At 43.5% G+C, this 126,749-nt stretch overlaps 3 protein-coding genes and 2 long non-coding RNA genes across 7 annotated transcripts; 2 read left to right on the forward strand and 3 right to left on the reverse strand.

Moving 5' to 3' along the window:
- Window positions 1-20,104: 20,104 nt before the first annotated feature.
- On the reverse strand, window positions 20,105-33,709 carry LOC114486207 (uncharacterized). 3 transcript variants are annotated; one of them, XR_003679544.1, is made up of 4 exons: window positions 33,336-33,709; window positions 27,545-27,885; window positions 20,860-21,196; window positions 20,105-20,227 (listed from the first exon to the last, which is right to left on the reverse strand). It is a non-coding gene; the product is annotated as an uncharacterized lncRNA (long non-coding RNA). The 3 variants fall into 3 exon arrangements; XR_003679545.1 differs by having other exon boundaries at window positions 20,860-21,159; window positions 33,336-33,706; XR_003679543.1 differs by having other exon boundaries at window positions 20,860-21,164; window positions 33,336-33,704.
- A 39-nt stretch (window positions 33,710-33,748) lies between these two features.
- Window positions 33,749-38,084, forward strand: LAMTOR5 (late endosomal/lysosomal adaptor, MAPK and MTOR activator 5). Its single transcript, XM_007106488.4, has 4 exons — window positions 33,749-33,875; window positions 34,734-34,795; window positions 36,702-36,819; window positions 37,751-38,084. The coding sequence occupies exons 1-4, from the start codon at window positions 33,841-33,843 to the stop codon at window positions 37,809-37,811; spliced, it is 276 nt and encodes a 91-aa protein (XP_007106550.1). The 5' UTR covers window positions 33,749-33,840; the 3' UTR covers window positions 37,812-38,084.
- A 9,813-nt stretch (window positions 38,085-47,897) lies between these two features.
- On the forward strand, window positions 47,898-68,842 carry SLC16A4 (solute carrier family 16 member 4). Its single transcript, XM_024119926.3, is given in 9 exon segments — window positions 47,898-47,984; window positions 52,466-52,598; window positions 53,308-53,451; window positions 53,627-53,788; window positions 55,070-55,585; window positions 57,723-57,934; window positions 58,998-59,091; window positions 68,122-68,242; window positions 68,244-68,842. Coding segments are annotated over 9 exon segments (1,506 nt in total). The 3' UTR covers window positions 68,281-68,842.
- A 4,657-nt stretch (window positions 68,843-73,499) lies between these two features.
- LOC114486208 (uncharacterized) lies at window positions 73,500-81,985 on the reverse strand. The gene is made up of 3 exons (XR_003679546.2): window positions 80,871-81,985; window positions 74,166-74,325; window positions 73,500-73,718 (listed from the first exon to the last, which is right to left on the reverse strand). It is a non-coding gene; the product is annotated as an uncharacterized lncRNA (long non-coding RNA).
- An 82-nt stretch (window positions 81,986-82,067) lies between these two features.
- Window positions 82,068-90,247, reverse strand: RBM15 (RNA binding motif protein 15). Its single transcript, XM_028489028.2, has 2 exons — window positions 86,484-90,247; window positions 82,068-82,429 (listed from the first exon to the last, which is right to left on the reverse strand). The coding sequence occupies exons 1-2, from the start codon at window positions 89,347-89,349 to the stop codon at window positions 82,407-82,409; spliced, it is 2,889 nt and encodes a 962-aa protein (XP_028344829.1). The 5' UTR covers window positions 89,350-90,247; the 3' UTR covers window positions 82,068-82,406.
- Between the last annotated feature and the right edge of the window lie 36,502 nt (window positions 90,248-126,749).

Raw genomic sequence — 126,749 nt, forward strand, 5'->3', positions numbered from 1 at the left:
TATATGGAATCTAAGAAAAAAAAAAAAAGGTCATGAAGAACCTAGGGGTAAGACGAGAATAAAGACACAGACCTACTAGAGAATGGACTTGAGGATATGGGGAGGGGGAAGGGTAAGCTGTGACAAAGTGAGAGAGTGGCAGGGACATATACACACTACCAAACGTAAAATAGATAGCTAGTGGGAAGCAGCTGCATGGCACTGCGTCTGGGGGATCAGCTGGGTGGTTTGTGACCACCTAGAGGGGTGGGATATGGAGGGTGGGAGGGAGGGAGATGCAAGAGGGAAGAGATATGGGAACATATGTATATGTATAACTGATTCACTTTGTTATAAAGCAGAAACTAACACACCATTGTAAAGCAATTATACTCCAATAAAGATGTTAAAAAAAAGAAAAAGAATAAAGTACCTATTGGTAAGTAAAAAAAAAAAAAAAAATAGTGTTTTTGACAAGAACCTGTGTTCTTGTCACCAAGAGAAATCACAGATCTTTTAATACCATACGGCTATTGTTGCACATAGCTCAAAATATTTCTGCTCATCACTACATTGAAATCATGGTAGTTGTTAGTCTAGACTGTGTTATTTGATACGTTAATAAGGAAGCACATATATTACCACATCACAAATTTGTTTTTAATGTAAATATTTATAACTGTTTCAATATAATTCTTTCTAATCTTACATATTTTATTTTATACATTTTAAAACACTATTCTAAGTGGGAGTCACGGGCTTCCAAGGCGCCCATAGTACAAAAATACCTAAAAACTCCTGAAGCAGAGTGAGGAGATTAGTGAGGTACAGGGTCATAAGTTCATGCTAGCCAAACTTAGCTGGAACCTTAGGCTGGACACATTCGGGGAAAAAGTTGTTAGAAAGAAGCAGAAGCAGCCAATTACAGCAGGCGCAGGGCCTGGGGTCACACAGAAGAACAGGACTAATGCTGTTAGTGGCTGTTCCCACAAGAAGGGGTCACAGGGTGAACTGGCTCCTGATCAGGATCCAGGTAGATTCCATCCTAGGCCCCTGAGCCTCCCTAACCCACAGACAACTTGTACCCCATCTACCTCATCTTCAGAACTCGCTGGATTTTTAAAAACCAAGGACCAGGTTCCCATCAGTCCTTGAATCTTGAGTCCCCGCCAAGTTACTTCCATCCCAACTGTCTAACTGAGGTGCCAATGACTGATCACGAGACCTCTTTATCCTACAACTGGAAGACATAGTTAAACGGAAGACATGATTACAATGTATCAGAGACTATCAAGTATCTAAGAAGAAACACCCCACAACCTGGACCCGTCACCCATGGTCACCCTGACACCGTCCACATCACAAGCTCTCGTTCACAGCCGCTGCCCTTGAACTTACCCTTGAACGAGGCCCTGCTCTCTCCTTCAGCTTGCACCTTGTTCCTCTCCTTCCCCACACAGTGAGCTTCTAGGTAGACAGACCACCTTCCTCTCTTCCTTACCCCTCCTCAGCCCTCTCCAGCCTCACTTCGCTTCCCACCCCACCAATGAAACCACTTCCTCTAAGCTGCCCTTGTCCTCTAAATGCCAAATACACAGCAGAAATTAACACCATAATGTTAAGTCAACTATACTTCAATAAAATTTTTTAATTAAAAGATAAAAAATAGGGAATTCCCTAGTGGTCCAGTGGTTAAGACTCCATGTTCATTACCGAGGGCCCAGGTTCAATCCCTGGTTGGGGATCTAAGATCCCACAAGCCACGAGGTGTGGCCAAAATAAATTAATTAATTCAATAAAATATTTTTTTAAAAAATAAATAGGGACTTCACCAGCGGTCCAGCGGTTAAGACTCTGCACTCCCAATCCAGGGGGTGTGGGTTTGATCCCTGGTCAGGGAACTAAGATCCTGCATGCCACAAGGCCAAAAAAAAAAAAAAAAAAAGATAAAAAATAAAATAAAAATGAAAAGCAAAAAAAAAGCCAAATACAAAGCACCATTTTCAATCCACATCTGGCACACTTGCAGGTGTTGACACAGGCACCTACTCTTTCCTTAAATCCTTCTCTTACTTTTCATGACATCGTTTTCTCCAGGTCCCCCCACCCTTCTCAATCTCCTCCAGAGGTGCCCTGGGGCTGCACTCCCACTAGCCCCCCGACTTTTCTCCGCCCCGGGCACCCCAGCTCCTGCCTGTCTAGCCAGCAGCCCATTGGATGTCACACGCTGATACCCAGGCACCTCACTTTCACATGCCCCTGTTCTCCAGCATCCTTTATCACTCTCATGCCTAAACCCACTCATATAGCTCAGGGTTCTTAGTTGCAAATAACAGAATCAGTCCGTCTGGCTTAAGCAAAAGGGAATTTAATAAAGATTAGTAAGTAGCTCACTGAATGGCTTGAGGTCTGGAGAAACAGGATGGAGCTTCACATCCAGGAACAGTGCCCAGAACCACACCACAGAATCGGCTAACAAGGAAAGCGTCTCCCCCAGGGCAGATCTGCTGACATCCAGGCCCCACGCAGAGCCACTTTCTTCCTGCTGCTTCGTTCCTACAGAAAGGAAGGCACGTGTGGGCTGGTTACAGGGTGCAGGTCCCACACGTGTCCTTCTGCAAGGACCCTGGGAAGTAATCAACTCATAACTGAACACAGGGAAGATGTTCAAAGCTCTCGGGCAGCTGCAAAGCATGGGTGCCCGCCGCCCCATCCTTCCTGCTGTGTTCCCTTCTCCAACAGTGACACCGCAACACACTCAGTGGCCCAACCTGGGAGTTTCCTAGATTCCTGAATTTCTCTGCTTTCATCAGTCATGTCATCCTCTCACTCAGCCCTCCCCTGGACCTCAGATTCTACCACCATTTCCATCTTCACCACCAGCGTCTCCTAACATCTTCCTGACTGGCCCCCTCCTTCCAGGCTTACCCATCTTCCATACAGCCCAGAGATCTGGTCTTCACTCTCAGAGATTCAAAGTTCTCCAAGGAGTCCTTACCAACCTCAGGATCAAGCCCAAACTCCTCGGGCCGGCAGCCAAGGGTATGAATGGCCCAGCCCTGCTCCCCCTCCAGCTTCATCTCCATCACCCCCACCCTCACACATTCCCCTTTCCAGCAACACAAAACCGCTCACAGCTCCTCCCTGGGCCAATCTGCTTGGTTCCTCCATACCTTCCACATGCTGGTCTCCTTCCTTCTTGTCTGGGTACATAAGCCCTAGGTTTCCATCCCAGTCCAGCCACTTACTGATGGGTATAAACTTGTACAATTTATCACACCTCTCTGAACCTCAGTTTTCTCTTCTGAAAAATGAGAATGATACCCTCCTCCCAGGTGCATTGTGAAAAGTACATGACACAACCGGGCAGAGTGCTTAGACACTATTGCAGGTTGAAAGGTGGCCCCCAAAAGACATGACCTCATCCCACTCCAACCTGTGAATGTGACCTTATTTGGAAAAAGGGTCTTTGAGAATGTAATTAAGTAAAGGATCTTGACATGAGATCATCCTGGGTTACCCAGTGAGTCCTAAGTCCAATGGCAAGTGTCCTTATCTGGGAGAAAAGAGGAGAAGGCCATGTGAAGATGGAGTTATGTTATCACAAGCCAAGGAATGCTAGGAGCTACCAGCAGCTAGAAGAGGCAAGGAAAGATTCTCCCCCAGAGCCTTTGAGGGCAAATGGCCCTGCCAACACCTTGATTTCAGACTTCTGGCCTCCAGAACTGTGAGAGAATACATTCCTGTTGTTTTAAGCCATCAGGTTTGGGGCAACTTGTTAGGCAGCCGTAGGAAACTAGCACAAACACTCAAAGGCTATCCATCTCTTCCTGTTCCTCATCTCTTCCAGTGGGGGTCCCATCAGGGATGCTCCTGGAATGGGGACCCACACGGCCAAGTTCTGGCCACCCGACAGCACATCAAAACACCCCATTTCCTCTACAAGCAATCGCCACAGAGATGGCCTCTCTGAAGAGCAAGTTTGAATAGAGACATTGCTCTGCCCTCACCTCAGGAAGCGAACAGGCTTCTCAGACGGTCCAGAGCAAGTGAACCCAGGGGACCAGAAATAAACAGATAGTCCACCAGCTTCACCACTCAGGGGCCGGGCAGGATGACTAGTTCTCATTTATCTTGGCTTCTTGAAGACGCCCCAGGAATTTACAGCTTGTGTTTGTTTGCTTATTTCTTTTTCTTTTTTTTAAATTTATTTATCTTATTTATTTATTTTTGGCTGGGTTGGGTCTTCATTGCTGCACTCGGGCTTTCTCCAGTTGCAGTGAGCAGGGGCTACTCTTCGTTGCAGTGTGCGGGCCTCTCATTGCTGTGGCTTCTCTTGTTGCGGAGCACAGGCTCCAGGCGCACAGGCTTCAGTAGTTGCGGCATGTGGGCTTCAGTAGTTGTGGCTCGCGGGCTCCAGAGCTCAGGCTCAGTAGTTGTGGTGCACGGGCTTAACTGCTCCGCAGCATGTGGGATCTTCCCGGACCAGGGCTCGAACCCGTTTCCCCTGCATTGGCAGGTGGATTCCTAACCACTGTGCCACCAGGGAAGCCCCTGTTTGTTTATTTCTTAACCTCTTCTAAGAAAGAGGAACACTTTTTTCCTTATGGAAATCTGAGAGCCCGGTGGCATCTGATTATTTTGACTAAACTCCTCCATCACGATTCCTCAGGGTCTACATAGGAGGTTAAAGTCCCAGGTATTGTAAGGACACTGGTGTCACTGCCCAGAGTTACGATAGGCCCTGGCTGGCCGACGGCGTCTGGGAGAAGCCAGCTATGGGAAGGAGAGGCCTTTCGTTCCACTCTCGCCAGCATCCACTGTAGGTACCACTTGGCATTTTCACTCTCAAGTCTGAGTCCCAAGGCAACCTAGTGTCTCCCTACCTCCTCACTCCACAGAGAAGGAGCTCAGCTCAGAAGGGTTATGGAATCTCCTGAAGCCACATCACAAGACAGCAGCAGAACCTAAACTCTCCACCCAGCTATGGCAGAGGAAGAAGAGAAGGAGGTGTAGAACGAAGAAGCCTGGTTTTGGATCCTGGCTCCGCCACTTACATTAGCCAGGATTCCCTCGCTCCTCCCCTCCCATGTTTTTGAGACGCCCAAAGGGAGAGGGCGTGCTAACACACTTGCCAACTGTGATGTCTTCCCCGGAAGTGGGACATCGGTCCTCAGCCCAGAGGGAGCCCCCATCATTTAGGTCTAAAGTCGAAAACGACAGTAACATGACCATCTTCTCAGGTCTTGGGGTTGGGACTCTTGTTAAAGAAAATCCATGTTGATTTGGCAGAAGCCTGGAAAGGAGGCAGCCAGGCCCGCCCATCATAAGCAGTGCTTGTACCGCCTCAGTGCCTGGCCAACACCAGACCCAGGATGCGGGCTCACTTGGGAACTGCCAGGCTGGCAGATCAGCCAGTAAGGACTGAAGAAGGGACACAGAGGAGATCAATAAACTCCACTGTCTCCTCCCAGCCCCACCACATTATTCCATCCCATGGCCCCTCCCCTCTCCCTCTCTGGGGCTCTCCCACCCACCCACCCACAAAGCCAGGCTTATTGCTGTCCAGTCCAGCCCTTTCCCTGCTCCATGGAGGTTCCTATTCGAGGGACTCTGGGGCACAAGAGGGACAGGACAGCAAGGGGCCTTGAGCCCAGAGGCTTGTTCCATGATCTGGACTTGGGAAGAATGCCTGGGGGCCCTTCTCTCTTAGACTGTGTTCCCAAACTGTGGGGATCCAAGTTGAGTTTAAAGGTTAGATGATAGGCAGGACAGTTTCCTACCCCACCTGCCTTACAGCCCTTGGGTCCCACCCAGAAGTGTCGCCTGCTAATCTCCTGACCACCTGTCTCCCCAGACAGCCCATGAGTTGTTCTCTCTCCCATCACCCTCACCCCTCAGCTTCCAGACCCTCTAGCCCTAGATGGCAGAGTCCCAGAACCTGCGCTGGATCCCTGTCTCACCACAGGCCCATTTGTAGCCAGGGGGTGTGTGTGGGCTGTTTGAGGGCAGGTCTTGAAATGGCAACCAAGCAATCAAGTGAGGGAGAGGTGAGGGGGCTTTAGATGCTTAGCCTGGAAAAGCAGGCAGGAAGGCGACCTCAGTAGCGCTCCATTACTGAGCCGTCTGCAGTATCACCTGATTTATTGCTTACCACAGTCCTGAGGAGGTATCATTACCCACTTCATAGCTGAGAAAATGGAAGCTTGGTAATTATCCAAGTCAAACAGATGGTAAGTCACAGGGCTGGAATCTGACCCCAAGTCTGACTTTAAACGCCTGCTCCCAACCACCATGCTACACGGCCTCTTACGTAGGAGAACGGCTGCTAGAAGGAAGGTAGCTGAAGCTCGCTCTGCGTTGCTTCAGAGGGCGAAAGTGGGATGACAGTGTGGAAGTTACTGGGAGAAGGTTTGAGCCCAGGACAAGGAAGACGATTGCACAGAGGCAGGGAGCCTCTTGTTTCCAGATGTGTTCAAAACAGGAGCACGGCTTACTGTCTGGGAGACAGGCAGAGACAATTCTTGCCTTTGGTAGCTTTTAAGATCCTAAGAGACTGAATATACAAATGGGCAGTGGCCAGACCATATATTAAAATAGAACTCTGACCCCCAATATCTGAAGCCACCAGACCAGGAACTCACCCCTTAGCTAGAGTAACTGGCCTAGGAAGCCGGTTAGAAGTCAGGCTTGTAGGAAGCGTGATTGCTGTCTCTAACAATAGTCCAAGAAGCCCAACGATAACCTGCATAAACAATCAGCTCCAAATGCCCAGGACTGGATTAATAACGAACAGCTTCCCTAATTTTTGACCAACCAGAGAAAGTCAAATATACTCCCCTAGCCAATCACACAGGATGCCCCCTGTCGGCTCACCTACAGCTTCCCTCAGCCAGCGGTCTCCAAACAGGCACACCTGAAGCCTTCTTTTTCCCACTATAGAGCTTTCCCACTCTTCTGCCTGCCTTTGTGTCCCTGCCAAAACCCAAGCCTGGCGGCTGACTCCCTTGCAATAGTAAGCTCAGAATAAATAGCCTTTGCTTTTCTCCTTTGGTCTTTGTTCATTTCCATAGTCCTTGCAAATGCTAAGGGTCAAATGTCTGAGTGTGTGTATGAGACAGGGAGAGAGATGTGTCTGTGATTTTATGTCTGTGTCCGATGGTGCATATTCAGTTACCTAAGCAGAAACCTCCTGTTATGCTTGCTTGGTGAGCCCTGCTCCTAGGCCCAGCTCACTGATTTTCTTGACCTTGGACAAGTCCCTCATAGCAGGCTCTGTTGGGGCCTCATGACGGATGTCACATCCCCTGGGCTTGTCTCTGATTTCAGGGTCAGCTGAGATGGAAAGTTCCACACGAGCTCAGGTTTACCTGTGCTGACAGGGTCGTTCTCCAGAAGACCACTTCTTCCCATCTGAGACCCCAACATCTTCTCTGCCCTGCAGGAGCTCAGCCTGCAAGTACAGGGAGTTAATTTCCACCCAGTCCCAGGAAGCCTTCAACCAGGAGGATGGGAGCCAGCCGATAAATGCTCCAACCAACCTAGAAGACCCTGGAAGAATCCAGGCTGCATCAGACAGAACACATTTTTCATTAGCATTCCCTCCTTCCCTGCCTCCTTTCCCCCACTCCTCACTCCTATTTGCTAGGATCACCTCCCAAATAAACCACCAGCAACCACATGTTTGTCTCAGCCTCTGCTTCTGGGGAAACCCAAGCCAGGATGTCACTCACCATCTTCAGACTTCATCTTCATCCTCCACAAAATAGGAGTTTGCAGACGCTGCACCTCAGGGACTCTCCTGGGGGAGGGGGAGCTCCCACAGCTAGTGAGGTCCAGCCAAGTGCCCCACCCTGTCCTGCAGAGCAGCTACCCTCAGCCATCACATCCTGGGGTTCCATGTCAGTTCACTTTTTCAAAGGACTTGTGCTTTGACTTGTTAAAAGACCACTGGGCAACTGGTCTTGAATATGCCCTCCAAGCCCTAGAGGCAGTTCTAAAAAGGAGAGTCCAGTCCCCCAGGACACCTGCTGAGGTGGAGCCCCCTCATCTGGGTGGCATTACTGAGGCCTCCTCTCCATGGACATGCTCAGAGCGCTCTGCCTGTCTAGTCATGAGGTTACAGCAGAAATACTGTATGCTAACACATATATATGGAATCTAAAAAAAAAAAAAGTTCTGAAGAACCTAGGGGCAGGACAGGAATAAAGACACAGACGTAGAGAATGAACTTGAGGGGGAAGGGTAAGCTGGGACGAAGTGAGAGAGCGGCACAGACATACATACACTACCAAATGTAAAATAGATAGCTAGTGGGAAGCAGCCGCATAGCACAGGGAGATCAGCTCGGTGCTTTGTGACCACCTAGAGGGGTGGGATAGGGAGGGTGGGAGGGAGACGCAAGAGGGAGGGGATATGGGGATATATGTATACATATAGCTGATTCACTTTGTTATACAGCAGAAACTAACATACCACTGTAAAGCAATTATACTCCAATAAAGATGTTAAAAAAAAAAAAAAGAAGCATGGGGTTAGTATGTGCCCTTGGCTGGATATTTCCAACAAATTTCTGAACATTCCTATCTGGGATGGATTTCTTCTTCCCATAAGAGTATCCCCCAGGCACCAGAAATCTCTCTGGTTCATTAACTGGTTGGTTCCCCTGTAAATGTCAAAGCCACCCCTCTATGGGAGCCTAGCAATGTCTTTGAAGTGGCAGCAGCCATAAACAGGCTCGTGCTGCCTTGCTGACAGCAGGGCAGGGAGGTCTGGGAGACAGTTGGGCGACTTCAGCCTGCTTGCACTCTAATTACTCCCAGCTCAGCAAGAGGATGGCCCAGAGATGGAGGACAAGGAGGGCAATTGCTAACAGCCAGAGACCCAGAAACAGGGAAACCTGTGGTGGGCCAGACCCCCTTTCCTGGGCAGCTGGAGAGATTTCCTCCCCTTTGTGCAGGTCAGAGCAGGGTTCTCTGGAGAGGAAAACCCAGCGATCAGTACTCCCAGCCAGTTCCCACCTGGTCCGGTCCACACAAGTGACTTCCTAGGCATAGATGGAGCTTGAGCCAAAGAAAACTCAGGGTCAGGAGGAAGGTGGGTAGAAAGCCCCTGAGTGGCTAGAGCCCCTAGTCCTGCCCCTGAGTTCTCGGAGGGGGGTCTCCTCTGGTCCTTGGTTTTCCATCCATGGAATGAGGTGGACGTCCCTCTGAAAGTCACAGACTGTTAGGATAGCAGCAGCTCAGAGGTCTTCCTTCACTTTGACAAGAGGCAGGGGACTTGCTGGCCTGGGCTGTGGTGGAACTTACAGTGAGGCCCGGGACTCCTGCCCCTGCCCGGCATGCCTCCGCCTCCCAGCATGGACCCTCCTGAGACTGACTCTGCCGGCCAGCTTTCTTCTTGCCAGACTCCTGCTCAGCCTCTGCTGTTCATCCGGCACTCCCAGGTCACTACCAAAAACCGGTTTCATGGCCCCTCTTGTTAACTCAAGGCATCTGCCCTAGCCTCTCAGCACCTAGCCTCTCAGGTAGGTAGGTGACACCCAAACCAAGTGACAGCACTATTACAAACAGACCTCCTTAAGAAGCTATTTCTATGTGAAAAATGAATGGTGCTTTAATTTCACAATGTATACAAACATCAAATCATTACATGGTACACTTGAAACTAATATAATGTTATATGTCAATTATACCTTGAGAAAAAGAAGAAAGAAAAAAAGAAAGGAAGAAAGAAAGAGAGAGAAAGAAAGAAAGAAAGAAAGAGAGAAAGAAAGAGAGAGAAAGAAAGCAAGAAAGAAAGAAAGAAAAGAAAGAAAAAAGAAAGAAAGAAAAGAAAGAAAGAAAGAAAGAAAGAAAGAAAGAAAGAAAGAAAGAAAGAAAGAAAGAAAGAAAGAAAGAAAAAACAAGAAAGAAAGAAAGAAGGAAAATAATCAGTGCTCTAGAGCAGTTTTTCGAACTGTTTTACCATGATCTACCTTAAGAAATAAATTATAGCCCAGCACCCACAAGTATGGATGTATGTTTATATAAAATTGAAAGCTTTCATTCAGTAATACTCATTCTTGTCACATGCAATGCACTCTGATATTTTCTGATACTCTAGTCTGTTTCATCCTTTAATGCTTGTTGCAACTCTCTAGTCAGGGATCAGCAAACTTTTTCTGTAAAGGTCTAGTTAGTAAATGTTTTAGGCTTTGAGGACCATATAATCTCTGCTGCAACTACTCAAGGTTTCCATTGTGGTGGGAAAGCTGCCATAGACGACAGGAAAGAAATGGGCCCTGCTGTGCTCCAATAAAACTTTATTTACAAAAATAGGTGGTGGGCTGAATTTGGTCTGTGGGCCATAATCTAACCTTATTTCATGACCACCCATGGGTTAAACCATAGTTTGAAAAACACTGCTCTAGGAGACCATTTCCCACATCTTTCCTCCTAACAGAAACCAAATTTCGTTCAGTGTGTACCTCTTCCCCATGTAGCACAACCCCCAGGGACCTTATAAACTGTGACTCGGGAAAGTGACGGTTACTCCTCGTACCAGTGCTGGGTGTTCATAGGTCAAATCAGCCCATCACATCACTCACCCAGTAACCACTGTGGCTCCAGGGTGGATGTAGTACTTAAGTTGGCCCAATCAGCCTAAAGAGAAGAATGTAAAGTCTGTGCTTGGAGAGTGTTTTCTTTCTCCCAGATGATACCCAGGAGCATGGTGCTTGTTTCTCCCGTCATTGGGATTGGAGGATTGGGCCTATCAGGGTAACCAGTCTTCGGAAAAACCAGTGCCGAGGATGACAGAGCGGAAGGATGAAAAGAATCTGGATCCCTGATTTGACCACGTGTTAAGCTGCTTTAAGTCAGTGCTTTCTATTTCTTGTGGCCAAAAGTACCCTGACACCAGGGCTGCCCGTCAGGGGGCTTGCGCCTCCATCCACAGATGGAACCTTGCTCCATTCCAAACAGGTTCAAGCTTCTGGCGAAAGACCCATCCTCACTCTAAGCAACTGTGGCCTCAAGCCTCCACTTCCACGGACCAGTGCCCCTCTCCCCCAGGGGTACCCGCGCTACAGAAACCAGTGGCCTTCAGGGCGTTGTAGGCTCTGAGTCTTCCCTTACACATGCTGGGAAGAGTAGGCTGGCACACTCTGAAATCAGGACCAACTCACTTCAATTTTTTATTTGAAAAAATAAAAAGGCCTCCCATTAGCCTTCAACTGATGAAAGACAGGCTCAGCAGGAAATTTACATCTATCAAATGGGCTATTATTGGGTAATTAAACAAGGAGGCCATTAGATTGGGGTGGTTCTGATGCCTTGGTAGCTACATAAGCACCCCCAAGCCTAAGTCAGAATCAATGCACTTGAACCTTAGAAAATGACACTAAGGGACAACCAATCACAAACAGCCAACTGAGCTTCCCGAAGTGAGGCAACTGCTTCAGTTACAGCCAAGCAAATAATTTCTTCATTTGGCTTCAGCATCTTCTCTATAAAAAGTTTGCCCCTAGCTCCTGTCAGTGGTGTGTTCTTAACCACGTTTGGTTTTGTGCTGCCTGATTCGGATGGATATATGTTCAAATACGCTCGAAACTTTTTAATGTGCCTCAGTTTCTTTTTAACACGGAACAGAAACTCTTAATTTAAATGGGAGATATCGGACATCCAAGCTGACTCTCCCCTTTGACCCGGGAAAGAGTTTCTCATTCAGGCTGCTAAGAGCAAGGATAAAACAGAGTATTTAACACCACTGAATTGTGCATTCAAAAGATAATTAGGGCTTCCCTGGTGACTCAGTGGTTGAGAGTCCGCCTGCCGATGCAGGGGACACGGGTTCGCGCCCCGGTCCGGGAGGATCCCACGTGCCGCGGAGCGGCTGGGCCCGTGAGCCATGACCGCTGAGCCTGCGCGTCCGGAGCCTGTGCTCCGCGACGGGAGAGGCCACAACAGTGAGAGGCCCGCGTACCGCAAAAAAAAAAAGATAAATTAAAATGATAAATTTTATATTATGTATATTTTACCACCAAAAAGGAGAAGCAGGGAAAAGAGATAAGTGAGAGGCTCTGGGGGCAGCAGGGCAGGGGGGCAGCGTGTTGACATCCTACCTAAACTCCTTAGAAAGGCAGCCATGAAATACTCCTGTGAGTGTGTTGACATGACTTCATTTCCAGGAAGGCCTGGGTGGGGACTGGCTCTGGGGACATTAGGCTGATGAGCTGGAAATACGGGGAAAGGCCTGGGGCTGAGTCAGTAGCAGCAACCAAAGCCAGACCCTTCCAGTAGGCCTCTTTCTCCCACGCCCCAGGCTTCCCCATCACACCCCTACCCCTACCAACACTGCCATGAACTGGGAGGCCAGGAGGAGCATCCTTTTATTTATATATGTATGTATGTATGTATGTATTTATTTTTATTGAAGTATAGTTGATTTACTATGTTGTGTTAGATTCAGGTATACAGCAAAGTGATTCAGATAGATAGATACATACATACGTACATACTCTTTTTTCATATTCTTTTCCATTATAGTTTATTGCATGCTATTGAATATAGTTCCCTGTGCTATGCAGTAGGTCCTTGGCGAGTATCTATTTTATATACAGTAGTGTGTATCTGTTACTAATCCCAAACTCTTAATTTATCCCTTCTCCCTCTTTCCCCTTTAGTAACTATAAATTTGCTTTCTATGTCGGTGCCTCTGTTTCTGTTTTGTGAATAAGTTCATTTGTATCATATTTTAGATTCCGCATATAAGTGGTATCATATGATATTTGTCTTTCTGTTTCTGACTTACTTTACTTAGTATGATAATCTCTAGGTCCAGCCATGTTGCTGCAAATAGTATTATTTCATTCTTTTTTATGACTGAGTGGTATTCCATTGTATAGGTATACCACATCTTCTTTATCCAGGAGAAACAACCTATTGGGAAATTACTGTCAGCAGGCGCCATGACAGGAAGGACAGGGAGCATGGAGAGGACTAAGAAAAATGACAGGCTCACCAAAGCCCTTGTGACTTGTCTCCACCTTTAACTTGCAGGTTCCTACTAAGGCCAGGAGGAGGGAAAGGAGGAAAAGGATGCCCAGGTCCCAGCCATCTGAGGCAGGGGCTCTCTGGTTTTACTCAGATACTGATGCTTGTGAGGAACATCAGGAAAAAGGGAGGAAGGCACGATCTCCCCTCGCTCCACCCAACAGCCCAGCCTGGAAAATGCGGGTCTCTAAGGGGATGGGCTCTGGTGTGCGAGCAGCAAGGCTGAGCTCAGGAAGCAGCTCCTCTCTGTTCTTGGTATTTGGGAGGAGAGAGGAGACGAGGTTAGTAACAGTTGTCCCTTTCATCAACTACATCCCCACTAAGCAGGAGAAGGAGCCCTGTAATTCCCTATGTCCCCATAATGACCTGCTATCTGCTCTTTCCTTCAGCTTCTACAGGCTGAACTGTAGGGGTTTCCCCTAAAAATGAAATTCCACCACAATATAACAAAACATTGGAGGTGGTCGAGGTCTCTCAATGCTAGGCAAGCAGAGTCATGGAATTAAGGTGCCCTATTTCAGAAAGAAAGAAAAATAATTTTTCCAGTTCTGGGAAGGACCCATGTGGGATTTCCAAAGAAAGTAGGAATTTAGAGATAGAGTCGAGGGAGGCCAGCAGCTAGGCCAGACTGCTGGGGGGCAAGATCCATCTACCTGCCCCTGATGGATAGCACCTCCTCAGCATGTTGACGCAAACACACACACACACACACACACACACACACACACACAGACTCACCCGAAGGGCTGCCCATCACTAACATTTTCAATTTCGGACCTGACAAGCCAGGCTTCCTGACAGCTGGCCCAGTATCCAATCTTCCTGACGGAGCTTCATCTCTGACTAGAGGCTCAGCAATTTGTCCAGAAACGTACTTTAGGTGTGGGAGGCAGGAGGCCAGAAGGACCAGGAGATGCACAGAAAATAAGAGACAGATGAGATAGGGGGACTCCCAGCCTGGTCTCTCATTCATAACAGTATGTATTGAGCTCCTGCTGTGTGTCAGGCATTATCCCCAATAACCCCATGAAGTAGCTATTCTTGTGGGGAGCAGGGTACAGGGTGGTGGAAAGGACGTAAGCTTGGGAATCAGCTCTTGGATTCAACTCCTGCTCTGCCATACATCAGGTGGAGAAGCTGGTGGGCAAACAGACGATCCATTCCAGGAAATGGACAGGCTATCATCAAAGCACTAGGTTCAGCGGCGGCCAAATGAACAGGCCCCTTGGAGGAGGGGGTGCTGGAGCCAGAGGCTGAGTGGAGTTCACTCAACAGACATGGAGAGAAGAAACTCCAGCCAGAATAAGTCATGTTTATGAAGGCAGAAAGACAGACAGAGCCCAGTGCATTTGGGGGCAGTGCACAGGGATATGGACTGGAAGTGAAGGGCAGCAGGGGTGAGGCTGGAGCCTGGCCAGGCAGGCTGATGCAGGGAGATTTCTTCCTGTGGATGATGAAGAACTATTATGTTTGAAGGAATCTTCAGCAAGGACGAGATGGATGAGCGGAGTCAAGTGTGGAGATGCTCTGTCAACCAGGAGGCTATGTCAATAGACGGGGTGAGAGTGGAGAGAGCCCAGCCTTAGGTGGCAGAGGTGGGGTGGGACCATGGGACAGAGTTGAGAAACTTGTGGGCGTGAGAGTAGGGTGAAGGGGGAGGAAGAGTAGCAGATGATGGAGGTTTGGAGAACTGTGTAGGAGTCGATGTAATTCACCAATTCAGGGTGTGCAGGAGAAGGAACACGCATCTGTCAGGGTCCCCACAAGAAATGGGGAGGGACTCAAATTAGGATAGTGCAGGGAGAGTTTTCTCATAAAAGTGTGTGTGAGCTTGGTGTAGGGGAAAGACAAGGGCTAGTGCAGCAACTTGGGACTGGTAATGGCAGAGGGGAGGAGGAGTTCCAGGCCAGAAGACAAGGGAGAAGATAGTTGCATAGACCAGAAGGAGAGAGCCATGTAGAGGAGTTCTCTTGAGAGGTTCTGCGACCTTTTGGCCAAGGGATTGCCAACCCAGGTGACCTCACCGGGAGCGTGCCAGAGGAATAAATGCCTAGTTCCATTTTCTTCCTTTCCTCCAGTGGTGTGAGGGCCCTACTAGCCAAAGCCAACTGGAGACCAGTCAGCACAGGAGCCCATGGATTCCATTCCCCAGGTCAGTCTCCAAGATGCAAAGCAAGGCAAAGAAGTGGGGGACTGGACCTGAGAAGGAAAGAGCAGATTCGAGGGGTGCAGCGCTCTGCCTGAGAGCAAGCCCCATCTCTGCTGCTCGTCACTGTGTGGCCTCGGCCAAGTCACTGAACCTCTCTGATCCTCACCGAGAGGTTGGGTCTGAATACTTAGGAGTCATCAGTGGAAAGGTAGACACCTTGGTGTGGCCGCCATTTCCTAGAGAATGTGTAGTAGGGGCAGAGAGACTGGGGACCTGGGGGAGGTTGAGGAAGGAGCCCAGGGAAGGAGGCTGGGAAGGAGCAACCAGAGAGCGGGCAGTGTCCTCCTCTGGGCTCCTCAGCACTTATCCCTCAACCTCTCTCACTGGATTTTGTTGTCACTGTTTCCACGTGGCTCCCGTCACAAAGTGTGAGCACCTTTGTCCCCAACCCCCCAGCCCAACTAGGCTGACACCTACTCAGTCCTTGTGGGTTGAGTGGCTAAGTCAAAACACTGAAGAATCTGCTTCTGAGAACTGGAGGACTGGTCAGTGGGCTCCAGCAGAAGGTAGAAGACCACCTGGGGTTGGAGTCAGGATCTCAGGCTGAGGAATGACCCCAAGACCTTGCGTCCACTTGATGGACACCTACTAGGGATTGTGAAAAGGAAATCAAAATGGAGTCGGTTTTGGTAAGAGAGCTCTCTAAAACAGAGCCAGGAGGCCTCTGAGGAAGTGTGACTTATGCACGTCCCAGCCTGGGTGGAAGCTGACCTTTTGACCACTTAGTGTCCTGACAAAGACATCCAGAACTTCTGCCAGAAACTCAAGATGCTTATCAGACCCTTACCCTAAAACAACTCGTGATGGTCTATCCCTGAAGGACAAATATTTCCTTTCTTGTGTCAGAAGGCAGCCTCATGGCTTTTGCCTTTATAAGCCCCTGATTGTTTTTTTTCCCCAGAACACTTTTTCAGTTTTACCCAAATCTGTCTCCCAAATTGCAATTCTTAAGACCCCCAAATAAAGTTCTTTGTTCTTTGCAACCTTGATATTGGTCATTGTGCAATAGGATTACCACGTGACCAGCACTGTGCTCAAGACTAGAGGCTCTGATCTGTGCTCGGAGAGATGGCCACCAGGGTAAGCGTGACAGTTCCCCACAACAGAGCCGTCCACATGGCCTCACTGAGCACAGACCGTTGTTAGTGGGATGGGGGCCGGGGCGGGGCGGGGGTGGGTATTAGGTAGGTTGGAAGGTGAGGGAAGTTGAAAAGCATCCTGGGAATGAGCAGAGCCTGATTTTGGAGGGAGGGGGGAGCGTGCGGGGGAATGTGCAGAAATGAACTCAGTTTAGTGTTTAGTTTAAAGTTTTTTTAAATTTAGTTAAAAATTCAATGCAAGAAGGAGTGAGAGACCAGATTCAGTGGGTAAGCAGGCAGGAGCTCATGAAGGAACTGAGTGCCCAAACTTGGACTTTTAATCAAGTTCAAGGCAATGGGGACCACTGAAGTGTTTTGAGAGGAGAAGAACATAGTCAGGTGTGCTCTGGAGTGGACTGCTGCAGAGGGAAGGTTACTAAGCATCATCCAGATTGTCGTTATAATAATAAGTACTGTGAAAAGCTTCTTTGAGTGCAGCTTTTGTACTTGCAAATGCTAGCAAGGTCCCAACCCACCTGGCCGGGATGCAGAGTCCAGGTCCCTGGTGAGGGCAAAAACACGAAAAAGAAAAAATGAAACAATTTATCTTCTCCTACTAGGAACCCATCCACCTGGAAGAGCTAATATAAGTGCAAGATCCAACACAGCCCTCCTGCCCGCTCTGTGCTCTGCCATTAAAAACCCAAAAGGCTGTGGTCTGTGAGCTGCCGTGAGGAAGCAAATGGTTGTTTACCAGTCCCCGGAAAAGAGTGAGCTCCACAATCCCTCACACAGGATGAGCCATGGAAACACGTGGAAAGTAAAAACTCAGGATGGTCCAAACACGGCGATGATGAAGCATCAGAGCAGACAGCTACAGGAGACACCTGCCCACGCAGCCCGTCAGGACACAGAGGCAGGGCCTCACAGAAAGGAAGCAGGTATCATTTCCAGCCGGTGCTGACTGAACAAGACAATAAATGGAAGCTTCTCTATATTGGGTCATAAATCTGAGCTGGCCAAGTTCCCACTGAAATAAGTCAGCTGCATCCTCCTGGAGAGCACTGGGGGGCCCCTGGCCCAGTTCAGGCCCTGCATTACTCTCTTCTCATTAAAGAATAATCCTTCAATTTCTGAAGCCACAGAGAGTATATGGGTGATTGTTTTAATATTATTCTTCGACCCATGTTGAAAGATTTCATTAAATAAAAGCAGTTAAATTAAAAACAAATAATTCTCTTGGTGGCACATTGGGGACCCTCTTCAGCCAAGGGACATTTTCTACTTCCCTCTATTTTTTTTCTCAGGTAAGAGTTAGCGACTGAACATAACTTTTCTTGAGAACATCTTGAGATCAGCGGGGTATGGAGCGGCACAGTTGAATCCTTTAAAATGGGGGTCTTGGGAAGCACAGCCAGCCAGGGGTCACTACTCGACCCGAGGGCATGGGCCAGCTGCAAATCACCAGGGACAGAGCTCTGCCCCTTGCCTACCCTCAGGAAAAAGGAAACCCCAGACCCATTTCAAGCTGCCCTGCCTAGAAATGGAAAAAGTCCTAGGGCTGGATTAGGAACAGGCAGGAACAGAGGCTGCCTGTGGCAACGTGAGAAGAGTCATATTAAGTCTTAAATCAGAAAATGGTAAGAGCAGAAAAAGACGCGTGGCTCTCCTTAACCCAACTTCCTCCATCTTCCTCCACCTTTCTGTGTTAGTTTCTGATGGACAGCAAAGTATATACATATTCTTTTTCATATCCTTTTCCATTATGGTTTACTACAGGATAGTGAATATAGTTCCCTGTGCTATACAGTAGGACCCTGTTGTTTATCTATTTTATATATAGTAGTGTGTATCTGTTAATCCCAAGCTCCTAATTTATCGCTCCCCACTCTTTCCCCTTTGATAACCATAAATTTGTTTTCTACGTCTGTGCATCTGTTTCTGTTTTGTAAGTAAGTTCATTTGTATCATATTTCAGACTCCACATGTAAGTGATATCATGTGATATTTGTCTTTCTCTTTCTGATTTTCTTCACTTAGCATGATCATCTCTAGGTCCATTCATGTCACCTCAAATGGCATTATTTCATTCTTTTTTTAATGGCTAATAGTCCATTGTATACATATCAAACATCTTCTTTATCCATTCATCTGTTGATGGACATTTAGGTTGCTTCCATGTCCTGGTTATTGCAAATAGTGCTGTTATGAACATTGGGGTACATGTACCTTTTTGAATTAGACTTTTCTCTGGATACATGCCCAGGAGTGGGATTGCTGTATCATATGGCAAATCTACTTTTAGTTTCTTAAGGAACCTCCATACTCTGCTCTCATTCTTATTGGGAAAAACAAACAGACAAAAAAGGAAATCCTGCCTATGATTATAAACTAATTCAGGAAAGTCAAACGATTTCATTCCATACGCCAGTGCTGATTGATTATAAGGCTGCCTAGAGGAATGTGTCGAGACTGGGTCTGAAGTCATCTCTGGGCTCCGTGGGAGAGAGCGCCAGCACTGATTGGTGATGTCTGTCATGCGTACAGGATGGGAAACTGTTGGCACACATGCCATGTATTTTCTAATCACGGGACTCTATTCAGAAATAATCCATTTATACTGGATTTATCCTGGAAAATATCAATGAGATAACAGCCTGAAGGCTCAGGATCAAGGGAGTTTCAACTCCTAGTAGGAGGCCCCAGTTGTGTTTTAGTCTCTAATCACAGAAATAAATTCTAGCAGTGCATTTAGCCTCCTGGTTCAGGTCAACAAGTTGGAATTACAGTTCTTCCTTTGAGAGCTATAGATTGTTGGTGCTGGGAATGGGGTTATGACTCATCAACATTTTCCCCAGCTCTAGTGGTTCATGAAATAAACTGCTTAAAACAAACAAACAAACAAACAAAACACCTTTTGCCAAAGAGGTCAGGGCTGAGCCTTGGAAAGGCTGCCCAGGAAACTTGCCTCCTGGACGGCCGGTCCTTTCTAGGGAGGTGGCCCCCCTGGGTGGCCAGCCTGGGCGGAGGCCAGGTGACACATACACATGGGCCAAGATGATTCCCGTAGGCTCAGAGGATTCACCACAAAGTGAAATACTCTTCTTTTCCCTCAGTTAGTGGTTCATTTCAGCTGAAAATAAGACCTAGCATGTTCAGGTCTCAAGGTCAACAGTTCCTACCATGTCCATGCAACAGTCCTTTGAGAATTCCTTCCCCGAGACCAACAACTAATTCCCTTCAGGAAACAGGACTGGAGTGGCTGGAAGGGGGTCAGCCATCCTAACGGGGCTGTGCCCCATTCTCTGCTCTTGCTCTTCTGGTTCCAAATCCAGTATGGACAGAGGGGTGTGCACACAGCCTTGGAGCGTCCTTGTGGGAAAGGCTCTCTCTCTCTCTCTCTCTCTCATAGGATTTGAACAAGATAACAGGCCCATCCTGTATACAGTTCGATAGATTTACAGACTAAAGGAGTACGTGTCACTTGCAAAGCAAGCCCCTCGGTACCAACAAGCTCAATCTTCTGGAAAAGGCTCAGAGAGGAGGCATATGACTGGACACAGAAGAAAACAAAGTTGGGTAGAACATGCCTTGGATGAGTTAATGAGCTCAGGACTGAAGCTCGTTTATAGATGTGGGGAAATGTTAACATTATATGGCTAAGTGGAAAAAGTTGGAAACAAAAAAGAATATACAATGTAATCCCCATTTTACACGTGTGTGTGTGTGTGTGTGTGTGTGTGTGTGTGTGAATGCATGGACACACACAAAGAACAAGATGGAAAAGAAAGGAACTAAAATGTTCACATTTTATCTTGGCAAGGAGGAACTGCTAATGACCCTGGGTTTGGTTTATTTGTCTTGGTGGTTCTTTTGTCTTCATCCGTTTCTACAGTTTCTGTTTTCTATTTGTGCACATGTTCTTTCTGTAATAGAAAATGAAGTAAGTGTTACTTTAGAATAATTATAAAAGGGTGGGAAAGGGAAAAATAAAAAAGAACATGAGTATTGGAACTATTTAGAACTAATAATAATCCTCATTCTGTCCCATCTTAGCTGGTGTCCGTGGACAAATTATCCTCCCTGGCCTCTGGTGCTCTCCCTAAAGCACCTACACAGTACATGCTTAGACAGAGAAGGCAGACCTACTGTTTTTATGGTGGTTGGTTATTGTTTTCAGAGCAAGGGTGCTTAGCAGCCAGCAAAAGATTATTGTGGTGCTAGGGAGAGTTTTTTGGTTTCCTCTGCTGAGACCGAGGGTCTAGAGTGGACGTGAGGCAGCCTGGTGGATGCCAGGAAATGGTGCAGCTGGGAGGTGCTCACACTCACCATCCAAACCCTCTGCATTGCCTCTAACCCAAGCATGGGGAGTGCAGGCCAGCAGAGACCTTTGGGACCTGGTCAGCAAGATTCCAGCCGCATCCGTGGCCATGACTAATGTGAGCTGACATTCAAGAGTCTGGGACACCGCCAGCAGACATTTTCTTTGTGAAATACTGTGTAAGTGCTTATGAGTAGGGGGCCAAGCCGGGCTGGGAGGGGGAATAGATGGATTCACCTGAAAGTTGATGAGACCCACAGCCAAGTAAAGTGGCTGGACCTCCATGGCAGAGGCACGAGGGACACAGGGGATGCCAGGATGGGGCTGAGCGTGGCTCCAAGGGCTTTGGGGACATTGTGCAACATGGGAAAGATCATCCACAGTGGCCCAGCAGCTTCTGCCAAAAGGAGCAGTCCCAGGTCCATTCTGCCGTGTAAATCTGGCTCCAAAATGCTCGAGTTAATTTCAGCGAGAGCTCCCCAGAGTTCCCAACTGGGCACATAATTTCACCTTCTTAATAAATCACCGGGAGTCCTCCTGTCCTAAGAAAAACAAGAAGAGGAACAGCCAGAATCTGTCAAGAAATTAATTGAAAACAGCAGTATAAGACAATATAATTCCTTTCTCAAGAGCAGCCTTGGAGGTCGGGTACTGTCCCTCTGAGGCCTGCTGACCCAGGGCCCCCCAGCTGCTGGGAGGAGGTGCTCCTGCCTCCAGCAAACTGTAGCTCTTCCCTCTCTAGCAAAGCTACAAACAGCACATCTTTGTGCACCTCCCAACCCAGGAGCCAGGGCCACAGACATCACATGGCATCAAGGATGGCTCTTCTAAGAAAAGCTAGAAAAAAATGCTTCTGTGTATTATGTGCACGTGAAAAAGGCTCTTGTGTGTGTTCATTATATGTTTCACTTATGTGTTTGCATCCTTTCTTGTGTGATGATGACCAGACTAGGATCCGAGCATTTTAGAGCTGGAAGGAAACCCTGAGATTAGACAGCACCCCCAGTGCCCAGCATTGCACCCAGGACTCAGGTGCCATGTCCTCATTTGATGGGTGAGACTATGGTCATGGTCACAGACACAGTTAAACACAGGTCTTCTGCTCCCAAGTGGCTCTATCCCATTGGTCCTTCTTCAGTTCCATTCAGCAAACCAGAGCACACGGTGAGAAGGCAAAGCTGAATAAGACAGAGCCCCTACCCTCGAGGGACGGGTGGGAAAAGCAAGGATGTACATGACTGTGATGTTAAGAAATAATACTAATAATTCAAAACCTGGAAATAAGGCCACAAGAGGACAGTAAGTCCTTCCAACGTCATTTGGTCACTGTTTCGCAAGCCCACCCAAGGATTATTTAATCACCCAGGGGAAGGTATCTTTGTTTAATGCCTATTTACCATTAATTAAGGGCTCAGACTCTGAAGTTACATGTTAACTTGTAGATCATGTCCAGTAAAGATATAAATAATGTCTATTCAATAGAAAGCATAACATTAAAGACTGATTTTTTTAACTGCCTTGTAAGACATTAACCAGTTGTTTTGTTTTTAATTGGGGTAAAATACACATAACATAAAATTTTACCATCTTAACCATTTTTAAGTGTACAGCTGTGTCATTAACTATATTCACATTGTGCAACCATCACCGCCATCCAACTCAAGGACTCTTTTCATCCTGCAACACTGACACTCTACACCCATTAAACATAATTCCCCATTCTCCCCTCCCACCAGCACCTGGCAACCAAAGTCTACTTTCAGTCTCTATGAATTTGACTACGCTACATATCTCATATTAGTGGAATCATGCAGTACTTGCCCATGAGACTGGTTTATTTCACTTAGCATAATGTCCTTACGTTTCATTCATATTGTAGCATGTGTCAGAGTTTCATCCCTTTTTAAGGCTGAATCATATTTCATTGTACATATACACCACATTTTGCTCATCCATTCGTCTGTCCATGGACACTTGGGCTGCTTCCACCTTTTGGCTATTGTGAATAATACTCGTATAAACTTGGGTGTTCAAACATCTGTTGAGACTCCGCTTTCAGTTCTTGTGGATATATATATCCAGAAGTGGAATTGATGGGTCATATAATAACTCTACGTCTAAATTTTTGTGGAACTACCATACTGTTTTCCACAGTGGCTGTCCTGTTTTACTTTCCCACCAACAGTGCACAAAGGTTCCAATTTCTCCGGATCCTTCCCAACACTTGCTACTTTTTGGTTTTTTTATTCTAATGGGTATAAGGCATCTCATTATGGTTTTGATTTGTAATTCCCCAGGGATTAGTGATGTTGAGCACCTTTTCATAAGCTTTTTGGCCATTTGTATATCTTCTTTGGAGAAATGTCAATTCAAGTCCTATGCCCATTTTTTAAATCAGGTTGTTTGGGTTTTTTGTTGCTGAGTTGTAGGAGTTCTTTTATATATTCTGGATATTAACCCCTTATCTGATACATGATTTGCAAATGTTTTCTCTCATTCCATGGGCTGTCTTTTCACTCTGTTGATAGTGTGCTTCCATGCACAAAAGTTTTTAATTTTGATATAGTCCAATTTATCTATTTTTTTCTTTTGCTTCCTGTGCTTTTGGTGTCATATGCAAGAAATCATTGCCAAATCCAATGTCATGAAGTTTTTCCCTTATGTTTTCTTCTGAGTTTGATAGCTTTAGCTTTTCCATTTAGGTCTTTTGATCTGCTTTGAGTTAACTTTAGTACATGGTATAAGGTAAGAATTCAACTTCATTCTTTTACACATGGGTGTTCCACTTTCCCAGCACCATTTGTTAAAAAAGACCGTCTTTTCCCCATTGAATGGTCTTGGCATGCTTGCCAAAAATCATTTGACCATACATGTGAGGGCAACCAGTTTTGTTCTTAACCTAGATATTTTACTTGAACATTTCCTTTTAAGTGCTTATAAATACCCAGTTCCTCAAAATGCTCTTTGAACCAGCTTTGCCATCTTATTGGTTCCCTCATTCATGAATTACTAAATCTTTGACACCTGCCCATTCCATATTTTATGAGAGCCGTGTTTTAAATGTTTGAACATTATGCTTTGACAGTAACATACAAAGTGCTGTGGGTGTCAGGGTGAAGATCATTTCTAATCGAGGGATTCAAACACCTTTTCACTTTTGAAATCAGCCTTATGATTAATGGGTAGACTTTTGGCAGATAGACATGGCGGTTTGGAGCGAACATTAAAGACCACAGAAACAGCAGGAAGAGCGTTTTCCTTCCTGTTTGCTTCCTTTCTTGTGTGTCTTAGCCAGCAAAGTCTATTGGCCAACACAGATGTGACACTTTTCATGAGAAAGCCTTAGGGGAAAAAAAGCTTCTTGCCTCTTTCATATGTCATTTCTCTTCACGACAGGTCCCTGCTACAGCTCCAGGTCAGTGCCTTCCTCTCAAGCCTCCACCTCCACCGCACCCCCTTCCCCTACCTGACAAGAGGCTAGAAAGGGCCTAGGCCTTTCCATCCATACTTTAGATTCATCTCTGATTCTGCCTTAACTAGGGAATTGCATTTCCTGGCTGTCTCCATCCCACCACATGGGGCATCCATGAAATATCTCCCTGACAGACTCTAAATGTTACCAGCATCAATCACAGGGATAAACCGCAAACAAGCCCGGGACAGAGCAGCCACCTCTGTTGGATCCAAAGTGGTATTAATTAGAAACCTTAACTTCCGGCCACAGAGGATAAGAACTGCCGCCCTCAAGTGACCTCTGCCTTGGCAGAGTGTCCCCAGCCATGGCTGGCGGCAAAGCCCCTCTCTTTGGGGATCTTTACTCTGCAGGGTGCTTCTGCCCCGCTTGAATTTAACGCTGAGACTTGTGTTCCCTGAGGATCTCAGGTGTGCACATTCCTCCTTGGGTTTTGAGATCACATTGTTGTGGCCCCCAGGCCATTCCCACCTGAGCTCCCTAGCCCATGGCCGTGGTATTTCCTCAGTTTCTCGGCGGCCACAGCAGCCTGTATGGTGGCTTGACACTGGATGTCCCAGCTTCTGGCTTGCTGAGAGGCTGTCACTGACCTCCCCCTCCTCCATGGGAACCCATGCACAGCGGTAACCCAGAGGAGCCTCAGCAGAGCCTGTGCCTTGCGTGCTGCTGAGACCCATGGCCTTGGGCTTGCCCACTCCTCTACCCCGCTCCCAGAGCCTCAGCTGTCCAGACACCATGACTGAGGCCTCCAGGCATCCCAGCCCCTCAGACTTGGCTCAGCCTCTACCACTGGTAAAGACACCTACCCACTGGGGTCAGCAGGGCTCCCTAAGGGGCTGACCAAGGAAGGAGTGAGTGAAGACTCAGTTATCTCGAAGCAGGGCTGCTGGGCTACTTTCCTGGCTGGGTAACCAGTGTGTTCTGTGAGTGGTTGAGGGCAGGCTCAGGGTGAGCCAGCCTCCACCTGATTTCACCCTTCACTAGCTCAGCAACCTTGGGCAACTCCCTCAACCTCTCTGAGCCTCAGTTTCCACATCCGTAAAATGGTGCTCATAATAACACCTCAGAAAGCTGCTCGATAGTAAATATAAAACACTTAGTACAGCACCTGGCAATAATCAATCCTCAACAAATGTTAACTATTTCTTGGGGGTCAGGGGTGGGTTTTGTCCCACCTGTGCGGTTGTGTGTACACAAAGAACACGAAGTCCCAGGGGAAGGACAAGTGGAACAAAGGCCAGAGATCATGCCACTCATTTCCCCAGGCCTTCTCTTTGCTGACCAATGTTTCTACCAACTCATAGAGAAGGCTGTCCTACTTTCATATTTGCTTGTCCAGAGAGTGATAAACTGTTATCTCCTTAAAGTAATCCAGCCTGCTTTCAGATGGGCCCTTCCCCACCTTGACAGATGGGATTACATTCATCTCCCTTCCCCTTTGGCAATTGGAAAGATCAATGAGACATTAGTCTCCCTGACTCTGACTTTCTCCTGGGGGAAATGCTGACGGCCCAGAATTAATGCGGCAATTGATTTACTCCTGGTGTCTAAAGGCTCAAGACAAGTCCTCCCATTGCTGGGAGGGGAGATGGGGAGACAGCAGCCTCTGGCCACTTCTGGGTCTGGCTCACAGTCCTGTGTTGTCTAGACTGGTTGAGGAGACAGTTGCAGAGAGACTGATTCACCTGGGATCTACATCCTGGAGACTGGCCGGTCCTAGCCCTGGAGTCCCAAAGCCATGGGCACTCTCAAGTTCTACGACCTTGACAAGCTATAGACCTCTCCAGACCTCAGTTACTTCATCCACAAAATGAGGATGGAGATCCCTGATGGGATGACCGTGGAATTAACAAGAGATAATGTGTGTGAAGAGATGTGCTTTGTAAATGTTAATTTTTTATCTTTAAGTACAAGAGTAAATGCAATGTTCTTGAGTGAGAAACCGACCAAGTTTACAGATATTAAAACTGAGGCCTAGAGAGATGAAATCCATTTTCAGTCAGGTAAGTTAGGAAGACTGTCCACTGCCTTCACTGCTTTTGACACTGTGATTGCGCCCCTGCCCCCTGCTTTCTACTGGTTCCTTGGGAGCTAGAATAATGGACAGATGAAGGGTTGGAGAGGGTCACTTTCCTGAGATTTTCAAAGGGATTCCCCGCCTAACAGAACAATTGCTGGACACTTTCTGTGTGTTAGATGCTTTCCTAGGGACTGTGGAGGGCAAAGACAACACACTCAAGTTCTGAAAGCCCTTGACCTTGAGGGTTTGGTGTTTCTCTTTTCATCCTTCTCTCTCTCGCTCACTCGTTCGTGCGTCTTCTCCCTCCCAGAAGCAGCTCTGCCTGCCCCACTGAGTCCTTTCCTTACAATGTGGCCCCAGACTCGGGGCTGGGCCAGACACTCAGGTTGTTGTTGGTAATGATCATTGGTTCGAACAGTTTCTCTTACCCAAAATAAAACTTGTTGTTTTTTTTTTTCTTTCCATGATCTCTAGCTTATTTACTGTATAGAACATAAACTCCTTGAGTGAGGAAGCTCTGCCTGATTTATTACTACTACCCACATGGAATTTGGCAAACTAGGAGTGAGAAATCGATTTTTAAAAATGAAACTACAGATCTACAGTGAGGACACAGCATGAAGCTGGCGGACATACATACCCTGAGATGCATTTTATGGTCCTTATCTCTAGAAGCACAAAGCAAAAGGACCAACCTCTCAAATTCCATATTCTTATACTCAAGCAGAAGAAAGGGCAGATAGCTCTCCCCTCCCCTTGCCAGGGCGTGGAACTTTGCCCTGTAAAGTTGCTCTCTGAGGTATGGAAGGAGCTGTGGGTGCCTCACCTAAGAGCTCTCCCTCACGCAAAGAAGGAAGCCCCCTCCCTGTAGAAGACACTTGAAATTCTCTCTTGCTGCCCGGCCCCAGGTGAATGCCTTTGCTTTGCTCAGGCACTTGCAGAACAGATATAGAAAGCAGACATTTCCTCTTCAGCCTCTTTTGCAACTAAAGCCAGGGATGTGATCCAGGCTGCATCACTTAAACTTACCCACACAAGACTTCAATTCAGAGGCTCTGGGAAAATTCCACTTTGCTGGCAAGGGCAGCAGCAGAGGGGTCTGCCTTCGGGGGCATAGCGGGTATAGGGTTAGGTTCCTGCCACAGTAATGGCCTTGGTGCCGCAAGCTGTTGTGGGCTGCCACAAGACCAGTGGCAGGGGTGGCATGGTGGGCTCGGAACTTTGTCACTGGAAGCTTAGACTGAGCTCTCCAGCCCTCCCAACAATTGGGTAACTGTGAGCTACCCAGTGTCATTTAAAAATGTCCTTTCCTACTCTATAAGCCAAAGTCAGCTTCTGTTGCTTGCAACTAAGAGCCCTGAATGACAGTCTAGTTCAACTTTGCCTCAGCTATCATTTCCTGAGGTCCTGGCAACAATAGCAGCTCTCACCTGTTCGCTGTCTGCCGTGGCCCCAGAGACTGTGTGAGGGGCTTCACATGCATCGTCTCATGGAGTTCCCACACCACCGCTATGAGGTGGATACTATTCTTATCTTCAGGGAGAATTGAAAAAAATCTGAGCTATCAAGGCATTAGAGGACTTGTCCAAGGTCTTACAAGAGGGTAATTCAGTGTTGTAACAATAGGTAAGCTCCTGAAGCTAAATTCAGATTCCAAGAGATTCCTCTACTCTTCATGGCAGGATGTGCAGAACTAGGTGGGTCATCTTGTCTTCACGACATCCTCTGCTCTGAAGTAAGGACCAGTAACACTTCACTAAGTTTGTAGATGCTGAAATAAAGACACAAAGATATTTCACTGCCCAAGAAGGATTTTTCCGGGACAGTGGCAGAGATGACTGACAAGGGAACACATTGTTACCCCACAAGCATGTTTTCTGAAACTCCCCAGGGGCTAAGGGAGTCCATGCCGGGTAGACAGTGAGGGGTAGCCAAAGAAGCTGAAAGCCTGCGTTTAACTAAAAGCATCAGTGTGCAGGTCGGCACTGCAAATACATTTTAATACAGGTAATTTCTTTCCCATTCATTTTCAAACACTTATTTCATTTACACAATCCCAAGGGCCAATAAATCTTGGCATTAAGGCTGATCTGATGTGTGATGCAGACAGTCTAATTAAGGATAGGGTATTTTATCAGCTCCTCTAAATTTCCTTTTCTCTAGTCTACAATTTTTTAATACTGAGCTGGTCTTTTTTTTATTCATAAGGGTTTCATTCCCATTTGTCATGGCTGCATTAACTGGGCATCTAATGAAGACTTGGATATGGAAGTCTACATCTCATCTATCCTCAGGAGCAAAATTAATAAAGCAGCAGGAAAATAGCTTCCTAAACTGAAATGTCCTTGGCGCACCCTGAGTCATCTAAAATATGTTTTGCTTGTGTCTTCCAAAATTGGGGCTTAGCTATAAACTTTAGGAGGCAGTGCTCAATTTCAACTTCCCTCCACTGATAGCCTGTACCCTACTCCCCTGCCCAACCCATCGCTTGGAGAGGCTTGGACCACAGTGACCAGAAGCCTATTTTCCCACTATTCCCTCTGCACACGTTTATTGAGCACCTTTTATAGGCCAGGCTCAGGGAGATATAAAACAGGCTCTAGAAGGCCACAGTCAAATGGGTCATGCCACCACTGTTGGACAATGCAAGAAAAACATCTTAGTTAGCCAAGTATCAAGGCTGGGAGCAAGCTGGAATGATTATCTGCTCTATCCTTTTGCCTCTGAGAGGGTGAGCCTCCCAACCAGTTTCTCTATAATTAAGGGCTGCCAAACGCCTGTGATCACAGACATTGACTTGTAGACTTTATGGATATATGAGTATATTGGTTTCCCAGGGCTGTCATAACACAGTACCACAAACTGAATGGCTTAAACAACAGAAAGTTATTGCCTCACAGTTCTGGAGTCTAGATGTTCAAAGTCAAGGTGTCCTTCTGAGGGCTGTGAGGGAGGGATCTGCTCCAGGCCTCTCTCTTTGGCTTGGAGATGGCTGTCTTCTCCCTCTGTCTTTTCACATTGTCTTCCCTCTATGAATGTCTGTGTCCAAATTTCCTTTTATAAGGACACCAGTCATTTCGAATTAGGGCCCACCCTAATGACCTCATTTTAACTTGATTACCTCTGTAAAGACCCTGTTTCCAAATAAGGTGACATTCTGAAGTAGTGGGGGCTAGGACTTCAACATATGAATTCTGGGGAGACACAATTCAACATGAGTGTCTCTAAAATTGGTTTAACTAAAGCTCTAAGACAACCTGTAGCAACACAATGTAGTTAGGACACTGCATGGAGGGTTAAGAATTCCATGTTCAAGTTCTAAATTAGCCACTTCCCCTCTCTGAGCCTCAGATTTCTTCTCTAGAGAATAAGAGAGCTGGACTGGGCCTCCAGAACCCTCTCACGTCACCGGGATTGTGTTGCTGATGAAGTAAGAGAAGTTGAGGCAGCACAGGGGGCAGGTTAATGGTGAGGCTCCACCACTCACAAGCAGGCTGATCCTGAGCAAGGATTGATCTTCTGAGCCTCAGGAAATTTTTTTAACTTTTTTTTTTTTTTTTGCGGTACGCGGGCCTCTCACTGTTGTGGCCTCTCCCGTTGCAGAGCACAGGCTCCGGACGCGCAGGCTCAGCGGCCATGGCTCACGGGCCCAGCCGCTCTGCGGCATGTGGGATCTTCCCGGACCGGAGCACGATCCCGTGTCCCCTGCATCGACAGGCGGACTCTCAACCACTGTGCCACCAGGGAAGCCCAGTTTTTTTAACTCTTAAGTGAGGACAGTGACAATAGCTACTTCAAAAACGTTCTCAGGACTAATAAGACCTGTGAAATGCCTGGCACGCAGCTGTCACTCCATGTGTACGAACTGCTAAGGGTATTACTGCTCTTATTACTATCAGGAGTTAGGCTTTGGATCTAGGACTCAGCTCTCAGGCAGTGTCCACGATCGGAAGACAGGGGTCTGCACCCCAGTGTCCTCTCCAGTAGCTCATGTGGAGTGAGAGGCTTTAGCTGGCAGGACTCCTGTGAACCTTGTGACATGCCTTTCCCCATCTCCACCTTCCAAATCCCATCCCATTCCATTTAGCTTTTCACATACATGTCATTAGGGTTAGGGCTAGGATTTCAGGTGATTTTTTTTCTCACTATTAATTTTACACACCCTAGAAAAGTATAATAAAAAATATTTCATCATCTCATTTAAATGCAGGCCTGCGACCTCACACCCACATGAAAACTAGATTGCTTGAGGTCTGTAGTGGTCATTCGGCTCATATCTTCTTTGAACTGTTAGTTATTTGCTAATGTGTGTCCTCGCCTAGACTGTAAGCAACTTGAGGAGACAAATGGGTCTTCTTACTGAGATTAAGCAAACCTTATTGATTGACTCCCACAATGCACCGGCCCTCTTACATGAAAAATCTCATATCATCCTCCCCACAACCTGATGAGGCAGGTAATAGTGTTACCATGTCACAGATGAGCCCCTGAGGCTTGGGGGTCACATGGGTAGGCAGTGGCTTAGCCAGGATCCAATTCTACATCGCCTGACTCCGAGGCCACCAAGCTAGCCTTGTGCTGTCCTCAGCAAGCTGTACCAGCTCAGGAGGCTCTGGGTCCCTGTAACTCACTTAGGATCCTCCAGCCTGAGCAGAGTTTTCCATGGCCTTGGTGCCCCCTGGTGGCATGTGAGGGCTCGTTCCCAGCCCAGCTTCAGGCTCATTCCACTGCAGGCCTGCAACCGACCCTAAGCACTTGAAAGAGTGACCAAGGGGGCTGGCCCTGGCGCAGCAGGGCCCTCTGCACCCAGGGAAGGGCTACACCCTCTACTAGAGTGTCACTTTTTAAAGGGACCGCCCCTGCCCTGAGGATTCTGCTCCTGACAGGTCAAAGAAGAGCGCTTAGGGTCTCAGGCCAACAGCGGTGAGATGACCTACAAGGTCTGGTTCACACCACCCAGCTTCTCATCTCCCCCTTCCCAGTCAGGACATGTGGGCATGGGCAATCTCTGCAGCACCCTCCTGGGATTTCCATTTTCCAAGAGCTTGTTTATGGAGGAGGGAGGGAGAAGAGGATAAAGGTGGTTAAAGTTGAGGACTTAAAGCTTCTTTACATAACACAGAGTCTTTTTCTCAAAAAACCCATCAAGATTCTTCAGTAAATATTACTGGAGTCCTATTGTGCTCCGCAGCACTCAGGATGCAGAAATGGAGAAAACACCCTTTCTGTCTTGAAAAGTAAACATATAAAAAATTACAAAGCAATGAGGCAAGTACTCTGATATGGGTGTCCTGGGACTTCTCCTGTCACACTCAAAATGGTTATCAGTACTCAAAACTGAGAATAAAGAATCATCAAATACTCCACAAGCTGAAGTAGAAAACAATTAGGGGTCAGACACCTTGTCCAACTAACCATCACTCCAGCCCACAGCACGTCCCCAGCTTATATAAGCCACCGCTCCTTCTGCAGGGACAAAACAGCAAGAGGACACAGAAAGAGGGGGTGGTGTGGAATAGCCTGCCTTCCCACCTCCGGAGCAACAAGGATGTTTGAGCCAGCGGTCATCCTCTTCCTACGTGCTCATTTTCCCTTCGGAGGCCTTCCTTAGCAGCGTAAAAAGTGATCACCAGCTTTTCCGGGAATCCTATAATCACTGATCTGGCTTTGAGATAATCAGAGATATTCTAGAGCTGCATTAACCAATGGTAGCCACCCATCACACACATAGCTATTGAGCATTTGAAATGTGGCTAGTCTGAATTGAAACATGCTGTCAGTGTAAAATATACACCAGATTTTGAAGACTTAGTCCGGGTGGGGGCGGCAGGGGAATGCAAAACATCTCTGTATTTTTAAAATTGATTACATGTTGAAATGATAATATTTTGGACATAGTATTTGGATAAATAAAATATATTATTAAAATTAATTTCACCTGTTTTACTTTTTTTAGCGTGGCTACCAGGCCATTTAAAATTACAGCTGTGGTTCATATTCCATTGCTATTGGGCGTCGCCGCCCTGAGGGTTAGAAAGCCAGAGCTGAGATGCGCCAGTCCAGCAAAGCTTACACCACATTGGGACCACAAGGGGGCGGTACTGTGGTGCCGAGCTGCCTGGGGCAGGACTTCAGCAGCAAGCAGGACAGCTCCTCACATTTTCTGATGCTATCTTTTAAGGGTAGTTTTAAACAGCTTTTTCTAAAATTTAAATGTCCCATATTATGTGACCCCGAGGTTAATATAAATCATTTCTCTAGGGCAGGAGTCTAAAACTCCTGAATTACAATATTCAAGACTGGAATTTTAAGGCAGCTGCAAGTTCCTCACCATCACAGCTAGGGAATGAAGAGGGACTGTGAATTCAAGTCGAGAGAAGCCTTGAAGCTGGGCCCCAGAACAGAAGGTGGGCTGTGAGTAAAAGCTGGAGGTGAGAGGGTTGGAGAAAAGGTAGATCCAGGAGTGATGTTAGGAGGACTTAAGCACAGGGAGTGGGTATTGGCTTATGGGGGATGGGTGACCTCTGGACATACTCCCATTTTCATCAAAATGCTACCAATCTGAGTGTAAATTGTTACCACCTTTCTGCGGGGCAATTTGTAAGTGTATTTTAAAAGCCTTAAAAATGTCAGTATCCTTTGACCCAATAATTCCATTCTAGTAACTCATAAGGAAAATTTTAAACTGCACAAATATTTGGCTATAAGGATATTCATCCAGCATTTGTAATAGCCAAAGAACCCAAAATAACAATAAAACTATAAGCAACCTAACTGCACATTGATATGGGTTGGTTAAATCAATTAAATAACAGTTATAATATGGACTATTTTCTAAGTGTTAGAGAGGTTGTGTAAATGAATACTTACTGACATGAAAAGACATTTATGCTAAATTCTGTGAAAAGGGTCAGCTACAGAATTGTATGTCCAGTATGTGTGTCAATTTTGCTTAAAAAAGAAACAACATTAAAAGCATACATCTGCAAAGACAATTGGCTGAAAGAATATTCTCCAAGGGATTAATAGTCATCTCTGGACAGAGGCTATGGGTGGGCTTTCTTTCCTTATTTTTAAAACTGCTTTTATAAGTAACTTTTTTAAAGATTATTTTTAAGTAGTCCTACCTAGTCTTTATCACAAGTGACATGTTCTTTCCCAAGCCCTCGCCAAAGGGGAAGAGCCAACGTTTTCGTTAAAATCCCGACACTCTCCCCATACCTATTAGCATTGTTCCATCTCGTCCTCTAGTCCCTGTGTCCAGTCTTTTCCCCTACAAGCCTGGGGACCCTTCACCGGGGTCCTGTGTCTCTCTTGTCTCTCTCTGCCCCACCGCCTGGATGAGACCCCGTCGGACCGTCCGGGTTATTGTAAAACTTCAACAGGGTCTGGCCCGACTTCTTGGAGTCGGTGGAATTGGAATCCAAAGGTCTGTATGCAGGAGACAAAGGGAAAGGCCAGCAGGCCGGCTCTGAGGGACGACTGCAGACCTCCCTCCCGCGGCGGCATTCCGCGCCGTCCCCTCGCCTGTTGCACAGGCAGCAGAATGTCCGCCTGGCTCGCGGCGCCGGGCGCGTAAAGATGTCATCCTGGACACAACGCGAAGGCTGCGCCGTGAAGTTTGTCCCTTTGGAGGCACCGTTCCTGCCCACGGCCCGCTCGCGTCATGTGAACGACCGAGGGGCACCCGAGACCAGCGGCGAAGAAGGAGGCGACTCGCGGCGGGATGGAAGCAACTTTAGAGCAGCACTTGGAGGACACGTGAGTAGTATTCTCGTCGGCCTGTCCTGGGGTCGCGGCTGGGGGATTTGAACGGGACAGAGGGCGCGAGCTGCGAGCGCCGGCCGGGCGTCTTGGGGACGCCCTGTCCCGAGGCCTCCGGTGTGGGTGCGAAATGACCCGGAATTAAATCCCGCCAGGGCTCCGCACACTCCTTCCCGAGCGGGTCTCCGCGGCCCGAGCCCCAACCCGACTCGTGCTGAAATTATCTGTCTGGACAGGGTCGTTCTTCGGGAGTTTTAGGAACCGGGTTCGTTTGGGGGAAGGAAGTACCACTTCTGCAGAGCCCTGCCTTATAAACATAAACACACACGGGTATTTCCTTACGGGTGTAACCAGTTACTTGCTGAAAGGCATCCGTTAAATTTTTCGAATATCTGCGTAAAATCCAAAGTTGGAAAAATACAAGAAGGCGTACAGGGAAACACCTCCCTCGCATCAGTGCCCCTCAGCTTCCCACTACCCCTCCAGGAAGCAGCCCGTGTTACTTAAGAGTTTTTCAACAGTTGTTTCAAGTGAGTTAGTATGTTAAAATATGCATTTTTAACGAAGGCAACAAAATCCCAACTATTGCAATGTTTGTGGCCCTCCAGAGCTCAACAGTACCTGGCACGGCCTTTTTTCTCATGAGAGAGAAACTGGTTTAACTATTTAATTTAAATCAGTTAATTGTAATTTAATTTTTCTTGGGGCAGGGGTGGGCGATAGTGAAAAAAGATTTAACACTGATTTAAAGTACTACAACAATGCCTGGTACAGAGAAAGCATATTTGTGTTATAATTATTTAAATTCATTTTCCCACATCATTTGCTTTCTTCTTCCTGCGTTCCTGGAATTAGAATGAAGAATCCATCCATTGTTGGAGTCCTGTGCACAGATTCACAAGGACTCAATTTGGGCTGTAAGTATCTCACATCAACCCTTTGGTGGATTGCACAGCATTTGGTGTTGACTGGGAGCCTAGTGTGCTATTATTCTCTAGTTTTTATTTCCTGTTATCCTGCCACTTTCTGGGGACTTTTGCAAGCGTAGAGATAGATCATCCCCAAATAACAAAATTAGGAAATTGAAACTTCTCAATTGGTGTTTATAAATGTTCCTTGCAGTTCTAGCACTACAGAGTCGTTTCTACTAAAGTAGTATTTGAATCATTTTAAATTGGGTCTAGAAAGGACTTCAGATAATGACAGCAGTTACCATTTATTGAATTTATGCCATATGGCGGGACTGTGAAGCTTTGTATACATTATCTCTAATTTTCACAATAACCCTGCTAGATGGGAGGTGGTACTTTTTAGTCCAACTTCACTTAAGTAAGTAGGTAGTAAAAACGGGGGCTGCAGGGTTGGACACACCTAGCTTCAACCCCTTGCTCTTCCATTTACTAGTGGTGTCAACTTGAACCAAAAAGAAACTTTCTGAGCCTCAGTTTCTTTACTGAGTTGTTGCTTAATAATTATTATGGAATTGCATTCACTGAGCTCTTACTATGTGCCAGGCACTGTTCTAAGTGCTTTGTGTATACTAAGTCATTTAATCCTCATGACAACCCTGTTAGGCAGATAAAGAAATGGAGGCACAGAGGTTGACTAACTTGCCCAAGGTCATACAGCTAGTAAGTGGTTGAGCTAGGATTTGAGTCTGGCTCTGAAGCCTCTTAATCAGAATACTATAAAATTATATATGTAAAACACTCAGCACAGAACCCAGACATAATGCTCAATAAATGGTAACAATTACTGATGAGAAAATAAATCCAGAAAGGTAAACAATGGAAGCCTTCAGCTAAGTAATGTCAGAGCTAGTAAACCCAGGACACCTTGCTCCTTACTCCTGTGTACTGCAGGACTTTTTAAAGCTCTGAATTTTTGCTGGGAGGGTAATTGAAGGAAGTAGTCTGTAACTCAGGTTTTACACACAAATCAGTTTAGTTGTAAGAAAAAAGGCAGATTTTTTTTGAGGCACTTGCCAGGCTCACAAAGGAAAGGCTGAAATTCAAGTGCAGAAATGTAAAACTAAATGTATTCCTTCAAGAAAACTTCAAGGCCCAAAAGACTGCAAAGTGTGTCCAGTTAATGTTTTATGTAACAACAGTAAATCCATCAACTCTGCCGTTTTGGCATGTCTATTACCTGAGTTAGTGTCAGGCAGATGGGCTTGTGTTGCCTTTATATACAGAAAGATATTGTAAACTTAGTAATTACATTTTGTACCTGACATCCCAGATTTAGTTATTATCTACAAGCTAAAACAAACATTAGTAAAAAGCCAATTCTGTTGCTATTTGAAAAACCAGTTTATTCTAGTGGAAATAATTGCTCACAGAATATTTATACATGCTATTAAGGTGATCTTACAGCCAAACTCTTGAATAAAGATCTTTATATCCTTTGAGGTTGATCTCAGTAAACAGAAATCAGATTTTCCATGAGGAATTAATTAGTTTCAACAAGTGTCTTGCCCTTACTGGTTTTTGTCAGTCTCACCTCTGAATTTCTTTGTTTCAGTTTGCTTTCAGATTGACTTGAATTACAGCTTCCTTATATGCTTGAGAAGGTGTTTAGAGATGGTTATGGGAATGACTTGGAAAATTGAGTGTTAATGGCCTTTTACTGACTTAAAAGCTGTTATTGGCTTTCTCACTGATGTAACCACTGAGTGTCAGGGCAGAATCATTTTATGTCAGTACCTAACCTAAGAGACCATGAGCTGAACCTTCTTTTTGTGAATCATTCAATTCAGTTCTACTATACCTCTATACTCATTTTTGGACAGTCAGGCAGCGTGATATCATCTCTGTCTTCCAGGCCGCGGAACCCTGTCAGATGAGCATGCTGGGGTGATATCTGTTTTAGCCCAGCAAGCAGCTAAGCTAACCTCAGACCCCACTGATATTCCTGTGGTGTGTCTAGAATCAGATAATGGGTGAGTAGATGGCAGCAGATCCCTTCCTTTCCTTTTCATTCAGAAAAATCAATCCCTGGGAAACTTGACTGGGGCTTGCCGGGTGTTCATCAGTGATTTCTCAAAGTACTTGGAGGAAGGTTCCCCACCCTTTGGACCACAGGAGCAGATGGATTGATCTCTAAAGCTAATGTGCTTTCACACCACAAAGACATTTAAATGAAGAGTAAGAGTCATCATGAACTATCAATAAAAGAAGCAATAAATAACAGAGGAAGACTAAACAAAGAACAGAAACAATGTCTGTAGTAACAGAAATACCAAAGACATTCCAAGTGAGGGTCCTCCGAATAATAGTAAATGAAAAAAGCAGAACTATGCACAGGGACTTCCCTGGTGGTCCAGTGGTTAAGAATCCGCCTTCCAATGCAGGGGACGAGGGTTAGATCCCTGGTCAGGAAACTAAGATCCCACATGCCACGGAGCAACTAAGCCTGCACGCTGCAACTACTGAGCCCACGTGCCACAACCAGAGAGCCCGTGTGCCGCAATGAAGAACCTTCGTGCTACAATGAAAGATCCCACTGTGCTGCAACTAAGACCTGACACAGCCAAAAATAAATAAATAAAAATTTTAAATAAATAAACTATCCACATTATGATCACAGTTCTGTAGTGAGAAAAAATGTATATATGGTATACATGCAGATTAAAAAAGGAAAATATTAATAGTGGTTGTCTTTGAGTGATAGGATTATAGAATTAATTTCATTTTTGTATTTTATACTTTTCTGTATTTCCCAAATGTTTTATTGTGTTTAAGATATTGCTTTCATACATAGAAAACTAAGTATTAATTTTTTAGTTGTGTCCTAAACCAAACAGCATCTTTAATCTTACATTGACTCCCACTTGCAACACTTCACTGAATATCTTCCACTTTGCCTTTCAGGAACATTATGATCCAGAAACACGATGGCATCACAGTGGCAGTGCACAAAATGGCCTCTTGACATCTTGTATCAGTTCTCCAGCAGCTTGTCATGGGGACTCAATCGTACCTTATGTTAATTATCTTATAGAGCTATTAGAGTTCCAGTAATTAGGCCATTCATGTAATGTGCATTGGGCACTCTTCTATTAATTTTAGAGTAAGCTGCTTTTTGACACTCTGTGGATTGACTTATCAAAATACTAGTTAAGGGAAGTATGTTTTGAAGCAAGTTTAGGTCACTTTGTATACAGAATTTTGTTATGTTTAATAAAACTGGTTGGAGGAAAGCTTGGCTCTTTTCTGAATTCTTTAAACTCTTATCAAATGTTTATTTTTTCAATTATCAAATTGTAATTTTTCTTAAAAAGGTAACTGCTCCAAACCATTCTGTTTCGGAAGCTCCTGAAATACATAGATTCTCACAGAAACATCCATGGATATATAAAACAAGTCAAGCATACTCCTACCCCATAATAAAAACATAATAGTAGATATCGTAAGTACTTACTATATGCCAGGAACACATTCAGTTCTCGTTAACAACCCTATATGGGTTCTCAATAGCAAAGAGGTGGAAGCAACTCAAATGTCTGTCGATGGGTGAATGGATAAACAAAATGTATATACATACCATGGAATATTATTCAGTGTTAAAAAAGAGATTTTGACATATGCTACAGCATGGAGGACTCTAGAGGACATTATGCTAAGTAAAATAAGCCAGTCACAAAAAGACAAATCCTGTATGATTCCACCTATATGAGGTACCTAGAGCAGTCAAATTCATAGAGATAGTAGAATGGTGGTTGCTAGGGTGAGGGGAAAAAATGGGGAGCTACTGTTTAATGGGTACAGAGTTTCAGTTTTACAAGATGAAAAGAATTCTAGAGATGGATGGTGGTGATGGTGGCAAGAATAATATGAATGTATTTAATACCGCTAAACTGTACACTTAAAAATGGTTAAGATAAAAAAATGGTTAAGATAGTAAATTTTATATTGTATGTATTTTATCACAATAAAAGTTTTAATTAAAAAACATGAACTAATAAAAACACCACCTGAACTAATAAAAATTTCAGCAGAATTACAAGATGAAGATCAACATACAAAAGTGAAAAAGATTCTTCTATACCTCAAAATAGAAAATAAAAAAACATTTGCAATAGCAACAAAAACAATAATGCATTTAGGAATTAATAAAGGATGAAAAAAAACCTGTATGGAGAAAAAGTTTAAACTCTTAAGGATTAAAAATTGAGCAGAACTAAATAAATACAAAATATTGAATACAATGTAACAAAAGGATATCAAATCTGCAAAGAATTTTTCCTGAATTCAATGTGTTGTAATGAAGATGGCAGTAGGGATTTTTTTTTTTTGTAAACTTGACAAACTTCTGATATTACAGGGAAGCATAAAAGTTTCATAAATAGTTGTCAAAAAAAACCCCTGTATGGTAGGTACTCTAATTTGTCCCATTTTGCATTTGTGTAACTAAGGCTAAGGAATTAGCAGAGTCACCATTGGGACCCAAGCCTCCAAGTCAGAGCCTTACTTTTAACAGCCAGACTACTACAGAAGTAGGTATGTTTGGCCAGAAGAAAATCTACCAGTTTGAAAGTATAGGACATTATCTTCTCTTCAGCCTTTATCATTCTCAACAGAATGATGCATAAGAAGATCCAAAAGACTTCATTTTGTTGAATTTGAATGCAGCTCGTATTGCTCTCTAGCAATTTAATATTTGACAGTATACAAAGAAATCTCCAGAATAATTTATCCAAAAATATCAAGGACCTACAAATATAAAGTGCTAGTTTAAGCACAGTGATCTCTTATAATTTAAGGAATGGTGGGAACCCTCCCCAAATCTTAAACTCATTTCTTCACAAAGAGTGAGGACAGAGAAAATAAAATCTTGGTAGTTCTTGTATTATACTCTAAGTCCCTAAGTGCCAAAAAGTTTCATGGACTGTATTTATCAGTGGGGTGAGGGTAATAGTTGTGACAGGAAAATCATGCTGCATCCTTGCTGAATAACTTTAGGGCCAAGAGTTAGAAAGTCAGAGGTTGAGGGAATTATTTTAGTTAAAAATCGTATAAGCTGTATTAAGTCGATTGGGTACAGATGTCAAAATTTAACTAATATCCCAATGGTGGCTTAAGAACTCTTTGCTCTTGATATAAAGCTCCACATGATTAATAAGAACCATTTTTAATGAACTAAGTACCAATAGCAGGTCTGTTAATGCGCAGTTACTGTATATACATAGTCCTCACAACAAACTTGTAAATAATTATTAGCCACATTTTACAGGTTTGCAAACAGATTCAGAGAGGGTAACTTGCCCAGAGTGTGCAAGCTTAAATAATGGCAAAGTTGAGATTCTAATCAAGTCTGCATTTCCCACTATACCTCAAAGCTTTCTGTATGAAAGACATGTTTCAAGGGGTTCATCTCTGACAGTATCTTTGCAGTTTTCCTAGCCTCTGGGAATGACTCATTGTTCTGCCACATTTCAAATCTGACCCAGCCCTCAGCATCAGAGCTCTCTAGCAGTACAAAGCTAGCCTCATGTCATCCTGTGATCAGAATCATAGATAGCCTTGCTTTAAAAGAGCAACAAGTACCTACCAAAAACAAAACAATCTTACAGATGTTTACTAAAAAATGCTTTCTAGATTACGTTAGTAACTACATATAACTCTCTGAAAAACACTCACCTTCCCTCTTTTGGGTTTTGTCTTCTGCTGAAGGTTAGCTTGATCCTTACCACCAGACCCACATAATTGCATAATCTTTTCCATTGTTAACTTAGAGGCCATCTTCCCAAACCACTAAGCTGTGCTTCTGCTAGAGCTTGAATCAAAAATATTATAGAGTTGGTTTTAAGAGCCTTAGAAGCCCCTTACTTTTTAAGGAACATGCATAAATATGTGCAGATTTTCCAGACAAAACCAGAAAAACGCACATCAGCCTAAAATACACTCTGGTTTAAAACCTGGAACGTTGGTGCTGGGAAGATGAAAGGCAATTTCCTGTTGACTTTTTTTTTTTTTTTTGATGTGGAGGGTGGAGCAGAGGAAGGAAATGGGATAAGAAAACTGAATTGTCCAGTAATGTTCTAGGAGACTCAGCCTTAACCATTTCCAAAATGCAAGAGAAAAAAAAGTTTCATTAAAATTAAATATAAGTATACACCTTTCATAGGAGGTGTTTGGAGTTAAGGTAACATGTATAGAAAAGTAATTAAAAGAGGGCTTAGAACTCCAAAGTTAACCAGAATCTTCAGTCATTACACAGAAGGTACACAAATATGCTGCAGATTGCCATTTATAGCCCAGGAAATGTATTGCCCAACTCTGGGGCCCCACTCCCTGTCTTGAGCATAATGTTAAAAGATAAACTGAGGCATATTAACAATGATAAGAGCTTATCTGAGCAAAAATCGATCTGAAGCTGGCACTGACAAACCAGAAGAGGTTAGGAGCACTCTTACCATTCAGGAGTTCAGAGAGAGGCTTTTACAGAGAAAATGCTGAAACAAAGCAAGGAAATTATTGATTGGCTACAGCTTAAAGCCTAGTTGGCTGTATGTGATTGGTTGTCCTTAGGTTTTAATTTCATAACCTTGAGGCACTTACAGGCTTAGGTTTGGTTTGCTTATGTAGGCCACACAGCACTTGAGCCACCTTAGTCTAATGGCCTCCTGTTGCCTTAGCCAAGTGGCTTGTTAATTTCTTCCATTTGCTACACTACCAGAGGTGTTGATCCAGCTACAGCAAGAGGTATTTGCTATGGCACAGACTCTTCCTTGTTTAGCCAACAAGTAATCTAAAGCAATTCTACTATCTCAAATCATCTCACCAAGAAAACCTAGGGACTTCTGTTCTGTAGGTATGGCCTTAGCAAGATTCAGCGATAGTTGCCAGAGGAGCATCCTCTTGCCGTGCATTAACAGAGAGAAAAAAGCAAGTAGTGAAAAGGCAAAAGGAATAAAGGTTTCAAATAGGAAATAAAGATCTTGATCCGTGATCTCGGGAGAGCTGTCCATCTCAAGATGCTATCTGCTTCTGGGGAGGAACCTCCATAAGCCAATTTTAATTTTAGGTCTCCAGTTGTTATACAGTTCCAAGAGTCTGGAGGAGCCCTTTTTAACTGGGAGAATATGGACCCAAGGTTTAAGGCCCTGAAGTTTGCTTGCCGACTTGGTATGGTCCCTTCTAAGGAGGTTCAAGGGTAGTCTTTGTTCTTAGTGATTTCAAATCAGAAGGGTAGGAGAAAACTGGAAATCTTAGTTTGGAGAGTAGCCAGGTATTTGAGAAAACTAGAACAATTCAGGATCCAGTCCAGTTTACAGGTATATAACAAAAGCTCAAAGACAGTGAATAGGACTAGAATCTGTTATCCACAAGATCATATTATAATTTTCTAGTGCAACATAACTTTTTTAATAATCACCCCCATTTCTATCAAAGATAATCACAGTAAGACTAATTTGTTTGCAAAATAAGTCTAGTCTCATAAAACTTGGGCTGATTATTTACAGAGGTGCAGTAGGAAGAGTAATTGACCATACAGGCTCTTTTTAAATGTTTTGCTAGGACTTTTCATAAGGAATCTTATATTGAACTTTTAGAGGCTCTCCAGATTAAGAAGTCAAGTCAAGGATTTGTCATTTCAGACTTCATCTGGAATACCTATAGATTTGGGTGAATTCCTCTCTTCTCAAGGTCCCCAAGATATCCTGAGGTTCTCGGGCCTGCCAGGAAGTGACCTTCCTTACTCACCTGGTGAGGTTTCTTGGAACCCTATAAACAAGATGCCAGGCCAGTTTTTCTCAGGAGCTTTATTGCCTCCATAAAGTCAACCTTAGTTCCTTAAAACTGTCTGGTCATATCTGATTTTATGCATATTCTCAAATATGACATTCCAGTCAAAGCCTTGGTAATATAACCAAGGCTTCCAATTGTGTCCTGTTATAAGAACATATTCTTATTGGGCTTATGTAAATCACTATATTGCCATGAAAATAAGACTGCACAACAAATTTCCAAATTCTGGAGGGATCAGGTAGGGAAAAAAACGTTTCACTTTTGTTTACAAAGGTATAATTTACCAAATTGCCTTAAGTCATAAACAGCTTAAGAGAGAAAGGTTTCCTTAAATTTGGAAAACAAAATATTAAGGAATCAGCAGTGTTTCAAAGAAAAAGTTGTAAAAAACATTATAATCATCCTCATCAGTTCATTTAATCATATGTTATTAATTCTTGTTCAGGATGAATCCAGTTTTTTCATTAGCTCTGAAAATTCTTACCCAGTTCACTTTTATGCTCTTAAACTTATCAGAAACCTGTATTCTAGATCTTTCCATGAATCTCTAAAGACAAAGAAGCACTTCTGTGAAAGCATCAGAGTAAAACAATAACTCTCTGCAAATGACAAAAAGACTTTTAATAAAGTCCTTCCATACCTTTCCTTACCCCCTAGACACATTCTACTTTCCTTCCTACTTTTCACAGTAGGAAAAGTTGTTTCCTTTCACCCCTATATTTTAGTAGTTTCAAATTACATATAACGATTAGAATTCGTAACCCTTAGAATCCTTACTTCCTAGTGAAAACTAAGAAGTAAGCAATTGTGGACTGTTACACTAGCATTCTGTGGATTGGCACATTTATAAATACATTTCATAATTTCCAGAAGTATATTCTTCCTCACAGTAAATTTTTCAATGTGGCATAAAACATGTTTACCAATAAACCCAAATATCTTTAGTTCCTCTGTAATAAGCCGAAGTAGATAAAATGCCAAAAGTAGATAAATTTGTGTTCAGTAATTAATTTTCAGTATTTTATCTTACTTGTAAATGATCTAGTCAATGAATATCCATAATTTAACTTAGTAGACCTTTCACCTAGTTTCCAAATCGCACCCCACTTACTTTTGTTTTTGTCCTTCTAATAAGAATCACCTCCCTGAAGTCCACATTTCCCAAGAAATGGCTGTAAATACTTGAGATGCAGAACGCTTACATCTCAAAGCTCAAAGGCACAGAAAAAGGATGTAAGTTCCACCAAGAAGGACTCTTATTCCCTAAATCCAGATGTTTTATATCATCTGCAAGCCTTTTGAGCTGAATAGGGGAGGTTTTGAGATTGGTAAAAAGGATAGACTTTTCATTGTTTCTGGAGCTGCATTTCTGTTCTTGTCAAAACTCGATTTGTAAGACAAGTAGCTGTTCTTTATTCCTCAAAGAACTGGGTTGCCAGCTGAATGATATCAAGAGGCCCAGTGAACCCACCCATCCAACTATATTATCTTCAATTTGCTTCTTTATGTCAGGGAGATTTCCAACTAAGATGAAAATTAAAAGATTCCTATGTTCCAGATTTGGAGCTGTGCATCTTTTGAATGTTTTAGTAAATTCTTCCACAGTGGCTTCAGAATGTTTTTCTTTCCCTCTGGGTACATAATTTCATTTCAGCTTGGTGGAGAAGCCCTTAAAAACAGTTTCTATCAGGCTCTGAATATCAGCTTCCAAAGTAACCAACTTTTTTTTTTTGCATTTTGGCCGCGCTATGCAGCAAGGAGGATGGCATGTGGGATGGTTCCCCGGCCTCCGCAGTGAAAGCACCAAATCCTAACCACTAGGCCATCAAGGAACTCCCCAGAGTGGCCAACTTCTAACCACAAAACTCACTAAAAAAAATCCTTTTAAATATTTTATTAACATGTTTTAAGTGGGACAAACAGTAACTATTCCTGGCAATACTGAACAAACTTTTCTTTTACTTTTAAACCAAAGGTATCCCTATCAAATAACTCAAAAACAAAACCATGGTTTAACCATGGATGCAAGAGGCATCCCCAAAGAAAGTGCAAAAGATATTACTCCCCCAGCCCCAAGATCCAGAGCCACTCCCAAAGATAATCAAAGAAAGAATGAATTAAGACAATTCCCCTGGTAGCTGGTGACCCACATTTCTGTCCAGCCACATTTTGGGGGTCCCCAATGTGACAGCTGAGCTGCCTGCACACATTAAGAACTGCCAATCTGTGTGCCCTGATGGGCAGAAAGCCAAGCCAAGTTCTCAGGACATAAAACAAGATAAATGAGAAAGCTATAGCTGTCCCTGGGAGGAAAAAGACCAAGAACCAGTGGGGACTTAAATGAAAGTTCACAAGCCACCATTCAAAGATCTAATTCTTTTTTTTTTTTAATAAATTTATTTATTTTTGGCTGCATTGGGTCTTCGTTGCTACACGCAGGCTTTCTCTAGTTGTGGCGAGCGGGGACTACTCTTCATTGCGGTGCGTGGGCTTCTCATTGTGGTGGCTTCTCTTGTTGCGGAGCACGGGCTCTAGGCACATGGGCTCAGTAGCTGTGGCTCGAGGGCTCTAGAGCACAGGCTCAGTAGTTGTGGTGCACGGGCTTAGTTGCTCCGCGGTATGTGGGATCTTCCCGGACCAGGGATCGAACCCATGTCCCCTGCATTGGCAGGCGGATTCTTAACCACTATGCCACCAGGGAAGCCCCCAAAGATCTAATTCTTACAAACATTTTTCTCCTGCCAATCTGAATCTAGAATGGAAGGAACAGTGTGAAATTGTACCTTCCTCTCTCAACCAGGCACCACAGGTGGAGGTCCAGGAGAACTGACTTTGGTAAGAATTCTCACCCTTTATGGGCTTCTGCCAGCTTTCCCGGGATCCCATCAGCAGGCTCTAAAGCAAGTGGGGTGTCCCAGCAGGTGTCATCCTGGTCACCAGAAACTGTAGAGGAGGAAGAATAATTTTGCCTCTACCCTTATTGTAAGGGTTGGCTGGGATCCCTTTTTCTCTAGGGTACCTCATAAGTGGATAAACTGTGGCTACTGTAGTACAAGATTATCTTTGGTAAGGATAGCCTACTTGTTCACTCTTAAAACAAAATTTCATTCACCTGAGACCTCACACAGGACCAGCCCAGTTTAAGTCCAACCCAGTCTGACCCTGGACCCAGGCTGACTCCAACCAGTTTCTGGACACAGTCTGGAAAAAGAAATGCTCAACTAAAGTCTGACAGTTCATACTGCAAAAGCTGTGGAGCTGGGGTGGGAGAGGGACTTACCCACACACCTCCAGAGGCAGCTAGAAACCAGCAAGCCAATGGGCTCAGCAGATACCTACCTCTGGCTGCTCGGGGTCTCCTTCCTTTGTTCCCTCTTCTGACACCAGAACTGTTAAAAGACAAACTGAGGCATATTAAAAATTTTAAGAGTTTGTCTGAACAAAAATGGATTCAAACCGGGCAGTGTCAAACTGGAAGATGTTAGGAGCACTCCACCAATGGGAGCTCAGGGAGAGGCTTTTATAGAGAGAAGGCAGAAGCAAAGCAAGGAAGTCATTAATGGGCCACAGCTTAATTCCTGACTGGCTGTTTGTGATTGGTCATCCTTAGGTTTCCATTTCATAACCCTGTTTCGATTTTGGTTTGCTGACATAGGCCAACTTGGCATTAGAGCCACCTTAGTGTGACGGCCTCCAGGTTTAATCAACAACAGTTACCCAAAGGATTTTCTACTTGGTTTACTCTGATGCTTGCTTTTGGGTGGAGGGAGGGCCTAGGATGATGTCAAATTACAGTCTTTCCTCCTCCCCTCAGGAAGTAAAGTCCACTGGCAGGAGTGCCTAAATTGGCTCTAACCCTGGGCTCTCACAATGCTTGCTTGTTTTCACAGGGCAGAAGAATGAAACGCCTTAGAAAAAGAGCAACATTCTGGAAAATTGTATAGTTTCTTTTTCTTCCCAGGTTGCCTCAAGTCTGTGGAGGATTTCCTTGCCTACACACCACATCAAAGGTAGGATGAAAATGGGACTGTGTGTTGGGGTTGGTCCTCTATAATGTTTTGAACAACCGGCATCTCTCCCTGCACGGCCTGCTCACCAGACAGACGGCCATACCACACGCCGTGCCGGCAGATTCTCCTTCCCAGGAAGAAACAGCCTGCCTGCCTACCTGCCGGTGGCAAATAAAGAATGCCGCCCTCTCCCTCAGAATATCTACATTTTCTCTTCGCTTTTCCTCTCTATATATATTTATTTTACTGAACCATTTGTGAGAAGGTAGCAGACTCTATGACACTTCACTCCTGAGCTTCTCAGCACACGCCTCCTAAGAACAAGACATTCTTCGGCAGAACCACGAGACCACCATCACCCCCAAGAGATCTAACCTGGTCTGCTATACAGTCCTCATTCCAATTTCTCAACGCAGCTCCTAAAGTCCTTTCCAACTTTTTTCTGGCCTGGGATCCATTCGAGGAACAGTCATTGCATGTTGTTGTCACGTCTATTTAGTCCCTTAGAATATTTTCATTTTAGCAAGTGCTTTGAAAGGGAATTTCCAAACCTGAAGTTCCCCATCCCTTTTTTATTTCTCTAAAGTCAAGAGCTTACCCAGAGGACCAGAGGGTGGTGCACAGCTTGCCCTAGGATTTGGTTTGCAGACCTGGGGGGAGAATAGTGCAAGGAATGGCCACTCCACAATCAGTGAGGTCAGGCTTTGCGATCAACTCCTTTGCTATTCCTGCCTGAAGTGAACTGAGTGGTCATCTTTCAGAGGCCATTCAAACTGGTAGAAGAGAGATTTCTGTGATGGCTTTGATGTCCCTCACATCACAGCCTTTTGTTATCTTTTTCTCATTTCTCCCATGGTTCTGCCTGGATCATGATTATGGAATAAACGAGGATAAGGGGACAGTCTAGTCGGGCAGACTTTATATGTAACTAAGGACATACTCCAAGAGAACTGTCAGCTCCCTGTGGACTTCCAGGGGAAGCCAGGCAGCAGACCTCCACAAAATCCCCCAAATGGTACAAAGCCCTGCTTGTATTTTTGAGGTTGAGATCAGAGAGTCTATAAACTCCAGAGAGTCTGTAAACTTTAGAAATGAGGAGAAATCATCTATTTTTAGAGGTGGGCTGAAAAAAAAATTACAGTACAAGTGGTTTTATACTGCAAAGGAAATAAAAGTTAAGATCATTTTGTCAACTGAGTCAACTCTGTCTTGGATTCGTCACAGGGATCTCCTGCATTTAAAACAAACGAAGCATCATGCTGAAGAGGGAGGGGCAGGTCCGACCCTACACGAAAACCCTGGATGGAGGTTGGGGATGGATGGTTGTGTTTCATTTCTTCCTGGTAAGAATTTACTTTCCCCTTTGCTACTGCCTGAAAGAAGGCTCCCTGAGAAAGGCTCAGAGCAGACTAAGATCACTTATGAAATCCTTGACATTTGAATGGAAAGGGGGTTAGAGCAAGGCCAGGAACTGCCAATGAACCCAAGAGAAAGTTGAAAATGTCCTCCTTGAGTGAAAGCAGAAGCATTCCATCCTGTCTCCTACCCCTCCTTAAACCTACAGAGTGCTCCAGCTACCATCATCACCTCTACCCTGGATGCATGGCAGTTAGGATTTGGGGACAATCGTACATTTAACCATCCCAGAAGTAGCACTGGAAACTGCTAAAAAGTGCTTATGCGGGGGTGGGTGGGGAGGGGGTTCCCCAGCTCAGCCCAGCATAGACGTAACCCTGCTGGAAGCAACCTCCGTCTCTCCTAGGGGGCAGGGACTTTTCTTCTCTTCTGCCTGCTGTCCACTTCCCAACCCATCCCCGCCAACCATAACTTATGCTAGAGTTAGGCCCAATGTATATTTCTGACATGTCTGGAGAGGGAGAGAATGATGTGGATTCTGAAACTGGAGCCTGATTTTTCTCCTTCATCCATAAGCAGCTGGACTCTGCACTCTGTTTTTTAATTAACTTCTTTCCTTCATCCTCCCAGAAGCTCTTGGGGTCATTATGTGAGACAGTGGTGATGTGAATCAGCATGCTCATTCTGATGGGATTGGTGAATCCCATCACAGCTATATCCCAAACAACCCTGAGAATGGCACCAGCTCCCCAATTCCTCTTAAGTGTTCCCAAGTAAGTTAACTTTGAGATGTATTCACAAAGATACCCTTCCCTCCTGATCCTCCTCCCCAGCCCAGCTTCCCTGAAGCTCCCAGGGAAGGGAGTGCAGGTCCTGGTGACTACTAACTACCCTGAAACCCACAATATAGAAATACCACACCTCCTCCCTTATGACCGAGAAGGGGAAAGGAGGGGAAGAAGTGCTCAGCCAGGATATACATAATACAAAACTCCTAACCACAGGACTATTTGTTAAACATTAGCTTCATTACCAAAGAATGTGGACTCTCTTCTTTTTTCCTCCCAGAAGTATTACTAAAAAGGAAACTAAGGACACCCTAAGTCTGAGAGCCTTCCTGTGGCTGGGCCACCTCCCCACATCACAGGCTTTGCAGAACTGGCATTGTTGGTGAGGATCTCTAATTCTCCCAGCTTTCTCCCCAATAACCACCCTTCCTTTTCCTGTATTATCCTCTGAGGATAGGAAGTTATTTGACCAATTTAGTTGCTGGTAAGAAAAGTTGTCTAACAACCAGATTAATAAACAATGTCCCACTTTTTTGGGTGTGATGCTACTTATAAAAGCACACACAAAAAAAACATTTTGAGTCCTCAAAATGTTAATAGTTAACTCAGGCCAATCACCCACAGTGGTAATGTGGGTACTTAAGATGACGATGCTTTTGTGTCTGCATAAGTTACAAGTCTACTTTTCTATAATAGATGAGCTCCTGAAAAGGTGAGTGAAAAACCCAATAACAACATGTTCTTCAGGAGCTCCCTACTTTTTTAAAAAAATGACTCATTCTAACTTACCATACTTTATAACTACATATTTGCATGATTGTTTTCTGTATTCAGCCTGTGTCCCAGGACTGAATGTTCCATGAGCACAGGGGCCGTGTCTGTTTGCTCACCACTGTAAGCCCTAGTAAATAGCCTGGAACACAGTAGGCACTCAATAAATACACCTGTTGACAGATGGGAGGATGGATAGATGGATGATGGGGTAAGCCCATGTACAGTGTCTGATGTGGACTCTGGAACAGGACTGAAACCCATCAACCTTGGTCCAAAACATGAGATGAAATAGTATAATACAGATTTATCTAGTCTGCTTAGTTAACTAAGGGAATATCTGGACCTTGGGGAAACGATTTTTAATAGCTCTGAGTCAAAACAGAAACAAAGTTGGAAGGTTACAAGTTAAGGGAGGGAGGCAGGGTGGCTACAAAGGCTATGTCCTTGGCCTTCTTGATATACACAGTGGAAGGCACAGACCCAGTTATTAGAGACAAGTCATATCCACTTACAGCTGCTATGCCCAGACACCAAGGAAAGACCAGAGAGGAAAGGTGCTAAACTGGGGGGACCGGTAGCTAGCCAAACTCAGATGGCTAAGAACATAGAGGCCAGCATCCTGTAGATGCCAGCACAGAACCCATGTCCACAGAAAAAGAGGAATGGTAATTTTACAGAATGACGCCTCATTGTCACATTCCCTGCTCATGAGAGGAGGCAATCACCACCCTGTATTATTATTATTATTTTTTTTTTTTGTGGTACTCGGGCCTCTCACTGTTGTGGCCTCTCCCGTTGCGGAGCACAGGCTCCGGACACGCAGGCTCAGCCGCCATGGCTCACGGGCCCAGCCGCTCCGCGGCATGTGGGATCTTCCCGGACCGGGGCACGAACCCGTGTACCCTGCATCGGCAGGCGGATTCTCAACCACTGCGCCACCAGGGAAGCCCCCCACCAGCCTGTATTTTAAACTGAAAGAAACAAGTCTGGGTCATTTAAGGTTCATGTATATTCTCTAGCCTCATTTCCTGATAGAGGTGCCTTTGAGGCACGTTATGATTACAAAGTGCTTGATAAAATGCCTTTTTCATTTTTGAATATATAGCCCTGGTGTCCATAGCCTTGTTCACTCTAAATAAGGAAAGTCTTGTAGCTTCTATCAAATCAGAATGGGAAAAAATACATTAAGGGACTTCCTCCTCACCACCCCATCTTTTGCAACCTTGGAGCACCACCACTGATTCCTAGTCCCTTACTCCAGACAACAAATAATACTAGTCTGAAATAAGAGTCTAGCGGTGAGGATGGAGGGGAAGGCCTTGGTTATTTTATTCAGTAGGTAGAGGCTGAGGGAAGGAGGTTCCTAAGTGGAGGCAGGTCTCTGATTTGGGTGAGTGGGTGGATGGTACCAGTCAAGAGAAATGAAAAGGAAGAGTAGGCATGGGATAAGAGAAAGATGAGTTTAGTTTCGGATAAGTTAACCTAAGTTAGAAAGATATGGTAGACAGTAATATGAGTCTTGAGCTCTTGGGAAAGCAGAATGGTTACACAAGATAACAAAAACATAGTTAACAGTTTGAGTGTTAAGTGCTAAGTATTACTTTACCAGAATTTTCTCAGTCTTCACAGTCCTATGAGCTAAGTGACATTTACTTTATCTCTACTTTATAAAAGAGGAAGCTTAACTTCCGTAGTTTGCCCAAGGTCACACCCCTAATAGGAAGCAGAGCCAGGATTCTGGCCGAGGCAGGCTGACTGCAGATGGAACACAGTATTCACAACTACACCAGGAGTTCAAGGGTGGTAATTAAAACCTTGAGATTGAATGGTTGTCTATGGGACAGGTATAAAGTGAAATGACTGCAGAACCACAGGGGGTAATATTTACCAGGTGAACAGAGAAAGAATCAGTGAAAAGGAACCCAGGATCTGTGGTCCTTCCACAATGCATAGCCAGCTTGAAAGCAGAGAAAGTGGCCTTGAAACACCAAGGCCACTGAAAAAAAGAAAAGGGGCCACTAGGAAGCCCCTGGAGACAAGAGTGAGTACCTGTGGCTCCTGGGCTTTGACTGACTGCAGAGCCTGGCTAGGCCTCCCTTCTAGTTCCCCTCAGAACCTTGCTCCTCACTGCCCCCCTTCGAATCAGAATTCCAAGAAACAAATGCTGGTACTCCACTAAAAGAAAACCTGACCTCAAAAGAGGAGCTCCCCCTAGTGGAAGGAAGGAGGGTGGTGCGGGCAAAAGGGTTAGATGGGACAGAAAAAAAGGGTGGGGCACATGACCCAACCGTAAGGTGACCATACATCCTCATTACCCTTGCTGTCCAGGCATCAATTAATAGCACTACTTTTCACTCTCAAAGAGCTTCAACTGGGTGATAAATTATTATGGTTGCCGTATTTATATACCAGGTGAGGGAGGGTACTCAGCTCAAAAGCAGAGTTAAAGCAAAGCTAACCTAAGGACTGACAGAACAATTCTTTTGGACCAACACACATCTATCACAAAGGTAACTGGAATTAGCTGTTTTTAACAGATGCTACTGTAACAGGATGGTATAGTGGTTGGTCTGGAGTCAGTCTATCTGGGTTCAAGTCTTAGCTCCAGCATCCCCATCTTGAGCAACTTTTAAGCTAAATCTCAATTTCCTGAATTTCTAATACAATATTGACACACCTATTCCATGCCTTTGTAATGAGAATTAAATGAGATGCTTTCATGTAAAGTGATTAGACACTCTAAGTGGACAACCCCCCCCACAATATAAAATGTTACAAAGAGGAACTGGCAAACAAACTGCTAAAATAAAGGTGACACAGAGAATCATAGCCTCCAGCAGTTCCAACCTCCCCTGTAATGGCTTACTCACCACCTGACTTGGACTCTTTGGTCTGCTTTGATTTAGGTAAATGTGTTCGTGATGGGGATGACCAAGACTTTTGCAATTTTCTTTGTGGTTTTTCAAGAAGAGTTTGAAGGCACCTCAGAGCAAACTGGTTGGATTGGATCCATCATGTCATCACTTCGTTTTTCTGCAGGTATAAAGCCATCAATAAGCTTGCTGTCCAAGGAAAAGGACCACCAAAGGGCAATTCCAAGAAGACTCATCTGTCAGTCATTCAAGACTGAAGCTTTGCTAAAACTCAGGTTCATTTACTAATATGTAAAGCTGAGAAAAGGACTTGCAGTGTTTAGCCTCCGCTTGACTTGGAAAAACTAGAAAAATTAGTACTTAAACAAAGAAAGGTGAAGAATCCAACTATTTAATTCCATGATTCAATTTTCATGCCTTGTTTTTTTCAAGTGTCTTAATATAGGTTCAGTGAGCCAGTCTCTCAACTGGAACGTCGACCATAAAGCTCTAAAAGATAGAACCAATTCCTCTTCCTTTAGTTCTAGTTGGAGCTAGAACATGATGTAGATAAATAATTGAACTTTGTTCTAGTCATAGGTCACTAGAGGCAACCTTTTTCTGCAGAGGTTTCATAATGCATTTTCAGCAAGCTTCCTTTCCAAACCTGCTTATTTACAATCTTTTCTTTAAAACAAACAAAAAACAACAAAACTTCTTCCTAAAAGCAAAATAGTGTGGGGCTGGGAATATTAAGAAACTCAATACAGACACCTTTTTGAAGGATACACAAATGTAGAGTCCTCTTATTTCCCTTCAGTTGCCCATTTAAATTGCACACCAGAAGACAAGGGATACCAGAGCACATTTAACTAGCATTTGTTTCTTTTCCCAAGGTCCCCTAGTTGCTGTTATTTGTGACATAATTGGAGAGAAAACTGCCTCCCTTCTTGGGGCTTTCCTTGTTACTGGTGGATATGTGATCAGCAGCTGGGCTACAAGCATTCCCTTTCTTTGTGTGACTATGGGATTTTTACCTGGTGAGTACATTGTAAAAGTTAAGACTTAAAAAAAAATGGAACCAGGAACCTTCCCTTTTACTCTCCATGAGTTCAAAAGGCCTACTTATATTATCTCTGGTCCAGGAGAATATCTTGTCCAGTACCAAGCCACTTAATGTGAAAGTGATTCCAAGCTATTCTGTTTTTCTTTTAGGTTTGGGTTCTGCTTTCTTGTACCAAGTCGCTGCTGTGGTCACTACCAAATACTTCAAAAAACGATTAGCTCTTTCTACAGCTATTGCCCGTTCAGGGATGGGACTGACATTTCTGTTAGCGCCTTTTACAAAAGTCCTGATAGATCTATATGACTGGACAGGTGAGTCATTCTACGTTTCTGAACCATCAACTCTGTAAGATTTAATGTTGAGCCCTCTCTCTGATGACTAGAGGGGAAGTGAGCATGATTCTAAAGTAAAGTATTCTTCCTTGGAGAATATATGGCAAAAGAGACTCTGAACTACTTGCAGCCTTTGCCCACCACACAGGCAACTCAGAGTTCACCACAGAGTTCAAGTCTGAGGGGATGGAGGGCAATCTATGCGGCTGGGGAAACACACCTTTGCAGGGAAAGCAGTACTCCTGGGGAAACAAGGATCCTCTACTCAAAAGCATTCTCTTCAAATTTTCTCTTTAAGAAAAAAATCTGCATTTAAAAAAAAGTCTCCTCCATCAGATTCACTAAAATAGATGGAAAAAAATTGAGTGAAAGGAGGATTATGTTCCTTAATACTTAATCTTTTATACACTGTCAACTATAAATTTTCACAAATGAATAAAACCATTCACTCCACAATTTTCTTCATACCTGAGATAAAACATTTGGATTAAAATAACCTCAAAGTATTGGGGGAAAAAATCTATGTATATGTACATATACATGAATATATAAGCCTATTCCTATCTACAGAGCAGTTTTGTTGAACTTTTCCATTCCTGATTAAAAAAACCACCAGTAGTCTCATGGCGAACAAGACCAGCTGACAAATCCATAAGACAGGATAGCAGAACCTACAACTAATTCTATCTCTGGAAGCAACACACCCAAGTCACAGCTTTGGTCAGGACATGCTGAAGTCAAGCAACTACTCAGCTTCAAAGGCAACATAGCATGTCTTCTTTCGAGGAAATTTAAAACATCACGGGATGAAAGGCTATCTCCTCTTCTAAGACAGTTTCCAAATGATTCCCGTTAGCTAATTCTGTATTTTCTGTACCTAAATCTATACCCTCACTTCAGGATATTTAAAACACATTGTAATTTTCTAACATTTGAAATGACTTCCCCCCACCCCAAGCCATTTTTTTCCTTTAGCACAAATAACTCTCCTTCCATGACCCCTAGTGGCACAGCTTTCCCCTTTTCTATCTCCAAGGACTCCCTGTTTTCACAAGGATACAGCAGTGTGTTCGGCTAACAGTTAAGTCAATGGATTTAAATACTTCCAGCTAAATACAAGGATAAAGCAGTGTTTTCAGGAATTATTGCACTATGATTGAATATTTAGTGGTGGGGCCTCTTCTGAGCCTAAGCATACAGAGTATTGTGAAATGAGAGGTAATTTTTAGCTTAATTTCTCAATTTCTCTCTCCGGTTTAGGTGCCCTTATATTATTTGGAGCAATCACATTGCATTTGGTGCCTTCTAGTATGCTCTTGAGACCCATCCATATCAAAAGCGAGAGCAATTCCGATATTAAAGATAAAAGTAGCAGTTTGTCTGCAAGTGGTCCAGAGGCAGCGTGTGGGACAGAAACAACATGCTGCAATGAGATACAAAAGTCTGCCATGAGGGACAATACTATGCAGGATGGACAACCTGGTATAAGTTTAACAGTCTCACAAAATCAAAATGAAGAGTTCAACAATGAACCTAACAGGAACAGACTCTTCCGAAAAACTAATGAAGAAAGTTATGGGAAAAAGGCTATTTTGTGGAGCTGCAAACAAAAACTCTTTGATTTTTCTCTCCTTAAGAATCCTTTTTTCTACATATTTACGTGGTCTTTTCTCCTCAGTCAGTTGGCATATTTCATCCCTACCTTTCACCTGGTAGCCAGAGCCAAAACACTGGGGATTAATATCATGGATGCCTCCTACCTTGTTTCTGTAGCTGGTAAGAAAGTCTACTTCAACCTCACCCTCAAAAGGAGAAATGAACTTAATTTTACAAAAATTTATTAAATTTTATTTTTAAAAAGCTTAAGAAGAATAATTTTTTTAAAAAAGGAGTTGTGGGAAGGGCAGAAAAGCAAGTTTTCTGAGGCTGGTGGGAGCAGCAGGACTTTCCCTCCAACCTGTCACTGCATCTTGCACACAGGCTCTTCCCTACCAGACAGCGGACCCCAAAGCAAGTCTTATTTTCATATGTCAGTATCTAAGTATTCGTTGGATACCTAACTTTAGAAAGCTGGTGCTCAGTGACAACAGCCATTTTAGCAAGCAAAAACAATCCTAGGTAGGCTGCACAGTGCAGTGGTTGAAAGGATTGGTTCTGGAGCTAGACTTTCCAGGTTCAAGTTTTTGCAGTGTATGACAGTGTGACCTTTGGCAAGTTACTTGCCTTCTGTGTCTCAATTTCCTTGTCTGTAATATATGAATAATAGCATCTACTCTCAGAAGGTTATTAGGATTAAGCAAGTAATGCATGTAGAGTTCAGAATAGTACCTGAACTACTGTAAGCATTCAATAATGTTCTAGTAGTATTTGTAGCTAAGAATTTTTCCCCCTTTAACTCAAAGTAAGAGGATAAGATAAATAAGCATACTAAGGCTAGTCATTAATGGGTAGGCTGACATTTAAAATGAACTAGAATGAAAAAAACAATCATTTTAGTTGAGTACTTATAAAAATGTATGGAAATAGAATGCTTGATCTAAAAGATATGGATTCTTTCAACTGACAAAATAGGGAGTCTAAAAAAATGAAAACGAATGAAATGGAACTGGTTTGCTCTATCTGGAAATTCTCAGTAGCTCAACATTAACTTTTCTCTTGCTAATTTCTGGAAAAGACTATTTACCAAGCCCTTGAAAAACTGATTGCACCCCATTTCCAACTGCTTCGGTCAAATAAAACTTGTGTACACAAGAAAAAGATACATAGCTAAACTGATTTTTTTTCCACTGAAATGTCTGGTAGTATCAATGTAGATCAGATTAGGGCTTTACAGCAGGACCAAAGAACATAAAGTTTCAATATGTATCCTAGGAAATAACTGTAAAAATAGATACAGAGATGGTAGTATGAATTTTTAGTTCCTTTTTGTGGAGCAATTTATGTTTGAACCATAGGAAGAATTTTAAGTATAAAACAACTGCAGGGCTTCCCTGGTGGCGCAGTGGTTGAGAGTCCGCCTGCCGATGCAGGGGACACAGGTTCGTGCCCCGGTCTGGGAAGATCCCCTATGCCGCGGAGCAGCTGGGCCCTTGAGCCATGGCCGCTGAGCCTGCGCGTCTGGAGCCTGTGCTCCGCAACAGGAGAGGCCACAGCAGTGAGAGGCCCGCGTACTGCAAAAAAAAAAAAAAAACAAACAAACAAACAAAAAAAAACCCTGCAGCTCATGCTCCTCTTGGTGAAAATCTTTCAGTATTTAAATGCTACATTAACATATAATAGGATAAAGGATAAGAATGTTCTGTTATCATAAAACTAAGTGAAAATGTTATTCTTAAATTTTACTCAAGTTATACCATAGTTCCAGTGTTCAAGACTTTCTGCATATTTTCAAGTTAAGCATAATAGCCTTTGGAGGAGGACTTAATTACCAAAACCTCATATACAATTATGAGTCTCAACATCTGTTTTTTTCCTTCACCATAAGTCTTTATTATTTATACTTCAGTCGTCCACCATATGACTCCCCCAGGACACTAACCTGTGGGTTTACTCATCTTCAAGAAATCTCGCTTCCTCACCTCTTCAAGGGAGGCCTACTGAGCCCAGAGTTCTCTATAACCTGGTATTCCCAGTTTGGTGGTATGAGTTTCCCAAACATAATCAGAAAAAACACCTGGCGAGTCCTCTACCCAACTCTGAAGAAGCCTTTTTGGTATTTTATTGATGTGTCTGGAATAGCTAAGTAAATGATAGAATCTATTGATAGACAAATGGAACCTTTTTTTTCTCTTATGTCCCAGCCTCAGGGTGAAGTCATATTACTTAGGAAAAGATGCCTTATGCATTTACAGTTTTCAAAGGGGCTAGGAAAATGAAATTAGGATTTCATAAGACCTTTTCAATATTGTTCCAGGTATCACTGAGACAGTCAGTCAGATTATCTCCGGATGGGTTGCTGATCAAAACTGGATCAAGAAGTATCATTACCACAAGTCTTACCTCATCCTCTGCGGCATCAGTAACCTGCTTGCTCCTTTTGCCACCACATTTCCACTACTTATGACCTATACCATCTTCTTTGCCATTTTCTCCGGTGGTTACCTGGCATTGATACTTCCTGTACTGGTGAGTAGACGCACTCATTAATGTTCTTACACCATTTAGTAAAAGTGTTAACAATCACCTCCCCAAAAGAGAAAACATATTTTGTATTAATTTTATAATTAAAAACAAACATACTCAGAAACCTTCTAGCTATATCTTATCCAGCTATTCATCTTACCTTGAGGGGGGTGGGGCCGGGGGGTGAGAGGACTATCCACGTGGGACAGGAAAGAAGAGCAAAAAGGGATCAGAAGGATTCCATTTTGCTTATCAGTCTCCCAGGTTAGACTTCTGTTCACGTCTTTCCTTCAGCTCCAGAAATTTCTTGGTTCTAAGACACATCTTGGAAGAGTTCCTTAAAAGAAAAAAGGGCTTCCTGACCAGCACTGGCTTCTCTCTAGTTGAGAGAAGTTCTGTATACTTTAATAAGGACATTGTGTGTTTAACTCCTCTCCATCTTTACCCCAAATTGACATAAAGTCCTAGACCTGAATGGAACTGAGTTATACAAATACTTTTGGGTTTTTCTTGGAACCCCATGGGTTCTTAGAACTAGACCCCCAGTGTGCTGCAACAGAATCCCCCGTAATCTTCTGGCCTGATATCAATATTAGCATAAGTGCTGCAGGAACTTATATGAGGCTTAAGCAAAAATCAAACTTCCTAAAGCTGAAATCAACTCCTGTGATATCTGATTTCTTACAAACCAATGGTTGGTATTCAGCCATAGGTGGATTCAATAATACCACTGTCAGCTCCAACTGTAAATACCTTTTCCTAACAGAGAAGAGCAGTGAGGTTCAGGGGAAAAAAGTATCCCTGAACCAATTAAAAGATTTTAAAAAAGAAACAGAAACCAACGTTCCTTACTAATAAAATGAAAACACTGTCTGCCTACTGAAATTACTATTCCCTATCTGCCTCAGCTCTTTCATAATATCAGGGTAAAATGCCATCCAAATCACCTCAGAAGTCAACTGTTCACAGTTTCAGATGACATACACAGTATTTGCCCCTCTGTAGGCAAAGGTCTCCACAGAATTTCACCCTCAATATGGCTAACACTGGATTCTAATCCCTGCAGGTTGATCTGTCTGGGAATTCTATGGTACACAGGTTCTTGGGGCTTGCCAGTTTCTTTGCTGGGATGGCTGTCCTTTCTGGACCACCTTTAGCAGGTAACAGCTTACCCACATTCTGAGTAAACTTCAACAGCAATGAAACAAAATGCTGATCCATGATTAACGGTAACAGGTAACGACTTATCAGGTTAAAAGAAACTGATGATTATCTCTGCTGTTCCTATACCAACTCTCACAATTCCATCACTAATCCAGGAGAATCTGAGGGTTAATTCAACAGATGTGCACTAGGCAGATTCTTACATTCTCTTGGGAGTCTTAGAGCAGGGATTCTGTGTATATCTACTTCTCTGGGGAGACAATCCAGAGTTTTATCAGATGCCCAAAGACCTATGATGGTTAAAAACAAAAACAAAAAAAAGCTGTCTTGGACTAAAGGCCAGAATCTGTGGAGAGGATATGTGGGGCCACTGGTGAACATTAAATACAAGTAGAGTAAAACTTGGCAGAGTTCTGTTTTTAACTCAACTTTAAGACTGAAGCATTGTTTTACATTCACTTTTTACCTATTGGGACATTTTGCGCTTGCTGAACATTTAATCTAAGACTATTAAAAGACTGCCTACTCACACAAATTTCTTTAGGAAACAGACTTAAAGCTTTAGTATCTTACACTATAGGTTCTCAATATAGTTGAATTACAAATTACTACAGCATTTCCAATCATCCACAAAAAGGAATTCAGCCTAAAACTTACTTCTGCTTCCCTCAGTCCTGAAGTAAGACAGAAAAAGGGTCTGATCTTGTCCCACTATCATTTTTTTAACTAAGTTTTATAATGACATTAGATTTGCACCTCTATAAACTTAAGACTTAAAGGCAAATATCAAAAGTATAAAAACTTAATAAAAGAAATTATTACTGAAGGTAAAACAATGTACCACTATCTGAGTTTCAATTTAGGTATACCTATCTAAAGGAAAAAATTACACAATACACAACTAAGTCCTTATTTGCATTTATGAACACACCTCTTCCCATGAGGTCTAACTCAGCCAATACTTCGTAACTGGAAAACAGGCTAGAATTTTATAGCCCAGAATTGTTATACAGGGAGTGGTAAAAGACCAAGCACCAGAGGCGGCTAGCAGAGCTACTCTATGGCTAGTAACCAGGTCAGTGAAATACAGGAAACAGAGTTCAAATACAGTTTGCTGATGAATTTTTTCAATTTTGACCCGTCTTCACTGGCTGTCCTAATGACGCCTTGGAACTTTTCAAGCCTTTTAGGCCAAAAGTGTAGGGAAGTAACAAATACCAGGGCACAGAATATCTTATTCAAATGATGAAGGCAAATAACAAAACTACAACATGTTTAGAGATAAATGTTTTTGTATACATTTAAAAATATTTAAAGAGTTCAATGTATGAGAAGACAAAGCAAGTTTTGTGAGGAGTATTACTTGAAAGGAAAAAGCTATAAATGTATGTGTGGGTCTTGAAACCAATTTGTTGGTCATGATCTTAAAAAAATTTTTTTTAATAAAAAAGGACCACGATCAGATGAGAAATCAGAGTGCATCACTTTATTGTGAAACTTATTTCACACGCACACACACCTATGTAACAGAAAACATATGTGATGTAAAACACATTTCTTACTATTAGTGAGTCAAAAAAAAAAGTTCAAGCCTTTTATTACCCAGTGTCCATGATACCCTAGCACTGTAAGTGAGGATAAAGACAGAGCTCATGGTAGAATTTTTACCTGCTAACTCTGAAAATATTATTTAGGCAATCATAAATTTTTTAAGTTCTACAAAAAAGTCAAAGGAAGTGATAAGGCTATTGCTGAAAGCTTAAGTACAGGTTTTTAGTCTGGGAGTTGCTCAGAGTATCTTAAACAAGATTATGATAATAATATATAATTCAGTTAAGTTTCCTGCTCTGTACCACGGTCTCTCATTGACTACAATGTAGTGCTAGGCTTCTTGCTGAAGGGACTTCAGGAGAGCCCTTGCTCCTGTAGGTCCTTGCTCTGTGAAGTGACAAGAGGGTTTTACAAAGGCCATTAGATTTGTTCCTAACTTCTGACTCCAGCAGCAACTACTAAAGAACATCAGAAATACTGAGTTACAGATCCACTCAACCCTCAACTGGTACAGGCAAGTTACGTTACTGTCTTTAGCTTTAACTAAATCGAAAGGTTTGCTGGTTATAAAATATTAAATTCTAAACCAAACTTAGATCTTCCAAACTGTATAAGATCCTCATTTTTTACTTACCTAGACTTGTTGTTATCAAATTACAAAAGTTGAAATTCCTATAAAAGATTACAGGCATTTAAAATGAGGAATCTAGCAAACAGTAAAATGTTTCACAATAATCCTGTCAAAAGACTAGTTAAAAATGGTACATGAATAATAATTTTCTCCTTCCTATATGGAAATGAAAAAGAAAAACAAGTTAGTTCTATACAGCATATTTAAAAAATTCAAGGAAAGGGGAAAATAAAGCATAGGAAACCCAAGGAATCATATAACCGATATTTTTTAAAGTTACTTTTTTCTTTAAAAAAACGTAAATAGAGCATATGGGCAAGAAAATTATTTATACATCTTTTGTAATGGTGATTATAAGAAATATAGTGGCAACAAAATTCTTCATCAGATCTTGGTTAAAACTGACAGGGATTGAAATAAATAATACTTTAAAAATTATCCCCCCCCACTCCCCACAAGCAACCACCCTGCCCGCTCCACCCCACAGCCCTCCCTATTCTTGCCAATACTCAGCAACAAATTCAATTTTAGTTAATGATATGGCCTGCTTCAGACTGGATCAGTTTCGGGGTTGTTCTAGTTTCCTGACCTAGGTGGTCAGTAGAACCAAGGGTAGGCCAAATGTCACTGTTCATCCAAACCCAAATGCTGTTTTTTGCTGGTAGATGGCATCCAGAACTATACACTGACACCAAGATGGAAGCCTTGGAAGATTGTGGAAAAATAAAAAGTATTAATATTTTTAAAACTTAATATACATTTCTAATAGACCCCTGTTAACAAAAGTATACCTGCAGAAAGCAATCTAAATACAAAAATAGTGCCTTGGGCAAAAAAAGCAAGTATATAATCATATTCTCCAATGTACAAGACAGATATAAGTTACTTATGTGAAATTCCTAGTCTTGTACCCAAGGTATTTGACATATGAGCTCAAAATGCTAAGGGCTGTTCAGTTTCATTTAAAAATAAAACCACCAACAGCCCATATCAGCTGCCTATAAAACAAACCACCTAATGTAGTTCCCCTCTCTTCCACATACACCCCACTTTCCCAACTGATGAGTGCATATATTATGCTAATATTTATTTTACTATAAAAAATTTAAATCACAAATCTCTGAAAACTCCCTTAAAATGCCATAAATAATTTTGTTTTTGTTTTCACCACCAAAACTTTATTTTCCATCCACACAAGTGATTTCCCTTATCCATTTAGTCCTCCCTCCTGCCCCTTCCCCTCTGATAACAACTACTCTATTCTCTGTATCTACATGTTTGTTTGGTTTGGTTTGTTCATTTATTTTGTTTTTGTTTGGTTCACAAGTAATTATTTGATTATAACTCAGTATTCATTCAATAATTATTAAGCAACTTATTAGCACAGAACTCTACTAGCTGCCACATGGACACAGAGAAGACAAAATTATTTGTTCAATGTTCTTTCATACCTTATTGGATCATAGTATAGCATTCACTCTGTCAGCCACATACACTGCTTAACATTAGGACTTAGTCTAAAATGTCTAAAACTGAGAATTGTTAGAATTTGCATTCTTCTTCCACTTCATTAACTGAAAATTTGGTTGAGCCACTGTAACCCATGTCTCCATTTTCTTGCCTTTAAATGAAGGCACCCTAAGCTTTGGTATAATAAAAATGACCTTAAAATATAGTAAAGCTTCACTCAATCAAGCAGATATTTCACAAAAATAATTTTTTTCAATAAATTCAAGGAAAGTTATTTCTAATGCCAAATAACTATAAGTTTGATTGTACTCCAGAATAAGCTAAAGGTAACTAGTTCCTAAAGAAGAAGTACATCTCTCTCTTGCTATTATTATTCAACCTCACAATTCATCAGAAACACCATGGAGCAAAACTGGTAATTTTGCATTAACCCTTTTTCCAAGTTTTTTTCTTTTTTATGAATTTATTTATTTAGTTTTACTTATTTTTGGCTGAGTGGGGTCTTCATTGCTGCACATGGGCTTTCTCTAGTTGTAGCAAGCAGGGGCTACTCTTAGTTGTGGTGTGTGGGCTTCTCATTCTCTTGTTGCAGAGCATGGGCTCTGGGCACGCGGGCTTCAGTAGTTGTGGTGCACGGGCACAGTAGTTGTGGCACGCAGGCACAGTAGTTGTGGCACGCAGGCACAGTAGTTGTGGCTTGCGGGCTCTAGAGAGCAGGCTCAATAGTTGTGGCGCATGGGCTTAGGTGCTCCGCGGCATGTGGGATCTTCCCGGACCAGGGCTCGAACCCATGTCCCCTGCATTGGCAGGCGGATTCTTAACCACTGCGCCACCAGGGAAGTCCTGCATTAACTCTTTATCTGCATTTTACAAGAAAAGACAATGGCTAAAATGGAAATTCATCCATCTAAGCTTGTCTCTGTCCCATTAACACAGACAAGTTCATCTCCTCATGAAATGACAGGTCATTTCCTATCTCTATTCCATCCTCATTTCAGATACAATGTTAAACAAATATTCCACCCAGTCCTCACTCCACCTTTTATCAACCATGCCCTCTACAGTTTTATCAGTCATCTTGGCCTATCAGTTGAGAATTTCTCTACGGCCTGAAATTTTATTTGGAAAACAAACACACAAGCAACTTAACCTTTTGGTCTGCTATAAATCCATTTTGGAGATTGGGGATATGGGGGACAAGTGAGAAGGCAGAACAAAGTTCTCTGTCCTTTAAATCCTGAGGAATATATTATACCCTGAAGAGGCAAAAGGAAACAATGTAAATCATTTCTTTATCCAGTGGTTATTTTCCCCATAAGCAACAAATCCCACAGAATTTTACTTTGATATAGCATTCCTAGGATTAATGAATCCCTACAAAAGCATCAAAAATAAATTCCAAATATCTCTCTATTGTGGTTTAAAAGGGAGAGGGGGGAGGTAGTCCTTCCCTTACAAGGCCAAGGAATCAAGTTTCAAAATCCTAACACAGACCACAATCCTCTTAAAACTTACAACACAGAGCCAATACTTAACAGCACTACCAGTAAATCTTATAGCAAATTTCTATCATGAGGCCTTTAGAGAGTTCCTGTCTTAAAAGGCACTGAGGTTTATATTTGCTAAACCACGTTTCCCAAGATTTTTCCCTTCGTGGCACATACAGGAAATAGTTCTACAGCACACCCAAAGTAAAATGACAAGGCTGCTAACAGCCAGGCGGCGGCTCCAGTGACCCCAAGAATGTGAGAAGATCATTGTCTCTGCACACCTTGGAAGTCTGCCACTATTCTACAGCCTAACAGTTAGAAGCTCTGGTTCAATACTGGCTAGTCACTTACAGAATCCTCAACAACTAATTTGAACTACCATCAAGGAACTTTGGGCCTTCTAGGGGTATTTCAAATCTTAACAAGATGACCAATAATAAACTTACAGTAGTAATCCTATTGAAAAGGATTCATAACTCAGCTAAAAATCAACTTCTGAGATATCAGATATGAATACTTTTAGACAAGATGTTAAATCATTTTTAAACGTGTACGGTTGGTTTAACCCATAAAATGATATAGAGTATCATTTTTAAAATGCTGACATTTAAAAAAATGAATTTAGATTCTATATTAAACATCAAACTTTAAAGATTATTCCAATCCCTTTTTTGTTGACTGTAAGAAAACTGGTTTGCAAAACTGTTCAAGGAAGCTGAGGCCTATCTTCTTGTTTTAAATGATCACAGCAAACATTATTAGATATTCCTACCCAGAACAAGGGTTACAGCTACAAAGAAGTAATTTGGACAACAACTTTATTGTACCTAAGAATCAACTGGGTGCCACCTAGGAGGAAGTATGCTTAGGAAGCCAACGAAGTTCCACAATTAACATGCATCTTAAGTGAATCTGATGCAGGTAGTCTGGAGACACCAAGGAAATGCTTAGAGGGGACTTCAGCTTAGGAAGTCTGCACCAGTAGGCAGTGTACTCCTCAGAATGCTGGCTACATACAGTATTCCTTAGCATGGAGTGGAGGCTCAGATCCATTGCACACTTTCCTGGACTGTGGCTGGTATTCTCTGCCACTCACAATGCTTTTGCTATGACCACAAAGAAACCCAGTCTTTTGAATGTCAACTTATGCGTGTATTTCCATTTGAAAATGATTAGAACGCAGTGGCTTCTGAACTACCAACAATAACCCTGAAACTGTTTAGGGTTGAAAGTGCATTTATATACATCTATTTCATGCTATTATAAAAAAAAGTACAAAGACCTAATAAAATCAGATCAAATATACAGTCTTCTTTTTTTTTTTTTTGGCCACACCGCGTGGCGTGTGGGATCTTATCTCCCTGACCAGGGATCGAACCCGTGTTCCCTGCAGTGGAAGCGAGGAGCCCTAACCACGGGACTGCCAGTGAATTCCCTATACAGTCTTCTTTTACTTTCAATGGTGGGGAAAGGCTAATTATTCCCACCAAATAGAGATGTTTGGTTAGAGCAGCAAAGCTATGAATTTAACTTACCTAGTAGCCACTTAAATTTAAGCTTGATTATGAAGCTAATATTTTCATAGGACAATTAATTAATAATAGTACAATACAGTCCTGCATCTTACATTTCACCTCATATTTGCTATTATACATAACATCTTAAAACTAAATACTCAACTGCACATTATTATCGTACGGAATGGCAATTAGATCTTACAGACAGAATTTTAAAATATACTAATCTCTCAATAATCAAGCATGAATGTGAGAAACAGATTTAAAACAAATTATTTCATTAAACTTTGCATTGGCTATTCCCTGGCAGTCCAGTAATTAGGACTCAGCGCTCTCACTGCCAGGGGCCCAGGTACAATCCCTGGTTGGGGAACTAAGATTCTGCAAGCTGTGCAACACGACAAAAATAAATAAATAAATAAATAAAAACGTTGCATGGAAATACATGGAAACAGTTCTAAAGCATGCTAAGTAATTCCCTACCCTGGTAAGAAAATACACTGAATATATCTTATCTTTCACATTTCAGAAACAACATTCTGACTTTAAGTGCGTGTGAAATGAAAGGCTTATAAGCAGTTTTCTCTTAAACTGTTTTAGTCCCTCCAGGATTTATAAAACAACTCAGTTTCACTATTTTTAGCTTTACCCTCCTGACCTTTTAGCAGCACTATCTACCTCCCTCTCCAAGAATTTGTAGTCTTTTCCTAGAGTGTTACTTCAAATACCCCTGTCTTACAATTCACAGGTTATATATAAACTGGTAAATTGCTATACTAAGGGACGAAGGCAAGAATGACAAAGGATAAGTGGGGGTGCTGCTTTCCACAGTTCCTCCTTCATAGAAATTTCTAGAAAAACTGATAGATTGGTCAACCGTTTCTTAGCTATCTAAAGGTCAATCAACATAATACAAAGATTTGTCCCAGTTGGTTTCACTATTTTGCTTAACTCCAAGAAACATTTAATTGAGGTCACTGATCAAACAAGTAAAAGCAACTTAAAGTTAGCTGAATTTAAATAAAACATTCCATTCATTCATTAAGAAAAGGAAACAAAAAGCTAATGAAGCAAACAAACAAAAATTGAAAGTCTCTATCAGAGCCAAGTAAGAGAATAAAAAGGAGAGGAGATAGAGACATACACAATCAGACAAAAAAAAAAAAGGGTATACTCTACACATCATCCAGTGAGAAATCATGTTCCAAGATATAAGTGAAAATCAAAAGATACAATGTAAGCTCCATACAGACAGATATTTTCATCCATTTTTGTCCATGGGTTTATCCCTAGTAACCAGAACTGTGCTGGCATAGAGTACCAAAATTTTTTGAATAAATGATCAGAATAACATCCTTGACTTAAGGTTTTTCAAGATTTTAAATATAAAAACTTATAAAAGCCATATTGTAAGTTTGCATCTACAAACATAATATGCATACAATAATCTAGAAAAGACTGTGGCCCCTGAGCCCTTTTTAGGGAGCCTGAGGTCAAAACTATTTTCATAATAATACTGAGACATTATTTGCCTTTTTCACAGCGTTGACTTTTGCAATAACGTATAAACATTGGTGCCTTGCACAAATATTCTTTGCCACCACAAACTCACATTTTTTTTTTAAAAAAGCGTTTCACTTAAGAAGTTCTAGTATGTGCCATTAGCCAAATGATTTTGAGGACCCTCCCAATTCTTGCTTTAAAAAAGCACTTTGATTTCAGGGGGAATTATCATCATTGTTTAAGCCACTTGGCCAAGTAAGTCAGTTCCTTTTCATTTGTTCTCATAACCTCCTGAACCATCCATCCCCTCACAGCCTTTATCGCAGGTGTAATTTATGTGGTTAATACCAAATCCCCACTAAACTATATGGTCTATGAGGACAGGGACCATGTCTGTTTTGGCTCATTATCATATCCTCAACACCTAGCACATTGCTGGGAACACAGTAAGAATTCAAACGTCTGTTCAGTGAAGGAAAAAAGATAATTATCAGTTCTCACTTTTTTCTTTGGAAAATAGTAATTCACAATATTTTTCTTCGTAAGAATAGTGGTCTTCTAATAAAATTCATTGTAAAATGAAATGGTACGTGTTCCTAATTTTCTCCAACTTCCATTACAAGACTGGAGATGGGCTCTGGGTTCACAGTTACTTTTAACCCAAGGTTTAAACCCCTAACTCAGATGGAATTGATTTAACTTCATCAATAGAAAATAAGACAGGTAAGCAGCTTGACTAACTTTCTAATGGGTCACAATACAGACTAGTAAGTACAAGAAGTTCCTTCCTTCAAGGAACGGTTCATGGCTGAGAACTCCTAATGAAGGTTTGCATCACTAACAGAAATCCTTCCTTCCTTATAGGCTGGTTATATGATTATACCCAGACATACACCGGCTCCTTCTACTTCTCGGGCATATGCTATCTCCTCTCTTCAGTTTCCCTTTTCTTTGTACCATTGGCTGAGAGATGGAAAAACAGTCTGACCAGAAAGAGAGGACTGCAATCAAGCGAGAGCTTAACAAAAGAAAGTCTAAACTAAAAGTCACTGGAAACAAAAGCATGGAAGAAAAGTACCCGCATTTGTAAACTAAGAAGGTGAACCACATAATTTTTTAAGGTTCCTTTTTGCTTTAGCAGTCTGAAGAATGTCTAACTGGTGGTAAGAAAAGAGTAATAGCAACTTAAATTAAACTCTTTGTTAGTATTTAATCAAATAGGCTAAAATTTTAATCAGTTGAAGCAGTTACTTTAGATATTAAATGAAAATCAGAATGTACTGTAATAATAAATTAACCAAACTCTCAGTTGTGCCATGGTAGTTCAGTCGCAAAAATATGTAAAGACAGAAAACCATTTTCCTTCATATAAAGCAGTATTAAACAGTCATTGAACTCTGGAATCTGAATGAACATTGAAACATTGTTTAGTGACTGGAAGAGTATACACCTCCCAAATAGTTTATCTTTGCTTCTTAACTAGAGATAATCTTTGTTTTCTTTTCATCATTTTGTTTCTTAAGTTTTCTATAATAAACATGTATTGCTATGTAATAAAAAATAAATAAGAACTGCTAAAAAAAGAAAAAAACCCACAAACAACAAACCTTTATTGCAAGATCATCTGAATAGTATTCCTACTCATCCAATGTTACTTTTTCACTATATCTAATTATCTGGAATGTTCAAGCTAAATATCTAGACATATCTTTTTTTTTTGTGGTACGCGGGTCTCTAAGTGTTGTGGCCTCTCCCGTTGCGGAGCACAGGCTCCGGACGCGCAGGCTCAGCGGCCATGGCTCACGGGCCTAGCCACTCCGCGGCATGTGGGATCTTCCCGGACCGGGGCACGAACCTGTGTGCCCTGCATCGGCAGGCAGACTCTCAACCACTGTGCCACCAGGGAAGCCCTAGACATATCTTTAGAATAAGCTTTATATGAAAGTTGAATAGGTGGCTCTTAATGGGAGATAAACCAAAAGATGGCTTGCCATTCTCCACTAGGCACGGTCTCACTTATCCTTCACAATCTGACTCACCAAAAGCCTCTGGAAAACCTCCAGCAGCATTGTCATTCTCTCCTCTGTAATCTCATCTAACTTTTAACAGAGCACTATATGAGCTGACATGTCAATCTTTTCCATCAGTCTGCAAGATCAACAAGATGGATGTATTTCCCAAGGGCCAGCACCAATTCTGGAACCAAATTAACCTGGGTTCAAATCTGGGTTACCTTAAAAACTATAGTTGGTCCTATTTAAAATGTATAGGTTTTACACTTAAATGTAAATGTCTAACATTCTTTTTACATTTCAGATATAAGACAATATGAATAGAGCAGAAACAGTAGCCCCTCACACAAACAGCAAAAATAATAATAAATCCAAGCTCTGCTACTTGTTACTATGTAACCTCGTGAAAGTTAGCCTCTCTGAGTCCCAATTTCCTCCTCTGTAAAATGAGGATACCACCAAGCTACCTCACCACTATACTATGAGGATTAAATGAAAACATACTTGTACCAAGCAAAATACCCTTCATACACAGTAGCTGATAATTTCCTTTCTTCTTCTTTCTACATCAAAGCACAAGATTAAGAAAATCAATGATTTACTAGGAACCACTCTCATCTGTCCCCCCTTCCCTCTTGGAGCAATAACTGTTCTCAAAAGACTTTAGGGCTTCCCTGGTGGCGCAGTGGTTGAGAGTCCACCTGCCGATGGAAGGGACACGGGTTCGTGCCCCGGTCCAGGAAGATCCCACATGCCGCGTTGCGGCTAGGCCCATGACCCATGGCCGCTGAGCCTGCGCGTCCGGAGCCTGTGCTCCGCAACGGGAGAGGCCGCCTGCCGATGCAGGGGACACAGGTTTGTGCCCAGGTCCGGGAAGATCCCACATGCCGCGGAGCGGCTAGGCCCATGGCCCATGGCCGCTGAGCCTGCGCGTCCGGAGCCTGTGCTCCGCAACGGGAGAGGCCACAACAGTAAGAGGCCCGCGAACCGCAAAAAAAAAAGGACTTTTAACTACCTAGGGCAACTAGATTCTTTCCTCCTATGAAAGCAAACTATACATTTTAAGCAGAACCAACTACAGGGAGTTCTTTGGTGGCCTAGTGCTTAGCATTCAGGGCTTTCACTGCCATGGCCTGGGTTCAATCCCTGGTTGGGGAACTGAGATGCTGCAAGCCGCGCGGCCAAAAAAAAATAAAATAAAATAACCCACAAAACAGTAAAAGTAGAACCAACTAAAGAACTCCAAGCTGAATTCTGATTTACATAGGCTTTATGACTCTTACACAGCAGAGCAGTTCTTCATCCTACTCCATGCTAATAGCCCCTCTAAACCTGGGCGGTGTGGATCAAGAAAGACTGACTCCCTAGACTACAGGAAGCTAAAGACTTCATAACTAATGTATTCACTATATTAACAATTAACTTTAAATGTTCCTATTCATTTACTCCTGCCCTTGAACAATATTATAAGATGTTAACACATTTCTAAGTAACCATAATCTAGAAATACTATCTCGGACAGATACAGGGTTTCATAAAAAGAGTACACTGATTTTCTATCTCCTTCCCCCTCAAGATATCCCATGGGACAAGGAGGAAACAAACAGGCTTAGCATGTGTTTCGAGAAGTAGGCTGGTGAAGAACTTTATTTCAACATCTAATACATACTAGTCACTGAGGCAGACACATTTCATATTTAATCTTAATATTCACAAACTTTAGAAGAAAATACTATGATGACTATTTTACAAATGAATAAACTTAAGGTCAAAGTAATTAAACACCCAGTAAGTAGAGTCATAACTCAAACACAAACTGACAGGAAACCCTACACTTTCCCCTTCAGACAACCCTGGCTTCTTGGCAGTGTCACAAGATTACGAAGCTAATTTAATTGTAAGCAGTTATCTTATAATAAATTCGTTCTAATTCAAATTGGCATGAACTTTTAATATCTAGATTGAAATGAAAAACAGGATGCAAAATACCTAAGAACCAAAACAAATTAAAGCCACAAAACACATCTGCTACAATGCAATAAGAATGTAGTTGTTAATGATAATGAACTTTTTTAGGTCTTCCAATATTCACCAACCCTGACCAAAGAAGGTCACGCCTAAGTACGTGCCACTTATAATTCCTCAATACTAAAATATTAGTTGAAATGTTTATAAAGTATTATCTATAAATACACATATTTAGTAGAGCCATGATAATTTGAACATAAAAGTTCAGTAATACTTTCTTCACAGTTACTCGCTGAGATATTTAAAACTATTAAGATACCATTTCTTGCAGCTATTACTCTAAGAAAATGTCATACCACCACTGTAAACGGAATTTTCTATATACATTGTTCATGAAATACTATTTCTGATACTAAAACTCTACCCACACGGAGCAACTAAGCCTGTGTGCCACAACTACTGAGCCTGCGCTCTAGAGCCTGTGAGCCACAACTACTGAGCCTGTGCACCACAACTACTGAAACCTGCACACCTAGAGCCAGTGCTCCGCAACAACAGAAGCCACCGCAATGAGAAGCCCACGCACAAGGAAGAGTTGCCCCGGCTCGCGGCAACTAGAGAAAGCCTGCGCGCAGCAATGAAGACCCAATGCAGCCAAAAATAAATAAAATAAATAAATTTATAAATAAATAAATAAAACTCCACCTTATAGTACTTTTAAGTTTTTAAAGTCCTTTCCCACCTATTACATCATCAGCATCATGTCAATCCTGTGAGGAAGATGGATAGGTATTAATATTCCTGTCTTATACCTAAGGACAAAAGCAAATTAAGACCAAGTTATTTGCCTAAAGTTACAAAGCCAGTCCTAATGGAGCCAATTCTGAAAACTAATTAACAATGCTGATTAGATCACAGCCCCTGGCTTTTCTTCTTTAATGATTTTCTAAAAGTTTAAAATTTAGTAAAAGCAACAATTATACTTAAATGGACTGAAATAATTTGTGATATTTTTCAAATAATCTAGGCATATTAACATATGTGATGCTATGTTTGTTTGCAAAAAATTAGCTCCTTAGCACATAAATTTGCCTAATTGTAAAACTGGCTTTTTCCATGAGAAAAATAAAAAGCACACTGTGTATTAATATTTGATTTTAGATGTAATTTTTAAAAATCCAAACCTAGTTTCTCTGAGGACCTCATTATAAAACCAAAGCCCAATACTTCTTAAAAGCCTTGAGTGTTTCTCTTAAAACAGAATCAACTTGTATAAGGCTTTAAGACATATATACATATATATTTGCCTCATTTGGCTACTCATTTCACCACAAATATCTACCTAAATGTCTCACATTTATCACCCATGGTCTTAACATGGGGACACAAATGAAAAACAACAAAAGTCCTTGTAATCACCTTTTAAATCAATCAGTTTAAAATTCATGTTTTATTTCTATGAGAGGGAAGCTGGCATTACCTAGGATCACTGAGACAAATAAGACTATCATTTCTTTAAAAAGAAGAACTTACTCTCTGGTACATTCCAACAGAAGCTAACATATCATAAAAATCTACTTCTATCCAAAACGATGATCAATAACAACCTAGTGACATTGTTTCAGGCATGCAGAGAATAAGACAGGGTGACCAACTGTCTGGCTTGCCTGGAAATCAGTGAGTTCCTGGGACCTATGACTCTCCGTTTTAAAATCAGGACAAGCTGGCCACCCTTATTAAGGAGTAAAGACACATCTGGATGTCTGGATACTTGACAGCAGGCAGCTAGAGACTAAAGTTTGTTCTATCCACGTTTACCAATAGTCACAAATTCAATTTATCTTTACATCATTCAAGCTCCAGTGAGCAAATAGAAACAAATAGGATACACAGTAGTACTTAAGGAAGGGAAGCATACAGTTTTAATGAAAACCCACTTTCAGGCATTAACTGACCAAGGACTTGTGAAGTGAAATTTTTAAAACTGAATTAACTTTCCCTATTGAAAAATTTCCAACTTTCTCTTTTACACTATTTTTACAAAACTAACAATTTGGGCCAAAATAAAGCCAAGATGTCCCACTCTTTGGTTGGTGTCAACCAACATCAACATTCTCTTAGCAAGGAAAAGAGAAATCTATCCCTTAAGAGCAGTATTTCATGACCAAGGAAATGATAGATAAATTTTAAAGAACAAGAGCTAATATTACCTTCCTTCAATGTCCCAACTAGTCAAAGTTTAGTATAAATTATTTACAAACACCAACCTGTAGATCAAAGGAGTTTATCACATTTGATTAAACCATTTCAAGCCTAAATGCCCCAGCTGTGCAGCATAGGCCTCTGAAGCTACAGTAATAAGATAACTCACCAACTGGCAGGTGTCTTAGGTTCTACGATTAATGGGTGTCTGCCTGGATGAGAACACATGTATGTGCCCAACAGATGACCTCGTCCTGCTTGGCTAAGAGAGGAGAGAAGCTAAAAAACTAGTCAGTTGTACAGTACTTGTTTTACAATGGAAAGAATCAGACTTTGCCCCAGAGAAGAGACTTACAATTCATGCAGACTTTTTAAATGTCCTCTGTACATACTTTATACCCCAATTTTCACTTACCAGAAAACAATAAAGATCTAAGAGGATAAAAACCAATTTTATCACCCCGAAATGAGATATAAAAGTGAAAGTGAGAATTATCATACTGAGTTCACTGCTTCAAGAAATGTGAAGTCAGAGTCACGAGAAAAATAAATCCATATTTAAACCCTCCTATTACATTTAATGACTTGATGTCAGTTTCCACTCAAGTAAAAATCAGTAGCTCATATTTGCGTTCTAGTACACTAATGTATATATCCTTATGTGAAAACTGATACCATGCCACAGTTAATACGGGTTTATAAATATGGAGTTTAAAAGAAACTTACCCTTTCCCTTTGTGCAGCTCTGACTTCCAACCCAGTTTCTATAGAAACAGAAGGACAAGTGCCAATGCCAGAAGTCTGCCAATTAGAACTCATCTTTTAGTTGCTGAATAATAAAGCCATATCCCAAAGTCGGCTATAGGTTTTTGATTGTCAGTAGTTCCTAAAAAGAAACCCAGGAGGAAAAAAAGACATTTTAACCAATTACTATACTTAGAAACGTTCCCTCCTTTAAACTTGGCTATTAAAAAAAAAATAGAGGAGGTAGATCCAATACCATGTGTTAAAATTGTTTTTTTAAATTAGGGCTTCAGACATCTCTAAACCTAAGGAGCAGCAAATAGAAGAAAAGGTGTCTCTGAAGGTTCAAAATACCTTTAAACCAGTAATATTAAAGAAAAAAACACTCATGTATTACAGAAATAAAGTATTTTCAACCACCAAATCTTAAAGTTCAGATGAATTCATCCTTTCCATGGAATGAATTTCCAGTAAGATTAATAACACTGCAGAGGGTAAACTTCATAAATGAAATTTGTCAGGAGAAATAAATGATACAGGTTAAGTCTCCACTAAAAAATAAAAAAACACCTCTCATGTCTCAGGAGAAATCTATAAATCATAAAACAACCCTAGAAAAGTTTTCTAGAGACGCTGACATTGCTGTGCTTAATGAACAATCCCTCTAAAACACATATGCCAATTTAAAAATTAAAAAATTGTGGGATGAGAATAATCTGGCTGCAATTTTTCATTTGATATCAACATGGTTGCTTGGTTAATGTACTTTAGAATCGTTTATCATAAAAACTTATGCATTAAAAATAGCATTTCTGTATCTAAATTGATATCATGCAATTTACAGTATTTTCTGAACATTCACATTGGTCCATTCCCTTCAATATATACAAATCTTAATATTTATTATTTGTCACTGTGAACTTTAACATAGTTAGATTCTTATTGCTATGTGAGGAAAATCGGTTTATTAATGAAGTTATCATACAATAATTTAAAAACAAAAGCAATTAGGAACCACTCCTCAATCCTGTCCATATCCATCACCTCCACAGAAAGCTCTGAACCTACCTCTACCAAATTTTCTAAATTATGGGGTACCTATCAGTACAGTGTCTCAAATATCCTCACCTGTATCTATAAAAAAATAACATGTTCTATCTCACTAGTGGGCTAGAACAGAATAGGAGGGAGAGAAAAAAATATAAGTGTAACAAAATAAGCAAGAACCAACCAACTAGGACAGACAACAATAACCCCTCCCCTATCATGGTGGCAGAGACCCTCTGGTAATTCTCTGGTCACCAGAAGCTCACTACCTATGAACTCCTGTTCTTACTTTTCTTATTGAAATATTTTTTTTTTAATCTTTAAAGTAAATGTCATTGACTAATGCACAAATCTGAGAATATTATGCATGAGGGATAAGATTCTAATCACCCGTTTTTACTACAAAAGACATTTATGTATCTGCAACTCAATAAGTACTTCTCAAACCTTCCAGTACAGAGGACTCACCTAGGGATCTGAGTCCATTCAGTGGGTCTGTGTGAGGCCTTGCAATTCTACATTTCTTAACAAGCTTCTAGGTGATGCTATTACTGCTGGTCTGAGGGCCACAGTTTCAACAGCAGAAATTCTAGAAGACTAAACAATATACATACTCTACTGAACCCAAATTATACTCTGAAAGTTTTTGGCTTTGATGTTCAAACAGTTTTTAAGAGGCTGATTGTGCGTGTGTTGGTCCGTATGTTTAAGATTTGTCTCTAGGGCAGTGGTTCTCATCCCTGGCTACATACTAGAATCACGTGGGCACTTAAAACAACAGTGGGGCCTTGGCAGAGCCCCACTGTACCTAGATCAATTTAAATAACCTACGAGAGACTCCCAGCTATTGGTACTGAAAAGTTCCTCGGGTGATTTTAATGCATAGCCAGGTTTGAGACCTCTGCTACAAAATGCAGAAAAATTCTAAAGAGTGTATTTATTGAAGTGTTTCTCTATAAAAGAATATACACAAACGATATGCTTATCTTGGGAGCAAGGTAAAACTACTGACAGTCAATTTCTATACGCTAAAATACAATTTTATCAAACAACACTTTTCTCAATATGCCTTAAAGATATGTAATAAAAATATATATTTATATGGTACCTCAAAGTGTTAATTTTACCTGTAATAATATTTCTACCCTGAACATAGATGCAATAACAAGCTTATGCATGACAGCTTTTCATTAAGCCCCTTGCTTGGGCAAAATGAAAATCTGCTGGTTACGTGAGAAAGGTCAGATACTAATTCAGTACTTTAAAACTGTATACACACATGTAACTGGCTTGCACAGGATGACAGCCATTCCACAAAAACCCTCTATATTGATTTTTAGTATGGAAGTTTGGTTTGATACCACTAGAAAAATTACAAGTTATGAAATACAGAAAACACAGGCAGTATGTTACAGCAGAAACTATATGTGACTATAGTGTAAACTGTCATGACAGTTTGCTGAAAGCAGAAAGAATAAAAAATGACATGTTGAGAAAAATAGAGATGTACAAGGAGGAAGACCTCAGGGTAGTCAACAATTACGAGCCTGAAGAAGAAATAAAATCTCTATTACAGTATTTAAATAAAAGAACACTGCTTATCTCTGAGCAAGAACATATTCACAGTCTTGCAGAGAATTTGAAATGTTCATTTACCTTTGAAGGAAATTTTATCTTTGATGTGTAAATGGTTGAAAGATTTCCTGTTTTGAATTACTCATACTGTGTTTGTCTTCAATTTCTGTAGCTAATTAATTAATTCTTCAAATATTTGGGTACCTATTATATACACGGCACTATTCTAGATCTTGGGAATAATTGAAAGAAATCTGAAAGACATTTGTTACTTTCCTGAGACACGCAGTCAAATCATGATCAAATCACTTCATCCCCCTGCTTAAAACCTCCAATGGCTTTCCAGTGCATTCAGCTTTAGAATACAATCTAAACCCTTTGTCCTTGGCAACAAGGCCCTAACTTAGTTTACTACCTCCCTTCTTTCATCAGAATATGAGCTCTGTGAGACATAAGGAGCTGTTTTCCTCACCAATATACTCCCAAGACCTAGAATACTACTTGATACATAACAGGTACCTAAATATTTGAAGAATTAAATAATTAGCTACACCAATCAAAGACAAACCAAGTATTGATAATTCAAAATGGGAAATCTTTCAACCATTTACAAGTCAAAGATACACTCAACTTTACCTATAATTCCATTGTATCTCAATCCTATTAGTAACCTAGTTAGGAGGTAGTAGAGAAAAGTGATGGTTTATTCATGGAAAACAACTTACATTGTGTACATACACATATACTCACTCAATCCTACAATCACTTTCAATTTCAAGATAGACTACAATCACATTATTTTTTAGATTAACTGAAAACTCAAGGATACCTCAATCAATTTCTGGCTACGTATCCCTTAGCCAAGTCATAAAACTTTTCTGGTACCCCTTTAGCATTTCATAAACTAAACAGTAACGCTTCTTCACAGACAGTTATAAGGTAAAATTAAATACTAAGCTAGATTGAATTCCTGGGAGATATAATTACATGACTATAAAACTACTACTTAAGTGACAATTTTAAGTAATAAATTCCACGGCATTTGCAGTTTCATTCTGCTTGTCTCTTCAATAGCTCTGAATTTATCTTCTAGAAGTTCCTCTCAGCTTCAGAATCTGAACACTATTCTGGCTCTCCTATCTGAGCCTCTTTTCTAGCACCATCTTCCCTTCCCATGCCTTAAATATGACATTACCTCAAGTTTATACTTCAACACTCTACTCTCTGTGGGTTAGTGTTGCTCAACCCATGGCCACTGACCACAGACTACATCAGAATTACCCGGAGGGCTTGTAAAAGAACAAAGACTCCTGGATCATGTTGGCCCTAACAAAGCCCAGAATTTCTGGGGTTGGAGCCAAGGGCCTGTATGTTTCCCAAGAACCTCAAACGCTGATACACTATAGTTTGAAATACACTATCCAGACATTTTCTCAAGTTTGCAGCTTTAATCCCATCCCAGCCTCTGGAAAACAGTGAGGTATGACAGTACAGTGACCAAGAGCCCTAGCTAGAACAAAAGCCTGGTTAGAACCCTGGCTCTATCACTTACTAGCTGTCAGATTATGGTCTGTGGTGAAAAGTGGATGAGACAATGTTTGTCGAGGACTTGGCAGATGCTATTTAATAAATGACTGCTATCAGTATTGTTGCTTTATATCAGCATCCCTCAACTGATTATCCATCCTCACTCCCCACCTGCCTAAAACTGGCTTGCCTTTCAGGACTCCCTGTTTTGTTGACCCAACTACGTTACCAGTTTTCTAGACTCGGCCTGCATCTTTTCCATGTATCAACTTCTATTAGTATTCATGCTTCTTGGCCTGACATCTCAATCCCAACCTCCCTCCACCATTCTATATCCTTCTCTAACTAACAAATTATTTTGTAAAGCCTTTCTTGACCATCCCAGCTTAAAGTTCATATACTCAATCATATACCCATATGGCCAGTAAAAATTCAATTAATCAAATTTGACCTGTGACATCTCTCCCATAGTTGTATTAAACTATGAACTTTTTTCCCTGATACTTAACTATTTACCTGTTTATATCTAGTTTCTCCAATTAGAGTACAAGTTGCTGACATTGGTAGAGACTATTTGATACTTTGCCCTATATACTCAGCATCTTAGTTCTTAACATACAGCCAGCATTTAATTTATACAGGAACCCTACCTGAATGCTTAATATCACAGCATTTGGGTACAGAAGCATGTTAAGTAATTTTACCTCAAAATCAAAATCTCTTTTTGGTTGCTTCTTAGCAACAATCTTGTCTGAGGTTTGAAGGAATTTTGTTACTCAATAAACTCCTCTGCTTAGAACTTATAACTAGGTTATAATTCAAGTTTTTAAGTAAAAAGCCTATTTTAACCAGGAAAGCTTAAAAAGAGCAAACTGGAATGGGAAATGGTGGTGATGGTCAGATAAGCCATAACCATATATCCTATTGCAAAGAAGAAAAATAGATGTTGTACAAGCCATAAGCACTAAATTTATTGCCTCAGATAAACGGCTTGTAAATAATAATGTGCCTTAAGCTACCGAAGCGGCAATTTATAAAATCTAGGTTGTTTTACTAAAGTCAGGGTAATCCCCATTTTCAATTTTAATAAAACCAGACTTTTCAAAATGAGCACAAGTTAACTCAGAGGTGTTCTTGGAACTATTTCCTTTATAATAGAACCCTAAATCTAGATCATACAAAAGACACTGGAAAAACCACACATATAATTCCAAAGGGCAGTTTCCAATTTATAAAACCAGAACTCTAGATCTAATACTCAACCCAATTAATATTTTTTCTTCATGGTGTAGCTGGAAATAAAATGATTTCATGAGTAGTTTCAAAAACTGTGTATCTTTCCATTTTGTATGACAGGTTTCATATACAAATAAACAAATGCCCTGTCTGCAACATTATTTCTTCTTCTTGAGAGATGAAGCCTGAGATCTTAGAAAGATACCAAACATGGAGAAATATGTAGAGTGTAACAAAATCTTCCTCAAATTATCACAGTGATTTTAAATATTTTTTTACTAATTGTAAAAACTACTTAATGGGCTTTCAGTAGTCAGAGAAAGAAAACACACTGGAAATTAACATTTCCAACAGGAATAAACTGTTTAAAGAAATGTACATGAGAGATCATTTAGCAAAGCTTTAAATGGCAGCCAACTCATAAGCACATGTTTTAAAAACTGTTGAAAATGACATACTGAGAACCTAAAAGCCATCGTACTTCACTTTTCCCCTTTGGAAAGAGATGAAAAACAAAAATCTCATGAAAAAGAAAAATTCTCTTCAAAATATTTGATCCCATTTAAAATAAAGCAAGGAAACCTAAGTGGTATTATTATACATTTAAGAAGTTGTTCTTGTATTAAGTGGCCAAAGCCTCACACTTGATTAATGATGGAGGGAGGGGCTGGAAGGGCTCAGAAGGCTGGCAGGGCTAAATGGACAATGAAAATGGTTAAGAGCTAGATCTTCCTCAACACTGCCCATTCACCTCCTGAAGTTCGTTGTAGCTACCTAATTTTATAATTAAATAAATCTCCCTGTGGAAAAAGAAAAAAATTAACTGTTTTGGCTAAATTATCTGTCATTCCCAGTCTGATAATACACTTTTTTGCTATACATACGAAAATATTCTTAACTTGGAGGTTTAGAAATCAGTGTTTGTAATAAGCAACATTTTTATACCAGTTGAGTTCTTCCAGCACCATTAAAACACCACTAAGGGTGAAGGCTATGGCTAAGAGAAAACGTCAAATTTTTGTAGGTCCAAATCCATAACCAGGATTTTAATACTTTGGCTCTCACATTAAAATAATTTTGTCAAACGTTAAAACAAATTTTAAAAGTTAAAAAAATCAAAATACCAAGTAGAACAAACGTTCTGGCCTGCAACTTTGTTAATACAACACTTTGGTGAGGGGAGGAAGCTAGTAACAGCAGCAAAGTGCCTAAAGACTTCCAATCAGAGAAACATACCCCAAAACATTAAAAGCCCTCACCCTATTAATTATAATGCATTTTGACCTCTAAAAACCCTCTTACCTGTTTACAAGAGTTTATACAGCTGTTTGCCACTGGAACACCACCTTGCAGAGTATAAGCGTGGCATCCTTTGTTGATAATCACCTGTTGCCTAAGTAATCATCATCCCGCATGGAGACAGACAGCACTAGGCCTCTTCCATCCGAGGTTAAAATTCAAAACAAGCCCAACAAGCCTGCATTTCAAGGTGGTCTTCGTCTGCAACTAGTTAAGTTTAAAACTGGCAAACAACAATGGTGTCTGAAGCCAATGGTGCAGCACTGCTGGCTTCCTCTTGAACTCCAGCGTTGTCACTGTGCACCGAAGTCTCCTGCTGCAAACAGGGGAGTTGTTCTCCTGTACTGGAAACAGCTTCCAAAGCTCAGGAGCCCCTGTACAGGATAATGCAGGAACTAAAGGCAAACACTTTTTCCTCCTTAAGGATGCCTCCATTTTTTCCTCACAATCTGTACTACCAACCGAAGTGACTGGGCCTGAGTGTGCGTTCGTACCTATGAAACCGTCACGGTGCATGCACATCCAAGGCATGTGGAACCACAGGTCAAATAAGGCACAGATACCAAGTAACGGTTCTAATTACAAACGCTAGCTCTCAGGAACTCTTCATCCATTCAGAACTAAACCCATCACTGCATAACTCTGGTAAGAAGCCCCTGAAGATGGAGGAGCTCCTCAAATGTGTCAGGAAAGGCTTTATTAACATCATCATTAACATTTAAAAAGCAAGCGGAGCATTTCTCCTTCTTTTGGCAATTTGGTGCAAATGTTAAGAGCAAGATAAAGCAATTTCAAACTTTTCTTCAAATTAAAAATGAAACTAAGGCCAAACGTGATGGGTGAACAAAATAAATCAAAACTTAAATTTCAGCAACTCCGGCTCTTCAAACCAGCAAAGCCCCCGACTCGTGCACTGTGGTGAGGCTTACGGTGCTTGCCCCGGCTTCTTGCGTGCCAGCAAACAGCACCATCTCCTCATCAAGTTGAGGACTGAGAAGCAAATGATCCCCTTCACTGCAAACAAAGGGGGTCACAGTAACACTAGTGATCCTTCAGAATTGACACACTGTGATAGTCAAAATGATGGTCTCCCTGCTTCTTGCTCAAGACATACAAGATCTGAGCAGCAGCAAGTACCCCCTCAGCTGCAAACAAAGGGGTCAAAGGTTTGCCGTCAATTCACTTCCAGGCAGAAAAACATTTTCCTCAAAAGAAACAATTTATTTAGAATAAAACAAAAGCAGCTCAACTGTGAGCGCACGTTTGAGTGACAGCTACTTTTAAGCTGTGTGAGCCATAAAAAGGGTTTTTCTTTTCCAGAAATCTTGTGTACACAGCACAAAGCAAGGTCATTTTTTTTCCACTTAAAACACCGGCACTGGCATCACAATAGCAGATACACAACTTTAAGCTGCCATTTTAGTAAAATGCACAAATACTAAACAGATTAGCTTTCTTCCATCAAGAGGCCCATGTAAACTCCACATAAGCCACAACTTCTCTTCAAAAAGGTCCATTAGAGCTTTGAATTCCGTATCTTCATCCGTTGTTCACCAGTTTTGCTTGCGGGGAGGGGAGGGGAAAAAGGTTATTCAGTACAAATGTTTACAATATTAAAAATATATATATTTCCCCTATGCCATTATAGCTGAACATAACATTAACAAGACCTTCCTGGATAGTCCACCTTGACTTCAAAAAGCACCAATAATACCCACTGGCACAAACCTTGAAATGAATTTACTGTATGAAGAGACAACAAGTAGAACAATAGGGTGGATTTTTTTTTTAAAGACTGCAATTAAGTGAGGATTATAGGACTGAAAATATCCTTGGTACTCATGTAACTGAGTACAACATATCAGAAAAAAAGCAAGTTTACAATCAATTTATAATCAATATATTCTAAATATAACTTAAAAAATGAAACTATAAAAAGGTGGAGTTTAGTCAACCTTTTACCCCCTCTATTTTCATTCTGTAATTTATATGGAGCAATACAGACCTACTCCATTACTGTAGAAAGGGGTCAAGATACAAAGCCTTTTAAATTAAAATCCACCTTCATCTGTGTTACCAAAGACAGCAGCTGTTATTTTCTTTTAAGAAAACCCTCATACAATCGCTAAACAGCCAAAGAACACTGTAGGACTTGTACTTTCCAACTGTTTACATCATACATATAAAACTCTTCATCAAGCTAGACAGTTCACCGTGGTTACCTGAAATCGTTTTCTGCCTTTAGGCACATCACTATAACCAGAATGTTAACAGGGTCAGCTCCATTTCTCTTCTTGTTCTCATACCTAACTCCTATCTCCAAACCAAACACTGTGGCAGAGACAGAAAAAAAATGTCCAGAAATTCTCTCCAAAAATTTTTTCACAAAAAAGGTCATTAAGGCCCTCTTCTCAACAGGATTTCCTAGTTCTGTTACCACAGTTTTTGGTGAGTGGTTCCTATAGGGAGCCAAACTGCAGTTCAAGCTGTACCTGCAAATGAGCAATTTCACTGTCTGAAGTAAGTGGATTTAAAATCAAAAAGACAAAAAACAACAAAAAAATTGTCAGTGAAAACTTGCTCATAAAATAGTTTTTAAATAAACCTAAACAAGTGTTTGACTCAGAAAGCAACACACACCTTACTTTTACTATTGTATCTCAAATGATCTGAGTTAAGAAGGTCCAGAGTATATACACTACCTTCAAAATGTGACAAGAGCTTATACCAGCCAGAGGATGGACATTTTAAGATACAATGCTTAAAGGGAAAACTCTATCTACTCTCAGGTGAGAGTCAAAATATACATCTTAAACCACGAATTTAAATGTTTTGCGTGGAAAACTACAGGAATCCCAGTTATAACCAACAAAATAATATTAAAAAATTGGCTAGGAGCTGAATGATTAATTTTTCATAAACTTTGAAGTTGTGATTAAAAACCTAAATTAGCTTGATGGGTTTTTTTTTTACCAGTAATACTTAATAAGTCGTTTAATGATATCCTGAAGAAATTCTTTCCATTCATTTGAACTGAGTTCCAAAAAAAGCAATTAAACAAATACATTTTTTTAAAGTAAAAGAAACAATTGGTTGTTACAAAGAACATCCAATGTTGAGATAACGAAATTCTGGCTAATGAGAATTAGAACCAGATAGTTTTAGACATTTGTTTTCATTACACTCTGAAGTTTTAAGTAGTTTACCAATATTATGAACCTGCACAACAGAACGAGCAACACAAATTAAGAGATTCATCTGAATGATGGCACTCTGCAGGTACACACCAAACTAAACATAATTAGTTATAATACATACATTTAGAAATGGTATCAAGCCATTGTTTTAAAAACATTGAAGCACAAACTGCCCAGATCTAACAAAAGCCACGATATCAGATAAAGGTTCAAACAAACATGGAGCAAAACCCACAGTACTCTGCTCTTCAGTAAGCTGTCACATCAACTTAAAAAAAAAAAAAAAAAAAGGAAAACGCACACACTTTGGATTAGAGTAAAATTAGATGTCATGGACTTCACTCCCTAAAAGAGTAAAATCATTTGTCCAGCCATCTTATCAAAAGATATTCAAAAGTTAATGGTTAGTGAGATTATTTAAACTGGAAAAAATGTATCTAGCCACAAATTGTACTTTGACCCCACTTATGCACAGACTGCACACTTGCATAAGTTTCTGAACAGGTGTCTACTCCACATTAGCATGTCAAGCAAAGCTTTTTAAAAGCAAAAAGGACCAAAAGTCTTAATTGTAGGATTTCAGGTATTTTCCCTACAGGCACACCAAGGACCTTTGTGCTCATAGCCTAGTATCTTCCTTCTCTCAAAATGGCTGGTTTTTCCAGTTTAAAAACAAAAAAATACAAAAACTTCCAAACTTAAAAAGAAAATTTACAAATGCATAGTGAAAACCAAAAAGGATGACACAGAGTGATGAGGCTTTCATGCTGACATGCATTAGACACCTGTCATAACGGACAATTAAAAATTACATGACGTTTCCCTGGGTTATTATTGGTGCTATTTCAAAACTATCAGCTTTGATAACAGAAAGAAAACAGTTGGGTTCTGCCAGGCTTTCAAGAAGTCACTTACACAGACTAGAAACATGACCATGATCCAAAGGTCCTCAAGTTTCTAATCATAATTAAATATCAAAGGCCTTAGCTAAAGTCCTCAACATTTAAATCACGGGGGAAAACGTAACTACAAATGACCTGAGAAACTAGGGGTGGGGGTGGTGGGGATAGATGAAAAAAAAAGACAAACAAGGAAAACACCCATTACTGTTAAGCAGCAAAAACCCTTGTTAAGAACCAGAAGTTGATATAATCTTCAGTTTTGGAAAAAAACTGTCAGGATGGGCTAAATTATTTTGTATTAATTCCAGGTGTCTGAGAAAATAAACCACTAAAAAAGGGTTTTCCTAAACTGACATTTCAATTCTCTGTGGTTGGACACCAGTGAAAATATAAACACAAAATTTCAAAGATATTCAAAATATTTTCAATAATGTAATGTCATCACTAGTGTTAAATATGAAAATAAAAATACAAGCAAAATTTGGAGAGTATGTCAAAGGCATTTCACGATGACATAAAAAAATCTGCAATCCAGCTATGGCTGATTAATGCCCACTGAAACAAAAGATGACTTATGAGCCTGCAGACAACTCTTCTTTCTATTATTGAAATCAGAAATTTGAACGGATACAAAAATAAAAACTCATCTCTGATGAAAAACACAAGTTTTGAAATATGCACAATTAAATTAGAACTGTACCTGCTACATCTCTCTGAAAAAGTCAGTGAAAACACCACCACATACCAACGACTGACCAAAGAATTCTGATTTTAAAAGCACCTACTCACTTCCTGCATACTAGTGTAAGCATAAGACATATGTGGTTTGTAACATACTCCTCAATTTTTACTGAACAGTTACTGCTACAAACCAAAAGTGCATATACAGGATACAGAACTCAAGAGCTAATGATAAAAATGTGTATGTTAAAGCAAACTCTCTGGGAATAAACCATGTATTTTAAGAGAAATACTCAAATACCTGAATAAAATAATCACAATGCTATATGATTTACCAACTTATACTAATGAGATCGCTGATCAAATTTCAGCCACACAAACATTTCTGGTACAGGAATTATTTACCTACATACCAATCAAGCCATTTTTAGGTGTATATTATCATCTTTATATAGTCAGTGGGCTCTTTGTTTTCCAAATTCTGACTTTTCAAATTTCTGGTTTTGTAACTTGGAGGATTTTTTTAAGCTTAAGGTTAATAAAAGAAAAAAACTGCAGAAAAAGAGGGAAAAAGTTACTCATAAGAGTGGGAACTCCTAATTAAAGTAAATTCATTTGCCTGCTACCTTTAGGCATCCCTTTCACTTAAAATAATAGCTAAACTCTCCTGACTTCTATTTTAAAGAGGTTTATAAAAATATAAAAAAGAAAAAAGCTACAACTAAACAACTAATTACAAAGAAAATTTCATCAGATGCTGTATCCCATCACACATCACAAAACAGGAACCATGTCAAAGTACTAAATACAAGTTACATATGGACTTTAAGACGCACCACGGACAATGATCATGACCAGGTAATCTTCTTCAGATTTGGCCAGTGCCTTGGCAGGGGAATCCAGGAACTGCTGGGAGAACTCACAAGGTGGGAAGGCATGAAGGACTCCGGTGTTTTCCTTGTCTTTGTTGCCCCCCACAGGGAGGCTGATCACCCCAGCGGCCTGCTTTTGCTTTAAATAGGACACAAGGTTCCTAAGTGGCCTCTGAGTAGAGGTGGCAGTGTCTGAGGTGGCCGAGGAAGAGGAGGACCTGCTATCAGAACTTCCAGGCACAGCCAGAAGAATAGCATAACCATTGGGCCCTGCCACTTTGATGCGTCGAGTTACTTCATCCAACTTGGGCTGGTCCAAACGAAGACGCTGAGTGATCTTGAGCTGGGCCACTTTGCCTCCAGTTGAGCCCTCCACAAGAAGACTACTAGCCACCTGGAGGTCACCCTGCAACAGATGCATGTTGGAAGGAAAGTTGCTGTTCTTCAACAGAAGCATGCCCTGCCAGGCCAAACAGAGTTTGGGAGAGGCTGCTGCTGCAGGGGCTGTCCCACCATCCTGTTTCTGGGAAGGGGACTTCAGCTTCGATGAAGTAGTGCTGGTGCTGGGTGCACTCCCATCAGACCGGTCTTCTTTTTTCAGAGGGCTTTTTCCCTCAGTGGAAGGAGCTGTCCGGTGCTTCCTATCCCGTTCAGCTGATGCAGAGTTTTTACGGTCTCGCTTGTCACCCTGGCTCTTCTCCAAACTACCTCGTCGGTCTCTGATTGGAGAGGGCCTCTCCAAGAGAAGACGGGAAGATCGATCATTGTCACTGTTGTAGCGATCCCGGCTACTGCTCAATTCTGGACTGCGGTCAGGAGAAGGCGCGCAATGACGTTTTCGTGGACGGTCACTCTCCGGGGACCTATCCAGATGCCGTCCCCCGCTCTCCTCAGGCAGCCTTCGCTTCCTAGGTTGGTCTCTGCTGCTGGGCAGATCTCGATCACCTCTGTCCCGGTCCAAGGACCAGCCATCCCGCCTGCGATCCAAGCTATCCAGTGGCTCATAAGCAGGCACAGCAGTAGCTGCAGTCCGAGTGCTGCGTTCACGAACTGGGGGCGGGGGTGGCACCCAGTCGGAGTCAGGATAAAGGTCCCTATCACGATCTCTGTATAGTAAGGGTGGTGTCCTGTCCCGGGCACCCCTCAAAGGGTCAGGTGCCCGGTGTCCAAAAGCATCTGTCACCAGTTCATAATGAGTTAAGGGCAGAGGCTGCAGATATTGCTGCTGGTAACGATGTTCTGTGTCTGCAAAGTCTACTCTAAGGCGACGATCTGGGCCACCAAGTGGGAAGCCCCGCATATGGGTCCAGGCAGCATGAGCCGCATCCAGGCTTTCGTACTGGATATACGCCCAACTATCACCTTTGCGGTAATCAATGGTGCGTATGGTGCCAAATCGGTCAAACTCCCGTGCCAGGGCAGCAAGAGGCACCCAAGGACCCAGGCCACCTACCCAGAGGCGGGTGGTGGGTGTAGCTTTGCCATAACCAATTTTGATAGGATTCCGAATTATAATTTTGCCAGACATTGCTAGTTTGGCCCGGTGAGACATGTCTAGGTTCTCAAATTTGAGAAAGCCATAGGTACTGGTCTGGCCCCGAGAAGGCCTCTTGATATCTACTTCTGTGATGACTCCGAAACGGTCAAAAGCCCTTCTTAGATCACTCTCTGTCACAGTGATGTCTAGGTTGCCCAAGAAAAGCGTCCGGTTAGCCCGCTGATCATCCTCGGGTGAGATCTCATCCACTTCTCTGAAAGGAGCAGCACCTGCTCCAGCTCCCACCCTTGGCTCAAGACTGTAGGCTGGGCGTACTCTCTCATAGAACGAGTAATCTCGCTCTCTCTCCAGGTCTCGGGGCAATGGTGGCGGAGGTGGAGGAGGCAGGCGGCCAAGAGCCAACTGCTGCAACCGGTAGTCTCTGTATCCCAAGGCTGCGCCACCAGGGGAAAGTGATCTCTGGCCTCCACCACCTCCTCCAGGGGGGTGCCGGTGACCCCCTACAGAGGACCCGACAACACTGGCTGATGGAGGATAAGAATCTTTGTCTAAAGGGGAGCGGCTGCGGCGCCGGCTCACATACACAGCTTCTATCTTCAAGGGCCGGTCATAGAGCACTAGACGGCCTCTGGCATGCTTGGCCGCCCGCGCGTCCTCTGGCCGCCGGAAGTTCACAAAGGCTACTCGCTCATCCCCGCTGCCAGAACCCGAGAGATGACTGATTTTGACACTTACATCACCGAAGCGTTTGAACTCGTGAAACAGTCCGTCCTCCACCGCTTCGTCACTCAGTTGAGACCCCAACTCGCTTATCTTCAATGTCTTGTATTCCCCGCCGTCCCCGCCGCCAGGAGCTGAAGAGGCGGCCCCAGAGGAACGTGACTCCCCGCCTCCACCCCGGGAGCTGCTGCGCGACTCGCCCCCGCCCGAGGAATTTTTGGTGCTTGGGGAGCTGTAACTATGCAAGCGGCTACTGGAGCTGCCCCCACCAGTGTCGTACTCGCGGCTACCACCTCGGCTGCTAGACTTGTCCAGATGAAGGCTGCGCCGCGACCCGCCGCCGCCGTCGGTCTTTCCGCTGCTGCTCCCATTGCTGCCACCAGAGCCCCCTAACTTCTTGCTCCGCTCCCCGCGGGAAGTCGAGTCTTCACCACCACGGGAGCGTTTCGGCTTGACTGGGGAGCGCTCTTTTCCCTTCATTGTAGCGGGTCGTCGGAGGTCTTCTCCGCGGAACTGATTAACCCGCCGCCCCGCGCTCGTTTCACACAGCGGAACCGCACGCCGCCATCTTGGACTCCGCCGCGGCAGAGGGTCCCGCCCCGTAGTCTTCATTGGTCAATTAGCTCCTCTCTTCTACAGTCTCATTGGGAAAACTATTTGTCTGTCTTTACATCTCCCCGCGCTCCGGGAAGGCGCCCGCCCGACCACTGTTATTGGGTTCCCAACGCCCTAGTCAGAGTACCTCATTGGTTATATTCGTTGTCCATCTTAACGGTTCCTCGCGCCAGACTGTAGCTCCGCCCCCCACACTCTATGGTCACCTGACCCGAAGTCTGGAGGCGTTGATTGGACAAAAAGTCTGCCCTGTAACGGTACTTCTTGCGCGGTGAAAGCGGTCATCCCACCTCCTCATCCCTTTCATTGGTTTATGACCCCGTCCTTTAGCCTACTATTTGGGAAGTCGGGCCATATGTTCTAGCATTTTTTTCTGAGAGGCCGGGTCACAGCGATCTCGCGAGAGAGACAGAGTGAGAGACAGAGAGAGAGAGAAAAAGAGAAGGAGAGGGCTCCCTCCTTCACCCCCTTCTTCCAACTCCTCCGGCGGCTGAAAGAAGTTTAAATCTGATTGGATGTTGACGAGGAAATTGATAGGCCGAAATAACTGTCCATCACTCACTTAAAGGGGTAGGCCCATACACTGAGGAGGCTGCCTGAAGGTGAAAGAGTAGAATACGCGCTTGCTCTACGACGTCAGTTAGACGTCGCGAGACGGTGACCATGAGCCAGTTCCGCCTCCCCACGCTTTCTGCGTTCTCCTCTCCAACATTTGTTCGGTCCCGCTGCGTACTTGGTTGTGCTTTGGCCCTCGTACCTCAGAACTTCTGGGCTTCCTACTTCCTACCTGTGTGGGACAAGGGTCTGGGCAGGCTCTCCGGCTGTCGGGACCCACGAACCCTTCAGGAAGCCGTCGCGGGGCGCCCACCGGATACCATCTTAGCCCCTCTAGCCTCTGCGTGAACAGCCTGAAAAAGCCCCACCCCCCCATGCGCCAGAAAGCGCTCTGGGGCCCGCAGGGCAGGTGGGCGGGGCCGGGAGTTCACAGTTCACAAAGCGCCGGCTCACACTAACGTCAGGGGCGGGGCGGAGGCAGGACGTGAGCTTTTGGAGACCGGCAGCGGGGACGCAGCGGAGCCGAGGCGCAGCCCTGACTCGGGAGCCGGCCTTCTGAGCGTTCCGTTTTCGCCTGAGTGCCCCCGGGCAACCCAGGAGAGTCAGTGACGCTCCCAGTTTCGCCGCCCGCGGGCGGGATGGGGACTGTCGGGCCACGGCGGAGGGGTCAGGGCTTCCTGTTTTGTGTTGCAAATTCACGTGGATTTGGGTTTTGTAGTCCCGTAATATAGCTGCTTTTGTTTTTTATATGTAGTATCCCTCCCTGTTGAATAATCGAGTGCAATTTACGCTCCATGCAGATGTGTCGCGTTTTTTTCTGTGGCTTCTTGTACGTCCCCCCACCCCGGGTTAGTCTATACTAGAACCCAGTAGAACAGCCAGCTTTCTGTATCTAAACCCATCTCTTTTCGTTCTTTCAATCGTTAACCGTTTTAAAACCCAACTTTTCTTTCCACAGACCTTCATCATGTCAGACGATAAAGCACTTGCGCGAGGTGCCGGAGACCAAGATGATAACAGGTACAGCCTCTGTCCTGCTGCCCACCGTCTGGTGAAGGGAGGTAGTGCTGAGTTCATTACAGGGCTTAGGTTTCTGCAGTCCTCCCCGATATATCTCCGGGCAGAGGTTAAGAGGATTCTTGTTTTGATCCTCTCAACCACACCTCTCAAGATCCTATCTGTAAGGAGAGAACGTGAGATGTTTTTTAAAGGCATTTTTCAAGGTAACAGGGTCCCCCAAACTGAAACCTAAACTTGAAACTTTTAAGATTAGGGACTGCAGCCTGTTTACCCCAGCCTTAGCCATCCTTCTTTTTATTAAGTAATCTTGAGGAAGGTGAAGATGTGAGCCTTTTGTCTCTTGATTACGTCAAAAAACTTGAAAGAAGCCCAGTATGTAAAAGCATATCTATGATATTGTATTGTGTAGACATAGTCATTGTATTAAAACCAGCTAGTGAAATAACTTCATGAGACATAGTATGATGTGTATAATATGCTACCATTTGTGGTTTTAAAAAATGATATACCTGTATATGTGTACATTTTTTAATATATATTCATAGAAACTTAATTGAGAATACTTAGGAAGTTGTTACTGAGATCATGCTAAGGAGGGGGTTAGATGGAAAAAGACTCAAGTTTTCATTCTATACCTTTATGCATTATTAAAAGAAAACTTTTGTTTACCATGTGCATGCTATTGCTGTTTCATTTTTTTCAAACTAGCCATTATTTTTACTTTCCTTAAAAAACTTTTTATGGAAAAACGAAAAAATATACAAAAGTAGAATGCTATAAAGAACTCTCTTGTACCCAACACCCAATTTCAACAGTTTTCAAATCATGTCAATCTAGTTTCATCTACACTGTCCTCTTGCTCTTCCCCCTCTTCATTATTTTGTTCCAGGCTTATCTGCCCCTGACATGGAATCAACCATTTCTCCTAGGGGTTCTGGTTCCTTTTAGTGGGAAATGATACTTACAGATAGAAATCTGGATGTTAGGGAATTTTTAAAAACACATTATTCAAAAGAAAAAACTTCGCATAGTTAGGGGGTTTCAGTTTTCATCTGTTTCAAGGTTATAGTAACACAACACAAAGTTGAAGTTAAGCCATTATCTGATTACTTTAATCAGTGTTATAGCCAATCCAAATAAATCAGGTTCCAAGGTGACTATTTTTGGCCTAAATTGACCTGCTTAGATGACTCACTGATCAAAAAAAAAAAAAAGGACCAAATAAGTATAGTTTCCCAAATCTCATCATAGGGACTGAGGGAGCACAAGAATTGAGGGAGAGAAGTCAGAGAGCAATACCAGTATGTGTGGCAGTGCCTGAGGCTCTGCTAGGCTTAGTGGCTTGCCATTTGAAATAGTAGGGAACTTGATGGAAGATACTGCCCACATGTGGCTGCAGTAGGAAGGCTTATCTAAGGGGTGGGGGAGGTGACAGCCTGTCTGGTATCAAGAGGACTGGAAAGTTTAATGGGTAGACAGAAAAGGACTGGATTCCATTATCAAAAACAGAGCCAAAATATAGCCTGTGGTGTGTGTGTGTGTGTGTGTGTGTGTGTGTGTGTGTGTGTGTGTAGGTACGACAGAACTGAATAATGACAAGATATGTTGATCCAAGCTGTACTTAAAATAAGTGATTTATTTTGTTTTCATTTTCTCTGTGTTTTTTAAAGTATGAAGTGGCTTAGTGAGGTTATATCAGCCTATGTTCACACATGCGCTTTAGAGAGAGCTGAGAGAGGATAAAAGTGACCCATGGTTTAGAGGGCCAAGACTTTAAACACTTTTTCTTGTGTTGGTGAGTGAGTTGTTGAGGTCCAGTCCAGGCTTTCATCAGGTCTCCTTGTGCTCTATGGCCAGACCGTGAGGAGGATGTTTCAGCGGTCATGAAAACAGAGTTAAGCTACCAAGCTATCATAGCAGCATGTTGATCTCTCCTTTTAGTGCCTTGTCAAAAACGAAGAAATAGTGTTGAGGAAAAGCTGCCATTGCCCATTGTGGGGTCAGTGTTGGCCCCTTGGAGCTGTACAACTCAAAGGCCCTAGAGGACGCACCCAGCAGGAGATTGGCCACAACTAGCTGTCTAAATGCAGTGCTTTCTCCATCTCCTTTAAAATCAGTTTTAGATTAAAAAGGAAAGCAAAATAAAAGTTATGTGCATGGAAGAAAGCTGTGCAATTAAAAGGTATCAGTATGTTTTCAATCAAATGTGTTCTTTCCACCCTCTTCCTTCCTAGGTTTTACTGTTTGTGTATCCTCAGTACATACAGAGACAATTATGACTGCAATATGAAATTTATCTCGGGGGCTGAGAGCCCTTTGATTTCCCTGGCAGATGCAAATAGGCCTGAAGCTGGGAATTTAAAAAATTTTTTCCCACTCACAGTAGTGGATTAAAATTTTCTACTTCATTTTTTTTCATAAAGTGAAGTGGTCTCCTAACAGTAAGGTTTGTTTTGTTTGCTCTGCAGAAAAAGTGTGTATTTTACCCGTAGACATATATGAAATCCCTAAAATAGCAAACAATCATTTGGGACACAGTTTGCATTATAAAGTCACTTATTTGTAGTTTGTATAATTTTTAAAAACAGCTTTATTAAGATATAATTTACATAGCATAAAATTCACCCATTTAAAGCATACAGTTCAGTGGTGTTTAGTATACTTAAAAAGCTGTGCATGTGGTTCATCCTTTAACATTGTTACAGAAAGCCTCTGTTATAATTTCTCCTACATGACTAAGCCCTAATATAATTATATCTCATTTATTTAGACATTTTATAGGGCAGTGTCTAAGAGCACCCATGAACTCTGGAAACAGCCAGCCTGGATTAAATCCCAGCTCTGCTGTGAGTCTCGAGAGTTACTGTTAATCTCTCTGGGCCTTTATTTTCTCGTCTGTAAAATGGGAATAATCATAGAACCTCTTTACTGGGAAGATTAAATGGGTTAAAACATACATTTGACCCTCAGTATCCACAGGTTCTGCATCCTCGGATTCAACCAGCCATGGGTCATCTGACTGTATTAAGAGCTTAGAAGATGCCTGGTGGTGGTACAGTGTATAAGACTCCGCGCTCCCAATGCAGGGGCCCAGGTTCCATCCCTAGTCAGGGAACTAGATCCCACATGCGTGCAGCAGCTAAGGAGCCTGCATGCCACAACTAAGACCCAGTGCAACCAAATAAATAAAGAAATATTTTTAAAAAAAAGAAATTATTACTCTAAAAAAAAAAAAAAAAAAGAGTGCCCAGTACACAGTAAGCATGTATTGCTGTTGCTAGTATCTTTTCTCTCTGAACTTGAGTACACAGAATTGGATTAATCATAATCCTTAGTTCATGACACATAATCATCAATGGTCCATCCATGGGCCTTTAAACTTTTCATTTACTTATCAAGAACATAGTGAATACCCATGAACCTATCACTCAATCCAAGAAAAAGACAATTATCAATAATTTACATCTACATAAATGTTCCTCCCTTACCCACTGCCTACCCTCATAGATGGCTACTATCCTGAATCTGGTATTTAGCAATCCCTTGTTTTAAGAACTTAAAAAATTTTTTATGGAATTAAAAAATTTTTAAAGTCCCTGTCATGAGGTTTGGGGGAAAAATATATATGTATGAATTCTTTAAAATTCCTTAATATATATGTATGTGCGTATGCACGTGCGCTCATGCACGTGCACACACATCACCTTAAAAATATGTTATTTGGGCTTCCCTGGTGGCGCAGTGGTTGCGAGTCCGCCTGCCGATGCAGGGGACGCGGGTTCGTGCCCCGGTCCGGGAAGATCCCACATGCCGCGGAGCGGCTGGGCCCGTGAGCCATGGCCGCTGAGCCTGCGCTTCCGGAGCCTGTGCTCCGCAACGGGAGAGGCCACAACAGTGAGAGGCCCGCGTACCACAAAAAAAAAAAAAAAAAAAAAAAAAAAAATGTTATTTTAGTTTTGCTTAATTTGTAAGTTTATACTAATCTGTATTTGTAATCTTCCTGAGACTTGCATTTTTCATTCATAATGTTACTATGACTCTTCCACATTATCAGAAAACTTTCAAGGAATGGATCATTTCCTTCTATTTTGATGCCCTGCAATTCTTATGCTACCACACAATCTAATATGGCTTTTCAAATTCCAGTCATCAAATAACCATTCCAGTCACCCAGCAGGGCAGATGATGGGAGGAACAACAGCATGTCCTCCTCCTCTTAAGACACTACCTGGAAGTAACACAGTAAAATTCTATCTCACTCGCCAGAAGGTAGACCTCTGGCCACACTTAGCAAGGAAAGCTGGGAAGTATATTCTGTATCTACTTTAGTCCAGCTAAAAATCAGGGGTCTTATTTCTAAGGAAAAGAGGGAGAACAGGCATTGGGGTCACCAACAGTCTCTTCCACAGCTACCTACAGGGTGAATTACATGACACAATGCATGGAAAGTTCAAGGTACTTAGCAAGGTTCAATTAAAACTGTTATTTCATGATTTCACTTACATTATCCAATTTGATCTTCATAGCAATCATATGAGTTAGGGCAAATATGATTATCTTAATTGCAGATTGGGAAACTGTGGTTCAAGAGGCTAATTACAGTTGTTGCTGGTGGTGGTACTTTTTGTTTGTTTTGTTTTAAAGAAAGAGTCCAAGGGAAAGGAGCAGTAGTAGCCCAATTCTGGAGTCCTGGCTTCTCTAGACAAAATCTACCTTCCACAAAGTCCTGTAATTCTATGTTCTGTGACTTTCTGAATCTGGCACATAAGTCTGCAAGGTGGGAGACAGAACTTAAGTCCACTAACTAAGTCCCACTGTGGGACGCTTTCCACTGTACCCCATATGAACCAAGTTGTTGAAAATGACATGCAAGGTTCTCCAGCAGCAGCCTCTCCTTCCCACAGGTTGAAATCTGAACAAGTACATCGGATTACATAATTCACAAATAGATAATAAAAGCCAGACTTTACTGAGCACGTACTACATACCAGGCATTCTGCAAAAACTGTCCTTACATTGGTTTGCTTCACCCTCACAACAACCCAAGGAGATAGGCAGGCTTACAATCCCCCCCTTTTTTTTATCAGGTAAGGAAACTGAGGCTTAGAGATCCAATATATTTTACAAATATTTAAGAAGAATAATATGTGTAGGTTTGGTTTTTTTCCCAGTCTGTGAAAGCATTTGATTTGAAGTCATCCCTACATGTTAGGGGTGACACTAGGAGGCTGCTTGCCTCCCCAGTATCCATTCTCCCCTTCTATGTTGTGAACAGATACCTTGACAGGGAAAATTGTAACAAATTTTATAACAAATGACATAGACAATTCCTTAGCTCACTAACGTAGTGGGAAAATATATAGTAACTGTGTTAGTATCTGCGTACTTTAAGAATGGTGTTTTAACCTCAGCAGTTTATAGCAACTGGAAGAGAGTATTTCATTTGATTGTAGGCAATTTAGAGGCAAAAATTAGCTGACTTGCAAAGGAGATGGGAATTCACAGACTCTAGGCAATTTAGAGGCAAAAATTAGCTGACTTGCAAAGGAGATGGGAATTCACAGACTCTCAATTATTAGACAAAACTTCTAAAGTCAGAGGCAATCAAAGCTTTATTTGCTGCTCCTTATTGGGTATTAGGCAAAATCCTCTTGCTGCTCCCATGTCGGGTGGAGATTCCAATTTAAGGAGTTCAGGATGGTGTGTTGTATGTAGTCTTCCTGTATCTTTCATGTCGAATTCCATCCACTTATAAACACTGGTGAGGTTATAAAGTTAATAGAATATGACAAAAAGTTGTAGATGCTATATTTTCTGGTGTGTTTAGTACCTAAAATTTCTCACACAAATGCAATTAAGTTCTGAGATCTCACAAGCTATCTCTATGAGCCCACTATTAGCAAGAAGAAACCAGCTTTGGGGAAACCCAGCCCCTCGGTACAACTGTAAATAACCTAGTAGAAGAAATGGACTTCTGCAAATGTTTGCGTATGTTTGCCCATGACTATAGACAGTATTTCCATGACATTTTAAAAATTATGAGCTCCTTTAACTAATCAATTAATCAGTCTTTTTAAAAGCATGTTCTATGTGCCCAGCGTAGTGAAAATACAGGGAGAAATTGTATGACATGATCCCTACCCAGAATTTCCTTGGATGAGGATAAAAATCAGGTACACTTAAAATTAGTCACTGAATTATTAAAATATAAAAATTTTAAAGTTAAGTATAAAAGTTTAGTGATAAGAGAACTCAGTGTGGGCTGGAGTAGTCAGGGGAGTTATACGTGTTCATTGTAAAATTCCAGACAATATAGAATGCACAGGGTAGAATCCTAAGTTCCAAGCAAAGTTTCATAAGGGTGCTGACCCTAAATTTCCTTACTGTGAACATGTCACGTAAACTCTGTAAATTGAAGCTATTGTGAGGAAATGAGAGAGTATGTAAAATATGAGAATAAGAGCAATTATTATGGGTGAGTTATGAGATAGTGTTTAAGCTCTAAAGACCCCAGAGGCTTGGGGACAGGCTGAGACAGCTTATAGCTAGTGTAATTGGGAATAGAATGAATGGACACCTGTTTGAGGTGTTTTCAGATATGTAGAAGAAATTCTTGCATACAGTTAAGGGTGAAGGTGATCTCTGTGATACCTCCCAGCTTTGAAATTCCCAGATGCCTGGAAACAAACCTATAGTCCCATAGGGTAAAAGCAGACCCCAAAGAACATGGTCACAGGCAGGGGCTCTCTTTGGATCCTAATGACAGATGCTCCAGAGAGCATCTCTCATCTGAGGACAAAAGCTTCTATACAATGATTTGCTTGAATGAGTTGAGGTAAGAGCAGACCACCCCTTTCTACACCCCCAATCCCTCAGGTGCAGAGAGAAGATTTCCGGTGAAGTGGATGGTACCTGTGTATTATTACAAACCCAGCTCTGTGTGGGTTCAGCTGCTTTGCAGAAGAGGGACTTGATCTAGACCAATGAGGATGAATTCTTGTCATCATCTCTTCCACCACCATCACCAAATAGCCATCATCCTAGACCACTTCAATAGCCTTTTAAACAGTCCACCTAGATCCACCCTGGCCCGCCTCCAATCAGTTGTCCACTCAGCAGCTTGAATGATCTTTCCAAAACACAAATCGATGGTTTCCATTGCTCCTCAGATAAAGACCAGAATTCCTAACATGGCCTATAATGTCCTATATGGTTTGGCCCTTTATACCATTCTAGCCTCATCTTGCTCCCCATCCTCCATTGGCCTTCTTTCTGTCCCACACACTCACTGAACTCCCTCCCGTCCCAGGGCTTATGCTTTTCTCCAACCTCATCACCAGGTGAACTCCTATTCATACTTCAGTGATCATTTCCAGGTTACCTCCTCAGAGCAGCCTTCCCTGACCAGACTGAAATCCCCTATTGCAGGCTCTCACTTGCCACGTAATGTGCCTCTGCTTCATTGCACAGTCACAGCTGCAATTTTACTGTTGTAATTATTTGATTTACAATTTAGTGCATTTGATTTATGTCTTTTTCTCCCCCCAGTTCTTCATAAGGACAATCCTGTGTGTCTGGTTACTTACCATTTTATCCACAGTTCTCAGCACACCGTCAGGCACATAATTGACACAAACAATTTTTGTTGAGTGAATGAATATACATAATCTATATCAGTATTTCCCAGTATCCCATAAAATGGTCCCAAGAAGAAAAAAATGAGTTTAGAAAACACTTTATACTGTATTATCCAAGCCTCCAACCCTGCCCACATGCATCTTTGCATATAAAAGACTGGCAAAGAAAGAAAAAAGAAAGAAAAAAAAAAGGACTCTCTCAAATCCTGCAGTAAAGAAGCCTTCATTTTAATATGACCCAGAATGTAAACCAGGGTTCCCTAGGACGTACTCTGGGCAATGTTTCCACTCAAGGGAGACATCCTAGCTGCCTGAGCTAGTGCTGTTTTTGGTACAGCAAATGGTAAGAAGAGTTTAATTGTTTCCTAAGAGGAATTTCCCAGGAGTTAAACTGCCCTGGGAATCCAGGCAAGTCTAGGATTTAGGATTTGAAAACTGGAGCCACAAGTACACATGAGCTCTACTAATAGAATCTGCCCCATCAGCTGAAGAATGGACCCTACTCGGCACAGTTTGTAGCATAATAAATACGTGCTCAAAGAATGAATGGAGAGAGAAAATATCTGTGGTAATAACCCCTCAGCTAGTGGTCCCATTTTTTCTTAGGAAAGATAACTGTATGGTTAAGCTTAAAATTCAAGTGTGAGTGAAAGATTTTTAAGCTTTGATGGTTAATGTATGGGCATTTTAACTAGCCACTTAGTGAAGACTGTGGCATAATAAACTGCAGGGTTCACAGGAGCTTACCCAGTCACAGGATGTAAAGAGGTACCACTAACACTCTGAAGGTAAGTAAACACTGATCTTTACTTGTTGGTTTTGTGATAAACATTTTGTCAATTGCTTTTTTTTCTACGATTTAACATTAACTTCCTTTTTGTCAAATCCAACGTTTCCCCTCAGTGTTCACCCTCCTTGATCTTTTAGTATCTTTTCGACTGTGTTCAAGAAACCTTCCTTCTTGAAATTCTTCCTGCCCTTGTTTCTGTGACCCGTACTTTCAGTTCTATAGCATTTCAACCAATATTTATTGATCATCTGTGATGTGCCAGACACTGGGCTATCATCATTCATTTATGAACTCATTCATCAACATTCATTGAGTTCTTACTAGATATCGGGCACTGTGCCAGTGACTGAGATACAAAGATGAACAAGATAACAATCCCTGACCTGAGAAGCTGCACAGTCTAGGGAAGGCGACAACTAACACATCATGGCAGGACGAGGTTAGGATACACGTACAGACTCAGGGGCTATGGTCCTCAGAGAAAGAATCAATTGCTTCTCTCTGGGAGGGAGGGATACGTTGCACAGCACAGTGCCTGGCACATGCTAAATCTTCAATAATTATATGTCAAAGGAACAAAAAGCCTTCCAGGCAGAGAGACTAGCATGATTAGGGGATCTTCAGGGAGCCCTACTGGCTAAAGTAGTGGTTTTTAGCTCAGTGGGACAGAATATCAGATTCTCCAGGGGCATGGAAGGGGTGGTGATGGGGATGTTTATCTGAAAGAGATACTTTTTCCTACTGTTACTATTTAATTTATCAATTTTATGCACATGCATATTTAAAAGCACATTATGTAAATTATTTACAATTTCATTTTATACATTTTTATATTGAGAATACAATTATTGTTTTCATAATACAAATTACAGAAATTAAAGCTCAAACTATGAAAGCTGGTAGATAAATAGAGAAGAATATAGAGGTTCTGCAGCAAAGCCATTGTCCTCTTGAGGGTAGTGGTGAGATGTTTAACAAAAGTTAGGAGCAGACTATTGGGTTGTAAAGGACTGTATCCTGTAGGCTAGGGTTTGTCAACCGGTGTCAGAATCAAAATCACCTGGGGAATCAAATCAACTCCAACTGTATTAGTGTTCTCCAGAGAAACAGAACTAGTGGGATATAGATAAAGATAGATGATATAGATAGATATAGATACAGATTAAGACACAGATACAGATAGATACAGCCATGTCCCAAGACCTTCAGTGCGCAAGCTGGAGACCCAGAAAAGCTGAGAGTATAAATTCCAGTCCGAGTCCAAAGGCCTGAGAACCAGGAAAGCCAATGGTGTAAGTTCCAGTCCAAAAGCCAACAGGCTCAAGACCCATGAAGAGAGAAGTTTTCAGTTTGAGTCCGAAGGCAGGAAAAGACCATAATCCCGGTTCAATCAGGCAGTAGGAGGAGTTGCCTTTTACACAACCTTTTTGTTCTATTTAGATCTTTCATTGGATAAGGCCAGCCCACATTGGGGGGCAATCGGCTTTATTCAGTCTGCCAATTCAAATGTTACCCTCATCCAGAAACACCCTCACAGACACATCCAGAATACATTTGGCCAACTGTCTGGGCACCCCATGGTCATTACAGTTGACCACCGTACCACTTTATAGTACATACTGAAATTTGAGGACCTGTGCAGGCCATTTGGAACTGTGGAAGGTTTTCAAGAAGGGAAGCGATTTGATAAGATTACTTGGGAACCACTTAAGAAAGAACCCTGGCAGTTCCGTGGAAGGTGAGTGGTGGTAGGGTAGGGAAGGTGAGGCAGGATGCAGTGTCATGGAACAGATTAGAGGACGGGAGCTTATTATGCAGAACACAATGATGAGGTCCTACTCTCCCCTGTGCTAATGACTCCTGTTCCGATTACTATTGCTATGTAACAAATTACCCCAGTGCTTAGCAGCTAAAAACAATCGTGGATCAGGAATTTGAGAAGGGCTCCACTGGGTGGTTCAAACTTCAGGTCTCCCATGTTGTTGCAGTCATGTTGGCTGGGGCTTTAGTCATCTCATCTGGGCTGGATATCCAAGATGAATCATTCACTTGGTTGGCAGTTGACATTGGCTATAATCTGCTACACACGACCTTTCTGGCAGAGTAGTCTGAGGGTAGTCAGACTTCTTACGTGGCATCTGGCTTCCAGTCCCAGACAACCAGGCAGAAGCTGCATGGCCTTTTCTTATTTATTTATTTATTTATTTAATACAGCAGGTTCTTATTATTTATCTATTTTACACATATTAGTGTATATATGTCAATCCCAATCTCCCAATTCATCCCACCACCACCACCCCCAACCCCACTTTATTATGCAGAACACAATGATGAGGTCCTACTCTCCCCTGTGCTAATGACTCCTGTTCCGATTACTATTGCTATGTAACAAATTACCCCAGTGCTTAGCAGCTAAAAACAATCGTGGATCAGGAATTTGAGAAGGGCTCCACTGGGTGGTTCAAACTTCAGGTCTCCCATGTTGTTGCAGTCATGTTGGCTGGGGCTTTAGTCATCTCATCTGGGCTGGATATCCAAGATGAATCATTCACTTGGTTGGCAGTTGACATTGGCTATAATCTGCTACACACGACCTTTCTGGCAGAGTAGTCTGAGGGTAGTCAGACTTCTTACGTGGCATCTGGCTTCCAGTCCCAGACAACCAGGCAGAAGCTGCATGGCCTTTTCTTATTTATTTATTTATTTATTTAATACAGCAGGTTCTTATTATTTATCTATTTTACACATATTAGTGTATATATGTCAATCCCAATCTCCCAATTCATCCCACCACCACCACCCCCAACCCCACTTTCCCTCCTTGGTGTCCATACGTTTGTTCTCTACATCTGTGTCTCTATTTCTGCCCTGCAAACCGGTTCATCTTTACCAGTTTTCTAGATTCCACATATAAACGTTAATCTATGATATTTGTTTTCCTCTTTCTGACTTATGTCACTCTGTATGACAGTCTCTAGGTCCACCCACATCTCTACAAATGACCCAATTCGTTCCTTTTTATGGCTGAGTAATATTCCATTGTATATATGTACCACATCTTCTTTATCCATTCATCTGTCAATGGGCATTTAGGATGCTTCCATGACCTGGCTATTGTAAATAGTGCTGCAATGGACATTGGGGTGCATGTGTCTTTTTGAATTATGGTTTTCTCTGGGTATATGCCCAGGAGTGGGATTGCTGGGTCATATGGTAATTTTATATTTAGGTTTTTTGCATGGCCTTTTCTGACCTAGGCCCGGAAGTCACACAGCAGAACTTCCACTGTGCTCTATCAATCAAAGCTTTCACAAGCCTGCCCAGGTTCAAGGTCAAGGAAATTAGATTCCACTTCTCAATGGGGCCAGTAGCCAGATCACAATGTAGAAGAGTATGCACAATGGGAGATATTGTTGAGACCATCTTTGAAAGATATAGACTGACATAGCTCCCAAATCAAGCTTTCCAATCCTGACCTCTTATCCACTGTCCTGTTTTAGATACACAATTGCCCACAAGATATCTCACTGGGAAGTCTCATTGTCAACTCAAACTCAAGTCTAAAACAGAATTTATGACAACAGTCCTCCATCCTGTAATCTTATTATTTTGGTAATGTGATAACTTAAAAAAACAACATAGACTAACCCTTTTATCTCTGACCTTTCTTTCTCTGAAAAATAACCTGCTACCAAATCCTGTCTTTTCTTCCTTCTTCATATGGATTTCTTGGATTCTCTTCATTGCCTGCATTCCCTTTGGTCCAGCTGGCTCCTCCTCACCCCTTGGCCCCCGAGCTGGTCTTCTCACCTACACCCTCTCCCTTGCTCTTACCCATTTTACATGCTCTAGCCTGGTTAGTCTTTACCAAAGCCCACATCCGACTTTCCTGCTCAACATTCTGGAGTGGTCCCTAATGGAAATCCATTTACCTAACTTTCTGATAGTGGGTTCCCTGGAAAGAGTTTAGCATGCAGGGTGTTTCTTAAGTAGTGACTTTGAGATTGACACCTGTGGAAGGAAAGGGAAAGAACTAGGATTGGGAGGAAGAAAAAGTGGACCTGCAATCAGACCCAACGACAGCCTCAGCTGACCCCATGGGGGGCTCTGGAGTTAGAACGTCTCACTAATTTGTGGCCTTCAGAGTTGTCTCAAGATGAGCTGAGATGCCTGGGCCTTCATATTTCTGCATTGTTTAGTCATCAGACCACTGTGGAAAGGATCGTGACCTTGGGGGTAAGGCAGCTCTCTGCAGTTGAGGAAAGCCCTGAAATGGCTGACAGCTGCAGGTGTCCACTCACAGCATTCCCAGGAGCGGGGACAACAGAGTCCTCCACATTCTCCACGTTCACTGGTACCCTTGTCTCTTCAATCACACCACCCAAGGCTCACCTTCTCCTTGGTGCTCCCAGGCTCACCTTCAAGTCCTTCTTTCTTTTAACCTTCAGCAAACTCCATTCCATATCACTCTCTCTGTTTTGGCTTACACTCTAATTATTTCCTGTACGTTATTTAGCCTCACTCCACCCAAGCTAGGTTATGCACTCTTTGAGGGAGGAATGGAGGCGTGCCTTTTCCCCAGGACATCAGCCAGAGATAAGTCCACACATACTTACAGCTGGACCTCAAGAGATGCTTGGTGATCAGTTAACCAGAGCCTCTGGTTACTGTAGAGATTGCTCAGAGAGTACCGTTTCCAATATCCATTACCATAGCAGAATGAATGGTTTAGGAAATCACCACTTCCTTGTCCCTCTGGGGAAGAAGAAAGCTAAAACCCTTGCCAGCTGTGCAGAGCTTGCTGTGCTGGGTCTGGGGCGGGAGCAGGCGCTGGGCACAAGCCCAGTCTGACTTGAGCCACAGCCTGAGGTTACTCCCCATCCCTTTGTTCCCCACCACAAAGCAGAGCCAGGGATCCTTTGGTCTCACAGGGTGCTATGTACATTTAACTAATTAGTGGCCATAAAGTGTTACCCAAATGCCAAGTGTAATTATGGTGAGCAATTATTTTTGCTTGGAGAGGCAGCATTCTAGCCATTGTCGAGGGAGGGAGATAAATGTTGGTGCCTTCTCTGGAAGCCCGTGGGAACAAGAGCTGTTTTCCTGCCCTCAGAGCATCAGAAACCCGGATATAGCTTTCTTACACCCAGGGCACACCTAGGCAGGAATCCCCCAGAAGAGCATCTTTCTGTTTGCAGAGTCATTACTGCTTTGGGCAAAGGGAAAGGCATCCCCAAAGTGCACCACCAGAAGCCACCACTCAGGCACCTTTGTGTGTGCTTGGGCTCTGAAGGCCACTCACAGCAACCCCTCCTCCCTTGGACCCCAGAAAGGTTGTGGGCAAAATTCACTTGGGATTTTCCTACCACCCCACAGTGTCTGAAATTTAACAATAGCCTCCACAGTCATAACAATAAATTAAAAATAAAGCACTTTGGAGCTCCCTAAATGGAAGTTTTCACATGGCTTTTATATTTAGAGTTTTGTTTCCCACTCTGGGTAGATTTTATAAATAACCAGGGAATGCTGGAGAGAATTTCCATATTGACTTTCCTTCTTTTTTCACATAAGAAACTCCAAGCAAGTTTATATCTTGTGACCTTTCTCTCTGAAAGTCTATAGAATTGGATAATGTAAATAGAAAGGTAAATAGGAAAGGAAGAAAAGAAGAGACAAAGGTATGGAGACAACTTAGGCAATGTGTTTATTTAAAAATAAATTCAGGGGCTTCCCTGGTGGCGCAGTGGTTGCGCGTCCGCCTGCCGATGCAGGGGAACCGGGTTCGCGCCCCGGTCTGGGAGGATCCCACATGCCGCGGAGCGGCTGGGCCCGTGAGCCATGGCCGCTGAGCCTGCGTGTCCGGAGCCTGTGCTCCGCAACGGGAGAGGCCACAACAGAGGGAGGCCCGCATACCACAAAAAAAAAATAAAAAATAAAAATAAAAAAAAAATAATAAATTCAATTCTGTCTTATGTCTTGAGATAAATGCAGATTCATCCCAATATCCTAACCTTGCTAGTAAGTCTTAGGCTAATACTAGTTCACACTGGTTGAACATTTGTCATGTATCCAGCAAGATTCTAAAGTGTTTCTTCGGTGTTATCTCATTTACTCCTCACATTAACCCTGTAAGTAGATGCTATTATTGATCTGTTTTGTAGAGTGGAAACTGAGGCCAATAGAAATGAAGTAACTTATCCCATGTCAGTCTGACACCAAAGCCAGGGCTCCTAACAAGATCACTCTGCTACTAAAAGCTGGAGCACACCATAAATGTGTATGAATTGTCATTTTCTAAAGGAGAACCAGGGCACTATGAGGTCCTGGGATCATGAAGATACTCTTATGCCAGCTCACTGGACACCAGAGAAGCATTTTTCACCCTCTTTACCCACGCAGGGACTATGCAGTCTAAGAAGCCGTCTTGTGTCTAGAACTCTGAGCCTCTTCCAAGAGGTGGGAAGTAAGTATTGAATCTCTTTTCTCTGAGTGAAATTTGAGTCCATGTCCATTATTTATACTCACTCAGAAATAATCTTAGAAAAAGATGTTCTTGCATATGAAAAGCTTTCATTTACACACCTACAGACAAAATTTTTCCTGCCATGTGCCCTTTCCCCCACCAGTCTAGGACAGTGCCTATATGCTCATCACGTACTCTCAGAGCATCCTGGACTTTTCCTTCAGAACACTCATCATGGTGTGGGATTATATGCTGGTACAACTACCTGTCCAGTGTCTCTGCCTCACCAGACTGTAAACTCCATGGGGCAGTGGTTGAGTCTGTGTTGCTCTGTGTAGCCTCCCCAGGGCCTGGTGCAATGCCTGGCATGAAACAAGCACCCAGATACTGCTGGAGGAGCAAGGGATGCTATCCATGTCACCATTTGGTTCTGAGAAAATGCTGCCACAAACTGAAAGAGACACCTGCTTCTCTAAAACCCAGTTCAATTTTCAGACAAAATAAAGAATTTTTCAATACACAATTTCAATTATTTCTGAAATGAGTGGCTTTCCCTTGTGTTGAGAATACTGGTTCTGGAGTCAAAGGATCTGGTTCTCATTCTCTGATCACGACTCACTGCATGATGATGGTCAAATATTTTAATCTCTCAGTGTGTCCATTTCCTCCTAGGTAAAGTGGAGCTAAACCAGTGTCAAAGCAATGATGTAAAAATTAAAAGAGTTAACAAGCAAGTGTTCAGAATTGGGCCCAGTGCATGGGAATCCATAAATGTTGGCTCTTATTATCAGTGTAGCTAGCAGCCTAGCGCTCATATAGTTCTACAGCAGGTTTGGATCCTGCCTAAGAATTCACAGGATATGAAGCCAAATTGAGGCCAGGTGTAAAGGCATCTGGACTCAATATCCCTGCTGTCAAGACTCCCTAAGAGGCCAAAGGGAACCTCTCCCAACCCCAGCCTCCCAAGTGTCATTTATTTTATTGCAGTTGTCCTGTGGTCTCAGGAAGCGGGGAATTCCTGGTCTTCCCAGGCCTTTGGCTGAGACTCCTGCCTGCTCTACTGCCCGGTTGGGTTAGATGCCTCGGAAAGATCCTCTTAATTCAGAGAACTCGTGACTCCATGAAAAGGTCAGTTCCCGCTGAAAGTCATTCACATCCTCCATCCTTCCCCCCACCCCACACCCTGCCCATTCTCCCTGTGCCTCCACAGGATGCCCCCTGCTTTGACCCACCCTCCAGGCTTTGCCCCAGTCAGCTCAAATGGCCAGTTTCCAGTTTAATAATAAACATGCACTGCTCTAAGCACTTTACAAAAATGTTAACTTACAACCCACAGAAACCCAACAGGGTGGGTGCTAGTGTTACTGTCATTTTACAGATGATGAAACCGAGGGGAAGAGAGGTTGACTGACTTGCCCAAGGTCACTCAGCTGGAAGGTGCAGAGCCTGGGTCTGAACCAGCCTCTGGGCTCGCGACTACCACACTGCCTCTGAAGGAAGGTCTCCCCACCCTGCCCCCGGAGGATGATCCTCAAACTTTCTCCTCAGTATCACCCGTCAGGTTAAAGAGAGGCAAGGAGAGAAACAAAGATGTGAACACAAACCCAGGCAAATGTGGAGCGGTGTGGGATGTGGTTAGAAGGGCCAACTCTACAGCTGGACTGTATGGGTTAGAATACTGGACTTTTTCTTACTAACCCTGGTAAGTAAAATGGGAACAATAATAATAGTACATAGCTTATGTGGTTGTTTTGAACATTAACACATATTAAGCACTTAGAACAGTGCCTGGCAAATAGTAAGTGCTCAATACTTTTTTTCTGCCTTTTTTGATCTTTCACATTCTGTTGAGGCAGAAGCCACAACAAACACTTTTGTAGAAAGCATGTTAGACTTGGAATCAGAAGATCAGATGTGAGTGCCAGCTATCATCCACTTACTGTGTGATCATGTACAAGATTTTTTCCTCTCTGAGTCCTCACTTTTCTCATCCCTAAAATGGGTGTGAAAATAATTTCACCCGGGCTTCCCTGGTGGCACAGTGGTTGAGAGTCCGCCTGCTGATGCAGGGGACATGGGTTCGTGCCCCGGTCTGGGAAGATCCCACGTGCCGCGGAGCGGGTGGACCCGTGAGCCATGGCCACTGAGCCTGCGCGTCCGGAGCCTGTGCTCTGCAATGGGAGAGGCCACAACAGTGAGAGGCCCGCGTACCACACACACACACACACACACACACACACACACACACACAAAATTTCACTCAACTGAGATAGCATGTAAAAGAGCTCTATAAATTGTAAAAGAGCTCTTTCTAAAAGAGCTTTGTAAATTCTAAATCTAAAACACTGTAAAATAGTGATTAAAGAATTATCCCACTTGTTATTTAGGGCTTCTCCTAGGAGTAAGCAGATAGGTGCCTTTCAGGAGGTCTTCAGACTAAAAGACTAGAATTCCACCACTGGAGAGTCACTGGAGAGTCACTGTCTGTGTCTCCCAGGCTTTTTGGTTTTCAAGACTCCCCCTTTTAAGGAAGCCTCAGGAAGTGAAGAGCCCAGCATGTTTGGGGGGAGAAAGGAGAAGTCTCAGGGATGTGACTGCCACCTTCAAGGAGCTGAAAGCCTGTCACAGGGTGGGCAGGTCAGACTTCTGAGTGACTCGCCCAAGAGGCAAGAACTGGGTCTCTGAGTGGAAGAAACAGGGGTCAGGTTTAGTGTCTAGAAGAAAGGAAGACAATTCTTTTGATTATAGCTCTCAGAAAATGGGGAAGGCTACTCTGATAGTGAGTGTGCTGTCACTGTAGGCATTCAAGCAGAGAACAGGGACCACTCAAAGGGGATGTGGTAGAGGAGATTGTACGAGGTAGGAGGGGGGAAACCAGTTGACCTGAGCCTGGGACATTCGAGTTCTTCCAAGGAATGCATCAGGCCAGTGAGGGAGGGGACAGGAGGGGCAGGCAGGAAGGGAGAAAAGGACAGCCAAGGGGGTAGCTAGCAGCTAGCAGGAGCCCAGGCTCAGCTACAGTGAGTTCACTGTTTTGTCAAGGGCAGTCCCTGTCTATTCGGCCAATTTGGACCCCAGAGCCTAGAACTGTAAACAATCCACTCACTCACTCAGTTAATTCAGCAAACATTTGCAGGCCTGAGAGTCAATGCGCCGCGGCCCCAAGTGGGATCGCAGACACTTGCGAGCCTCCTGCACAGTGACCGACAGGGGGCAGGAGAGACACACAGATGCCAAACTGCGCAGCCCGCTAGCTGAGCTTCCCCGCTGGGGAAACTGGGTCATTCGATCCAAACGGCAAACATTCCGAGGGGGATGGGCACCTTGGGCCTCCCAGCAAGGGCTGTGAGATCCCAGATGCCACCTGACAGGACCGTCGGAGTCCTCAGCCCCCTGGACTAGCAGACATAACCCCCGGCTTGCAGAAGGAAGGATGAGATTGATAATCTGGGACAGCTGGGACTGGGGTAAAGCTGGAGGCAACTAGTCCCAGCAAACATGTCATGCAACTGGACACATCCCAGGACGTGTATTAGAGAAGAAGGCCTGCCAGGGCAGGGCTGGGTGTGGCGGTTTGCTTCAGAGAGAACCTGTGGCCTCACTAAGGAGTTTGGGGCTCTAAGGTCTGGTTGAAATCTCCATTGGGGTGGGGGAAGGGCTCACTGGCTGGCCACGAGTCAGCGGATGCTAAAGCTGGTCACTCAGTGGATAGGTGGCAGGTTTGGAGTCAGATTTGCTTTTGTGTCCTGGTTTTGCCACCTGTACCTTATAAGACCTTGTGTGAGTCATTTTCAGCCTTCAGTTTCCTTTTCTCCAGAATTTCTGGTGGTGCTGTTATATAGATGAAGTGGGGGAATGGCGGGAGCCAGAGTACTGCCCTCGTCATCTCTTCGCAACCTGGTGGGCATATCTGGGCACAGCAATGGAAGAGAGACCTTTTGCACATGGCAGTGAGGAGGGGATGCCCACTGTACTGTTAGTCTGGGCACTGTGAACTCATCCTGCAGGGACACTGCCCTGGAAGGTGGGGAGAGGCCCTCCCCATACCCCTCTCCATCCCACGGCACCCCGCTGCAGAGAGGTGCAAGGACCTGGGGAAAACAGGTCTCTCCACCCTCAAACCGTGGTCCCTTGAGGTCTTTGAGGGCTGAGAAATCAGGGAGGTGGAACACACATGGAATGAGAGGGGACCTGGAGGATGGAATGGGAAAGAAGCCACTCCCGAAACTCTAGTTCCTCCCATGGATCCTATAATGGTTAAAAGGGCACCTTGGACCCGAAGTCAAAGACCCGCATATATATTCTTCCAGACTGTGTGTTTTCTCCACTCATCCAAGCCCTTGAAGCCAGGACTTCACTGCCCCCTCCTCTCCAGGAGAGGGATGGTGGGCACTGATGCTTCTGTATGAGGGCTCAGCACAGTACTCCCTGCTTGTTGGCTGTTAATAAGTAAGGAATCTTGGAGAACTAATTTGAGCCCCCAGTTTTACTGACTAAAAACAAACAAACCAAAAAAACATAAAAACTGAGGCTCAGAGAACAGTGGGACTAGAGAAAGGAAAGTTCCTGCCCTTTTCAGTTGCTTCTAGAATCTTCATGACTATTTGGAGAAAGTGACTGGACCCCTACAGTGAGCTGCCCAAACTGAGGAGCCTGGCCTCTGGGGCTCCAAGGAGCAGCCAGTGCATCTGAGGTTGAGGGTGATTGGGCAGCATAATGTGATAAAGCCAGCTGCCTGAGTTGGAACCCAGCACTAGCTGTGAGACCTTGGGTGAGATACTTCCTATGTGGGAGCCTCTGCTTCCTCATCTATCAAATGGGGACAATAATAGTTTTTTCCTTATAGATACTGTTCTTTCCAGTACCTCTTAGTCTGAAATTGGAAACAAGAACAAACTAAATAGCCTTCTTTTTCCCTGAAAAAGCCAAATAGCAGGACCCAAAAGGAAAGGGGTGGGAGCCAGACTTTGGACTCTTCTAGTCCAGGCACTGGGAACTTTGGGGAGGAAATAGCCCAGGGCTGGGGAACAGGGCTGTGGCCCAGCACACTTCTGCCCCTAGATTGCAGTGTGACCCTATTCTGGTTGCTGTGCCTCTTCGGCCTGCTTTGAACAACAGAAGGGTTGAACTTGGTGGCCTCTAAGTTCTGTGCAGCCCTGAGCCCCTGAGATTCCCAGCCGCACAGCTGGGCCCTCATTCTCTGGGATGCAGCCCAGGCCTCAAGCAGCCTCAGCAACTAAAGAAGCAGCGCTTGACTGGGCTCTGGCCCACTGCCCAGAGGAGGTCACTCAGCCCCGGGGAAGCCCTTGGTTTGCTGGTTTGGATGCTGAGAAGGGCCAGGCAACAGGGACTTCAGCCTATTGGCCTCTGGTTCCAGCCAAAGCTTTTCAGGGATGGATGAGAAGCAGCAGGGCTGGCAGAAGCCATGAAAAAAGCAGCCTGGAGCTCACATTCTGTGGCCTTGCTTTGAAATCCATAACCTCAGCCACATGGGAAGTGATGAAGGCCTGAAAGGAAACAATGGCCAGGGGACCAGGGGAAGCTTCCTGTTTGAAAAGGCCTGGGTAAGGGATGGATTCCATGTGCGGGGACAAGTATTAGTAGGTGGAGGCTCTGTAAAGGCCAACAAGCAGGGACCAAAGCAGGTACCCCAACACTGACTCAGTCAGTCACGAAGCAGGAATTTAGTGTGTTCTCTGTGTGTGGCACTGGGTGGCAGCTGTGGGGATGTCATCAAAGGGTTCAGATGGGGCTGGCTTGGAGGACTTTATTCATGATCCATGAATAATGTATGTGGTATAGGCCACAAACAAATGATGGGGGGGAAAGGGGTGGGGAGGGGAAGAACTCAATCCCAGGGGGCTCCAAGGACTCCCAGGTGGTGGCCCAGAGCTGGCTGCTCTCCTCTGTCAGGCAGGTGGTAGGTCGGTTTTCCTCCCTTGGGCAGGGAATCATCTGAACACCCCCTCGCTCATTTCAACAACTACAAACACCAAATCGCCCTGACTCTGTGAATTGTGCTCCATGCGTTGGCTGGCTGGCTCTAGTGACTGCTCTCTGGAGGCTGGGTGAGTATGATCATCCTTGTCTGCAGACAAGCAAACTGAGGTCCAGTCAGAAGTACCTCACCCAGGCTACCCAGCTTGAGGCCTGGAACTGGGATTTGAATCCATGTCCGACTATCTTCGAATCCTGTATTCATTCCGATAAGATGCCAACTCCCACTGTCTTCCCATTGCCTTGTAGCAAGGATAGACAACACCCCCAGGGCAGATTTTGTCAGAAATGTAGACATTTCCAAGGAAAATCAGCTGCTTTGCTTGCCTCTCCCCACTGTAAGCAGGAAGACAGCTCAGTGTTTGTAGGGCCAGCAGGAGAATGCCTAGTGGCCTTCTCCTTCCACAGATACTTCAGCTTGGGACCCAACGTCCTCCAAGGTCCCCCGGGATCTTGATGCCTCCACTTCCACTCAGCAACTCCAGGAGTTCCTGGTGACTCGTGCAAAAGAAAAAGCAGGGTCCTTGCAGAGCCAGGCAGAGCCCACTGGAGTCCTCGTGAAGGTCTCTCCGATGACCTTGAGCAAATTTCAGAACGCTCTGAGCCTGGGCCCCCTCATCTGTTAAGACACTGACAACCAACCATGCCAAACAAAATGTACAGCTTGGTTCTGAGAACTGAATGAGTGTGAAGCCACCTGACTCTAAGAAGATATTCAATAAATACTGTTCGTCGTGAGATAGAATTGGGGGATTTTGTGGCAAAAAGAAATATTATGGGAATTATAATCATTGAACGCTTAAAACATTCCAGTTACTATGCTCAGTCCTTTACTTGAACAATTAAGCCTCCTAACACTCCTACGAGGCAGGTAGTATCTCCTCACTTTGCAGATAAAGAAACTGAGGCTCCAAGACGTTAGGTTACTTACGCAAGATCAAAATCAAGAATCTGACCCAGAACCCAGGAGTTTAACATCTAAGATGCTCTGCAACAATTCCCACTTTCCTGCCATGACTGGAGGATCCTTCCCTGAAATACACTCTCATCTATCTTTAGATTTTTGTTTAGATAAGCGAGACCTTTCTGAAGGGGTTTCACATCCCTCATGACAATAGTTACTCCTTCTCCTACACGCTCAGGACACTGTGGTTATTTTTATCCACTGCACTTTCCAAGTATTACATATATTTACACATCTGTCTCTGGCACTAAGTGGACCCTCTTGGAGGGCATGGACAAAATCTTATTTTATTTCTTTGTTTCCTCTCCAAGCAACCATTACCCATAGCACTGTGCACGCCCAGCTTTTGCTAAATGTTTGTTGACTCGAGGTGTGTTTTAGGCAGAGTTGACTAGAGAGCGTGATAGACCTTGGTCCGAATCCTTATTCCCACTGACTGCGTGACTAGGCGAGTGACTCAGTCGCTCTGGGCCTCCCTCAGTCTCCTCACCTCTAAAACAGGATAACAACACCTACCATCATGAGGTGTTGTGAGGATGAAATGAAAAAATGCAGGTGTTGCATTTACATAGAGCCTGGGCACATGTTACACAGTCAGTAAATGTGTGTGATAACACCTGAGGGGTAGAGACTGGACAAGGTGGATGCTAGTGACAAGGAAAGAAAGAAGTAGCCCTGGGAAACATGCAGAAACAGGGATGCTGCTAAAGACCAAACTTGCTTAGTTTTTAGAGCATGGTGGAATAGAGAGAGCTAAACAGTTTAGAGATAATTTAGGGAAAGTTCAGTAAAATGTAGAAGGGCCAACAAAATGTGTTTAAGACTGCTGTGACAAGAGGGGAAAAGGAATTGGTTAGAAGTGAGAGAAGCCTGAAGCAGTGTCCCAGAGACTCCGTCCAGGATGAAAGAAGGGGCCTGGGGAAGAGAGATATACGCCTATTCAACCAAAATAAGGAAAATGCTGGGGGGGATTGGGGGGCGGGCATGCAGCTGGGAGGACATTACAAACTAAGGTGGCTGTGGAAGGAGCAGCTTCTGTCGGATCCAAGAGGAGGATCTGAAAGCCAAAAGGAATGAATAATCCAGGAATTGGGCTCAAGGCGGGAGGCAGCTGTTCATTTATGGCTTGATGAACACTTGACTAAGCCCTTTCAGTTAGTTTAAGAAACTCCTTCTAATGCAGTTTGGACTGAGATGTCTTTAGCTGGAGCACACGCCTCGCCAAAGATCCCACCCAGGAGGGAGCAGAGAGCAGTGGAAAGGGGGGACCCAGACCCACCGCACAGTCTGCGGAGACTGCCGCCCGCTCTCAGCCCTGGGGTGGGGCAGCTGAAAGTTGCCAGATGGTACGAGGAAGGCCTTCTGTTGGCAGTGCGCTGGGCCTCTTTGTCAAATCAAACCATGTCCTTCTCTGAGCTTCAAACCTAATCTCTGCAATTTAAATCAGAATTTGCGGACACAGAGGCTTCTACCTGCAGGAGGTGGCAGGGTGGGGGAGAAGGTTAGGGGCCTCTTTCCGTAGTTTAGAGACAGGGGGCTGCTCTGAAGTCCTTGCTCCCCTCCTCTGACCATCACTCAGCTCTTTTTTCTACAGTGAGAGAGGAAGGAGCTTGCCAAGTGGCAGGAGCCAAGTCATTAAGCAGCCTGCAGGGGCAGAAATGGTCTTTCTGGACTCAGGACTGGAGCGAGATTGTCCAAAGCAATTTATAGGCTCACTTGAAAGGTGACATGGGCAGGGAAGTGGCTGGGGAAGAAAAATTCCTTCATCCACAGAGCCTGGAGGAAGACCTGCCCTGCCTGTTAACCAGAAATAGTACTGGGAGCTGGGAGCCTGAAGGAACACCTCCAGCCAGATGTGAAGAGACCCTGTGGACAGATGTGTGCATATGTGAATGCCCCTCTCGTTCTAATGCAGGCCCAGGTTGCGGGGGGCTGTGGCGGGGGGGTGATTATGCTCTACTCAGTTATTCAAGGGCCCAGGTGGCCCTGGCTTTACCATGTTCAACACAAGGCTGCCCTGTGTCCCAACATCCAGCTGATGGGGAGAGAACACAGAGATCATACCTGGGTCATGGTACCTGAAGTGGCACGCACCACCTCACATGCCATTGGCCAGAACTCATTCCCAAGGATGTGCTAAACTGCAAGGGAGGATGGAAAGTGAAGCTTAGCTGTATGCCCAGGAAGGAGGTGAAATGGATTTGGTGATCCGTCAGCAATCTTGGCCACATGCCCCCAGTAACCCAGGACATTTGGTGATAGAGGGTTGGAAAGAGGCGCCTGAGAAATAAACAGATTGATGAGACCTGTAGGGCTTGGGACAATATCCCACCTTGGGGTAGCCTTAATAGGTGACCCATCCTTAGCCTTAGGAGCAGGGGGCCCTGTGGGGAAGACATTTGGGAGGGGGAGTCAGGTAAGATCCAACTTGGAGTGCTAGAAGAACTGTGGAAGCTCTTGGCCTGGGGGAGAGGTGCTCTGGAGGCCTCCGGGGAATGCTCTGAGGACAGGACGAGGGCCTGGTCACTGAGGGCGAGGTCTGGGTTCCCATGAGGCAGGTACAGGGAGCCTTAGGTCCAGCCCAGGTCACCAGGGTAGAAAAGAAGGCAGGGGGGCTTCCCTGGTGGCACAGTGGTTGAGAGTCCACCTGCCGATGCAGGGGACACGGGTTCGTGCCCTACTCTGGGAAGATCCCACATGCCACGGAGCGGCTGGGCCCGTGAGCCACAACTGCTGAGCCTGCGCGTCCGAGCCTGTGCTCCGCAACGGGAGAGGCCACAGCAGTGAGAGGCCCGCGCACCACAAAAAAAAAAAAAAAAAAAAAAGAAGAAGGCAGGGATCAGGGACACACACTCCACACTGCAGTACTTGTGTGTAATTCTCCTGTGCCCCATCTTCATGGAAGAAGAGCCTGGGGGCCAGAGCCTAGCCGGAGGAGGCCACCTAGGGGTGAGCAGACAAGAGATGTATCACTGCTCAGGACGGTGGGGTGAGGATGGGAAAGCAGGGCGCCCGGCATCTGAGGAGGAGGGTCCCAGAGTAAGGAGAAAGGGCTCTACAGGAGAACAGGGACACGGAGCCAAAGAACCCTCTTCTGTACAGGGTATAAAGTGTGGCTTTTCATTTTTATGCTGATGTTGTTACTTTTGGGTGTCCCGAGCTATCCAACAGAACTTTCTGCCATGATGGAAGTGTTCTCTGTCTGGCTGTCTAACATAGTAACCACTAGCTGCATGTGGTTACAGAGCACTTGAAGTGTGGCTAGCATGACTGAGGAAGTAAATTTTGAATCGTATTCAATTTTAATTAATTTAAATGAAAATAGACACAGGCGGCTAGCAGCTACTGAGTTGGACAGCACAGGCATAGTTTCAGCCCAAGGGAAGTAGGGTGTGGGTTGTCAGTAACTTTGACTGAGTCTCCTCATGCTCTGCCTGTCACTGCTCCTCGGCCCTCGGCTCTGTCCCAGCTTTGGCTTAAGATGAGCCCTGGGTGGACAGAGGGTCTATGTCTACCCTCAGGTTTGGGCAGATTAGAGCCTCTGAAATCTTCATTTGCTTTCATCCCTGTGGGTCTGGGAAGAGAGATCAGTCAGAGTGCTGGGCAGCTGGGAAGCATTACTGAATCTTTGTGGTCCTAGTGCTGGAGATGGAGAAGGGGCTTGGACCCTGAGTTCTCTGTCCTCGGTTTCAAGGCGTTGGGCTTCAGTCCCGGCTCCTTCGTTGATAGGAGGGTCAGAGACATTGAGGCCCGACTGATGCAACCGCAAGAGGCTCAGGGGCAGCTCACAGCTCACGTATGGGAAACGTAATTGCATCTGCCACTCATCTGCTCCGTGCCCAGACTGTCTAATTGGTAAATGCTTTGATGCCCACTATTCACCCGCCACCCCCGCTCACTCCTCCAACCATCCCCCCAACTGCATTTTGAATCATCAGCACTTTGTTCCTTTCTAGCACATCCCCTCCCCTGGTTCCCAGACCAGCTGAACTAGCTCTGCTTCCAAGCCTATTGTCACTGTCTGCCATCCTGTCATCTCTTCAAACATTATCAATAGACATGACTGTCTGTCTCTGTCCCAGAGGGACCCCCCAGGTCCAGGGCTGCCTTGCCAGTGCTCTGGGCAACATCCGAGTCCCCGGAGTCTGCTCTACAGTCTAGACCATCCGCCGCCCTCCTCTTGGCTCAGGCGCAAAGCTGGAAGGGCGGGACCTCCACCGATTCCTGTCCCTCCTCTCAGCAGCTCTTTCTCCTCTCTTCTTTTTCTTTATTCTCCTCCCTCTGGAGGAGCTGGTTTTCAACCTCTCTACAGGATACAAGGCGGGCTGGTCCCCAAAATAGTATTTGAAGGTGGTGAGAGGGAGTTTACGGGAGAGAGGTGGAGCCCCGTGTGGCTGCAGGGCCCTGGAATCCAGGTGGGTCTGGTCTGCTTCCTGCCCCCTTACACAGGGTCATCTTTTAATCAATACCAAACTTTTCTTCCACCCTTGAAGGCTGCCCCGGTCTCCACAGGCCTGAACTGAAGTCATCCTCAAGTCCTGGTTCAAGCCCTACCTGAGTCCCTGACTCTGGTCTCACTAGGCCTCCCAGGCCTTCTTAGAATGGGCACCAGAAGGCTCTTTCTAAAGGGCAAAGGTAAGGTATCCTGCTCTGTGTAACATCTTCCAGTGGACCCTCAATGACTCCCCAGCAAGGGCTGGACTCCTTAGCAGGACTTAGGTGTGTCACAACGTCTTCCTCTTCTCCAGCCCCATACTCTCACGAGGCCAGGCTGCTCAACTTCATTTTCCCCTCTAGCTCACATATGACGTGTGATAGTCCTATGAAAGCCCTGTTCCTCTGGGTATAGCCAAGATTACTCACAGTTCACTGTGAGCTAGCTCTAAGCCCACTCATTTCTCCTCTACTCAGGAAATACCCTCACTCTCCATCACCATTCAGACCTGCTCAGGCACGCCACCTCTGTAATGTATTCCTTGTCTCCTAACACTTAACAGGCGGCAGTAGTCCTCGGTTCTGTCAAAAGCACCTGCGTGAGGTTTTGTAGTTTTAATTTCCTTATCTATCCTGCACCTACCCCTAGCACCCAGCACCCAGGTGGGCTCCTTCATATCAGCTAGCAGAATGGAATGAAGCCCACCCTGACCATCAGCCTGGAGGCTTTCTCCCTGCCTGAAGCCAGATTGCAGGTCCTGGCTCAGAATGGACAGATGAGAGGATGAACGCAGGACCTGTGGTTGATATCATTCATCAGGTGCCCTTCAAGCACTGACTGGTACTGAAAGCTGTTGTTTTCCAGGTGTGGCCTCGACCCCGGGCTTCTCCTGGGGCCGGTGTAGTTTCTTTCACAGAGCAGATGCTCCGTAAACATTTATTGGATGATTAACTCCCAGTGTTCAGCTCTCAGGATGATGCTGAGTGCAGATTAAGTTTTGTTTTTGTCGTTCTCTTCTTTGTTTTCTGGTCTACAGGGAAGTGCAAACGGTAGTCTTAGGGAGGACCAATGTAAGCCACTTCTTCCCACTCACTGCCCCCTTTACGGTTCTAGAGTCAGAGATTTCTGAGCTGGGCCCAGCAAGCTCTCCCCCATCTCTGGACTGCTCTCTTGGGACCAGCTTCCCACAGCCTCCCCCGTCCCCAGGAGCAGCCAAGACATCTTATTCATGGATGCTCCTTCTGTGCAGGGCTTTGGCGGTGGCTGCTCTTCCACCACTCTGCCACTCGCTCAGCCGGGGCCCTGCCAAGTTTCCTCCTCCACACCTGATGGCGTACCTGGCCGGGTTCTCAGCCGCACTTGGGATTGCTTTCTTTGGTTCCAAGCTGGGTTGCCTTTCCTCTTCTTCTCTGAAGGAGCACCCATGGTGCCTGGACCTTTACCAGTTTGCCACCCAATTCCTTTTCTCTCCTGACCTCGTCCCCGTGTGCATCTCTTAGAGCACGGCCAGGGCCCTTCTTACTTGGTCTTTTTATTTATTTACTTTTCTGGAAGATTTTTTTTTAATTTGTTTTTTAATTGAGGTAATATTGGTTTATAACATTATGTAAGTTTCATATGTACAACCTTATATTTCTACTTCTGTATACACTTCAGTGTACTCCCCACCAAATATTTAGTTTCCATTCGTCACATGCAGTTGATCCCCTTTAGCCATTTTGCCCTCCCTGCTGTCCCTTACCCTCCTATCACCACTATGCTGTTCTCTGTATCCACCTGTTTGGTTTGGTTTGTTTACTTATTTTGTTTCTTTGTTTGCTTGTTTGTTTTTATTCCACATATGAGTGAAATCGTATATGGTATTTGTCTTGCTACATCCGACTCACTTCACCTAGCACCAATACCCCCAACATCCATTCATGCCGCTGCAAAGGGCAAGACCCCATCCTCTTTATGACTGAGTAGTACTCCTGTGTGTGTGTGTGTGTGTGTGTGTGTGTGTGTGTGTGTGTGTGTAGATATAGATATGATATAGATATACACCACATCTTCTTAATCCATTCATTGGAATATTTTTTCACTTACTCAGTCTTTAGCACCAGACTGCACTCGTCCTCCTTGAGCCTCAGTGGTGTGTGTTACCTCCCTCTATCATGCCGTGGATTCCTTGAGAGTGGGCTCTGGGACTAAATACAGCTCTGCAGCCTCCCATGCTCTCCACATTCTCCCTCAGGACCTTGCCCATGGTAAGCCTTAATGCCTTTTTATTGATTACTCAGAGATGGAGGCTCATTAAGGGGGTTTTGAAACTTGGGATCTCTTCCATTAAGACAGTGGTACTTAGGATCTCTTCCATGAGGACAACGTTTCCCAAGGTGGGTTGTAGGATATTAATAGGTGTTATAGGATAAAGAGACCCATGATCAACTAAAACATTTCTTAGAGCCCTTAATGTGTTCATGTACATTGTGATTTTCCAAGTTAAAAGATGTGGGAGTCTAAGATCCCCATGGATTAGGATCCCCATGGACACAGGACCCTAAGACAGGTACTCAGGATGGTAGAAGACATCTACTACATCAGGTAAAGGATAGAAGGCAACTGGTTAGGGCAAAGACTAGGGTAAGGTCAGAAAGTAAAGCCAACCTCACAAAGATGCACTCTGGATCACAGGGCTCACACAGCTAACGCCAGATGGGACTCCCAGTAAGTGAAGGAAGCTCTCAGAGTCTTATCTCCCCCCAGCACCAGGGGGTGGTACACTGTCATCAATAGCTTAACCAATAAACTTTCACTCAAACTACCATACACCTGGATCCAACAGCCAGATTCCAGGTAGAGAATTTCTAATTAAGCTGAAGATCTAGGAATTTTCTGCCAGGACTTATAAGCAAAATAGATGGCTTTCTATGAGGCTGGACTGGCCACAGCCAAACAAATTTGGCCAAGAAACCCTTTTTTTTTCTTGAAACTCCTCACAGGATTGATGTGTCTGGGAACACACCTTGGTAAATGTTCCTTAGAGGCACTAATCTCTCTTCGCATCAGGGAGGAAACTCCATATGATCACCACTGATGTTTTGTGGACATTTTGTTTATAAAGCACCTCTGGGTACTTATACTATCATAGGACTCTCCCAGCCTTCCCCTGGATGGTAGGACTAACGTGGCCATTGTCCCCATGGTACAGATGACAGAAGGCAGGGAGGGCCCTGGGTTGGAGAGTCCTGAGTCATGCATTTGAAAGTCTGCTCTGCTAGTTACTATTTGTGGGCTATCTATCTCTGAAATGGGAACATCTGTCTCACAAGGTTACTGACAGGATGAAATGAAAATACGTGTTAGGTTACTATGTAAAACCCCTTACCCCAATATGTGTTTATTGGACCCATGCTGTGTGGCTCTCCATAAAGAAGAGCTACCACTCACTGGGTGCCATACACAGTTCTTGGCACTTTCTGTATGCTATTGAATGTAATCCTCACAATACCCTTGTGGTGAGGGTTGGTTATTATAATCTCCATTTTCTAGATGAGGAAACTGAGGTTCAGAGATTTGAGATTTTTCCCAAGTTTACACACCTAAAGTAACAGTCAGAAAACTTGAACTCAGAGCCAAACCCAAAGCCCATGTTCCATGCTCTTTAATGTTAAGAGTTAAGATGCTAGTTCTAAAAAATAAAAATCAAAAAACAAGGCCTACCTCACATGCAAAAACAAACAAACAAAAACAGATGAAAAGGATACTCATTCTAGGCTATGCTGAATGGGGTTCCATATCATAAAGATCAACAGTATTCATGTTAACCTTTAAAATTAAAAGCAGTAAGTTGGTGTTAAAAGAAGTCTGCCCAAAGCTTAGTTCCACAAGCAGCAAGTCTCTTTCTTGTCTGTCTTCCATTTTCCTGCTCTGGGAAACAGGGGAAATTGCCACTATTTCCCAAGGCTGTTGCAAGAAGTAAATTGACCTAGAATATGCAAAGCAGCTACAACAGTATCTGGCTCTTGGCATACACTCAATAAGTGTAGCTGAATGAGATTCTTTGTAGCTTATAATCCAGCAATAACACATAGGAACATGCCCGCAGATACAGTGATTTTTAACACTGAATATAAGAGCGGTGAAGACATCAGTGCTCATTTCTATTACTGTGTTTTAACAATCAGGCGGTGAGACATGAGGGCAGGGCAGGAGCAGGCAGAATAACCTAGGGGGTTAAGAGTACCACATAACCTGATCAAATCCACTTACCAGTTTTGAGCCCTTGGGAAAGTTACTCGGCCTCTCCATGCCTGTTTCCTCATCTGTAAAATGGCAGGTTAGTTGTGAGGATTAAAGGAGTGAATATATGCAAAGCACTTAGAACACTGATTGGCACAGCGTAAGTGCTATGGAAGCATCCCCACCTCCCGCTACCAGCTGTCTCTCCCTCCTCTGAACCCTTGTAACTCTCATGAACGCCAAAGACAGGTTGGGATAACTTTCATGCTCTGGCATTTTTTGGCGTATACACGTTTTATCGCTCCGACTAGATTTAAGCAATTTGAGGGCAGGATGCTGTCGGATTCGGCCCACGCAGAGCTCATAACAAAACAAGCGCTCCACAGCTGATTGTGGAATCACTGAAGAAACCAGTGAATTAGAACACAGCCTTGGGGTCCAGTTCTGAAGAGCAGAGGGCATGTGCTTCCCCCTCCCATACAACTCCATGGCCCTTTCACTACGCCGGTGGCCCTCTGCCTCTCTCCTCTTGTCCTGGCTACAGAGATCCCAAGAAGTGCACCTGTGCTCTGAAGAAGCAGACTGAGGTTGTAGGGGCCCCGCCGCCCCTCCCCACAATGCTTTGGCCGGTCAGCCAGCACCCGAGACCGCAGACCAGCCTGATAGGCTGGCAGAGTAAGTGCTCAAAACCATGTGGGAGTGTGACATAAGAAAGTGTTCCCCCCACTACTGTCTGAAAGCCCACCCTTGCTCTCCAGGCATCCTCTGGGACAGCTCAAAGATGATTAGCATAGAAAGTCATTAGCTACGAGGCTTTCTGCAGCTCAGGGTAGGAAAAGTGATCAAGGGCCCAAGGGACTGAGATGGGGAGGAGGAAAGGAGGCAAATTCTGGAGTCTGGGAAACAGAGGATTGCTCTCTCCCCTCTCCAGGGTCCTGGTAGTTAGGGTCTGGCTCACAGGGTATCAGAGGGGAAGGAGCTCCAGAGGTCCTCAGTATCCAACCCTCCTAGGGAAATGACCAGAGGGGGCAGACCACACTGCTCACATCTGTCCCAGGCTCATTCCTCAGCCCTGTCTTCCCATCCTCTTCCCAACCCCCTCCACTGATGTTCAACACATGGGCCATTCTTCTGGGAGGCCACCTGGCACAGCTGCCCAAACTTGGGCTTTGGGAACAATCAGACCTGATTTCAAATGAGGACTCTCTCAATTACTGTCCATGTGATGCTGGCCAAGTTCCCTAACCTCTCTGGGCTTCAACTTCCAATATTACTAACGTTACTATGCCAACAACACTAATTTCACAATATTGTTGAAATTGACGAGGGTTAATTACATTGTCTCCAGTGGTGCCTAATACATAGTAAGTGTTCAGCAAATTATTATTGGGGGCATACAGTTCCAGGTCTAGTCATACCGTACAATCCCTTTCCCTCTGTTTTCATCCAGCTGAAAGCCAGCCAGAGTCACGACAAGGCATCAGGAGATCTGGGGTGGGGACAGGAAAGCAGAACAGTCCTTCCTGTTCTCTGGGTGACCTGTCAGGGAGAGTTACAGGCTGAGTGCTGAACCGAACCTCGTGTCTGTATGTGTGTTGTAGGCAAGGGCATTTGCTAATCAGACCAAGCCATCCTCCTGCCCTGAACCCTCTTGATGAGCTGTTTGTCTCCCCTCCCCCGCAGTCCCTACTTGCTTTCCTCCAGTAAAGACCTTGGGGTCTGAGTAGATAGATAGGTTGGATGCTTGATTGGGGAAAGAAACATTGCAAGAGTGACATCAGTAACAAACAAGAACAAGAGCAAACTTTTGAGGGCAGACTGTTTGGTAAGTTGTATGCCCATTACTTCATTTCATTATCACAACTCTTAGAGAAAGGTACTCTTATTATTCCCATTTTATAGATAAAGACACAGGCTCAGACAGATCCAAAAACTTGTCCAGGGTCACACGGTTAACAAGTAGGGACATCGGATTTGAATTAGTCTGACTCCAGGGCCCATCTACCATGAACCCAATACCTTACCAGATGACTTAAATAATTTCTGATCCTCACAACAACCTTATGAGCTGGATATTGCCTTTTTTACTACTAAGAAAACAAAGTTAGAGAGGATAAATGACTTGCCCAAGGTCATACAGCGGGGAGCTGTGGAGCCAGTGTCCAAATCTGAAGCCTATATATTTTCTCCATTCCACTCTACCCTACAGCCTCTGATTCGGCAGAGCTTGGAAAGGGGACTCTGAAGAGAAGGGAAACTGACCCTGATAAACACCTAGTATATTGTTGATGTTTTTACACAAGCACCTCATTTAATCCTCACAACCACTCCATTAAGAGGGTATAATTAGCTCCAAGGAGAAAATCAAGCTCAGAGAGTGCATTGACTTGCCCAAATTCATACAACTACAAGCAGTAAAATGAGGAATCATCTTCACTACTGGCTCCGGAGGCCTTGCTCTTCCTACTGGAGTGTACCATCTACAACACCCCCTCTGCAGGCTTTGTGATTGCACTTTGTTCCCAACCCAAGGCTCCCTCTGTGCTTCAGGAGACTCACCTCTATGGCTGGCATCACAGGGCTCCTTGCCCTCTGCCTTCCGCTTTGGGTTAGATGAACAGGAAGCTTCGGGAGGAGATCAGAAGCCATCCGAGAAAGATCAGCGTATTTGTTCCGCTTGCTCTCTCCCTCCCTTGCTTTGATCCTACAGCTCCCCCTCCTCGCATGGCTCCAGCTCTCCCTGGGTCCCCGAGAACACTATTTCAGGCCTGGGGGTGGGAACAGCTTCCTGCTGTCTCCAGCTGCCTCAACATTCTTTGTTGAGTCCCTTAATGCTGTCACACCCCTGTAAATGGTCCCTTCATCCCTTACTTTCATCATCCCAGTTAAGTGTCTTTCTGTTTCCTGCTGGAGCCTGACCAAGTCTCCTAATGCTCGTCTGAGGCTGCTCCTCTTGGTCTAGTTGGAAGGAAGGCCAATGGCTTCTTTGCGGATCAGATAGGTCCAGGGCTTTCCCAGACGAATTAGTGATGGGCAGGGCAGTGGGCAGGCCCTGGAGGCAGGCTCCTGATATTGTCCTTGCCTCTGTCCATCTGGAACTGCAGCTTGGGGCAGCTCAGCCTTTCCACGTCCTCATTGTTAGTATGTGGGTTTCAACTAGAGGTTCTCTTAACTGGAGGGTAAAGGACTTGCCGATCCTGCACAGCAAGGCAATGATGTGAGGACGAGAACTCCTGACTTTTAAATCAGTTACTGGTTCTCTGCTTTACTCTGCAGTGTTTCCCTTCACAGCTCAATAACTATTTCACCAGTGGTGACTCAAAATAATCACCCCCTCCATGCCATACCAGACAGCTTAGGACCTGAAAATGGTCACCGCTCTTTGACATATTCTGCCACTTTGCCTTCCCAGGTCCCCAGCCTCTGGCTTTCCTCACATGGGAGAGCTGGTTAAAGGTCAACATTCCCAGAACTGAATGGGGAGAAGAGAAGAAGCCTGATCTCTCCCCAGTGGTGTGTGTACCAAGAGAAGATTAACGTGATGCTCTGGGAGTTCAGCTATCTCCCGGGAGAGAAATGCCTCCGTTGATTACATTTCCGTTCTGGAAAACATGGTCCTTGGAATAGTGCTTAGCTGATCCTGGCACTGGGCTGTGAAAAGCTGAATTGCCTCTGCCCCCAACTCATCCCTCCCACATGGTGGATTTGGAGAAAGAGCTGGATTTGGAGAGGTTGAGGAGGAAGGGGGGCCCAGGACATGGCAGCGGGAGGAGGGCGGGCTGGATGTAGAGCATGTGAAGACATGGTGGTGTGGGGTTATGCCCCTGGCACTTCTGGGGGGCAAACAGAAGGGCCCTCGCGGGATTGCGCAGGGGCTTAAGAGGTCGGCACAAAGTCAGAGCTCTCTCGGCCCAGGAACCGTCCATGGAAGGCAATGTCGATTCAGCATTGCCCCTCTGCTTCCCACTCAGAACAAACATTCTTTCCTGTTTACACATTAGGGGGTCATGTCTGGAGGAGGTGGAGAGGAGAGCCCCCTGCAGCTCCTCTAGGAAGCTCCTGGGAGGGAGTGATAGAGAACAGCCAAGACCAGGGCCAGAGAGCATGGAAGGAGAGAGGATCCATCCATGTTGAGTCCCGGGGGAGGAGGGCTGCACTGCAGACAGCTGGCAGTGCCAGAAGCTGGGAGCAGAGGGCACATGGCAGGAGACAGGAGGAGGAGCTACACTTCACGTCTAAGAGGAGGAGGTACTGGTCCTCTGTCTCCCTTTGGGCTTTTGTTGTTTAACTGAGTGATTCCTGGCCCCGGGGCAACACAGAGCATTTCTCTGGCATGCACTAGAGATGTCACTTAATTGCCTTCAGATTCTGCTTGGGGTTTTTCCCTCTGAATTTCACCAAATGGTCCACGTTTACCCTGACTGCCATTTTAGTGTGTTTTATATTCTCTACCACCTAATATCCCAGAGGTCCCCAGAAGCCGCACACCTTTCTGTAAGCCCCAGGGTGAGCCTCCCTCTGAAGGTCTGGACCAGGCCCGGGAAGATCCACTCATGGGCTGTGATTTGGGCACCTTGCCCCCTCCCCTGCCCACATGCCCTCCTTCCTAGAGCACACAGACTCTCAGGCAGTGTCTGAGATGCCACAAAATGGAGAGAGCTAATTCCTTGGAAGAAAATGTAGGCTCCTCTTTGGGCCTTGGATTTAAAATGCAGACTCGAGGTAGGGTAAACTGCCTTGCGGTTTAGGGTGAATTTATCAGTTAGCTTTCATTCTCTAAGAGAGACTGATCTGACAGTACCTGAAATCACCTGGAACTGCTCTGCCTCTGAACCCTTAATTTCAAACATGCCACTCTCTGGGTACAAATCTTCTGTCCTTTCAGCTTTTCCCTAAACCCCTCATTCTTCCTCAAGACCTTCAGCTCTCAACCCCTCTGAGTCTGTCAGCCCCTCCTGACCTCACCCCTTCCCTGACTAGGTCTCCGCTCCTTGGTTGACCATTTGACCCAGCCTCTTCTATTCTTTTTTTTTTTGAATTTTTGAATTTTATTTTATTTATTTTTTTATACAGCAGGTTCTTATTAGTTATCCATTTTATACATATTAGTGTATACATGTCAATCCCAATTTCCCAGTTCATCCCACCACCACACACACTACTTTCCCCCCTTGGTGTCCATACGTTTGTTCTCTACATCTGTGTCTCTATTTCTGCCTTGCAAACCGGTTCATCTGTACCATTTTTCTAGGTTCCACATATATGCGTTAATATACGATATTTGTTTTTCTCTTTCTGACTTACTTCACTCTGTA

Source organism: Physeter macrocephalus, chromosome 4 (assembly GCF_002837175.3).
Source record: "Physeter macrocephalus isolate SW-GA chromosome 4, ASM283717v5, whole genome shotgun sequence".
Taxonomy (NCBI): Eukaryota; Metazoa; Chordata; class Mammalia; order Artiodactyla; family Physeteridae; genus Physeter; species Physeter macrocephalus.

Coding starts and splice junctions, on each gene's coding strand:
- RBM15 (XM_028489028.2), bottom strand. CDS start 89,349: ATGAAGACTACGGGGCGGGACCCTCTGCCGCGGCGGAGTCCAAGATGG. Junction 82,430..86,483: donor GGTCATGATCATTGTCCGTG/GTGCGTCTTAAA, acceptor CCTCCCCGCAAG/CAAAACTGGTGAACAACGGA.
- LAMTOR5 (XM_007106488.4), top strand. CDS start 33,841: ATGGAAGCAACTTTAGAGCAGCACTTGGAGGACAC. Junction 33,876..34,733: donor GAGCAGCACTTGGAGGACAC/GTGAGTAGTATT, acceptor TCCTGGAATTAG/AATGAAGAATCCATCCATTG. Junction 34,796..36,701: donor ACAAGGACTCAATTTGGGCT/GTAAGTATCTCA, acceptor TCTGTCTTCCAG/GCCGCGGAACCCTGTCAGAT.